This window comes from Rattus norvegicus, chromosome 11, assembly GCF_021556685.1.
Source record: "Rattus norvegicus strain SHRSP/BbbUtx chromosome 11, alternate assembly SHRSP_T2T, whole genome shotgun sequence".
Lineage (NCBI taxonomy): Eukaryota > Metazoa > Chordata > Mammalia > Rodentia > Muridae > Rattus > Rattus norvegicus.
In genome coordinates this window covers 16122694-16244589 of record NC_141544.1, presented here as the reverse complement: position 1 = coordinate 16244589, position 121896 = coordinate 16122694, and the positions used below count along the sequence as shown (strand labels likewise).

At 39.0% G+C, this 121896-nt stretch overlaps 3 protein-coding genes and 1 pseudogene across 7 annotated transcripts; 2 read left to right on the top strand and 2 right to left on the bottom strand.

Annotated features, from left to right (window-relative positions):
- Positions 1-5620: 5620 nt before the first annotated feature.
- Positions 5621-9483, bottom strand: Polr2e-ps1 (RNA polymerase II, I and III subunit E, pseudogene 1; annotated as a pseudogene).
- Cggbp1 (CGG triplet repeat binding protein 1) lies at positions 7696-14969 on the bottom strand. 3 transcript variants are annotated; one of them, XM_087575958.1, is made up of 4 exons: positions 14682-14969; positions 13922-14134; positions 11792-11866; positions 7696-11637 (listed from the first exon to the last, which is right to left on the bottom strand). In XM_087575958.1, exon 4 carries the CDS (start codon positions 11613-11615, stop codon positions 11112-11114), a length of 504 nt encoding a protein of 167 aa, XP_087432084.1. In that variant the 5' UTR covers positions 11616-11637; positions 11792-11866; positions 13922-14134; positions 14682-14969; the 3' UTR covers positions 7696-11111. The 3 variants fall into 3 exon arrangements, with proteins under 3 accessions (XP_087432084.1, XP_087432085.1, NP_001099370.1); NM_001105900.1 differs by lacking the exon at positions 11792-11866 and having other exon boundaries at positions 7700-11637; positions 14682-14833; XM_087575959.1 differs by lacking the exons at positions 11792-11866; positions 14682-14969 and having other exon boundaries at positions 7696-11634; positions 13922-13951.
- A 237-nt stretch (positions 14970-15206) lies between these two features.
- Positions 15207-79663, top strand: Zfp654 (zinc finger protein 654). Of its 3 annotated transcripts, NM_001430769.1 has the most exons (10): positions 15229-15499; positions 36220-36365; positions 36821-36870; positions 53541-53622; positions 66771-66906; positions 68856-69058; positions 69605-69744; positions 72315-72456; positions 73543-75856; positions 76707-79663. In NM_001430769.1, the coding sequence occupies exons 6-10, from the start codon at positions 68942-68944 to the stop codon at positions 76712-76714; spliced, it is 2721 nt and encodes a 906-aa protein (NP_001417698.1). In that variant the 5' UTR covers positions 15229-15499; positions 36220-36365; positions 36821-36870; positions 53541-53622; positions 66771-66906; positions 68856-68941; the 3' UTR covers positions 76715-79663. The 3 variants fall into 3 exon arrangements, with proteins under 3 accessions (XP_087432086.1, NP_001417698.1, NP_001417697.1); NM_001430768.1 differs by lacking the exon at positions 36821-36870; XM_087575960.1 differs by lacking the exons at positions 36821-36870; positions 66771-66906 and having other exon boundaries at positions 15207-15499.
- A 12284-nt stretch (positions 79664-91947) lies between these two features.
- On the top strand, positions 91948-96596 carry C11h3orf38 (similar to human chromosome 3 open reading frame 38). Its single transcript, NM_001005552.1, has 3 exons — positions 91948-92142; positions 93447-93685; positions 95709-96596. Exons 1-3 carry the CDS (start codon positions 92016-92018, stop codon positions 96387-96389), a joined length of 1047 nt encoding a protein of 348 aa, NP_001005552.1. The 5' UTR covers positions 91948-92015; the 3' UTR covers positions 96390-96596.
- The last annotated feature ends 25300 nt before the right edge of the window (positions 96597-121896 follow it).

Below are 121896 nucleotides of genomic sequence, written 5' to 3'. Positions count from 1 at the left end.
AAAATTCAAAGCCTCTTAACTATGAACTCCACTAAAAATACTTTGTTACTTCAAGAGGGAAACATCAGGGCACAGTCACAATCAAAAGCAAAATCAAACTCTAACTGTCCAATGTCTGGGATCCACTTACAATCTTCTGGACTCCTCCAAGGGCTTGGGTTGCTTCTCCACCTCTGCCCTTTATAGCACACACCTTGTCTTCTAGGCTCTAAATGCTTCTACTCCACTGCTGCTGCTGCTCTTGGTGGTCATCTCATGGTACTGCCATCTCCAAATCTGTTCTGTCTTCTGCTGCAACTAGGCTTCACAAATAGCCTCTCATAGGCTCCCTTCATGGTGCCAACCCTCAACTCTTTTGCATGACCCCTTCAGCCCTGGTCCATCAATTGGAACTGAGGCTTCACCTTCACCAATGGCCTTCTATGGCCTCTCACAGTGCACAGCCTCAGCTGTTCTTCATGACCCCTTCATGCCTTCAGAACCAGTACCACCTGAGTGACTCTCACACACTACTTAGTCCAGCCACAGTTCGAGGTACAACTAAGGCTATCACCAGAACACAGCCTCTTTTGCTCTCAGAAAACACATCCCAGAAGATTTCACCTCAGTGATGCTTAGCTCCTGCTGACCAGCATCAATAGTCACAGTAATGCAACGGTTTCACTTCAGTAGTTCTGCTATATTGTTCGTCACAGCCGATTATTCAGCCCCAGACAACCAAAACCACAGAATCTTCACAATCAAACAGCAACAGCCCTAATAAGAGTCTTTAATCTTCCTTCTGAAATTTCACAAGCCAGGCCTCCATCTTCTGCACTGTTCTCAACAATATCTTCCAAGCTCCTATGGAACAGCACTCTTAACATCCCAAAGGCTCTTCTAGCTCAAAGTTCGAAAGTCCTTCCACGGTCCTCCCCGAAAACATGGTCAGGTTGTCATAGGAATACCCCACTTCTGGTAACAATTCGTCTTAGTCAGGGTTTCTATTTCTGCACAAAACATCATAACCAAGAAGCAAGTTGGGGAGAAAAGGTTTATTCAGTTTACACATTCACATTGCTGTTCATCACCAAAAAAAGTCAGGACTGGAACTCACACAGGGCAGGAAGCAGGAACTGATACAGAGGCCATGGAGGGATGTTACTGGTTTGCATCCCCTGGCTTGCTCAGCTTGCTCTCTTATAGAATCCAAGACTACCAGTCCAGGGATGGCACCCCCATAATGAGCTGGATATTCCCCACTGGATCACTAATTGAGAAAATGCCTTATAGCTGGGTCTCATGGAGGCATTTCCTCAACTGAGGCTCCTTTTTCTGTGATAACTTCAGCTTGTGTCAAATTGACACACAAAATCAGCCAGTGCAGGAACTTTCCCACAGGTCAAAACCAAAGAATGGATTAAGAAAAGAATAGGATTTGGGATCAGAGGGGAAGGATTTAGCTAGAAAAGTCCCACATGAAGAGAGGGCATATCCTAGAATCATCACTGTATTGGAACTGGAAGGGAAACTTTCAGACTTGAAATGGAGTTAAAATGGAAACTGAGAGGGCCATGGTCAGGAAGAGGTGTGCAACTGGTAGGTGACTTGCTATACATAAGCATCTGACGGATCCTTCACAGGTGCTGGCTATGTCTTTTGGAATAAATAAAACAGCAAATCCAAAGAAGTTATCTTTTTTTTTTTTTTTTTTGCAAATTACTTTAAAGAAATGTTACATGAAGGCTGGGAAGAAAATGTTACATGACTGCTCCTCCAGAGGTCCTGAGTTCAATTCCCAGCAACCACATGTTGGTTCACAACCATCTGCAATGGGATATGATGCCCTCTTCTGGTGTGTCTGAAGATAGCTACTATATATATATATGTATATATATATATATGAATGAAATGTTATATGAAAATTATATGAAGAGGTAAATGCTCATATTTCAATGGTGAGCAGCCACTTACATGGTCACAAAAATGGAAACATTACCTATTGATTTCAGCCACATAAGAACTCTACGGTTAAGGAAAATGTGGGATCATGATGGAACAGGTAAAATAATCTTTTTAACCTTCTCTAAAAACTGATGAACCTAATGATAGTATAAAAAATATATTAAGAAACAGGAAAATGTTGGTGATTTCCAGAGCTATGTAGAGAGAACCCCATCCCATTTATAAATAAATGAATAGGAAAAGAAAGAAATATGGTTAACTTGGAATAAAACCAACTAACCAACAAAACAAACAGGGCAGTGATTATCAGAATAAACATCTAAAGAGGTTTCAAAGGAGACATTTTACAGGAAACGTGGAAGAACAAGGAAAAGGAGACAGTGAGACAAAAATTGCTTATATGGTCACTTTGCATCATCTGATGCCATAAATCATGTGCACATATTGCTCTGACAAAAAAAAAACTTTAGAAAAATCCAAAGAAAAATTTAAAGCCAATCATTTTGGATATCATTTCAAAACCTATCTAGACATGTTATTTCTTAAATGTAGCATGGTGACTTATACTCTGCACAGGCTTCTGGAGACAGAAATTCTGTTGATCTGATATTTATAGTATCAGCTTCATCAATACTGGTTAGCACACAAAAAGCCAACATGACAGGCACATTAATACTCACCTAATGAGTTTAATGCTAAATGCCTTATAACTTTGTATGAGAGTTTATTGCCAGTCTCCCTTCTATGGAAATATAGAGCCTGAAGTCATGTTTATTGGGAAATTAGTCTAACTGTCACATCCCTGTTAGTATATGATGACTGAACTGAAACTTTTTGCTTGATGCTTTTCAAATGCAGACTGATAAGTACAGATTTCTGGACAAAAATAATTAATTTTAGTTGAAAGTGTATTTTATTAGATATTAGAATGGCTACTCCAACTTACTTCCTGGGTCTGTTTGCCTGGAAAACCTTTCACCAAGCTCCTTACTCTGAGTTAATGTCTATCTTTGGTGTTGAGGTGTATTTCTTGTATGTAGCAGAATGATGGATCCATTCTGTTAGCCTGTCTTTTTACTGGGGGAACTGAGCCCATTATTGTTAAGAGAGATTAATGACCAATGATTATTAATTCCTGTTCTTTTGATGTTGGTAATGGTAGTCTCTCTCTCTCTCTCTCTCTCTCTCTCTCTCTCTCTCTCTCTCTCTCTGTGAGTGTGTGTGTGTGTGTGTGTGTGTGTGTGTGTGTGTGTGTGTGTGTGTGTTTTCCTTCCTTTGCTTTGCTGGTGTGAGGTAATTTATTTCCTGTGTTTCCTTGGGAGTAGTAAGCCTCCTTGGGTTGGAATTTTCCTTCTAGTATCTCTTCTGTAGGGCTAGATTTGTAGCATGGATTATCTTGTTTTCTCCATGCATGATGACTGAAAGTTTTACTCAGAATAGTAATCTGGACTGACATCTGTGGTCTCTTAGGTTGTGCAAGACATCTACCATCTGACTTTTAGAGTCTCTGTTGAGAAGTAATTCTGACAGGTCTGCTTTTTTGTGTTACTTGGCCCTTTTCTCTTGCCACATTTAAAATTCTTTCTTTGTTATGCAGATTTAGGATCCTGATTATTATGTGGAGGGAGGGTTTTTCCGGTCCAATCTATCTGGTACATGAAAGCTTCTTGTATGTTTATAGGCATCTCTTTCTTTATGTTGGGGAGATTTTCTTCTGTGATTTTGTTGGAAGTATTTTCTGGGCCTTGTAGCTGTGAATCTTCTCCTTTTTTCTATTCCTACTATTCTTAAGTTTGGTCTTTTCATATTGTCTGAGATTTCTTGAATATTTTGTGTCAGGAACTTTTAGATTTAACTTTTCTTTGACAGATATATCAATTTCTTCAATCACGCCTAAGTTTCTCCCTTCTGTCTCTTATATTCTATTGATGTTGCTTGCATCTGTAGTTCCTGTTCTTTTCCCTTGGTTTTCCTTATCTAGGGTTTCTTCAGATCATATTTTCTTTATTACTTCTACTTCCATTTTTCAGTTCTTTTTTTTTTTTAAGATTTTATTTTATTGTATATGAGTACACTGTAGCTGTCCTCAGACACACCAGAAGAGGGCATCAGATCTTATTACAGATGGTTGTAAGCCACCATGTGGTTGCTGGGATTTGAACTCAGGACCTCAGGAAGAGCAGTCGGTGCTCTTAACCACTGAGCCATCTCTCCAGCCCCTTTTCAGTTCTTTTTTAAACACACACACACACACACACACACACACACACACACACACACACATATATATATATATATATATAATATAAGCACACTGTAGCTGTCTTCAGACACATCAGAAGATGGCATCAGATCTCGTTACAGATGGTTGTGAGCCACCATGTGAGTGCTGGGATTCGAACTCAGGATCTTTGGAAGAGCAGTCAGTGCTCTTTAGCAATGAGCCATCTCTCCAGCCCCCATTTTTCAGTTCTTAAACAGGTTTATTTGTTTCCTTCATCTGTTTGGTTTTATTTTCCTGTATTTCTTTAAGGGGTTTATTAATCTCTTCAATGGTCTTTAATGGCTTATATCATCTTTGATTTAAGGCCATCTTCTTGTGCCTCAGCTGTGTTACGATATCCAGGGCTTGCTTGCTATGGTAGGATAGCTGGGTTCTGATGGTCTCTTATTGCCCTGGCTCTGGTTGACTATGTTCTTATGCTGGCCTTAAGCCATCTGGTTGTCCCTGTTGCTGACTGGAATGTTCCTAATGCTGGCAGGACTCCTGAGGGAGGCAGGCAGAGCCATGGGCCTGGATGTTCCTGGGGTCCTGCAGGCCTTTTGGGGAAGGTAGACAATTTTCTGGGCCAGATGATGGAGGTGAGGGGATAGCATGCAGCTCGCCTCTGCTGTTCCAGGTGGACCAGGTAGGCAGGCTTTCTTATAGGACCTAGGCTCACAAGCTGGAAGATGGAACTACCCACAGTGGACTGGGCCCTCTCTCATCAATCACTAATTAAGACAGTTCTAGGCTGCATACTGTCCCCCCTCCCCCTTCCCCCTAATGCCTCCTGTTACATATATTTTAAACGTGCTATTCGCATTTATAGGATACACCCCAAAAGGAGGAATTTAGTAGATTAAAAAGAATGTATAACAATGTTTTTAATATTTTGTTCTTATGTATGTGACAGCTTTTCTTTATGTGCACCCTGTGCATGCAGAGCTTGTGATGGTGAAGAGTGATGAGTTCGGGGAACTGGAGTTATACCTACTCTGGGTGCTAGGAATTAAAAGTCTTCTGCAAGAGCAGCAAGTGCTCCCAACCCCCGCCCCACATCATTATTATTATTGTTGAGTAGGTATTAAATAGCACGGTTAATGGATGTGGAGAGGAGGAAGCAAGACAGAGTGCAAAGCGAAGCACTGCTTTCATGCTTAATTAGAAAACTTTGAGCATTTATTACGATATACATATACCCGGGGGCTTGGGTTATGATAATCATTAATGAGTATTTGTCTACATATACTCGTGTCTTTCTTGAGACTGAACAGTCAATTAAGGGTTTGGCCTTTGTGCACGTTTGGCTTTTTGTTGTTTTGGGGTTTTTTTTGTTGTTGTTGTTGTTTTGTTTTTGTTTTTTTTTAATCCCAAAGTATTTTCAGTCTCCAGAACGCTAGATTTCCCCTGCAGCTACTGCACCAAGCGATAGGTGGTGTCTCACTGGGGCAGATGATCTTCACAATCAGCCCTTGCTTGATCCCAAAGTACTGTGTCACAGGGTCCCCGGATCTGGATTCTGGGCAGCTGGCTCTCAAGAAGCTTGTACCGAGCAAGCAGTTCGGTCACCTCCTTGGTCATGATTACATGCTCAGGGACTAGCTCATGTTCTGCGATATTGATGAGCAGTTCCTTCTGTAGAAACTGTTCCAGTGCCTACTTAGGGACCATGTCCACAAATGGACCGCTTGGCGGAGGGTATCCTGCCCTACTGCACCACGATCAGTGCCTGTTCTCCTCCTGCGTGCGCTGGCAGTACACCTTGATGGTCTTGATGCCCACCTTGGGCTCCTCTGGAGAAAAAACAAACATCTGGTCTGTGGGGTCGACATTGTGGGCCACCGGCATGGTGAGGTCTGTGCGCCTTGGTCATCCTTCACTGGGTTGTCATCAGACTGCGCCTTGAACTCCTCGAGTGTCTGGTTCAGCTCATCCTGGGTCACCATGTACCCTCGGTCATGACAGTGAAGCTTTCTCCACTGGGGTCTTATCTGCTCAACTCAAACAACCAAGATTCCTTTTTTTTTTTTTTTTTTTAATTTCTTTCCAGACAGGGTTTCTCTGCGTGAATGTGACCCTGTCAATCCTGGAAATTACTATGTAGACCAGGCTCAGAGAGATCCGCCTGCTTCTGCACCCAGAGTGTTGGGATTAAAGACAAGCACTACTACCATGCCGGCTTATTTTACTTTTTTAAACATTATTTTTTACCCTATGTGTGTCTGGTGTCCCCAGAGACCAAAAAAAGGAGGTCAGATCCCCTGGAACTGGGATTACAGATGGTTGTGAGCTACCATGTGGGTGTCAGCGTTGGGGTTACCTAGTACTCAGAAAACCATTCATTCTCAGCACCCCATAAACCAGGTGTGAGCAAGCAGCAGCCACTTCCTGTTTCCGAATCAGAGCCGACCCTGGACTTTTCTTCTGAGGCAGGGTCAGGAGGTCGAGAGTAGAATTGCCATCAGCTGAAGCCTGCATGAGTGGACTCCACACTTTGAGAAGGGATGCATCCTAGCACCTGGGAGGCTGAGGCAGGAGGATTAGCCCTTCTTGTGCACAATTTGCTAAAATACTTATGGCAGGTTCTTTGTAAGGATTTCAATTTCACTGCTTGATAGATTTTAATTGGAAATTGGTATTCTATAAGTTATAGAATACCAGATCTCTAAAAGATACATTTCTGCAGATATTCGATTTTTGTGGCTTTTAAAAAACAAGTCAGTTGCCTAGAAACAAAGACCTATTTTCTTGCAGCATGCCACTGCACTTGAGTCCTGAGGGGACATTTCTCTATGTCATATATAGCACATATAGCATCAGCCACATTGCTTACTAATTACTTTAATCTTAACAAGCTGACGTTCTTTAGAAAACCTGAAGACAGTTCTCCAACAGAAAACTGAATAGTATGGGTTGATCCCTAAGAGCTTTTCTAACATTTGGTTTCAGTAAATAAAACACCATATTAGTTCATTGTTCTCTTGCACAGATGTGAGTGGAGGCAGGGGCATGCCAAACCATGTAATAATTTAAAAGACAATCTTATTATCTTAGTTGAAGAGTTTTGAAAACATACAAGAGGTAAACAAGGTCTTTTACACACATACACACCCATTTAGAACCAGTTCTGCTTGTGGTTAACTGATGTTCACGACATTTCTAAAGATATATGTGCACCCGTGTGAATTTATATGCACTTGCATGCTGGTGTCTGACAAGTCCTTAAGAATATCAGATCCTCTGGAATGGAGCTATAGGATGTGGGGTAACCACTCAACTATATCATAGCCCCTTCATAATACTTGTAGAAGTACAATGTTCCCATTAAAATGTTGACTGAACTTGCCCACTGCCTAGTGTTCTGGAAGAAAAAGGCAGTTTGAAGCTTAGATGTCTCCGTGCCTTTTACAAATAAATGACTGGATGAAAATCAAAATTCAATAGGCAAAACTTTGAAATTATGAAAAACAAAATAGGATTTCAAAAACTTTTGAATTTTTTTTTGCAATTTATTTCTAAATATCACAAACTTTTAAAAAAGCAACACATTCATACTAAAATACGTGCATGAGCAAAAATAAAAAATAAGCACAGGAGTACGAAAATTAACATAGTAAAATTTTAATACAGTATTCTGGATACAAGTAGAATAGCACTAAGTAAAGGACTGTAGTTACCTCAGCAGCCTGGGAGTATGGGTTGAGATCAACCAAGGTTTAGAATAGCCCCTTCACATTTCATCAGTGCTGACCAAAGCCAAAGCAAGCTAGGATGGAGACTACAACTAACCTTCCATGTTAACCAGTTATTTTAAGGTGACTTACCCTCACTTAATGGCAGTTGAGGTAAGTTAAACAGAGAGCCCTTACAAAGACTAAGAACCAAATGAAAACTTGTTTCTAGCCTTTGTTTTAGGTCACCTTAAACTAAAATGCTTTTACGTACTTCTTAACATTCATGTACACATTCTTTCAGGCCAAAGTTTCAGCTTGGGAATCTTGCCAACTGTATGTCCAACTTCTGAACATTTGCAATCAGACAAATTTACTGTATAAAACAGTAAGATTTACTTGTTAAAAGTTTTCTGGTCCCTCAAAATTCAGTAGGGCCACAGGCAATAACTGGAAGGAACATTTACTAAATAATATTAGAAAGCCTTAATCAAAGATAATGGATAAAATAACTATATAGGCTCTTCATAAGCAATCTAAGTTCTCACTCTGTAAAAGAAAAAATGATTACAATATCTTTCAGGCTTGCTATATGCCACAAATAATGAAAAAGAAACCAACAGGAAACTCAACAAGCTAGTAACTATTTACTGTCAGGATACAGTGAGGGTCTGGAAGACATACTACAATACTGAGAAAACATTAATAGGTAATCATGTGCTGAAAGCAGTTTATAAATGAAACATTACAAAGCTTGTGATAATGCATCCAATTAATAAGAGCGAGCTGCTATTGTTCCAATAGTATAGCATCATCCTACCACTACATAAGGAAGATTGAAGCTTCTGTACACAAGTTCACTTTGCTCCTCTCACATAGCACACGCCTTAGACATTCTCATGTTACCTAACATGCCAATCAGAGTTTTGCAAATCTTTACCAGTTTGTGCAGGCTACAATAACTGGTTATTATTTATGAGACAAAATTTAACCAGTTCCAAAAAACAAATGTTCATAATTGGTGAAGAAACATTGATACTAACTTTCCCCCAAGGGAATGGAAACCTCATTCTAAGGACATGATACAACCCTAACAGAATGAACTATGCCCCTAGATATTCAAAAATGGAATTAGTTGCAAGCCTGGAAAAACAGTTCTATAGGAACTAAATAACTGTGAAATTAGTAATAACTGTAAGAAAGGCAAAGGTGAATTATTTTCCTAGTGCAACATTAAACATGTTACTGGACTACTAGAAGTTGTTCTGCCAAGTTTACTGACAGTGCATAGTCCCAGACAATAGGGAATAGTCCAAATTACATGGAATCCTGAATAATTAAATGATCGTTTTTCTTCTGAAAATAGCGGTACAAAACTCAATTATTTTAGTTGCTTAGATTTCCTACCCTCTTAGGCAATTTAAACAAGGTTGCCTGCAAATTCCTTAAGGAAGTGGAATCAGTTACTGTTTACTTTGCTGCTGGTTTGTGTTTACCAACTGCAGTTAGTAAACAACTACTAGGCATTTATATGCTACATGAATATAACCAAACATGAGAAAATAGAAACTGCAATTTTTTAGAACTGATTCTTTTTTCTTCCATAGCAGGCTTTTAAAATAAAAACAAAGCAAGTGGTCATTTTGACAACCTGAATTGGGAAGGTTAAATCTATAAGACAAGCTGTTCTTAAAAACACAAATTATTGCTCAGCGTGATTTACACGCCCTTAATCCCAGCACTCAGGAGGGAAAGAGGCAGGTAAGTCTCAAGGCTAGCCTCCAGTGAGTTCCAGGAAAGCCAGGGCTAAATAGAAAGTCCCTGTGTAGAAAGAAAAAAAAAAATCAAAACACAAACCTCACAAATTATTTTTTCTATTAACTTTGGCTTTTTGTTTAATGGAAATTTGTGGCACAATGACCTCAAAGATAACTCCAAGTCACACAGGGCATCTTGCCACTGATTTAAAATAGAAATATAACTTCAATGTTTTCAACTATTTGATTTGTTTTAATATTAAAGCTCTAATCTAAGTCTTCACTTACTAAACTTTTAAAAAATATAATTCAGATCTGATGAAGAGGACTTATCTGAGCTAAATGACTTCTAATAGGCTTACACAACAGTGAGGTTCAGAGAACCTAAACATGGTTGACCTTTAACAGAATTGATTACTTCCTGACTCAGCATCCTGCTTTATTTTTACTATAAAATTCTTGCCTCATTTTCTGGATTGTTTAGCATCCAAGTTTTAAAACCTGCATCACCAGAGGCAAAGTAGTAAAAGTGAAACTAAATTTCGTTTCTAGTCTATTTACCTAAATAAACTCTTATAAAATCTTATGGAAAAATTAATGTATAGAAAGAAATTTTCTTATTTGTTGTCAGCCAAAATGTAACTAAGTCCCTGTAAAAAGAGAAACTGGAACCACAGTGTATTTAAATTAAAAGATCAGTCCTGTAGTCTTAATACCACGACATAAAAAAAGTTTGCAAATCCAGGACGGTATTTAACACGAAAACTATGGTTTGAAAATTTTTGTTCAGAGTTCGAGACTAAAATCTCATCACTGCAAAAATCCCCCATAGCTTTTGGCAACGACATTAAAGAGCGATTTTAGTCTTTTGGTCACTTGAAGCTGCTACTAAATACATGTCTTTAAAAAGGAGAAAAAGAGACCTTGAGGAAGTGAAGTTTAGGCAATTATTTCACATACAAGTAGAATGTAATTTGAGCAGTCATTTCTCCGAGAGAGCTCAAGCTCTAAAAGCATTTCCGGCCTTCTATTCTATTTTGAAAATAATTTGAACTTCTTTAAGGTCCTGTGAGAGGCAGCAGCTTCAATTTTCTCGGCTAGTTCTTAATCCAAATAATTTTGTAACTTTCCAAGAAAAAAAAAATCATACATGGCAACAGGGCTACAATGCAGGGAAGTTCTTCCATGCACAAACATTTCAGGAGAACATCCATCAGTTTTAAAGATAACCACCAGGTTTCAGATAGCCTAATACACTCCTAGCTAAGTTTTACTTTATACCATCAGTGACTAAAATTAGCAGGAAGTTTTGCAGTGAGGTTTCTTTCTTTTGCCTGCAACTATATACACATTGCAAAACTATTTTGTATCACATGATTTAAAATGAAATAAATATAAAAATGAACCACACAATCAACACATTAACTTTAATACTCCACATTATTTATCTTGATCACAATGGTCATAACTGCCTTGTCAACAATCTTGTGAGTTGAGGAGCTGATTTTCATTCTCATATCCATCAGGCAGATATGCTCTCCTCAGCTGGTCTGACTTAGGTATGGAGCCTCCGTTCTTCACGTGTCGAGACAGGAACGCTCGGACTGCTGGATGGTCAGCCTTCTCCAGGGGGATGTTGGCTTCCAGGCACATTTTCACAAAGTCCTGGATAACACTGACTTTCTCCGTCTGCGCAGTACTGTTGCACTGAAGAGATGCAGTCAGGGGCCTCTGCTTCTTTCTCACATTTTGCTCTTCGAATTCTGCCTTCCTCTTCGTGTGAGTCTTTGACTTGAGGTGGTCACTGATGGCAGACTTGCGAACATGATTCAGCACCACATTGCAAGAAGTGCAGAAGAGCTTGCCTCCATCTTCATGAAGCTCACCTCCAAATTCAGTGACTCGGTCCAGAGGGGTGACGTACAAAGCAGTCTTAGAACGATTTCTAGCAGGCGGTGCTGTGACGACAAACCGTTCCATTTTGTCTCTGGATAAGGCTCTTCTAAGACAAGAGAAAGATGTTGGTATTATGCTAACAGTTCATTCTAGAAGTGATTAACAATAAAAGGTAGGGTTATAAATACTTTAAGGGTAAAGATTAAAAAAAATGCACCCCTTCCCCACCCACCCCCAAAAAACCAAACCCAAAACCCTACCAAACTTAATTGGGTGATCCTATCCTCCAAGTACTCTTAGTTCAATTTGTAGGTTGTATGTCTTTTAAACCTTTTCTGAAATAGTCAAGGAAACAAAAACTAAAGCAAATTAGCAGTATACAGCACGGTTTATTTCTTGACATTTGTGTGTATGTGGCATATGTCTATGTGTACACCTTATTGGTTTGAATAACTTCTCTAATTGAACCCAGACCTGGGATTATAGATACATACTGCTGGGAATCTGAAGTCCACATACTTGCATAGGAAGCACATATCCTGCTGATCCCAATACCTTGATTTTTATGACAAATAAATTAGACTCATGAAGAAGTTCTCAAAGTATTCAAAATGTGGCTATCATTTAGAAAATCACAATCATAGCAAACATTCAGAGTACTAAGAATACTAATCTTGCCCAAGTTAGACATGTGTTCAAGTTAAGAAGCTTTCTTTCTTGCTGGGAACGTGATTTTGAGAACTCAACAATGTTCAAATCTGGTAGCAAAACTTACTTTCCAAAGACAAAAGCAAGTAAAAACTGAAAACACCATAAGCAAGTGTAACTCTTTACAATGATACTACAACGTGAGAACTACATGTAGTTGACAATAAGCACTGCTTATTTCAGACAGATCTCAATGCCTGGAGGTGCACATCCTTTAATCCTAGCACTCAGGGAGGCAGAAGCAGGCCTGTCCTATGAAGAGAGTTCTAGGACAGCCAGGGCAACACAGAGAAGCCCTATGTAGAAAAATCAACCAAAGAAGAGCAAAGTCTCACTGTGTACACAGACACCTATCTTTGCCACCTCCTGAAGAGACTCAAACTATAGGGCACCATGCCTGGAAAAATGTATTTTTTAAATATATGTATATCTCTACATTTTTAAAAGGTGATAGTCAAGATAAGCCAGGATGTTCTTTAACATTTGTTTTCCTATTTCCATTGAAGACTAATTTTTATTTCCCTTAACATAGTGCTCAATATGTGCTGGGAAGTCACTGAAAACTTGATGTAAATGAACAGCTGGATGTACAGTAGTGGCAGAACAACTACCTAGCATGAGCTAAATTCTGGGTTTGACCTCAGTATTGCAAATACACACACACACACACACACACATACACACACACACACACACACACACACACACACACACACACCTCTAAATTAAAACAAAAATGAAACACAAACAGGAACAAAAAAGCCAAATCCAAATAATCAATCTCCCATTAACCATTGATCTATACATTTAGAAGCCGCTTAATACTCAATTTAGCCTAGTAACAAAAACTCAAAACACGAAAAATAACCCTGCTGTCTCCTGGAACTATGCCTCTGAGTTAACTTCTTATAATAATCAAGACATGAGATACTACACTGAGTAATTTTCTGTTATAAACACGGTGATGAAATACTTCAAAGTATGTTCTGAAGAATTAGTTTTTATAAATAAAGTGACAAACCACAGAGTTTACTTGCTGGGCAACACCAAGATTCTTTCAACCTTTGGTCAGTATGTTGAACAAAATCTGTGGACTTAGCCATTCATGAAAATTCTGTAAGACACAAAACGTCTAGAATTTCACATGCTTACTTTTTGCTGATTTCTGCCCTGTTACATCTTTGGCACACAAGTATAACTTGTGAGATACTGTGTTAAGGTATGGGTTTTTCACGGCAGAAAAGACAGACATCATGATGAATCCCACCTAATGTACTCTGCAAATTATCATTGCAAGTGTCTGCAATTTCCGTAAGAACTCTGTACCTATGAAACAAAACTGTTCTAGTAACAAAGCTGTTATGAAAAACTGGGGGAACAGGTAGAATTTTTCTTTGACTACAAACTTACAGAAAATGAATCGGCAATTCTGTGCTAATGTGAAGCCTGAACTTTTCTGATCTTTTAACTTGAAAGATCTGCTGTTGATACTGTCAATGCAAATAACCACCTCGTAGAGAGGCGATGTTGGTTACTTGTTAAAGTATTTTCATAGGTCGGAAATATTTTAAACAAATGAGGAAGTTAAGAAGTTAAAGCGCCAAGAGCTAGCTAACAAAAGCCAAGCAGTCATTTACTAGTGCAAAACTAAACTCCTGAGTTTTCAGGTCGAGAATATTTACCGGCTTAATTTCCAGGTGTTTTTTTATCCCCCCTTGATATTAAGTTGTGACGGTTTTCCGATGCAAAACTACAGACGCATCCAATCCTAGAGACTTTCCGTTTGTTCAGACCCGGAGACGCCTTCGACTCAGTTTTTCAACAGGTGGTGGTGGGGAAACAGTTTCTGGGCTTGCACCCTATTTTCCCTGCGGCGCCGGGAAGTCATGCCTTTACTGTAAAACACAAAAACAAACAGAAAGAAAAGATGGTGGAGGGGCGGGAAAGGCAGAGCCCAGGCCCGCGGCAGAGCGTTTCCTGCTCCTCAGTACACAGGTGTCTTTGCCTTCCGTGCGCGATCCCTAAGCTCAAGCCTCAAGCTAGCTCGGCTCGCATGCCCCGGGGCGGGTGCCCCACCGCCCGCGCGCTCCACAGGCCCGAGGCCCCGGTGGGGGCGGGGAAGGCGGGCGCGGGCCGCCCGACGTCTAGACAGCCTCCTCGGGCCGCGCTGGCCGAGGAGGCGCCCCGACGCCTCGACCCCGCCTGCGGGCCGGGACCGGGATCGGGGCCGCGTCCCAGCTGTCCACCGAGGACCGGAGAAGTCGGTTACTCGGCCGACTCCGTGTCTGTCCCAGGGGAGGGGTCGGCGGGCGCCAGCCGAGGCCGTCGCTGTCAGGCTGCCGGTCTCCTCCCTCCTCCTCCTCTGGCCTCCGGCCCCGCCCCCGACTCCCTCGCACAGCCCGAAGGCCCCGACCCGCCGCCTATACCAACGGCCAAGCCCACCTTCCGCCTTCTCAGCTCTTCGGGACCGTAGGAGCGGGCCGCCGTTAGGGGAAGTGCACGAGCCCTCGCCCGGAACGAAAAGAGGAGGAAGAAAAGGCAGAGCAACGGGATGAAGGAGATCCCGTTGCGGCCGCCGCCGCTGCTCCTGCTGCTCCGGGTGCTCCGGCTGCTCGGGCTGCTCCTGCCGCCGCAGACGCCGCAGACGCCGCAGTCGCCGCAGTCGCCGCCGCCGCCGCCGCCGCCGCCGCCGCCCGAGCGAACCCCGCTGCGGCCGCCGTGTCCCCCGCCGCGCCCCGTCCTCCGGCGCGCCCTATGGCAAAGCTCGTAGGCGGTCCTCAGCAACCGCCGAGTAGTGTTGACCAACAGATGGCAGGGCTGTCAAACAGACGGTTAGTTTAACCAATAGGAGTGTAGGGCGGGCATGCCTATGATTGGCGGTTTCCTTCTTCCAGTGAAAACTGGGGGCGTGGGTGGGCGGAGCCGGAAGTAGAGCCCAGTGGAGTGGCCCTGTCCGGCTCGGGCGGAGGGAAAGGAGGAGGGAACTAGAGGAGGAGGAGGAGGTTAGCTGAGGCAGCGGCGGCGGCAGCGGCGGCGGCGCAGGGGCTGGGTACGCGCTGGGCGGCGAGAGCCTCATGGCGGAGGAAGAGAGCGACCAAGAGGCCGAACGCCTCGGAGAAGAGCTCGTGGCCATTGTGGAGTCCCCCCCGGGCCCAGTGGGGCTCAGAGCTGCCGGCGACGGCAGAGGGGGAGCCAGCGGCAGCGGCTCTGGCGGCGGCGTCGGGATCAGCAGCCGGGATTACTGCCGACGCTTCTGTCAGGTGAGGCGCCCGTCGGCCGCTCCGACTTGTCACCGGGCTCCTGGGCCTCTGCGTGGCTCCTGGCCTGCTGGCCCAGGTATCTGGGCTGTGTCCCGGACTGATCCTTCAGCGGGACAGAGAGGGAGTCTGGGAAGCCCCGGTCCCCTCTCTGCACCTCTCCAAGCTTGGCGATAGGGACGGGGAGCGGGTTGGGGGGTGACTTGTGTACTTCGAGGTGAGAAGAAAGTGAGTTTGTCGTGGTGGGTGGACTGGGAGCTGGACGGTCAACGGGAAAGAAGCCGGTCCTGACATGCCTGTGCCTCACGCAGACCCTCTTCGTGCATGAGGGTCCCGCCTTTCTCACGTTCACTACCCGGTTCCTCTCACTTCTGCTGAGCTCTCCTGTCTTTCTCTAAGACCCGGGTCCCCGCATTCTCTTTTTCAGAGACGCCAAGCATGCTATCACCCCACTGCCTGACCTCCTGTCATCGCCACCCCTCCCCCTCTGCTAGGGTCTCCTGTCATTCCCTCACTGGGTGCCTCTGGACCAGTTCTTCCGTTGGCTTTGGCACTGACCCACCGTTAGCTACCCCCATCCCCCACCAGGTGTGTGTGTGTGTGGGGGGGGTGTTTTCGGTGTGGGACGTTATTGGAGTGATTGTCATCTTCCCCTCTCTTGACCCCCTTCTCTGACAAACAGTTTCCTAATTGACTGCACACAGAGAAAGTCGTTTTCCTGAAACTATTGCCCTGGTTACACCACCCCTCCCCCAGCCTTTAAATTACATGTTTTTGGTTAGTCTGTTAAATTCAGTATCGGAAAAAAAGTGACAGTAAATTATTTACTTCCTTTATTCTTCCGACTGCTTTTAGGATTGAATGTAGTTTTTATTTAACTGTAAGTAAATATAGAAACAACCTACGGGTTTAGGGATAAAGTTTGGATAATCTGCATTCTCATCTGCATACATTTGTAATACAAGGTTTTTGCATTCGCAACTCTTGCTTCTTAAAAAAATACTTTTTTTAATACTACCTTTAAGAAGTATTTCTTAATGTGCACTAAGTGTTCAGACCTGGCTCTACCATTTCTTAGCTGTTACTTTGTTACTTAACCTGTTACTTAACATCTGTGCTTCACTTAATTTTTTTAGTTGGGATAGTTGCTAGCTGGATAAATACATGAAAGGTTTGGATGAGTTAGCGGTTAATTTCATTCTGGTCACAGGTGCGCAATAAAATGAACCATGAGTGGGCATTAAATTTGTTGACATTTCATTTTATGCCCTGCCACGCACTTAAGAAAAGAGTAAGTTGATATTTTTGGATAAGTTACTAGTGAGTAAATTTAATTTTTTTGCCAATGTCATAGAAAAATTGGTTTGAAGGTCGAAACAGTCTGGGTATAGACAATATATATCTTTAACACTGGCTCTATCTAGTAACTTTCTTGAAAACGTGTTTCATCTTGACAGTTGATGCTCAGTGAAGTTCACTGTCTTGATTTTGAGGGTATTTGTCTTATAACTACATGATTAATGTTTAGCAATCGTTACATTTATATACTATGAACCTAGGAACTTCAAACTAAGAAAAATTAGTATGCATTTGATATTTTAAATATATTCTGAAATAAATGTTATTGTGTCAGGCCTTTTAAGTATGACTTAGTTCTCTGTTTCTGCCTTGCCTGGCACCACCCCCCAGTCCTGCCCCCAACTCTGTGTGTGTGTGCACACTCTGTCTGGACATTGAAACCAAGCTCCCATTGCGTTCTACATTGCCCCCCTTCCCCAGGCCTGGTGGTGTTAATTTACTTGCTCAAATGCCTCCTCATTGCTGAAAACTTTGAGTGCTAGAGAACCTACTCTAAATTTCTTCTTGAAATTAATTTTTTAAGAAAAAATGAGCACATTTAGCTTATGAAAAACTTTGACAGCACCTGGGAGTTGGGGCACACAAATTGTCTGAGCTACATAATGAGACCCTGAGTCAAAAAAAAATTAAATTCTCATAGTTGACTTTAAAATGTTTTAAGAACAAATGAAATAACTATTTTATAAAATTCTAAGTTATAAATAGCCAGGAATAGAACTTAACAGAAAAAATGCAATGAACTTTTATTTTACATAGCTAAATTATGAGTGTTATCTGGACATACATTGAAAATGGCATTTTTTTTCCCCTGAAACCATCTATTTTAGAGATCAGTAATAGATCTCTTTCTGAGTTTCTGTTCTGGTTCTATTTTACAAGTGATATTTTTATTTACATATATTATCTTTTACATTTTTTAAATTGAATGGAAGAATCACATATAATAAGTTACATTTCATCTACTACTTAATAAAATAGGAGTTTATTGTTTTATTTGCCAGTAAGGAAAACTGGCTTATATAACTGAATTTCCAAATTTCAATTCTTTAAACAATTAGGATTCTATTATTTACTAATAGTAATATTAAATAACTTTCACTAATTAGCAAATTACCTAATCATGAGTTATTTCAAAAGAGATAATTTAATATTTGATTAATAAAATAATAATGTAAAATTGTTTGTCTAAGTGACAGAAAGCTAACGATATGAACTATGTATACTGCTTGTGATATTGAGAAGAAAATCTACAGTTTGGCTCTTTTTGGGGGAAAATATGAATCAAAATTTTTTGATTAGTAGCTGTGGTTGCAGGAGAAAGAAATGAACAATTCTTTTAAGGAAAACTAAACAAAGACTTTGGACTAATTGCTTCTAATTAGCTCTTCCTTTGGGTTATATTAGTTATCTGCTCAGGAAATGCTTCAGGATAGTGGGCCCTAACTAATACTTAATTTGCTTTGATATGGAAGGGAGGAGAAGGAAACTTTTACTAAGAACCTGTTAACTCTTTAACTTTCAGATAACAAGTAACATATTAGAATTTGAAGCCAAAACAAGTTAACTTTTCTTAGATCCCAAAAGAAGAACAAGATGGGAATTGATTTCAGACTTCAATATCTAGTAAAAAGCAAATTGAAGTGATCAAACAGAACACATACGCCTGGTGTGGATTTGATAGTGTAATGGGAAGTAAATGATAGGCAGGGGGGCAAACATCCTGAAAGTACTCAAGGAAGCACAGGAAGCACAGATATGATTTAAGAAAGGAGTCAAGACTGGTGGTGCAGCCTTTAATTTCCAAACTCAGGAGTCAGAGGCAGGTGAGTTCGAAGTCACCCCTGTCTACATAGTGATATCCAGGACTTTGTAAAGACCATGTCTCAAAACACACACACACACACACACACACACACACACCACACCACACCACACCACTTAAAATAAAAAAAGCTTAAAAAGGATACTTTATTATGCCATAGTAGTAAAATATTTTTCTCTTGAGTTGTTAGGTGCAGGAAACATTCACTCAGTTCCTAAAGCTGTAATATTTTGACTTTGGTCACATATAGTAAACTAAGCAAATTTTAGTATCAAATCATTTTAATGAGTTACATATCTGGAAATGATCTGTTAGGTTAAAGTAGACTATAAAACTATTTTGTACTGTGGTGGGATTGACAGCCACCCCAGGCAGATGACAAGCTATAAAACAAGAGAATGGATATAATGAACAGAAAGCCCTTATGTTAGTTAACACATAGGTAGGCTTAAATAGACAGAAGCTATTAATAATTCTGTGATGCAAAATCCTCTGTGGGTTTAGGAAGGGCATTAGAGATAATCTAATCTTTGGAGTTGATAGTTTATATCCCATAATGAACTTCAGAGAGTATGTTAAAATACTATCATCTTTAAATTTTATTCTGTAATATTGTCATAGGTAGATGCTGCTGATGAGTGAAACTCATTTGTGAAGCAATTACATTTGCTGTCTGGGTTTTCAGAAATTTTGTTTCCTCCCAGTGGCATTCAGCAGTCTTAGATTTTCCTAACTGGCAGTTAGTGGGTAGGGTTAGTGTAGGACAGCCAACAGTTAACCTGGTCTGTCTGACATGTTAGTGGTACCCAGGTGAGAAAGCCTGCCATACTTTACATTTTTACTTTGTAGCTAGCTAGGTTTTTGTTTGGGTAATGCTGTTCTTAACAAAAGGTACCTTATAATTCTTCAGTAAGATTTAACAGCAATTGTAGTCTATGCAAGACACCTAAGACATGGGTTTGCCTCTTTTTTCATATTTAATTTCTCTTCAAAGAAATTTAAATTAATTGTCTTAGAAATTGTTGGTCTGATATATTGATCTTGGTGCAAAATTTATACAATAATACTTTCATGAAACGTTTCTGAGGGTGTTTAACGTATTATTTTTATTATTAATTATTGCTATTAATTGACATCTTAACTCATCTTTAATCAGTGTATGTATTTTTAAAAGTCATATAGAAGACCTAAATATGAGGAAGTCTTTTTCCCTGCAAGTTCAGACCTGATTTAAGTGATTTAAATAATGTAGTAATATATTGCTCATGTAAAATGTTTTGACTTGCTAGTGAAGAGATGGCCCTGTGGTCTTGTTATAACTGTACAGTTGCTTTTCTTTCTTAGCCATCTTCTTTCTAGTTTATCTGATATGCCAGTATACATGCTGGGATTCCAGCTATCAAACCTGACTTTTATGTGATGACAGGGTATTTCTGTGGGTAATTGAAAACTTGCCCTAAGTCCTGTTCACTGGGTTTCGTCCAGCTTATTTAGGCATCCCCATTCACACAGAATGTTAGAACTTTAAGAAAATGATTAATTCATGCTTAAGATTCTATTTAGTAAGGAAGGAAGAAAACAAGTTAGGTATTAAGCTATAGAAGCAACCAGCTTTTTATGTGAGAGGTGTTGGGGGTAACTTTTTAGAAAAATGTATTTTCTCCCCCATTTTTTCAGAGCTAGTCACTTGCAACTGATACACACACACACACACACACACACACACACACACACACACACACGCCTAGTTATGATTTTTTTTCCCTTTTCATTTTAGGTGTGATCAGTTAGTTTGTAGAGCTACTCTTTTCTTGTTATTGAGTACATCCAGTTTGAACTCTTACATATACCCATTTTTGTCATTTCTCCATTGCTTTTGAGTCTCTTTCTTGCATTTCTCTCCAGAGAAATAATTAAGGGTTAGGTTCTATTTTTGCCTGGGAAGGAGATCTGGGGGAAGATTTTAGTCCCTCCCCTTTTATGATTTTTCACACTCCTTTTACTTCCACTTTTACAAGTATGTAGTGCCTCACCATTCCTTCAATTTCTCCCCCTCTCAGGATTTTGGAGTCCTTAAAACATGATTAACTTGTTCCTGAACTCTTCCATTATGTTTTGGATTTCAACTTCTCAGTTTTCAAGCTAGGAACAACTTCCTCCAGCTACTTCCTAGCTACCTAAATGTGTGTGGTGTGTGTGTGTGTGTATGTGTGTGTGCGCGTGTGTGTGTATGTGTCTGTGTCTGTCTGTATCTGTCTGTCTCTGCCTCTGTCTGTCTGTCGGTCTTTTAAAACAAAAACATTTTAATTTAGTTGAGTTTGCGAGTGAACAGAAGTAAATGTGTGTTTATTTGGCTACATTTAATATTGGCTACATTGAAAATTAGCTCAATGTGAAGAATAGCTATAAAGAGGAGCAGTCTTAGCACTTGGGAGACAGAGGCAGTCATAACTTCTAAAATCCAGAACAAGCAGGGCTACACAGAGAAAGAAACCCTGTCTAGAAAAAACAAACAACAATAGCAGAACGAATAAATATAAAAGATGAAGGCAAGAATTGACAGTAATTTGCCCTGATGTACTTACTTTTGCCAATTCCGTGGACTATTGTATTGTGAATGTTCAGAGCTAAAAATCAATTCAGTGCACCACTTTACTTCATACATTCCTTTCAGAGTTTTTTAAAATGTGGGCTTTAAAAATGGTTTTCAAAAACCTGAGTATTAGAGACATTTGAAGTATTCATGAAAGGCAAAATTTATGGAAGGCTATTTATTTGTAGTAATAGTTATTACTATTAATAACTAGAGAAAAAACAAAACAATTAGTCTACATGTTCTTTAATACATTTTTAGTTTGACTTTCATAGTTGAAGACTAGTTGTTGCTAATGACAACAGCAAATTATTGAGAATAGCTTCAGTGACAAACAGCATGGAAACCTTCACATGTAACAAAATCTATATCCCTCCCCCAGGTCATGTTTGTAAAGAATGTTTGTTCATATTTGAAACTGTTTAAGCATACTGATTATCCAGAATGCTTAAGACCAAGTAGTGGTGTATTCATTTAGGACTTTTATTCATTCATTCATTTATTTTTGAGACAGGGTCTTACCATGTAGTTTTAGTTGGTCTGAAACTGTGTAGATGAGGTTGTGTTTTGAGAGATCTTGCTGCCTCTGACTTTTGAGTGCTAGAACTAACGACTCATGTTGCCACAGTCAGTCCGCTTTAGTGGTCCTTCCACTCTGCAGATTTTAGAATATTGCATATACCTAGTACGATGGATAAGACCTAGATCCAATCCCCAAATCCATTTGCTTCCATATACCTTATTCGTAACCTGACAGCAGTTGTATACTTTTCTCAGTGCATGTAGAGGTTTGATTTTGAATCCTCATAGGCACACAGAAGACAAGTATGTCTGGTATGTTTATGGATGAATTTTATTATTCCTTTCACCTGTTTATTTTCTTAGGTTTTCTTTGTTAAAATTCAAATTTTATTAGAAAAGTTCTGTATGGGTTTTTCCAGACTGTGTGTGTGTGTGTGTGTGTGTGTGTGTGTGTGTGTGTGTGGTTTTGGCTCTCCTAGAACTTGTTCTGTAGACCATGCTGACCTCCAACTCAGAGAACTGCCTGCCTCTGCCTCCTGAATGCTGGGATTAAAGTCCATCACCATGCCCAGCTCTTAAAAAAATACTTTTTTTTTTAAATATAGGAAAAATACAGGATAAAATGTACTTTATTTTCTTGCTTAGATTCTTTTCAAGTGCAATCATTTTACATAATGAAATTTTATTTTATCCGCAAAGATAAGTGAAATACGCCTACTTTGGTGTAGAGAAGAGATAATTTAATTTAGCAAATTAATAAAGGTGTTACTTTTACTTCTACCAGTGAAATCTTAAGTGTAAGTAATTTATTGACACAAAGTCTTTCATATATTTACCATTGCTTTCTTTCTTTCTTTTTTTTTTTTTTTATTGAGTATTTCTTATATACATTTCGAGTGTTATTCCCTTTCCCGGTATCCGGGCAAACATCCCCCTCCCCCCTCCCCTTCCTTATGGGTGTTCCCCTCCCAACCCTCCCCCCATTGCCGCCCTCCCCCCCATGGACTAGTTCACTGGGGGTTCAGTCTTAGCAGGACCCAGGGCTTCCCCTTCCACTGGTGCTCTTACTAGGATATTCATTGCTACCTATGGGGTCAGAGTCCAGGGTCAGTCCATGTATAGTCTTTAGGTAGTGGCTTAGTCCCTGGAAGCTCTGGTTGCTTGGCATTGTTGTACTTTTGGGGTCTCGAGCCCCTTCAAGCTCTTCCAGTTCTTTCTCTGATTCCTTCAATAGAGGACCTATTCTCAGTTCAGTGGTTTGCTGCTGGCATTCGCCTCTGTATTTGCTGTATTCTGGCTGTGTCTCTCAGGAGCGATCTACATCCGGCTCCTGTCGGTCTGCACTTCTTTGCTTCATCCATCTTGTCTAATTGGGTGGCTGTATATGTATGGGCCACATGTGGGGCAGGCTCTGAATGGGTGTTCCTTAAGTCTCTGTTTTAATCTTTGCCTCTCCCTTCCCTGCCAAGGGTATTCTTTTTCCTCATTTAAAGAAGGAGTGAAGCATTCACATTTTGATCATCCGTCTTGAGTTTCGTTTGTTCTAGGGATCTAGGGTAATTCAAGCATTTGGGCTAATAGCCACTTATCAATAAGTGCATACTTATTTTATTAGAAAAGTTCTGTATGGGTTTTTCCAGACTGTGTGTGTGTGTGTGTGTGTGTGTGTGTGTGTGTGTGTGTGTGTGTGTGTGTGTGTGTGGTTTTGGCTCTCCTAGAACTTGTTCTGTAGACCATGCTGACCTCCAACTCAGAGAACTGCCTGCCTCTGCCTCCTGAATGCTGGGATTAAAGTCCATCACCATGCCCAGCTCTTAAAAAAATACTTTAAAAAATAAAGTGTATGTCTTTCTGTGTTTGGGTTAGCTCACTCAGGATGATATTTTCCAGTTCCAACCATTTGCCTACGAATTTCATAAACTCGTTGTTTTTGATAGCTGAGTAATATTCCATTGTGTAGATGTACCACATTTTCTGTATCCATTCCTCTGTTGAAGGGCATCTGGGTTCTTTCCAGCTTCTGGCTATTATAAATAAGGCTGCAATGAACATAGTGGAGCACGTGTCTCTTTTGTATGTTGAGGCATCTTTTGGGTATATGCCCAAGAGAGGTATAGCTGGATCCTCAGGCAGTTCAATGTCCAATTTTCTGAGGAACCTCCAGACTGATTTCCAGAATGGTTTTACCAGTCTGCAATCCCACCAACAATGGAGGAGTGTTCCTCTTTCTCCACATCCTCGCCAGCATCTGCTGTCACCTGAGTTTTTGATCTTAGCCAATCGCACTGGTGTGAGGTGAAATCTCAGGGTTGTTTTATAAAGTTGAATACATTGATTAATACATTGTGAACTAGCTGTGAATCAGAAAAGAATAGAAACTCACCATCTTTGCTGTAGACAGACTGTTGATGCTAATGTACTTGCCTGTAAAGACTTCATGAGGAGAAGGTGAACAATACTGTAAAGGGGGCTAATAGCCACAACTGTTTGAAGATTCTATATACAACTTCTTTGCTGAAATTCTTTGATTTAATCTGAACATGAAATTTAAGGTATTTTGCCCCATTTGAGTTGAGTTCAGAAAGCCGGACTTCTATAAATCCCAGCTTGGCAAGGAGCTCTGGATTTTGTAGCTATATGGATGGTATTTGATGTGAGATATGAATTTACATAGGGAGAAAATGCAGACTGGGTTAAGAAAGGAATAAGAAAAAGGAATAAAAACTGAAACTGGAGGAACTCTAAAAGCAATTGACCAACAAAGAAAGAATGATTCTTTAAATGAAGTCTGAGAAGAGTTAATTATTGGAGAACATCAAGGAACAGAAGTCATACTAGATAAGTTTCAGGAATATAGAGTAGTCATCACTAACAGCAGAAAACTTGATTTATTGAGAGTGTATGGGTGGGGCTGGAGAGAAAGAACAGAGGTCTAAATTGGCAGCTGCTTGATCAGGTAGTTTGGATTGGTATACAGAGGATCATTTGAGTTCCTGATATTGGATATAGAGTAGGTACTAGGTTATACGTTTCATTATCAATGTTCATCTGCTCCAATAAAGGTATGAAGGATATAACTCCCCCATTCAGTATTGGGTGATAGGCTGTATAGTTGATCACCTAATAAACTTTCAGAAAAAAAGGGACAGGCTTGTTTTCTGGCTTCTGTGGTAGTCTATATACATTACCTATTTGTCCATTCACATTAGATAGGGAACCAGGGACAGACCAAAGTAACAATTCTATCAAAGGCAAATTTGCTGAGCAGAGTTTATTAAGGTTAAGAATGTGTATATTAAGGTCACTTAGCAAGTATGGCTACGGGGTTTCTTGCAGGAGTAATATGGATAGCTTATTCCTGAGCCCCCAACCCCCGAATGGTGACAATTCATGAAGGCTGTATCCTTGGAAATTCCTGCACAACTTGGAGACAGCTCAGCTATTAGGAGTCTTCTATGTAGAAGTTAACTGTGTGTAGACTTATGTATCTTGTAAGCTTCAGGTCTGCTGACCTTTGGTTTGTTTACTTCTTCAGTCTAGAAAGGAATCTTTCAATTATGAGGAAATTGCTGATCAATACTACTCTCATACATGTATACTCTATTTATAAATATATATTTCTACTACTGAAGTTGGTATTATCGGGGTATTTTCACTACTCTAAAGGTTAAATGTTCTAAATACTCTCTAATGTCCCTGTGTTGATTGGCATGGACAATGATTTAAAACATACTTACAGTACTGAAAACTTAATATTTGTCTCAGTATATTTTCTGTTGCTAAAATAAAATACCACAGATTTGAGTAATTTAATAGTTCTGGAAGCTATAGTTACAAGGCTAGAAGCTGCAGCATCTTTTTAGGACCTATTACTGAATCAAAACATGAGAGAAATTGTGTCAAGAGCAAGGGAACATGGATACTAGATTCATATTTAGATCCATATTCTATTTCTGTCTATCTGTCTGTCTGTCCCTCCCTCCCTCCCCTCCCTCTGTAACATTACTAATGTAGGCTGGAGAGTTGGCTCAGCAGTTAAGAGCACTGACTGCTCTTCCAGAGGTCCTAAGTTCAATTCCCAGCAACCACATGATGGCTCACAACCATCTGTAATGGGATCAGATGTCCTCTTCTGGTGTGTCTGAAGACTACTATAGTGTACTCATATAAATAAAATAAATCTTAAAAAACGAAATAGATTTGTTTTTAAAAACATAAACCACTACTAATGCTATCATGATTGCCCTAACCTTGTGATGTTATGTAGCCCTAAGTATATTGGAAAGGTTTCAATTCCAGACACCATCAGAATGTTATTTAAGTTTTTAGAACACAAACTTTAAAAGATGTTTTCAAATTTATAGCAGCTTAAAATATCCAGTACATTTTATTAGATTTTCCTAATTGTATACATTTATGTATTGTATACATATTACTCCCACTTTCAGTGTTACTCATGTTAATTATGTATCAGAAATTTTGCTAATTGCTTTGCCTGTTGTAATGCGTTTAATTTGCTACCCTTCATGGTATCTGCTATTATTTTGATTTTACAGATAAAAGAACTAAGATTGAGAGAGCAGATGACTTGACCAAGTAGACATAAAAACTGTATTATGTCTGGGATATTATTTGATTATATTAAAGTATTTAAAATTCATTATTGATTAAAAGTAATGTCATAGACAGTAACCAAAAAAATGAAAAAATAAAAATAAAAATAAAACCCCACAAGACACCAAAACCACAAATGTTCATCAATGTGTATATTACCTGTTGCTGTGATAAAACAGTGACTCAAAGCAACTTATGGAAGAGTTTATTTTGGCTAACAGTTGCAGAGTATAACGTGGCAGGGAGGCATGCAACAAGAAGGAGGCATTGGGGCAGAAACAGGAGGCTGAGAGAGCACATCTTCAGATGCAAGCAGGAGCAGAAAACAAGCTAACAACATGGCTGACTCTCACAGCCCTTCTTCAGTGATAGTCTTCCTCCATCAAGGCCACACTTGTTAAACCTCTTCAGCCAGCACAACCTACTGGGATCAAGTACTCAGAATATTTGTGCCTATAGGGACATTCATATTCTAACCACTAAAGTGTGGAAGAACAAAAAGGAAAAGGGAATAAGAAGAAAGAAAGAAAGAAAAAAGGAAGAAAGAAAGAAAGAAAGAAGGAAAAAAGGAAGAAAGGAAGAAAAGACCAAACGCTTACATTTAAGCTTTCTGAAATTTTTCATTCAAAATGATTGACTTTATTTTGTGTCCCCTATGAAGCACACAGAGATTTATTTATCTCAGCAGCAGTGGCTTTGATATCAGTTAGTTCAACATGTAAATGCATGATGATTTTAAACCAGCAGAGGTTATGTTTGTCTTGTAACACTATGTAGACTAGGCTGGCCCAAAACTCATGGAGATCCCCATGCCTCTACTCCTTGAATACTGAGGTTAAAGAGTGCACCTTAATAAGCATCTAGCCTTATAACACTTAGGTAAATACAAAGGTATAGCAAGTTGTTATAGTGGTTGAAGCTGGGAAAATTTATGATGTGTGATTTTTCTCAAATGCTGAAATTTATTAAAGCAATATGAATAGACTGTAATCAAGATAGGAAGTCTAAAAATTTAGTAGATACAAATACGAGAATATCAAAAGCTGTTTCTTTTTTAAATATTAGTTTGGTTTCTTGTGTGCAATCCTGTGTTTATAAAAAGAGTAGATATGCATTCATTACTTTGATTCCAGTACCTAACTTAAAATTGGAGCCAGAGTCTAGTCATCCATGTTTTCCATGATAAGATGTCCACATTTTTATGTTATTAGTGTGAACTGGGTCTTGCTAGTCAAAAAATTCAGTTAAGGACTAAAAGGTTGAATAACAATTGAACTAGCATTTGAGAGAGAAAAAAACAACACAGACAAGCATAAATCTTAGCAATTTCTAGAAGAAGGGCGATAGAGGGGAGGAGGAGGGAAAGCCAGGCTACTTGGGTTATGAGTCTGAAAGCTAGCATGTTCAGCAATGCAGATTGGCAAACGACTGCCTGGCAGACAGGGAGAGACTACAGAGACAGTGAACAAGCCTAAAGAGTTAGGGTCAGTACATCTAGGGGTTGGCCACTAGAGAAAAAGAGAAAAAAAAAAAGGGAACAGGTTTGCTTTTTCCTCTCTTCTTAGCATTTTTTTCAAGTAAATCAAATTTCCTGTGGCCTGAACTCCTGGTCAGCTGAGTGACAGGCTTAGCTAGATTACTTCTTGGAGAAGCAGGCAATGCTATATGATGTTCTAATCTTTAGAACAGATCAGAATGCGATGGTCTCCACCTAGGGCCAGAGATATTTTGTTCTTTTGACTAGGAGGCCCAAGAGTGGCAAAGCTGATATGTTTATCTTTTTAGAGTTACCAGGGAAGGAGGTAGTGCAGTCCAAAACTCACTTTGAGGGAGGAGCCCTCAATTTTATGGAGCAGCATGTATAGAGATGAAAGCAAAGCTGTGTTTTTGTGAATCTTAAATGTTTTAAGATAGATAAGGGAAGGTAATATAGGAAAGCCTACCCAGAAAAGGACGCCATTGGTAGGTAGCTAGAAAATGAATGCCTAAGGGCCTGACAGACTAGTGATTATGGAAATTGAGTAAGGTGAGAGGAAAGTTACTAGAAATATTAGCATAGTAAAGTATTTAACATTTGGGAATGAGAATACCCCAAAGAATTCTTTGAGATTGTATCAGGTTCTAATCTGAATATCTGGAGTTATGTTAAGAAATCCAATGAGCATCAGGATTTGCTGACTCAAAGAGTTAATGTTTCTGTTTCAACTATTAGTATATTCTTTAAAAAAAATCAAATTGTTTATACTCAAGCTCTAGTGTGTCATATAGCTATAGTATACATATTTATTTATTTGAAGAGCTTTTTCTGGTGAAAGAACAATGAACTTTAAAGTAGCTAATGAGTTGAAATACAGAACTTGCTTTTTTTCAGTAGTGCTTCAGTTGAAGATCTGTCCACTATGATCAGTTTTCAAGTTTAATATTGGGTTTTAATTTGAATGGCCCTAGTTACATGTTTAAATGTATCAAATTTAATCTACTTGTCTCCCCCCACCCCCACCCCCCGAACTGAGGATGGAACCCAGGGCCTTGTGCTTGCTAGGCAAGCGTTCAACCACTGAGCTAAATTCCTAACCCCATCTACTGATTAATAAAGTGCCAATTTGTTCAATTGATTTGTCTCCTTTTACTAGAGATTTGGTTGACTGTATTACTTTGGGCCGGAGTTGAGACAAGATTGGTGGGAAAAAGCTGCTCAATTCATGTTAGCTAGGAAGCAGAACAGTTGGGAGAGTCAGTGACCAGATACAATCATTAACAAATTGGTTAACATCTAGGTCCCACCTCTGAAAAATGTGATCACCTCCAATAATGCTATTAGATTATGAAACTATTAGTGGATTAATCCACTTTAACAAGGGTCAAGGTACCCATGATTTTAACATAGGATTTTGGAGACACTTTATATCCAAATCATATAAAAATATAAAGTAAGTTTGTTTTCAGCTTTATGAGTCATAATCAATTCTTTGAATACATAGAGTTTATTGCCTGTATGTGTACATGCATGTGGGGGCCAGAATTCAACTTCATAAGTCTTTCTCAATCTCTCCCACCTTAACTTTTTTTTTTTTTTTTTTTTTTTAAGAGGATGTGGTCTCTCTATTTAGCTCTGGCTGTCTTAGAACTTTCTCTGTCGACCAGACAGACTGGCCTCAGAATTCAGAGATTTGTCTGCCTCTGCCTCATTAAGTCACACACCATTATGCACAGTTCCACCTTAATTTTTGAAACAGGATCTTACCATCCTGGAGCTCAGGCTGTCTGGGTAAAGAGCTCTGGAAATGCATTTGTCATGCACTAGACCGACATACTTATGCTGCCGTGTCCAGCTTTCATGGGAGTGTTAGGAATCTGAACTCAGTCCTCACGCTTGCAGAGCAGGCTTTCTGCTGACTGCGTGAGTCCTCTATCCTCTATAACTTGCATTTAACTTTTACTAGAAAGCCTCTCCAAGTGCTTTGTACTGTTTTCTTTTGGGGAGGGGGGGGTGTACAGGCAGAGAGTTCTTATCCCTAAACATTTTTACATTTTGAAGTAGTTTGCATTTTTCCTTTTAAAAATTTTATGAAATCAATGGTTTTTAACCACAGGTACCACCAGGTCTTAATTGATGGCTCCTGCATTAGAAGTAGGCATATTACTTCTACTACATATTTCTACTATTGATACTTATTTCTTCTGTGTGGTCCTGTACTTTTTTGCTAGAGTAAGTCTGGAGTCTGTGTAGTAGCACAGCATGTACTGTCTGAAGAACCCCAACCACAGCTGTTGTCCTCCAGGCTTCACAGTTCAGTGTTCTGTTCTTGTCTTCTGTTTTCAATCTTGTGCTAAGACACTTTTCGTACTTTGTTACCTGGGAGGTTGCTGCTCCCCTGATATCTTAAATCATAAAATCACTCATAAAATTAAATCATAAAAGCACTCTTCTGCTCCCTGTTTACACCATTTACGTAATAACCAAGAAATGAAGTTCTTTTAGATGTTTTTGAGCTACCTAATGTAGGTTCTGGGAACTGAACTTGAGTCCTTGCAAAAACCGTATGCTGAGCTATCTCTCCAACTGAAGAGTTCCTCATCTGATTTATATTCCTTTCAGCCTTTTTACTTTGCTTTTAGTTGTCCTATGTCCTATATAGTGTAACTTCGTTGGCACAATAAACATTCTATTTTGTCACATTTCTGTGAGCAGTGGAGGGTATGCATGCTTTACTATCAATAAACATACTGAGGTTGGTTTGGTTTACTTTTTAGACTACTTCTGAGCTGGCCCCCATGCCTTCCTTTTCCTTTCTCTTTGCTTTTGCTCCGTCCATTATCTCTCATCTTTATGATGCCAAGAAACTAAAATGTGAAGGACTTTGAATCAAGATGACATCAGTAAAAAACAAAATTTACCCACTCTTAGCTTCCTCAGTTAAGGAAATATTCGTCTAAAGCAGAGCTCCTACTTTCTTTTCATTATTGCTTTTCTTCTCACTAGGCCTTTCATTTATGGCACTATGCTGATCATATAATTGCAATTTATATTAACTATATACTCAAGATGTACCTGAAATACTTCAGAGAATTTAATATGATCTCTTATTTTGCTACTTATCAGATCAGATCTGTAGAATCTTTTTGCTACTTTGTATAAATTTCTCAGTGTTCTTTTATTATTTTCCATCAGTTTTTAATAGACTATTTTATCATAGTTGGATTTTCACTCTGGCTCAGTTTTGAGGTTTCTGTCCTATAGTTATGTTTTCCCTTAGTTAGGTACCTTTGAAATCATCAAAGATTCTCTTTCTAGTGGGTAGCAACTAGTGCTTTGTTCCTCCCTAATTCTATCCTTGAGAACATTTCTGCCCCCTAACCCCCTCCACCCCATACCGTTGATTTTAGGAGTGTATACTTTCTAAGGAAGTACAAGTTTTTTCCATCTTATTCAGCATTCCTTCTTATTTACTTTTCTTTAATTCCCTTACTATGAATAAAATTGTTTCATCGCTCTTAAATATTTTCTTTTTTTATTTTTATTTATTTTATGTATATGAGTAGTACACTGTAGCTGTCTTCAGACACACCAGAAGAGGGCATCGGATCTCATTACAGATGGTTGCGAGCCACCTTGTGGTTGCTGGGATTTGAACTCAGGACCTCTGAAAGAACAGTCAGTGCTCTTTATCCCTGAGACATTCAGTGGTGATGCACACCTTTAATCCTAACACTTGGGAAGCAGAGGCAGGTAGATCTCTGAGTTTGAGGCCAGGCTTGTCTACAGATTGAGTTCCAGGACAGCCAAATCTACCCAGAGAAACCCTGTCTCATAAAACAAAGCAATCACCAAATTAAATTCAACTTCTCTGGATATTGAGCAAACCTAGTGTTGTGGTTGCCCTGGTCCTGTTTGTATTCTGATGTTAATTCTGTTTCCTTAAGAGGAGCTGCCCCATGGAGGAGTGGATCACCCAGATGATTTCAGGTGAACCTTCTCCCCATTTTCACTGGTTAAATAAAGGCTGGAGCCTGTGATTCAGCAGTGGAAGGGAAAGGTGGGCAGAGATTTTAGAGAATAGGGAACAACAGAGGAAGAAGGACTAGGAGGAATAGGTGGAAGGAAGTCGGAGCAGAACCGCATGGGCTGGAGAAGCCTCAAGTAGCAAGGGATCTCATAGCCAGGGAATAATAGATTAGTCTAGTGGTAAATCTGCCCAACCTAAAGCCGTGCAACTTATAAATATTATGACTGAGTTTGTGTTTTTGCATGAGCGTATTAGGGTTGGAGATTTACCACAACACTTAGTATTGAAAGTTAGTTTTATTTAACTTTCATTTTAATTTAATCTTTTATTGTGCACATACTTGTATTCTCTTGTCCAGGCACCGATCCAATATGAAAATTTATAAAGCAAATGTTGTGTTACTCCTTAAGTTTTGGTAACAAATGGAAATTGACATCCCAATTGATGTAAAGCCCTTCCTGTTTACTATCACTTTACTAATAGGAAAGCCAGATTTTTATGCTGACCTGCATGCTATTGTGTAGGTGCCCTGACCTGTGTCACATGCAATGAATGTGAAAACTCTACATATAGAACTAAACCTCTACAATTAACCTTGCCTAGAGTTGGTAGGGTCTCACTAATCATTACAAACATCATCCCATGGACTAAGTGATTTGGGCATGTGGTATGAAATATCCTTATTATGGTATGTTTTGAGAAGGACTGAGCTCATATTTTATAAGTGAGAATGTGGAAAAAAAGACAGTCATACAGTCCAGAGTTGAGGAGGACAAAATAGAGTGAGAGGATTCTGACTGGTGTTTGGCAGCTACCCTTCTTTTTATTAAGCAGTATAGGCTTTCTAGCTCTTTCCCATAGTTTATAGAAAGTTCTGGGACCACAGAAGAGGAAGAAAGTCAGTCCCTGTTTCATACAAAGTATAGATAAAAACAATACCATTCCTATTGTGAGAATGTTTTTTCTAACATTGTGAAGTAGCAGAATGCTGGTTAACAGAATATTTAGAATATGAAGTCTCAACCAATTTTAAATTACAAAGAGTTATTTACAGTGTTTCAATGGCAGTTAGCACAAACCAAGTTGCTTGTTAGTATGCTTGTTAGTATGGAGATGTTTTGTAGTCTTATGACTTTATATATATGACTACCACTATTCCTTTACGACTTCCTCTAGTGCCTCCCATCCAGTCTTGCTCCTACCTTCATGTCCTCCTTTTAGAATTATTAATAACTCCCTGAGTCCAATTAATTAGTGTTACATATATGCATGATGTGGGACTATTCCTAGGGCATGGGCACCCTTGTAGCACCATAGTACTCAAAGGAGAGCGACTCTCCTTCCCATGAGGAGCCCACAGGTCTTCCACAGGTGTGGGAGCCCCTCTCCTATCCATGCTGGAGCTCCTGCAGGTCTTGGACAGGAGACCACAGCTGCTGTGTAATATCCATGTCAGGGCCACAGGCCAACATTTCACTGCTCTCCTTCCCATCTGCTCCCTCTTCCATGTACTGAGGGTTGGATTCGGGGGGTAGATGTAGATGACCCATCCATAGCTGAGCACTCAGCCATTTTCTTCTGATTTGTAGGTACAAATCAGAAGACAGTTTTGACAGGATGACTATTTAGAAAATAAGAGTTTTCCCGTCTAAAGCCTATGTTCTCCCCAGCCATAGGTTTTTAACCAGATTCACAGTAGAAGGTATGAAATTCTTCTTGTGAAACAGACCTAATATCTAATCAATATTTTAAGTTATTTATTATTTCATGATTCACCAAAGTACTTTTATTTCATGTGTGAAACTAGTTTTGGTATCTTTCCTTTTGAATGGGATACATTCTTATAGTGTGATTTTACTTGATTTCTTCCTTTCTTTTGAAAATTTACTGTCTTTTGTTAAGTCAGTGAATATAGTGAATATATGCAGAGGATATTTGGGTAGAAAAAATACAATTGCTTCATTACAAATATCTCATCTAACAAGGTAAATGATTTTTTTCCCCCAACTAGGAGCTGTTTGTATCTAAACGAACCAAAACTTACAAAGTTGGTAGGAATCTATAATTTAAAATTTTTCAATTACATTCAGATGGACTTTGGAGACACTATCAAACAATCAAGTTTATAGAAACTAGAACTGAAGAATTGCTGTAAACCTAGACAGATAAGCACAAATATTGTGTTTTCCAAATAGGTAGATGATGGGAACTGTTGAGCATGGGAAATAGTGAGTAAAATTTGCTGAAGCATTTACTGAATAAATGGTTGACAATGGGAAGAGAAGAGCATCTTTATCTTTTTGCCCCCAAATAATTTAAATTATTTCTACCTAAAAAATAAGATTATTGACAGTAATGAAATATGTGCCAGACTGAACATATATATATATATGTGTGTGTGTGTGTGTGTGTGTGTGTGTGAATATATTTTTCTTTTTCTAAACATACTTTCTCAGATAGTAAAATAGGAGAGACTTAATATTACTAGCTGGTTTAATAGCCTTGTCAAAAAGATATTGACTAATGATCATTAATAAGGAATTTGAACATGTTCCAGTTACATATCCATGTTATATTTTGGATACAATCTTGATGATGACATTGAAAAAACCTTGCATATTTTCAGGTAACATGAACTGGAAGTAAATGCTAATATACTAGCTGTGCATAACTGCTGGTTTGGGGTGGTACTGTGACTGGGAAGAGTGGAAGCTATGAAATTAGAAGGACTGCTTAAGAGCAATCTGGGTGCAAAAGTGATGCAGCAATTTTGCTGATTGAAAAACTTAAGTCTATACTATCCTCAAGCTAAAACAGATGTGAAAGTGATTGTGATTTGAGTTAGCTTATAGTCTTATGGTTCATTTTGGATCATGTACAGGAAGAAGGTGTATGCTTTGCGCTGTGTTCAGGGTATGTTCTTAAGAGAAGGAAAAATTCTAGAGAAAATAGTTAAAAGATGTCAGATATCAAATTCACACCGGAGACTGTATTTGACAGACTGTGGCATTGTTGATATAGTTTTAGATCACCAAACTAATACTTTTGAGTAGAATTATATTCTAACAAATGAATCTGTAAAGTAAATCATCTTTATTTAATTTGTCTTATTTATTCTGCTGCTACTAGAAATTGAACCTGAAGCTTTTTACATCCTGGTTTTCTACCACTGAGCTATGTATATGTACTCTAGCAAAAAATAGTCTTTAGATGTGGTGAATTATCTATCAGTAGCTTCATAGAGCATAGATAATGTTCAAGATGGCATGGTACGTGAGGGTGCAGAGGCATGTATTCCAGCTCCCATATTGGAAAAGTGTAGACTTAGCCACACTGAGAGCTCTTAAAAGTCCAGCATGGAAGTAACAATCTAAGGAGCAATGAGTTGAGTGAGGAACTTATTTTATTAAGCATCCAAAAATACTGAGGCTTAAATTGTTTACAGATTCCAAATGACTCTTACCTTTCTAGAATCTACTTTTAAGTCATTTTGCTGTTTTTTAAAAAATGTAACTTTAGATTTTTCTTACAAAATTATTTGTTAGAAAAGTTCAAAATGATGACTGACTCCTTTTCTATATGTGAGTATGAGTGTTTGGATTCTGTGTGTGTGTGTGTGTGTGTGTGTGTGTGTGTGTGTGTGTGTGTGTGTGTGTGCGTGCGCGCGTGTGTGTGTGTGTGTGTGTGTGTGTGTGTGTGTGTGTGTGTGTGTGTGTTGGGAAGTTGTGTATAAGTGGAGGCCAGAAGAGGAAGTCATATCCATCTCGATCTTTCACCTTTATTCCCTTAAAACAGGGCCTCTCACTGAGTCTGAAATTCAGGTAATGGCCAATAAGCCCTAAGAAGCATAATTCCCTGTTTCCTCTCATAATATAGTACATAAATATTCATATTATGCCAATGTAGTTTAAGGAACACTTATGGACATCATGTTTAGTGCTGTAAATGCAATGGTAATAATAATATGCATATCCATTTCTAGTTTTGTTTGGTTATTTTAATTTTCATACTTTTGATGTTTAAACCAAGGTTCATATAGACTGAAAATTTGTTAACAAATATTGGTAATGGTTTGTCAGCTAAAAGTATTCATTTAGTGTATTTCTTTTTTATATTTTCAAAGATGGTTGATTTTATTTTCAGATTTATACTGTGAGATAAGCAATATAGGACACTTTTCCTTACCTCTCATGCAGGTGCATTTGTGTAGAATTAATGTTTTTGTATGTCTTTTAAGTTTTATCTGCATTTTAAATTTAAGTTGGCAACATTTTTACAGTAATGTGCTTCTTAACTCTCCTCTTAGGTAGTTGAAGATTATGCTGGGCGTTGGCAGGTCCCGTTGCCACAGCTTCAGGTTCTTCAGACTGCACTGTGCTGTTTCACGTCAGCCAGCACATCGTTCCCAGATGAGTGTGAGCACGTGCAGTATGTTTTGAGTAGTCTGGCTGTGTGAGTACTCTTTATTTCTTATCAATACATTGTTTGCTTTGACATACTGACTTTGGGTGTTTGTTCTGAGGAAGAAGTCTTTCCTAATGTTGACCTTCAAAAAGAAACTGCCATTTCTTTCATTTTTTTATGAAATAAACTGCCAGTTATTTCATTTTTATGCTCATCATTTAGGAACAATTTTACTTTATTGAACAATTTTACTTTTCAATAGATTTGTGGTACACACATTCTTCTGTTTACTACATTGTATTTTATTTCTCCAAGTGGTCTTGGCAAATTTGAATGATAAGTCTCAGAATATGGTAATTGATACCATGATAATTGGCAGAGAGGGCCTTAAAGCCTTTCAGAAGGAGGTTAAGAAACTCCCAGCTTAAAAAAATATGCTTGTAGATAACATTGAATGAAAATTATAAACTGGGTGTTTTTATTTTTCTTTCTTGCCCCCCTAGGAGCCCACTGAAATAATAGTGAAAGGCTAAAAGAAATAAAGAGAAAATAGGTAAGGATCAACAGTGATAAAAAGACAGCCACAATTTTCTGAACTTTAGAAAGGCTATAGAATGCAGGAGCAAGTTCAAACCCATCTATTGTTTTTATGTTTTACACTCTTGGCACAACACTGGGTTATGAAATTATCCACTGCCAAATTAAAAAGAAGTACCAGGATAAATCTTTAAGGTTAAGTGTGTGAAATTCTTACTGATTTAGGTATGCACATACTTATTTGTAAAGTGAGTTTTAAAAACAGACTAGTGATTAAACCAGGTAGAAGGAGGCCTGTGTTCCTTGCCTGCCCACAAGTAGGCATGGAATGTGAATCTGCAAGGTGTGAACTCTCCATAGGAGCTGACCTCATTTGGGAGGCTATGGATGAAAGAGTTACTTGTAGATTTGTTTTTGTTTGTTGGTTTTGGTTTTTGGTTTTTGTTTTTTTTGTTTGTTTTTTTGTTTTTGTTTTTGCTTAAGGGTCATGGTTTCCTTCTTCTAAAGAAATTAAATGATGTTGGTGCAGGGACCTTTGAATCCTTTCATTAAAAGATTGCTCCTGGAATAGCTAGCTGTTGACTTAATTACTCTTAAAGTTTCACAAATCAAGAAACCCATGTTCATAGGGTTCTCAGTTTTCTGTGTGTGGTCTTATTTGTAAAGTACTAAAAGTTATTAAGGAGTCATCAGACATTTCAAAATTGCCTTCAATGTGAAAAAATATAATGGAAGAAAACAGAAAATAAAAAGTTAGGGAAGAGTGGTGTTAATGTGAGAAACTGAAACATTAAAACCTAAAATTACATTTTCAAGAGAGAGTTGAGAAAACAGTGTAACATTAAAACCACATTATGGTGTGTTAAAGGAAGTAATAAGATACCAAAGGTAAGGTTGAGATTGAGAAGTATAGTTAAGGGACTAAAGAGATGGCTCAGTGGTTAAGAGCACTGGCTGTTCTTCCGGAGGACCCTGGTTCAATTCCCAGCATCCACATGGCGGCTCCCAACTGTCTGTAATTCTAATTCTAGGGGATCTGACACTCTCATACCAATGCAGATAAAAAATAAAATCAGTAAAAATTTTAAATGTATTGTTAAAGCTAGATGTTGTAAAGAAATTAAATAGGAAGGAGAGCAGAACAAAACAAACTTGAGTGCCTATACAACTGTTGTTGGTGGTATATGCGTGTAATCCTATTACTTAGTGGCCTGACACACAAGAATCATAAATTTGAAGCCATCTTGGGCCACATAGCCAGAACCTCTCCTGAAGAAAATAAAAGGTAGACATACATGTAACATATAGACTGAGAGGTTGTTCTTATGTATTTAAGAACATATACTATTATACATATATATACATGCACATATGTGTATGTAACAGTAATGAAAAAAAGAGGCCATGATCTAGAATAAGTAAGGAAAGGTATGTGGGAGTGAAGTCATAACTCCAAAATATAAAAAAGTATCAAAAGAAATGCAGAGAAAAAATAATATTGTGTTCTTTAAAAGTTGGTTAAAGATGCTCAAAGGTGGGAGAAAGAAATGTAAGATACCATTGTTTTTAAAGGTAAAAACTGCATATGTAGCCCTTGTTGGGCACCAATAGAAGGAGAAACCCTTGGACCTGCCAACTTTGGAATCCCAGTATAGGGGAATGTCGGAGGGTGGGAAGGGGGTGGTGGATGAGGAGGGGAACACACTTATAGAAGAAGGGGAAAGGGATGGGATAGGGGCTTTGTGTCCAGGAAACCAGGAAGGGAATAACATTTGAAATGTAAATAAAAAAAATCCAATAAAAGAAAAAGAAAGGCTTTTTGCTTTTATAAAGAAAATATTTGATTTTTAAAAAATATTTTGTGATGCTTAATGGAATGAAAACTAAATTTTGACTCTGCTTGTAACTACAAAAATTCTTACCCAAACTAGATAAGCAAAAAAGAGAGAAAAGTCTTTGTGTATGTATGGATGTGAATTTATTAGGTAGATCAACCATAAGAAAGCAGAACTGGTTGCAGGATCTTCTGAATAAAATTTTTCTTTTCTAGCCTTAATCTTTTGCTTTAATTCTTCTACATCCTCTAACAATACTAGATTAAACACAGCTCATTAACTTTTTTTTTTCCTTTTTTTCTTTATTAACTTGAGTATTTCTTATTTACATTTCGAATGTTATTCCCTTTCCCAGTTTCCGGGCCAACATCCCCCTAACCCCTCCGTCTCCCTTCTATATGGGTGTTCCCCTCCCCATCCTCCCCCCATTACCGCCCTCCCCCCAACAATCACGTTCACTGGAGGTTCAGTCTTAGCAGGACCAAGGCTTCCCCTTCCACTGGTGCTCTTACTAGGCTATTTATTGCTACCTATGAGGTTAGAGTCCAGGGTCAGTCTATGTATAGTCTTTGGGTAGTGGCTTAGTCCCTGGAAGCTCTGATTGGTTGGCATTGTTGTTTATATGGGGTCTCGAGCACCTTCAAGCTCTTCCAGTCCTTTCTCTGATTCCTTCAACGGGGGTCCTGTTCTCAGTTCAGTAGTTACAGCTCATTAACTTAACCAGCTCCCCTCCTCACCTAAAAAAATGTGTTTGGAAGATCTCAAGCCCAGTTTGGGTATGTGTTCCCTACTTGAGTTAATCACTGTGGTGAGGAAAAGGTGATAAAACTTTTGGCTTATTCAAGTACTAGTGCCATGTCACCTCATTGAACATAGAAATGCTTAAGAGATAAGCACTCCATTCAAGAATGTGTCAGGTAGTTTCAAATGAGTCTGGCTAGGTACGAAAAAATTGATGCCCACATCAGTCAATATTTTCATATTTTGAAGATGCCCACAATAAATAAATGTAAAAAATATTTTTATATTTTGAAGACTTCCAAAACATTTTCTCTTGTTGTAAAAATATAAAAAATAAAAAAAAGTATTGTTGTCTTTTACCCCGCTAGGTCCGGCACCGCGGTGCCCCAAGATATCTACTAGATATCTTGGCAGAAACAAATCCCAAATCCTCTGTGGCCCAGTGTCTCCTGTCGTTGCACACTTTCCTACACTCCAATCCTCACATAAAAGAACACACAACACAATAATATTTGACCCAACTGATAATATATAATTACCCACTTAAACATACAAAGCCCGGTACCATCCATCCCTTAGGAACATTAATAACAACCTGTAAATACACAGCACAGACTCTTAACATCACCTGCCATGGATTCTCTCTCCCCTCTATCTCTTCTCTTCTCTTCCAGTCACCTCCTCTTCCTTCAAACTTCTCTCCCGTCCATCCTTCCTTCTCCTCCAATGACAGGCCTCCTTCTATCCTGTACCTGCCCCTCACCTGTACTTTACAAATTCAATGGGGAGAAGGTTCTGGTGAAGTTACCTGATTCCTGAGTACTTGACTAGGCAGCTGTCCTTGGGGCAGTGGAATTAGCATCAAACTTCTGGGCAAACAATTTTCAGTATTCTTTACTGATAGTTGAAGAAAATAAAAGTTTTAAATAACAAATTATTTTTAACTTTTTTGCAAAGTGCTATTATCTTCCTCCCACTTCTTTCTGTAGCATCATTATAGTGTTGCAATATAAAAAGTTTTAAGGGGCTGGGGATTTAGCTCAGTGGTAGAGCGCTTACCTAGGAAGCACAAGGCCCTGGGTTCGGTCCCCAGCTTCAAAAAAAAAGTTTTAAAAGCTTTGGAAGCACTGCATCATCAGCACCATCCATTATAATTAATTAATAAGTTAATTAATTAATTAATTTTGAGACAGAGGCTTTCTATGTAGTCCTGGCTGTTCTGGAACTCACTATGTAGACTAGGTTGGCCTTGAATCCTGCCCCTGTCTCCCAAGTTGTGGGATTTTATTTTTGAGATTGTAATATAGTTACATCACTTCCCCCCTTCCCTTTCCATCCTCCAAAGCCTCCCAATATGCCCCTTCTTGATCTTAAAATTCATTGCCTCTTTTTTCATTAATTACTGTTATAGATGTGACTTAGGGTTTCAATTGCTGTGAAAGGACAATATGACCAAGGTAACTCTTGTGAAGGGAAACATTTTATTGGAGCTGGCTTACAGTTTCAGAGGTTCAGTCCATTATCACCAATCATGGTGGGAAGCATGGCAGCGTGCAGGCAGACATGATACTGGAAGAACTAAGAGTCCTACATCTTGATCTGAAGGCAGTCAGAAGATAACTGTTTTGTTTGCTCTCAAAGTCTACCTACACAGTGACACACTTTCTCCAACAAGGTCACACCTAAGGTAGCACTTGCCATGGGCCTAGAATATTGAAGTCAACAAAATATATATATGTCTATGTATTACTAAATATATCTGTAGAAGGTTACTTTTGAGTATGATTTCAGGGATGACCATTTAGTATTGGATAACCAATTGGTGTACTCTAACCTGGTTAAGACTATTTCCTTCCCATTCTCAGCATTTCTTAGTTGCCTGAAGTTGTTTGTGCTGAAGCCTTGTGATCTTTCTTCTGTCCCCTTAGGCATGTCTATTCTTTTCCTTGTGCAGGTCATGTTTAGGTAGTCATGTTGGTGAGAACTTATGGGTCTGACATTTTTAGGAGACTGATTCTTTTTTTTTCCCTCCATCTTTATTAACTTGAGTATTTCTTATTTGCATTACAATTGTTATTCCCTTTCCGGGTTTCCAGGCCAACATCCCCCAACCCCTCCCCCTCCCCTTCTCTATGGGTGTTCCCCTCCCCATCCTCCCCCCATTACCGCCCTCACCCCAACAATCACATTCACTGGGGGTTCAGTCTTTGCAGGACCCAGGGCTTCCCCTTCCACTGGTGTCCTTACTAGGCTATTCATTGCTACCTATGAGGTTGGAGCCCAGGGTCAGTCCATGTATAGTAGGAGACTGATTCTTACAGCAAACTCTGATCCTCTTGCTGCTACAATTATTTCAGCCCCTCTTTTTCAATGTTCCTGAGCCTTATATGTGGAAGTATATTTAAATATATCCATTGGGAATGGCTTCTACAATTTTGCTTTTTGATTATTTGTAATGTTTTAGGAATTTCTGCTGCAAAGAGAAGTTTCCTTGAAGTAAGCACTACACTTATATGTGTAGAAAGACAAATATTTAAAAAGTAATTAGGAATTAATTCTGGTTTAGTACAGTGGTGGTTGTAGGTTCTCCTTCAAGGTTCATGACTTCATTAACTTGTGTGTTCAGTCCCAAGCGTGGTTTCCTTTTGTTTAGTTGTTCCTAAGTCCATTTAGAGAGTTATTAGTTACCACCAGGATACATGTGCTGCTGCTGCCCTCTTATGATTATCGTACCATGCTAATCATTGATGCTGTTCATAGGCATCATAGCTGGGTTAGGGCTGTTGATTGCTTTCCTCCTTTGAAAGCTTGCATGCTTCTGGTATTATGAAAGCTAGTGCTCAGGGAAGAAACCCTCAAATCAGTTTAAGCTCAAGGTTCTTGTCTCAAAAGTCTTGCAGAGTTTAGAGATACTAAACCACTAGCTATACATGTATGTAATTGCAATATTGAGATTCTTGTAGTATATAATGAGAGGGCATAGCAAAGTCTTTACCTAGTCTGGATGTTAGGGGAAAACTTGTAGTTGAGTTAACATTTTCTGACTTCTGAAAGAACGCTAGGAATAACTAGATGAAGTAATAGAAGAACCTTCTATAGCCACATAAAGGTACCTAGACAGGAAGTCAGAATATTTACAGATTTCATTATATTTAGTTTCTGTTTGAAGACTTTTTCATATTTTATATCATGTATATGTAGCTTTTATTCAGCTGAAAAAGCATACAAACATATGAGCTTTGTTTGAGATTCTTTTTTATATGAATCTAATTTTATGTATATATGTATATATAAATATGTAAGCTGCTAGGTTCTCTGGTAGTAATTTGTATATATCCCCATTTATAAAATTCTGAACTTCCTATACCATCTCTAGGCTGGGCAATTGAATTATGGCTTTTAAAGTGATTTTTACAGAAAATGAAAATGAATTCTGTTTTTATTTACCTGAATATTTTTCAAATGTTTTAGAAATGTAGAGTGATGTAAAAAAAAAAAAATTCGGGTTGGGGATTTAGCTCAGTGGTAGAGCGCTTGCCTAGGAAGCGCAAGGCCCTGGGTTCGGTCCCCAGCTCCGGAAAAAAAAAAAATTTAAATCAGCAACCACAATATATCTCTGGCTTTCCCTAGGTTTACCTTCTTTGTAAGCTGTATTTTTTTTCTTTTTCTTTCTCTTTTTTTATTGGATATTTTATTTAAATTTCGAATGTTGGGTTGAAAATTTAGCTCAGTGGTAGAGTGCTTGCCTAGCAAGCGCAAGGCCCTGGGTTCGATCCCCAGCTCCAAAAAGAAAAAAAGAAAAAAAAAGTCTTCAGTTGAAAATTCCTCATTAAATTTCAAATGTTATCCTCTTTCCTATCCTATCCCTCCCTCCCCCTGCTTCTATGAGGGTGGTCTTCCACCCACCCACCCACTCCCATCTCTCTGCCCTGGCTTTCCCCTAAACTGGGGTGTCAGGCCTTCACAAGACCAAGGGCCTCTCTTCCAACTGATGGACAATGGCATCCTCTGCTACATATGCAGCTGGAACCATGGGTCCCCCATGTGTACTCTTTGGTTGGTGGTTTAGTCCCTGGGAGCTTTGGGAGGTCTGGTTGGTCGATATTGTTATTCTTCCTATAGGTTGAAAAAAATTATATGTACATATATATAGTGTATATATACAATATATGTGTATATATATATGTGTATATATTAAAGCATACCTCATATTCATTCTTGGTAGATAAGGAACTGAGGATTGAGAAGCTTGGAGACTTGCAAATTTCAGGTAGCTAGTAATGACCAGTTTTTTCCTTTTCTATTGTAAATTGATTTAACACTAATCCCTTCCTTCCCTTCCTCCCTCTCTTTTTTTTTTCTTTCTAATTGAAAATATAGTCTTCTATTCTACAATACTTCCCAACCAATATCCCTTCCCACTACACTTTTCCTCAGTCTCAGATCCTCCCCTCCCCCGCCCCATTTCCTCTTCAGAAAATAGGTCTGTTATAGTCTACAGCCAAACAAGACAAAACAAAATACAACAAGATAAGGTGAAAGCTCTCATTATTTAGGATAAAAAAGCAACCCAATGAGAGGGAAAGAGTCGGAGATATATCTGCTCCACTGTAAGGAGTCCCATAAAACCACCAAGCTAGCGGCCATAACATATACTCAAAGGACCTGTCGCAGACCCATGAGGCTGGTGCTTGCCATTTCAGTCTCTGTGAGTCCATGTGAGTCTTACTCAGTTGATTTGGTGGGCCATGTTCTGGCATCTCACATCACTTCTAACTCCTACAGCTTTTCCTCCTCTTTGTGATTCCCATTCTCCAAGAGGAGGGACCAAGTGGAGAAATTCAATTTAGTCTGTCTGTCTGTCTGTCTGTCTGTCTGTCTGTCTCTCTCTCTCTCTCTCTCTGGATAATGTCTGGCTGAGGGTCTCTGCATTTGCTCCTATCTGCTGCTGGAGGAAGCTTCCCTGATGACACCTGAATGAGGAACCAATCTATGCATATAGCAGTGATTCCTAACTTTAATAGGTAAAACACAATGGCTGCTCATGAAACTGAGAACAGAGAGAGAAAAATGTAGATATTACTTCTTTCCCACCTTTCTCTTACAAAACGGAAAAAATGTTCATGAATTTTAGCATATTTTAGCATCAGGTCCTCAATGATTAGAAGAGTGAACTGGTTAAACATAGCATTCATATATGCAATGGCAAAAAATAAAAACAATTCAGAACAGCTTGACATTTGGAGGCTATACCACAGGTTTATTAGTAGATTGCCAAACATTTTTAATTATCTTACTTTACTATATTTCAAACTTGATTTCTACTGTATATTTGTAATGTTTTGTATATGCTTGGCCCAGGGAGTGGCACTATTAGGAGATGTGGTCTTATTGAAATTGGCGTGTCACTGTGGGTAAAGGTCTTAAACCCTTAAGACTAACTTCCTGGAAGTCAATCTTCCACTAGCAGCCTTCAGATGAAGATGTAGAACTCTGCCTACACCATGCCTGCCTAGATTTTGCCTACCTTGATGATAATGTACTGAACGAACCTCTGAACCTGTAAGCCAGTCCCAATTAAATGGTGATCTTTATAAGACTTTCCTTGAAAGTGGGAAAGAGCCTCAAATATATGGGAACTGGGGAAAATTTCCTGGACAGAACACCAATGGCTTATGCTCTAAGATCAAGAATCGACAAATGGGACCTCATAAAACTGCAGAGCTTCTCTAAGGCAAAGGACACTGTCATTAGGACAAAACGGCAACCAGCAGATTGGAAAAAGATCTTTACCAATCCTACATTTGATAGAGGGATAATGTAATATATACAAAGAATTCAAAAAGTTAGACTCCAGAGAGCCAAATAACCCTATTAAAAAATGGGGTACAGAACTTAACAAAGAATTCTCAGCTGAGAAATATCAAATGACTGAGAAACACCTAAAGAAAAGGTCAACATTCGTAGTCATCAGGGAAATGCAAATCAAAACAACTCTGAGATTCGACCTCACACCAGTCAGAATGGCTGAGATCAAAAACTCAGGTGACAACAGATAATGGTGAGGATGTGGAGAAAGACAAATACTCCTCCATTGTTGGTGGGATTGCAAGCTGGTACAACCACTCTGGAAATCAGTCTGGCGGTTCCTCAGAAAATTGGACATTGCAGTACCTGAGGACCCAGCTATACCTCTCCTGGGTATATACCCAAAAGGTGCTCCAACATAGAACAAGGACACATGCTCTACTATGTTCATAGCAACCTTATTTATAATAGCCAGAAGCTGGAAAAAACCCAGATGTCCCTCAACAGAAGAATGGATACAGAAAATGTACATTTACACAATGGAGTGCTACTCAGCTATTAAAAACAACAACTTAATAAAATTCATAGGCAAATGGATGGAACTAGAAAATGTCATCCTGGTTGAGGTAACCCAGTTACAAAAAACACACATGGTATGCATTCACTGCTCCAATTACCCAAGATAAAATCCATAGACCACAGGAAGCTCAAGAAGAAGGACGACCAAAGTATGGATGCTTCAGTCTTTCTTAAAAGGGGGAACAAAAATATTCATCGGAGGAGATAGGGAGACAAAGTTTGGGGCAGAGGCTGAAGGAATGGCCATTCAGAGCCTGCCCTATCTAGAGATCCACCCCCATATATACACAGCCACCAAACCTAGACAATATTGATAAAGCCAAGAAGTGCATACTGGCAAGAGCCTGATATAGCTGTCTCCTGAGAGTCTCAGCCAGAGCATGAGAAATAAAGAGGGGAATGCTAGCAGTAAACCTTTGAACTGAGAATGGGGTCCCTATTGGATGAGTTAGAGAAAGGACTGAAGGAGCTGAAGTGGCTTGCAACCCCATAAGAACAACAATATCAACCAACTGGAGCTCCAGGGGACTAAACTACTATGCAAAGACTATACATGGACAGACCCATGGCTCCAGCTGCATATGTTGCAGAGAATGACCTTGTTGGGCACCAAAGGGAGGAGAAGCCCTTGGTCCTGCCAAGGCTGGACACCCCCCCTCACCCCCATGGAGGGCAATGTCAGGGTGGGGAGGAAGGAAGGGGGGATGATTGGGGAGGGGGAACACCCTTATAGAAGAAAGGAGATGGGGATGGGATAGGGGGCTTATGGATGGGAAACCAGGAAAGGGAATAACATTTGAAATGTAAATAAAAATTATCCAATAAAAAAAATGAAAGAAAGCAGGATCAGGCAAAATTTTATTTTATTTGATACACTTATAACCCACAGTAATGTAGATAAAGTATAAACCAATTTGGAAATAAACATCTATATTTGATTGTTAAATTTGTATTGGTAGATGCAGAAAGTGGTAAGTAATGAAATATCCTGTTCCTGTCTACTGATTGATAGTCATGAGAGAAAAACAAAACTCACACTCAGCTTAACTTAATTTTTAAAAATAATTCTTATTAATTTGAAGATTTTTTTAATTGGTTTTTTTTTTAACATTTCAGATATTATCCTCATTTCTCATTTACCCTCTGCTAACGCCCTATCCCATCCCCTGCTTCTGAGGGTGCTCTCCTACCCACCTACCCTCTCCTGCCTCCCCGCCCTAGCATTCTCTTATGCCAGGGCATCAAGATTTCATACAATGTATTGTGATCATGTTCATCCCCACATTTCTCCTTTTTCCTTTCACATCCATCCCCACCCACCTACCTTAGCTTAAATTGTAACTGGTTTAAGTCAAGTGCTCCACAATAAAGGTGCAGTGCAAGAAAAGACAAGAATGTTTCCAGGGATATGGTACTGCAGCCTGTACTGTGTCAGAACTTTTACAAATTTACACACATCTTTAAAGTGTGATTTTTTTTTTAATCAAGAATCAAAATAATCAGTCAAATTAGGTACCGATCTATAAGGATTTTAGTGGGAAATATGGACTGCAGATTTTAGCACATAAATGGGCAATTTAAACATACAAATATAAATGCTAGAAACTAAAAAACCACAATATTATTCAGGATGCCTAGTGATTTTGATGGATAAAGAAAACGGGGTTAGGAATGAGTTTAAGCAAAGCCCGTGGTTGGCCTTGAACAAAAATTGAATGAATCTTGAATGCTGATTAGTGGAAATTATCCAATTTAGAAGACAAGGGAGAATAAAGAGCTTTAGGAGCTATCGGAAAATATAAAACTATACATTATATATCTATTAAAATCAGAGAACAGTGGTTCACAAGTTTCCTAATGCTGTAACCCTTTAATACAGTTTCTCATGTTATACTTCAGACCATAAAATTATTTCATTGCTATTTTATAATTATAATTTTGCTACTGCGATCGATTGTAATGTAAATATTTGATATGCAGACTATCTTACATGTGGTAATCAATAGGTTGAGAACCACTGTCCTAGAAGGAATATCAAAAATAAACCAGAAGCAATTCTGACAAAATTCTGACCACAAATTTTCTAAAAGTAAGAAGAAAAATTAATGCACAGATTCAGAACTCAGTGCAAGTCTTATTTCTCGTGTACACATGCAGACAGTTAGTGCCTCAATAGCCTGATACTCAAACTAAAAACCAGAGAAGAGTTATTACTTCAAAACTAAAGATGCCAAACATAAAACACAAACACATATTGTAAGTAAAACTATGTAAAACAGAACACAATGAAATGACATCTTAAAACAATGAAAGAAAAAGAAATCTCTCAACTGAAATGTATTTTTAAGTTGGAAGAGAAATAATAGTCTTCAGCCAAAACTGAGAGTTAGGACATTCCTTACTGTCCTGAACTAGGAGAAGCAGGAAGAGAGGAAGAATGTTAAAACCTCTTCAAGGAGCACCAAAATGAGCAAGCATTGGATATGGTATTAATATTTATACTGTTTTTGAAGTCCACATGCATTTTTAAATATAATTTTGAGCTGTAAAGATATTTCTATAGCTAGATTATATGGATTCTTTTTCATATATTAGCACTGATTAATTTTTCTGTATCTGGGTTTTAGTTTGAATGTTATCCACATTTGGAAGGTAGAGTAAATCATGTGTTGTTTTTTTGTTTGTTTTAAAGCATTCTGCTGTAGAGTGATTTGATATGCTGCTACCTAACACTTTGCTAATGAGTTGAGATGCTCTTAATATTTAACTGCTACTGCTTTTTATTTAAGAACTCTTTATTTTACCTTTGGCTTCATTAATCTATTTTATAATTCTTATGCTAATGTGATATTGATTTAATTACAGAGTCATTATAGAATATAAAAGTAGCTAGTCCTTTACTATTATTTTTTGTTTTATAGGTTCCTTTCCGTTTTTATTTCCCCCATTTCTGTCCCCTCACCATCTTTTCCCTCTTCCCTTCTCTTCTCTGCTCCCCTTTCTTTTCCCATGCCCTCTCCTCCCTTCCTGGCTGAGCTAGGTTTTCTTTTGCTGTCGTGAAACACCATGACTGAAGAGCGAGTTGGGGAGGAAAGTACACTTCTTGGTTGCTGTTCATCACCAAAGGATGTCAGGACAGGAGCCTAGAGCAGGAGCTGATGTAGAGGGCATGGAAAGGTGCTGCCTACTGGCCTGCTCCCCATGGCTTGCTCAGCCTGCTTTCTTAATAGACCCAGCCCAGGTTGGAACCACTACAAGGCTGGGACCTTCTCCACAAATTACTAATTGAGAAAATGCTCTACAACTGGATCTTATGGAATCTTTTTTTTTCTTTCAAATGAGGTTCTCTTCTTTCAGATAACTCTAGTTTGTGTGTCAAGTTGACATGACTGACTAGGACACCTCCTATTCTTTCTCCCCTTCTTCCCCTCTCTTCCCCTCCTCTCCCTTCTCTTTTTCTTTCCTGAGACAGGCTCTCACTATGTATCTTTGGTTGGCCTGGAACTCACTATGTAGACCAGGTTGCCTTGGAACTCAGAGGAGATCCATCTACCTATTCCTCTGGAATGCTGTGATTAATAAAAGGTGTGTGCCACCATGCCCAACTTCATAGTCTTATTTCTTCTGTTTCTTTTTCTTGTTTTTAATCAATCGTTAATGTATGTAAGTACACACAAGGCCCTAACTATTGTCAAGGCTCTGAAGGCTCTCTACAAAAGAAAAGATTAATGATAAGTAAAGATTCTTTTGTTTGTTTGTTTGTTTTTAGGAAGGAAGCTTTCTCAATAACACAGAAGTACTAAGTGGAACAGGAATAGTGATATAGAAGCTGAAGTTACGCAGAAGATCTAGCTAAGAAAATTTATGAAAGTGGTAGTTAGACAGCGTTCTTTACCTGTAAAGGAATACTTGAAAATGACCAACTTAAAAAGAGGTGTAGGCGGGTTGGGGATTTGGCTCAGTGGAAGAGCGCTTGCCTAGTAAGCGCAAGGCCCTGGGTTCGGTCCCCAGCTCTGAAAAAAAGGAAAAAAAAAAGTGTAGGCTTATTTGCTTGTGGAGTATGCGTGTGTGTGTGTGTGTGTGTGTGTGTGTGTGTGTGTGTGTGTGTGCACACCCTTGGGTGTGGTGTGTAGGGCAGTATTTTTTAGACAGAGTCTCTCACTGAACCCAGACCTTGGTGTTTTCCTAGATTGGCTAGCCAGTGAGTTCTGGGGGTATATGTCATCGCTTTGGCGTATATATGAATGCTGAGGTTCATAACTCAGGTTCTCATACTTGTAAAGGTTACACTTTATTCAAGGAACCATCTTTTCAGCCACCAAGGGTAGGTTTATTTTAGTTCACAGTTTTGGAGATTCAGTCTGTGGTTATTCCTATTGGGCATTTAGAAACACTGTACATCATGGCAGAAAAGTTCACAAATGAGAAAGCTCATGGCAGCAAGGAAACAGAAGACAGAAAAGTACTAGAAACTCTTGGTCTCTTTCAAGGTACACAAACAATGACATAAGAACTATGTCAGGGGCTAGAGAGATGGCTTAGAAGTTAAAGAGTACTATCTGCTCTTCCCGAAGCCCTGTGTTCAATTCCCAGCAACCACATGGCTCACAACCACCTAAAATGAGATCTGGTGCCCTTCTGGCCTGCAAGCATACATGCAAACAGAATGCTGTACACAAAATAAATTAATTAATTAATTAATTAATTTAAAGACCTTGTTTAGGACCCTAACACCAATAACATAAGCAGGTGACCAAACTTTTATCTATGGCCATTGGAAGACATCAAACATGTAGCCATGCTGTTCAGTTTAATAGATAAGCTAAACAGATTTTCAGTGTAGATGAACAGCTGTGTATTAGAAAATAAAGCTGGATAGCTTCTGAAACTGTATGTTGTGTGACCATACATGGTTGGTAATTGAATGGAAAAGTTGTGAAAAAGTGGCAAACATAAAGGTTTGTACACATGAAATGTCAGGATCTTAATTCACACTCAAGTATGTGATGAATTTAAGATATTTCTGGTACTGTTCACCCATACTGCATCACACAACTTCAGCCTTGGTACCTTGACTACCTGTCAGGGTACACTGTACATTGGTACTACACGCAGTACCAATAAATCCTTTCTTAAACATCTTGGTTCAGATTCAAAGATATTTCTTATAATTTGAAATGTTTTTACTGTACATAGTCACCTAATTCTGGAAAGGAAAGACTTTTAATATTGTCCTACCAGTCCTCTGTGCAAGTACCAAATTAGTATATATTAGTACATATCTTTATATGTTGTGTTAGAATGCTTGATAGTAAAAGTTTCTGTTTGAGAGCTCACTTGAGTCTTAAAAGAAATGATAAATGGGCTTGGGATTAGGTAAGGATTGTCAGCAATTTGTAAAAAAGGCCCCAAATTACTTCCGACATTTTATACTATGTATTTATATGAAGGAACATTCTCGACATTGTTGATCATAAAAACAAATATCAATCAACTCTGAAAAAAGAACATATTCTATGTTATGCATCATATAAATTCAAACAATATATGAATGTCTGTGTAACAATAAAAGAATATATTTGGAAATTTATTTTCATCTTTAGTCAATGGTAAAATTAAATGTATAATGAAGAATTAAAGTAAATTTCCTTATAATTATTATCAGTAAGTGATTATACCTATTGTACATACCTATATATCCAGAAGCGTGTAAAAATTTTTCAAGTGAAAAGGTACAACAAGAAAAGAAAAACAGTTTAAAGAAAGTCCTGTTGTAACTCTCAGATAGCCAAGGAAGATTGTACCAGTCCAGACTGACTCTTACTAGTAGAACCTTGTGGACATACCATTTCTGAAAAGTCTAGGGTCTTTAAGAATTCTACCAAATAACTATCAAGCTTTACTAGTAGAGCAATGCCTGGATGATGGAACATCTGTTTGCAACAAGGTTTGTTGGGTCCAGACTTGAGACCCACTGCTTAAAGAGAAAGATTCCTTTTAAAGTATACTGCTTGCTATTAATGGACCTGTTCATTCAAGAGCTCTGATGGTTTTACAGTGAGATTAATGTCATTTTCATGCATATACACCTATTTTGCAATAAGCAGTGACTTAAAATTTCACATCTTATTATTTGACAATTTTATTTTATAAGGTGATCCTTATCTTATAGGTAGTGGTCCCCTGATGGACCCAGGAAAATTATATTATGATAGCAGTGAAAAAACACTTGTAGTGCATAGGAAGATTCTATAAAGAAGAATATTTATGGGAATTTAAAGTAGATTCTAACCTGCATAACTTTGAAAGTTTCAAGACTTTAGTAGAGGAATTAACTGAAGATGTATTAGAAAGATATAATTACACACAGAGCCTGGAGATACAAATGAATTGCTATAGCCAATTTTAAAATAGGAAGAGTTGCATCTTATGAATAAGTATAATGCTTTTTAGATGACCCTGAGTAGGTACCTATCATGTCTGCTTAGGAAATTGACAGGTAGATTTCTTGAATCCAAAAGTTGAGGCCAGCCTCAGGGAAGCATAGGGGAATTGAGCCCCTAATGAAAAAAGGAAAAGTGGTTTTTTGAGATAATTCTTCTCTTGGAGAAGATCCTATTAAATATTGCTATGTAGTCATCAAAAGACTACATTGTCTAAACCCAGTTGACAAAGAGGTTTGAAAGTTTCATTCCAACTTTTACTAATACCACAGATATTTCTACTCTCTGATGCTAGAGATTGAACCTATGGTGTTAGTTGTGCTAGGCAAGAACTCTAGCACACAGCTGCATCCTGAGTTCATTTCAGTTTTATAAAAGTTCTGCTTCACATTGTAGCATGTGATGTTGTCTGAATCATATTCCAAAGAAGTTTCTGAAAAGGAGAATCCAAATGATGTGGCAACTTCAATGTTGTCTTTTTCTTTTTCATTATTATAATATAGTCATTGTACAAAATAATGGGTTTTTACTATGAGATTTTTGTACACAGATTTGATAAACCGTGATCATATTCACCCCACTGATCTACTCACTGTTCACCCTCCTTTCTGCCACTAGTCCCCTTTTCTTTTTCCAGCTCATCTTTGACTTCTGGGCCTTTTCTGTTTTATACTAAAGAGAGATAGTTGCCTTTATTAGAATCTGATCTCCCTAGGTAATCTACCAAAATATAAATAATGTATGTGGGTGAGTACACAGAGTTTTCCCTTGATGTATGACATGTACATTCTAGGATTTCCAGTAGGTGTTTAAAACCCCAGATAGTAAGGAGCTCCATATATAGTTTTCCTCTACATATTAGCATATAGTGCCAAGCTTGATCGGACATATTTTTAATCTCTCGTTGTCTATTTTGCATCATTACTTTTTGTGCTTTGTAAATTGTTTTTGTATTTTCAGACAGTATTTCATGAATTCCAGGCTGGCTGAAAACTTGGCATGTGACTGACAGTGATATTGAACTTCTGGTCTTTTTTTCACTTGCCAAGTTCTGGAATTAAAGACATGTACCAATACGCCTCTTTCTGTGCTGTGCTAGAGATTGGACTCAGAGCTTTGTGTATGACAACTGAGCTAAATCCTTAGCCCTTTAATAAGTTTTTAAAAGTCAAGTATTTATAAGTAAAATATTTGATACTAGAGAGATGTTAAAACTTGGTAGCATTTTAAAATAGAACAAAGCCACAGAGCAATGAAAATTATAACTTTTTTCTTTTCAGGAGTTTCTTTGAGTTGCTCCTGTTCTTTGGAAGAGATGAGTTTTATGAAGAACCCTTAAAGGATATTCTTGGCTCATTTCAGGTAAAATAGTTCACTATTTTATATTTTATACACACACAAATCAGTTTGATTCTCTAAAAATAGTTTATCATATTAAGTTTTTGCTTAAAAGTTGTTATACTCACTACAGTGACAGTCTTAAAGATTCCCTTATATTTGCAGGCGAAGAAAAGTCATGAAATCAATTTTAACTGAATTCCCACGCAGCTTCTATCTTAAATTCTAATGTGGCTAAAGAACCTAAGCATGTATGGGAACATAGTGACTTTTCCCATGTCTACAGCTCCCCTGGTAAAGAAGCAGCCTTGTTGATACTAAAAACAAGCTACTTGCCCTGTGTTTCTTTTCCTTGACTATCTGCTGATTTTCCCACCTCACGGAACCTCGGCAGGTTGTTGTTCTTGTTGAGAAACAAATCTAGACAAGAATGCCAAAGAAGTGAGATGGCTCAGTTGGTAAAATACCTGCCCTCAAAAGTATCAGCATTGAGTTTGGCAACCAAAACCCATAAAACACATAAGGGACTGGATAGATGACTTAGTGGGTAAAGGTGCTTGCTGCCAAACTGATGACTTGTTCAATCCCTGGTTCCCATATTGTGGAGGAGAAAACCAACTCCCAAGAAATTATTTCGTGAATGCCACATGTGGCGAGACATGCAGGTGTTCACATACGTACACAAAATAAATTATTGGAGAAAAAAAATCCAGATATAGATTTATACTTCTGTAATTGTCATGCTGAAGAGGTGGTGATGGGCAGATGCTAGTGGCTCATTGGCTGTCCAGTCTAGCTGAGTTGAAAGCTTGTGGTTCAGTTAAAAGACTGTATCAAAAATAAGGTAGATAGCAATTAAGGAAGATACACACGATCAACCTTTGGCTTCCACACTCATGGACACACTTTCTTGTGCACTTTTACACACTTGCATATGTGTATATATACATACAGTGCACAAATTGACACACATACATACACACACACACACACACACATATTCCACTAAACTGGGGCATCTAGCCTTGACAGGACCAAGTACCTCTCCTCCCACTGATGCCCGACAATGCTATCCTCTGCTACATATGTGTGGCTGGAGCACTGGGTCTATCCCTGTGTACTCTTGGGATGGTGCTTTAGTCCCTGGGAGCTCTGGGGGTGGAGGGAGTCTGGTTGGGTGATATTATTGTTCTTTCTATGGGGTTGCAAACACCTTCAGCTCCTTCAGTCCTTTCTGTAACTCTTCCATTGGGGACCCTGGTCTCAATTCAATGGTTAGCTGCCAGCATCTACCTTTATATTTGTCAAGCTCTGACAGAGCCTCTCAGGAGACATCCATATCAGTCTCTTGTCAGAATGCACTTCTTGGCATTTGCCATATGGTCTGAGTTTGGTGTTTGTATATGGGATGGATCCCCAAGTAGGGCAGTCTCTGGATGGTCTTTCATTCAGTCTTTGCTCCATACTTTGTCTCCATATTTCCTGCTGTGAGTCTTTTGTTTCATCTTCTAAAAAGGTCTGAAAGTCCATACTTTGGTCTTTTTTCTTCTTGAACTTTATGTGGTCTGTGAATTATATCTTGAGTATTCTAAAATGTTGGGCTAATATCCACTTATCAGTGAGTAATACCATGTGTGTTCTTTTGTGATTGGGTTACCTCACTCTGAATGGATTTTCTAGTTCCATCCAATTACCTATGCATTCCATGAAGTCATTTTTTATAATAGTTGAGTAGTACTTCATTGTGTAGATGTACCACATTTTCTGTATCCATTCCTCTGTTGAAGGGCACCTGGGTTCTTTCCATCTTCTGGCTATTGCAAATAAAGTTGCTATGAACATAGTGGAGCATGTATCCTTCTTCTATGTTGGAGCATCTTTTGGGTATATACCCAGGAGTGGTATAGCAGGGTCCTGAGGTAGTACTATGCCCATTTATCTGAGGAACCTTCAAAGTGACTTCCAGATTGGTTGTACTAGCTTGCAATCTCACCAACAATGGAAGAGTATTTGTCTTTCTCCACATCCTGACCAGCATCTGCTGTCCCTGAGTTTTTGATTTTAGCCATTCTGACTGGTGTGAGGTGGAATCTCAGAGTTGTTTTGATTTGCATTTCCCTGATGACTAAAGATGTTGAACTTTTATTTAGGTACTTCTCAGCCATTATATATTCCTCAATCAAGAATTCTCTATTTAGCTCTGAAATCTATTTTTAAAAGGGTTATTTGATTCTCTGGAGTCTAACTTTTTGAGTTCAATATATATATATATATATATATATTCCCCAGTGCCTAAGTGTTAGAGGGTCTTCCCCACTTTCTCTTCTATTAGTTTCCCTGTATCTGGTTTTATGTGGAGACCCAAGATCCATTTGGACTTGATCTTTGTACAAGGAGATAAGAGTGGATTGATTTGCATTCTTCTACATGCTGACCTCCAGTTGAACCAGCACCATTTGTTGAAAACCCTCTTTTTTCCACTGGGTGGATCCTTTGTCAAAGATCAAGTGACCATAGGGTGTAGGTTCAATTCTGGGTCTTCAATTCTATTGCATTAATCTACCTGCCTGTCTCTGTACCAATACCACTAAGGTTTTATCACCACTGCTCTGTAATACTGCTTAAGGTCTGGGATGGTGATTCGCCCAGAAGTTCTTTTATTGTTGAGGATAGTTTTCACTTTCCTGGGTTTTTTTGTTATTCCAAATGAATTTACAAATTGCTTTTTCTAACTACAAGAAAAACTGATTTGCAATTTAATGGGGATTGCATTGAATCTGTAGATTGCTTTTAGAAAAATGGCCATTTTTGCTATATTAATCCTGCCACTCCATGAGCCTGGGAAGTCTTTCCATCTTATGAGATCTGTTTCAATTTCTTTCTTCAGAGATTTGAATTTCTTGTCATAAAAATTTTTCATTTGCTTAGTTAGAGTCACACTGAGGTATTTTATGTTATTTGTGACTATTGCGAAGAATGTCATTTCTCTAATTTCTTTCTTACCCTGTTTATCCTTTGAGTATAGGAAGGCTCCTGATTTGTTTGAGTTAATTTTATATCCTCCCACTTTTCTGAAGTTGTTTATCAGATTTAGTAGTTCTGTGGTGGAAATTTTGGGGTCACTGAATTATACTATCATATCTTTAGCAAATAGTGCTATTTTGACTTCTTCCTTTCCTTTTGTATTCCTTTTTGACCTCCTTTTGTTGACTGACTGCTCTGGGTAGGACCTTGAGTACTATATGAAATAAGTAGGGAGAGAGTGGGCAGCCTTGCCTAGTCCCTGATTTTAGTGGGATTGCATCAAGTTTCTCTCGATTTAGTTTGATGTAGGCTACTAGTTTGCTGTATATTGCTTTTACTATGTTTAGGTAGTACTATGTTTATATTCCTGATATTTCCAGGATTTTTCTCATGAAGGGGTACTAAATTTTGTCAAATGCTTTCTCCGCATCTAATGAGATGATCATGTGGTTTTTATCTTTGAGTTTGTTTATATAGTGGATTACATTGATGGATTTCCTTATATTGAAACATCCCTGAATCCCTGGGATGAAGCCTACTTGATCATGATGGATAACCTTTTGATGTGTTCTTGGATTCAATTGGTGAGATTTTTTTTTTAGTATTTTTTTACTCTTTTTTTAAATTTTTTTATTCCATCTTTATTACCTTAAGTATTTCTTATTTACATTTCGATTGTTAATCCCCTTCCCGATTTCCGGGCCAACTACCCCCCTCCCCCTCTCCTTCTATAAGGGCTTCCCCTCCCCATCCTGCCCCCATTACTATCCTCCCCCCAACAATCACATTCACTGGGGCTTCAGTCTTGGCAGGACCAAGGGCTTCCCCTTCCACTGGTACTCTTACTAGGCTATTCATTGCTACCTATGAGGTTGGAGCCCAGGGTCAGTCCATGTATAGTCTTTGGGTAGTGGCTTAGTACCTGGAAGCTCTGGTTGGTTGGCATTGTTGTTCATATGGGGTCTCGAGCCCCTTCAAGGTCTTGCAGTTCTTTCTCTGATTCCTTCAACGGGGGTCCTGTTCTCAGTTCAGTGGTTTGCTGCTGGCATTCGCTTATGTATTTGCTGTATTCTGGGTGTGTCTCTCAGGAGAGATCTACATTCGGCTCCTGTCGGTCTGCACTTCTTTGCTTCATCCATCTTATCTACTTTGGTGGCTGTATATGTATGGGCCACATGTGGGGCAGGCTCTGAATAGGTGTTCCTTCTGCCTCTGTTCTAAAATTTTGTCTCCCTATTCCCTACCAAGGGTATTCTTGTTCCCCTTTTAAAGAAGGAGTGAAGCATTCACATTTTGATCATCTGTCTTGAGTTTCATGTGTTCTGTGCATCTAGGGTAATTCAAGCATTTGGGCTAATAGCCACTTATCACTGAGTGCATACCATGTGTGTTTTTCTATGATTGGGTTACCTCACTCAGGATGATATTTTCCAGTTCCATCCATTTGCCTACGAATTTCATAAAGTCATTATTTTTGATAGCTGAGTAATATTCCATTGTGTAGATGTACCACATTTTCTGTATCCATTCCTCTGTTGAAGGGCATCTAGGTTCTTTCCAGCTTCTGGCTATTATAAATAAGGCTGCTATGAACATAGTGGAGCACGTGTCTTTGTTATATGTTGGGGCATCTTTTGGGTATATGCCCAAGAGAGGTATGCTCTCTCCTGTTTCTTTCTGCAGACACTCAGAACTATGAGTTTTCCTCTTAGCACAGCTTTCATTGTGTCCCATAAGTTTGGGTATGTTGTACCTTCATTTTCATTAAATTCTAAGAAGTCTTTAAGTTTTTCTTTCTTTCTTCCTCGAACAGGTTATCATTGAGTAGAAAATTGTTCAACTTCCATGTATATGTGGGTGTTCTTCCCTTATTGTTATTGAAGACCAGTTTTAGGCCGTGGTGGTCCGATAGCACGCATGGGATTATTTCTATCTTTCTGTACCTGTTGAGGCCCGTTTTTTGACCAATTATATGGTCAATTTTGAAGAAAGTACCATGAGGAGTTGAGAAGAAGGTATATCCTTTTGCTTTAGGATAGAATGTTCTATAAATATCCGTTAAGTCCATTTGGCTCATGACTTCTCTTAGTCTGTCGACATCACTGTTTAATTTCTGTTTCCATGATCTGTCCATTGATGAGAGTGGGGTGTTGAAATCTCCCACTATTATTGTGTGAGGTGCAATGTGTGTTTTGAGCTTTAGTAAGGTTTCTTTTACGTATGTAGGTGCCCTTGTATTTGGGGCATAGATATTTAGGATTGAGAGTTCATCTTGGTGGATTTTTCCTTTGATGAATATGAAGTGTCCTTCCTTATATTTTTGATGACTTTTAGTTGAAAATCGATTTTATTCGATATTAGAATGGCTACTCCGGCTTGCTTCTTCAGACCATTTGCTTGGAAAGTTGTTTTTGAGCCTTTCACTCTGAGGTAGTGTCTGTCTTTGTCTCTGAGGTATGTTTCCTGTATGCTGCAGAATGCAGAGTCCTCGTTGCTTATCCAGTTTGTTAATCTATATCTTTTTATTGGAGAGTTGAACCATTGATGTTGAGAGATATTAAGGAATAGTGGTTATTGCTTCCTGTTATATTCATATTTGGATGTGAGATTATGTTTGTGTGCTTTTCCTCTCTTTGCTTTGTTGCCAAGACAATTAGTTTCTTGTTGTTCCTAGGGTGTAGCTTGCCTCCTTATGTTGGGTTTTACCATTTATTATTCTTTGTAGCACTGGATTTGTAGAAAGATATTGTGTAAATTTGGTTTTGTTATAGAATATCTTGTTTTCTCCATCTATGTTAATTGAGAGATTTGCAGGATACAGTAACTTGGGCTGGCATTTTGTTCTCTTAGGTTCTGTCTGACATCTTTCCAGGATCTTCTGGCTTTCATAGTCTCTGGCGAGAAGTCTGGTGTGAATCTGATAGGTCTGCCATTATATGTTACTTGACCTTTTTCCCTTACTGCTTTTAATATTCTTTCTTTATTTTGTGCATTTGGTGTTTTGACTATTATGTGACGGGAAGAGTTTCTTTTCTGGTCCAATCTATTTGGAGTTCTGTTTCTTTGAATTTGAGTTCTGTTTGGCTTCTTGAATGTTTATGGTCATCTCTTTCTTTAGGTTAGGAAAGTTTTCTTCTATGATTTTGTTGAAGATATTTACTGGTCCTTTGAGCTGGGAGTCTTCACTCCCTTCTATACCTATTATCCTTAGGTTTGATCTTCTCATTGAGTCCTGGATTTCCTGTATGTTTTAGACCAGTAGCTTTTTCCATTTTCCATTATCTTTGACAGTTGTGTCGATGATTTCCATGGAATCTTCTGCTCCTGAGATTCTCTCTTCTATCTCTTGTATTCTGTTGGTGATGCTTGTATCTATGGCTCTTTGTTTCTTCCTTTGGTTTTCTATATCTTGGGTTGTTTCCCTGTGTTCTTTCTTTATTGCTTTTATTTCCATTTTTAATTCCTTCACCTGTTTGATTGTGTTTTCCTGGAATTCTTTCAGGGATTTTTGTGATTCCTCTCTATAGGCTTCTACTTGTTTATTTATGTTTTCCTGTGTTTCTCTAAGGGAGTTCTTCATGTCTTTCTTGGATTCCTTTCTTGCCGTGTTTTTGGATATTCAGTGTTTTCTTTGGTGGGAGAATTGGGCCCCGATGATGCCATGTAGTCTTGGTTTCTGTTGCTTGGGTTCCTGCGCTTTCTTCTCGCCATCAGGTTGTCTCTGATGTTACCTTGTTCTGCTATTTCTGACAGTGGCTATACCGTCCTATAGGCCTGTGTGTCAGGAGTGCTATAGACCTGTTTTCCTGTTTTCTTTCAGCCATATGAACAGAGTGTTCTGCTTTCGGGCCTGTAGTCTTTCCTCTTTACTGGTCTTCAGCTGTTCCTGTGGGCCTGAGTCTACCAGGCAGGTCGCTTGGAGCAGCAAAGTTGGTCTTACCTGTGGTCCCGCGGCTCAAGTTTGCTCATGGGGTGTTGCTTTTGAGCTCTCCGTGAGGGCAGCAACTAGGAGCTCCCGTGCACTGGGGTCCCAGTTGGCATTAGGTGTTTTCCTCTGGAGTCAGAAATGTGGGCAGAGTGTAGTCTATTCTGGCTTCTCCGAGTATTTTTGAGTCCGATATTCATAAGGGAAATTGCTCTGAAGTCCTCTTTCTTTGTTGGGTCTTTGTATGATTTAGATATAAAGCATAATTGTGGCTTCATAGGACAAATTGGGTAGTGCTCTGACTGTTTCTAATTTGTAGAATAATTTGACAGTATTGGTATTAGGTCTTCAGTGAAGGTCTAGAATTCTGCACTAAACCCATCTGGTCCTGGGATTTTCTTGTTTGGGAGACTTTTAATAACTGCTTCTATTTCTTTAGGAGTTATGGGGTTCTTTAGATAGCGTATCTGTTCCTCATTTAACTTTGGTACCTGATATCTATCTAGAAAATTGTCTATTTCATCCAGATTTTCCAGTTTTGTTGAATATAGGCTTTTGTAGTAGGATCTGATATTTTTTTTAATTTCCTCAGATTCTGTTTTTATGTCTGCCTTTTCATTTCTGATTTTGTTAATTTGGATACACTCTCTGTGTCCTCTGGTTATTCTGGCTAAAAGTTTATCTTGTTGATTTTCTCAAAGAACCAGCTCCTGGTTTTGTTTATTCTTTGTATAGTTCTTTTACTTTCTACTTGGTTGATTTCAGCCCTGAGTTTGATCATTTCCTGCCTTCTACTCCTCTTGGGTGTAGTTGCTTCTTTTTGTTCTAGAACTTTTAGGTGTATTGTCAAGCTGCTAATGTATGCTCTCTCCTGTTTCTCTTTGGAGGTACTTAGAGGTATACATTTTCCTCTTCTCACTGCTTTCATTGTGTCCCATAAGTTTGGGTATGTTGTGCCTTTATTTTCATTAAATTCTAAGAAGTCTTTAATTTCTTTATGTCTTCCTTGAACAAGGTATCATTTGAATAGAGCATTTGTCAGCAATTTATGGAGCTTGAAATATCATCCTGAGTGAAGTAACCCAATCACAAAAGAACACACCTGGTATGCACCCACTGATAATTGTTTATTAGCCCAAAAGCTTGAATTACCTAAGATACAATCCACAGACCATATGAAACTCAACAAGAAGGATGACCAAAGTGCAGATACTTCAGTCTTTCTTAAAAGGGAGAACCAATGTATTCATTGAGGAGATAATGGAGACAAAGTTTGTAGCAGAAACTAAAGGAATGACCATTCAGAGCCTACCCCACCTTGGGATCCATCCCATACACACACACACACACACACACACACACACACACAACCATCATACCTTCATATGTATCATACCATCATATAACATTGATGAAGCCAAGAAGTGCATGCTGGCAAGGGCCTGATATAGCTGTCTCCTGAGAGGCTCAACGAGAGCATGACAAATATAGAAGTGAATGTGAGCAAACCACTGAACTGAGAACGGGATCCCCATTGGAAGAGTTAGAGAAAGGATTGATGGAACTGAAGGGGTTTGCAACCCCATAAGAACAACAATACCAACCAACCAGACCTCCCATGGAGTAAACCACTACTGAAAGAGTACACATGGACAGACCCATGGCTTCAGCTGCATATTGTAGCAGAGGATGGCCTTGTTATGCACCAATGGTAGGAAAAGCCCTTGGTCCTGCCAAGGTTGAACCCCCCAATGTAGGGGAATGTCTGGGAGGAGAGGGGAGAAGGGGGGATGTTGGACAAGGGGAATAGCCTCATAGAAGAAGGGGAGGATGGGATCAGGCGGGGGCTTATGGTGGGGAAACCAAGAAAGGCAATAACATTCGAAATGTAAATAAAATATATTGTATAAAAAATAACAAAATATATATTTTCTGTATGTGTAGAGATGGTGTGGCAGTTAACCCAGATAACCCAGGTTTGATTGCCAGTACCCACATGGCAGATCACAACCATCTGTAATACTAGGTCCAGGGAATTTGATACCTTTTACTGTCTTTCATGGGCACTGTACATGCTGCACAAAAGTACATACTGGTAAATCTTCCAAAATGAAATTATTTTTTAGAAGAAAAAATATTTGTGTGTGTTTGTACAAGCATGTTATAAGGTACGTTGCACAGTGGATGAGTGAGTATTCTCACTCATGCTCACATGCCTAGGACAGAGAGGATTATGGGTGTCCTTTATCACTTGCCATCTTACTATTTTGAAACAGGGTCTGCTCAACCTGAAGCTGACCATGTCAGCTAGGGTTCTTGGTCAGTGAGTTTCTGCCCTCAGCAATGTGGTAACAGGCATGCCTGATTCTTATGTCGATGTTTAGGATTTACACCCAGGTTCTCCTGTTTATATAGCATGTGATATGACTCAGAGTCATCTCCCCAGACCTGAATAAACTCCTAATTAGCTAAGGAAAGTAAGATAATAATATCCAAAGCCCTCATCTTAATGTGGTAATTAAGAGTGGATTTAATACTGAAATGACAGTAATTAAATCTGTTGTGGACTGAAGTAGATAATAAACGCTTTTTGAGTAATGGGAAATGTGCAAAGACAACACATCAACCAATCAGTCAATCAATCAGCCAATCATTCAACTAAATGACTAAATAGGATGGTTTTGGATAACACCGTGGCATTTGTTTAAGGAAGAGTGACATGAGTAGAGGAAGGGACAGGTAAAACTGAAGGTGAATTTAAAATGTTGTGGACATGGATGGAGAAAAGGATGTGTCATGTGTAATAGTTATGGTCCAGATAGGTATGGCCTTAAATTTCTAATAATGATAAGCTGACAAAGGGGTCAAACTCATATGTCCAAATATCCATATACTGTAATACAGCTTTATAGACACATGTGTACTTTAAAATGGCAACCAGTTTAGGAAAGAAAAAAAATCTAGCTTCAGAATAAAACATTAATCCTACTTTACAATGGATTCTGAAAGAAAGGGGAGTAGAGTTGTGTTCTTCATACCTTTGGCAAAGGCACAGTGTTGAAGGGAACTAGCTAAAGGAAATAGAATAAACCCACTTCAGTAAGCAACAGTAGTAAGCAGTTAATGTAGAGGAGTGCGTTAATGTACATCCATGTATTGTTTCAGAAAACATTCTAATAATCTGCCTAGTGCTTCAGGAGAGAAAAATTCTATAGTGCAGTAAATTCTATACTAACTTTGGGGGTGTTAGTTTGAATACCATGCAAAAAGCCATTCATGCCTTTCTAAAGAAAGGAACTATTTTTATACTTATTTCATTCTGTCTTTTCAAAAGTAGACTACACCGAAATGATTCATTTTTATTACCTCTATAAGTGTTATTTTCCATAGTAGTACTCTCCAAAATTTAGTATATTGACAAAAGAAACAAAAATATCCCAGAATAATCACACTGATATTTTACACATTAAATGAGAAAAGAATAGTTTCAAAGGTGTCCTACCAGATGGATAGTGTATACTGTCATCCTCGCCAGGGTAGAAGTACATAACGGACCCGACTGCACCGTGACGTGCTTACCTCCCAAATTGCCTGAGGTTGGCAGTTGTTAAAGGTAAATTGTCAGAGCTTTCTCTGAGAAACTTTCAGTGATCTAAATCAGGAGCTTTAGAGCCTTTGTTTTTTCTTTTTTAAACTAAATTTCTACTTTTTTAAAAGGAAATTTACAGGATACACTAACATAACGAGTCCAGTTCTGAATACCTCAGCATAATTGGCAATATAACTGGTAATTCATATATGCTTAAACATACTTTTCCCTCCGCATATCCATTAATAATAAATGTTATAGCATGCTGATGAGAAAATACATTTTTTCTAGGTACCCTAAAATAGATTATTTACATATGCCACATGTGTACTTTTTTTGAAAATGTTAAATACTCTTAAGAACTAAAAGCTCACATTCAATGAGTACTTACTTACATGTAGAAAGTACTGTCCCAAGAACCTTTTACTATTTACTGCATGTTGTTATTTAATCCTCACAACAATCTTATCACGTAGCCGTGCTGTAGAAAAATTAACTGATAGAGGACAGAGATGTTAAGTAACTTGCCCACTCTAGGATTTTTTTTATACTTCGTGGTTTTAATTTAGAGATACCCTTAAAAATCATTTAGGAGGTACCTTATTTTCTAACAATTGAACTTAACGATTTTTTTTCTTTGATGAAATAATTATATATGTGTGAAATAATTAACACAAAATTGTGAGTTCTTTGGTGTGGTGTGCTCCTAATTCCTGTTAGCTGGGAGCCTGAGGGAGGACTGATTGAGCCCAGCATCTTGAGATCAATCTGGGGATCAGAGACACCCCATTAGGAATTTTTGTTTTTTGGTTTAGTCCATTTTATTATTTAGTAAACCGTCTTTTTTCTTAATCAATAAGTGAAAAATAATACTTAGAATTAACTTTTAGGTCACAAATGTAATGTTCAAAGGACACAAAAATGTGATAGTTTAAGACAAGTAAAGTAATGGCCACTGTGAATTTAATTGATGATTCATCTAATGGGTCAAACATTTTAACACCTTTTAAAATGGTTAAACAGTATTTATAAGATACAAAGTTACCTGTCTGCCTCTAGTATTATGTTAAATATAAAAAACCCCTTTAACTGAAATGCAGACAATATTGAAATATATTCAGATACTGCCAGTTTCATTATCATATTTTTTCTTTTTTCTTTTTTTAAGATGTTGTTTCTTTTATGTATGTCATTTGTCTTAGTCAGGGTTTCTATTCCTGCACAAACATGACCAAGGAGCAAGTTGGGAAGGAAAGGGTTTATTCAGCTTACACTTCCACATTGTTGCTCATCACCAAAGGAAGTCAGCACTGGAACTCAAGCAGATCAGGAAGCAGGAGCTGAGGCAGAGGCCGTGGAGGGATGTTACTTACTGGCTTGCTTCCCCTGGCTTGCTCAGCTTGCTCTCTTAAAGAACCCAAGACCACCAGCCCAGGGATGGCACCACCCACAATGGGCTGGATCCTCCTCCCTTGATCACTAGTTGAGAAAATGCCTTACAGCTGGGTCTCATGGAGGCAGTTCCACAACTGAGGCTCCTTTCTCTGTGATAACTTCAGCTTGTGTCAAGTTGACACACAAATCTAGACAGTATATCAGTAGACTGTCATTGTCTTCAAACATACAAAAAGAGTGCATCAGATCTCATTACAGATGGTTGTGAGCCATCCTATAGTTGCTGGGAATTGAACTCAGGACCTCTGGAAGAGCAGTCTGAACTGCTGAGCCATCTCTCCAGCCCTATCTTTTTTCTTAACTGTTCAAGGTCAACTTATTTATTTACTAAGTCTTAGTTTATATTTCAAAATTCTAAGACTAAGTTTCCTGAACAACTTTTAAAATTCTTAGCATATAATGAACCAGAAAAAAAAGTTCAACAGGTATGCAAGTGATGTATATCTAACACTGGTGCATCAAACTCAGGAAATAAAATTAAGTAAATCAATGTAATTCCTTTACTAATGTTACTGTATTATAAAATATGATTTAAAAGCACTTACGTATATAAAAATACAGAAGCTGGAGAGTACTGATTGATTATTACTTATTTTATTAGTACATCTGTATCTAAAACCTGATGCAAACTGTTCCCTGTTATAGGTTTGATTTCTTTTCTTGACCTGTTGTCTTTTCATCTGCTAAATCACAAATCTAATTTTCAAACAAAAGGAAGTGGAGTTTTGAGTTTTGAAATTTATCACTGAAGCGTAAGATGTGGCTTAAGTTCAGGGCAGAGCAAGGGACCTGTGTGTCTCCTGTGCATAGAGTGTACATGCTGAGCTGCACGTCCCCTGAGCCTTTCTCCTGTTGTTGTTAACAGGCACTTCTTTTTGAATTTTTATGTAAACTCAACAGATCATTTAATTTTCAGCTGTTTGCAACCTGGTTCTTTCCCTACAAGTGATTCACCTGTAGGTTTTTCCGTTGGTTACATTTTATCCCTGTTTTAATGGAATTTTTTTCGATCCAATCATATATGTCTGTGTAACCTTTGGCATTAAGACTGTTTGTTACTTTTTCTCTTTTATAATTGAGTAGTTATCATGTGGCCATCAGTCACTTTATGAACAAGGATGATCAAGTAGTTTTTAACTCCTTTAAATTCACAAAGCCAAAATGACTTTTCTCTCCTAGGAATGCCAGAATCACCTCCGCAGATATGGAAATGTGAATCTGGAACTGGTGACTCGAATCATTAAAGATGGTGGTCCATGGGAAGATCCAGTGTTGCAAGCTGTTCTTAAAGCACAACCAGCATCTCAGGAGATAGGTACTTTAGGAGAGTCGACACCAAAACCATTTCTTTTCTAACCTGGCCCAAAGTGCTTCTTGATAACAGCTTTGTTATATTTCATTTAGTAATGGTACTGTGACTGTTGGCATATTTACTGGGTATTAAAGGGAGTTTGGTTTTGACCCAGCAGTTATAGTTATAAAATATGTTTAAGTAGGAACACTTTTTCATTGTTTTTTTTTTTTAAGTTCAAACCTTAAAGCTTTTCATAAAAATAACACACAGAATATCTGTCCATTGCATGGAAGTGCTCTGAAAGTTGGAGCTTTGAATTTATTTTCCCTGTTACTATGGTAATAGAAAACTACTACCATATTCTGTGCCTATATTCTATAGTTAGTCCAATGCCCTGCACATAGAAATTGGTTAATACTGATGATTACTGTGTACAGTACTGTGATTGAATGATCACATTATGAATGAATGACTTAAATAAATAAGTAAATTTCAAATATGATAGAATAGCATTTCCCAAACTAATAAAATTTTGTATCATTCCCTCATTACTTTACATCCTTCTTTGACATCAGCTCTTACATACTGACCCATAATGGATTCTTGAGAACCAGAATATCTTATTGAAACAGGAGGCTCTGTTCTCTAATCCCACCTGTTAATATGGGAAACCCTTTAGTTTCCCATATTACTAAAATGTCCTGAGTTCTATGTGGATCACCAAAACTTAGCATATAAACTTAACCATAGTGTATAAGCACAAAAATGTGTAAAGCCAAAGTAAACAGACAAGCTCTTTCAACTTGGGAACAGTTAATTATCATGTGTTAAACATATAAGGATATTCTCATTTGCAACAGGTCAAGACATGGAGTATGTGTAGAAGGGACTATCACGCGGGGCTTAAGACCAAACCAGCACTATACAAAGAATGGATAACGAAAGGCAAACAAGGGAGCTGTTGCTTGATGTGTAGATTGGAAAACACTTAGAGCAAATCAAAGACCAAGACAGTTGAAAATGAGGAGAAAGACTTGCTTATTGATCAGAATTATCAAGAGTAAATTATAGGAAAGATAAGGGTCATAGTGAGAGGAAACAAGGAACTGTGGCTAGAGAAGATAGGGTAGGAAGCATCAAGAAAGGCACAAATGGAAAAAGGCAGGAGGAGCTAGAACAGAGTGAGTGTGAAGCTGATGGCTCTTCAGATCCCTTTTATAACTACACTAGCATCACTCACTTTGGGCAAAGCCTCCCCAGAGCCTCACTAATATAGATGACTCTTCTCTGGAGTTCAGACTGAAACAGATTTTTGCATGAATTCCAAGTCATTGTTTATTCATCAAACATTTTAGAAGTAAATGTAAGTAAAATGTTTAAGCCAAAATAAAGTATACTTCAATAGATACTGATGAAATATAAATAATTGAAAAATGTTTGGACTTAAAAATCATAAAATATAGGTTCCATTTCAGTCTCTGGCACTTATCATATCTTTGTCATTGGGCGAGTCATTTAATCTCTAATAAAACAAATAGCATAGAATCTGTCATAAGGTTGTTAGGTTTAAATAAACTTACACAGTTAAATGTGTTTGTATATTATGAAAGTAAAAGTAATCATGAATTAGTAATTATCCTTAGTGACATTAATTAGAAACTGCGACACAACTTTGCATTAATTTTATTTAATATTTATTCATGATAAAGGTTTTTCATTAACTTAGCTTACATTTCCCTGCAGTTAATAAGATTTAATGTGGTTTTAATGTACTAGTTTAGTATTCGGTCTCTTTTGTTTGTTTGTTTGTTTTTTTTATTCATTGATCAGCCATCTTAGATGACTATTCAAAAATAAGTTTTCTGTGAACATGTTATTTATATAATCTAATGAAATATGTTTTAGTTGTAAAGTTTAAAACAAAGTTTGGATACTTTTTCAGAGTAATGATGTTTTCTTTTTTAATATAGTGAACAAATACTTAAGTTCTGAAAATCCACTGTTCTTTGAACTACGTGCCAGATATCTAATTGCCTGTGAACGCATACCTGAAGCAATGGCTCTTATTAAATCTTGTATAAATCACCCTGAAATCAGTAAAGACTTGTACTTCCATCAAGCGCTCTTCACCTGTCTGTTTATGTCACCTGTAGAAGATCAGCTATTCCGGGAGGTTTGAGACTTTTTTTCATATTACCATTTATTAACCTTACTAAAAACAAAACACAACTTTACTGTAACTGAATTGTTTTGCATTGATAACAAGGATTCAGAGATCATACTATCTAAATGTATTTACTTGGTACTCTTCTTTTAAGTTCATGTGCCTTAGAATCTGATAGTAACAAATGATTGAGATAATATAATATACTTAACTAAGTAATTGGTATGATACGGAAAAAATAAAAACTGAGAAATATTATGATTTTGACTCTTAAAGGACTAAGAAGTTAAATGCTTATATTTATTTTGCTTTTTACAATAAAAGGACTTCTTTCCTAACCTGAATTTTACTTACCCATAGGCATTAATGATCTTGCAAGTACTCATTGTGAAATGCAAGTGTTACACTCTGAAACTATGAAAGTGTTTCAATACAATGTATAATTGTAAAAGAAACTAAAAATTTATCAGTACTTGCAAGTATAAAAATAGAAACTGCAACTAGAGTTGTATATGTTTTTGATGATAGGAACTGACTTTTCCTTTCTTCTTATAGCATTTGTTGAAAACTGACTGTAAGAGTGGAATTGATATCATCTGTAACACTGAGAAAGAAGGCAAGACTTTGCTAGCCTTACAACTCTGTGAATCCTTTCTTATTCCACAGCTCCAGAATGGGGACATGTACTATATATGGTGAGTGTTTCTGATGCATAATTTGAAATGGAAAAATGGTGAACTAAAGGAGGATTGGTTAATAGAGTTTGGACTATATATTTTTCTTACAGTTGTATGAAAGTGTTCAACTACTTTTTAAAAACTGTATAGTTTTATTATTAAATTATGTGTGTATGTGTATTGATATGTGCATGTGAGTGCAGATGCTGTTGGAGGCCAGAAGGAGGGCATCAGATCCTCTGGAGCTGGAGGGATGGTGTTTGTGAGCCATCCACCATGGATGCTAGCAGCTGAACTAGGGTCTTCTATAATAGTAATACAAGCTCTTAACCACTCAACCATTTCTCCAGCCCCTTCAGTTGCTTTTATGTTTTTGTTGTTTGTTATGCTGAAAAAAAAATCTTGGGATAGGTATATATTTTGTTTTTTAAGTCCACCTCCCTCCCCAACCCCTGCAATTTAACAAAGAGATAAGAGAAATATTAAACTTTTATCAGCTAAGAATTAAAAAAAAACAAAATAAAACTTTTTGAGTGTAAAGACTGTCCATAAAATCCTATATTGGAACAAGTTGGGAAGAAATAAACATGTATATATTTGTAATATGTTCACTGGTAAAATATTAAATGGATTATCTATCTTCTGGTTTCCAGCTATCATTTTGTTTTAAAATGCATTGCAGAGTTAGGCTATATGTTCTTTAATATAATTGGGCTATTTGTTTTTATGAAATCTTTCCTTATTTCTAACATATACCACCATCTTTTATGTGTATGCTTTATCTTACGAAATTCCTCAAGAGGCTTCAGTATTTAGGGATACAATAGCTATGAGAGTGTCTGAATAGGACAATAGCTTAGCTACAGAATCGTTCTCTGGCATCTGTGAAACAATAACAGACCAAAACAAAATAAAATACCCCAGATTTTCAGCTAACAAAAATGTATTAATCAAATGTTATTTTTTGGTATCTTAAAGGTTATATAGAATCTGCGTAGGAAGCTAGGGACTTAATAAGCTTGAGTATATACCAGGCAGGCAGTTGGAGATGTCTTTAAAGATAGTGAATAAAGGTAAGCAAACATTAGCTTTTTTATTTTTTAAATGTCAGTAACTGTTTCCATCATACATTGTATTACTGAGGAGATGTTCATGCATTACTAATTGGAAAATGTGATTTATAAAATATATAAACAAGCCTATAAAATATATAAACCAGCATCTCAGGAAATAGGTGCATCGGGAGATTGAAAACCAAAATCACTGTGAGTAGCAGCAAACACAATGTTGTTTCCTAACTGGAACAGTTAGTCACTTTTTTAAAAAATTAATAATATAGAATATATTAGAGTTCATGAATTTTTAAACTGAATGTTTGTTATTCTGTCTTGGCTCAGAATACTTTTTGATAGCAGAATTGTTACATTTCTCTCAAGCAGAGTTGTAATTACATGATGTTACATGTAAAATGAAGAAAACCCAGTGTCCAGTGAGCCCTACTCTTCTTGCATGTGCTGAGCTCACAAGACACCGATAGGAAATCAATTGGACAAAACAAACACAAGCAAACTTGCCCCCAGGACTAAGATTTCTATCTGAGTTGTGTCCTTATGCTTTCACTTCACTCGAAAGCCCTCCTTGTGCATCCTTGGCCGTGTATTAGAAAAGACTCTCCCTGTGAATGCTTTAAGTGCTCTATAGTTTGTCTGTTCAAAAGTATAGCATGTTCACAGAAAAGCACATGATCTAAAGATAGTGTAAAGAATACAGTTTTAGAATCAGTACTATAATATGTTTAAATTTTAAAATTACTTTCATTATCTTAATAGGATGAAAATACTCTAAAATACTGTTTTTAAATTTGCAAGTAGTATGTTTACTGGTCTAGTTGGCAACAGGACCTGGGGAAATGAAGCCAAAATAATGAGACCGACTAAATTTTATACAACTTACAGCAAACTTTATTCAGAACATCAGACAATTTATACTGAGGATTAAGAGAAATCACATGAATAAAGTATAGAATCATAAGGACAAGCCATATGTGGAGAATATGGCAAAAAGTTGTTTTTCCATAAAGATATATAAACAAGTAACGATAGCCAGTTACACTGAGAAATGGAAGTAAACTCACTCCTGTCCACTGCGCCTAGGTAGGACATGAAAAACATTTCAAGAACAAGTCCATGTGTTTGAAGACACTAAAGTCACAAGACTCAGGTTTCTTGGACTCAGTTTTCTCACAAGCACTCAGAGTTCTCACTTAACTCCATTCTTGGATGGTGTTCTGATAATAGTATACTAAAGGTCAAAGTTTGTGTTTTAAAGTTATAATGTCAGTATTAGTATATGAAATTAGGACTGATTTGATTCAACACTATAAATTTCTTAGGTATGGCGGCATATCATGAAGATTATGTATTTTTTATTTTTCTCTTTTAACTTCTATTAATCTCAAAGGTAGCATGAAGAGCATACATATTTATAACTACTTTGTGTATAGCCTTGCTAGGATAGTATAGAATCAGGCCAAAGAAAGCAATGTCGGCACTTAAGAGTTTTGATATATGTCTTTTTCTCATTTACAGGGAGTTGATTTTCATATGGAGTAAACTACAGCTTAAATCTAATCCTTCAAAACAAGTGTTTGTAGATCAATGTTACCAACTTTTAAGAACAGCAACTAATGTGAGAGTCATATTTCCTTTCATGAAAATCATTAAAGATGAGGTAAATATATTCCATTTCAGTTTTTAAATTTTAATGCTACATTCTGTGTTTGTCAAAATTCTTTCTCTTCAGCTTCAGATATTCAATATGGCACTTGTTGAAGAAAGAAACAATCTATTTTTTCTTAATTTGGACTATCAAATTATCATTTTTACCATTATAAATTCTGTTTTTGAATACTAATCTACAAATGATCTGATACTCCTTCACTGTCTCAGAAAATCTTAGTTGATAATAAAACTGTATATAGTTAAGTGGAATTACCAGACTATAAGAGGCTTACGAGGACATGAAGCTTGCAAATGGTTACTTTTTCCTACAGTCCATAACCCATATGTTGGCAGTATGGCATACAATAATGCCGTTCTGATTTCTTGTCTTGGTCAAAGATGTGTTTACTATTCCAACTATTAGAGGCATAAAGTCGATTTCCGTGGATCAATAAAAAATTCTGCAGTAAAAGCTAATATAATTATCATTAACAGAAGTAAAAGGTTGACTGATTTTCATACAATTTCCAGTAAGCTTATTGTTCTTATACTTCATTAGATCTGTATGGTGCCCCCTTTTGTATTTGAGTAAATGTAAAGCTCTTGCCTACTATATATTATAATAATAGCAATAACAATAATATCACCATTATTATAAATTCTATTTAGTATGATAAAATTTGTACTGATTTTAAAACATAATTACTTCTTGGCATCTATTTGAAATGACATGTATTAACTCTTCTGTCAGAGAATGAGAATGATCCCTTAAGGGCTGAGAGATGGCTCAGCCGTTAAAGGCTAGGCTCACAACCAAAAATATAAGAGAATGATCCCTTAAGGGAGACTAGAGTTGAAAGAAAATTCTAAACAAAGTTTGCAAACATTTTATACTGTGGTTATTGGGTCTTGTCAAACATGAAAACTAAATATAAAAGAGTAAAGGAAACATAATTATTGAAGAGACTTGATTTAGAAATTCTTCCCATACTTCAGAATACTGTTTCAGAAAGTTTTTGGAATTGTACTCAAAATTTTCGAGCAGACAATATGGTGATTTGTTAAGATATATTTAGTGGGAACATTTGTTTTCCAGGTTGAAGAAGAAGGCTTACAGATTTGCGTTGAGATATGTGGTTGTGCTCTCCAGCTTGATCTCCATGATGATCCTGAAACTAAATGTCTAATTTATAAAACAATTGCACATTTTTTGCCAAATGATCTAGAGATTGTCAGGGTTTGTGCTCTCTCAGTATTTTTTCTTGAGCGTTCCTTAGATGCCTACCAAACCGTTGAAGAGCTTTACAGACGTCCAGATGAAGAGTATAGTGAAGGCACGAGTACTGTTCAAAATCGTGTTCGTTTTGAATTACTTCCAATTTTGAAAAAGGGATTGTTTTTTGACCCTGAGTTTTGGAACTTCGTAATGATTAAGAAAAACTGTGTGGCATTATTACGTGATAAATCAGCAATGAAACTTATAAATGAAAATACACTGGAAAATTCTGCAGGTAGTCTAAAAAACAGAGTGGAACAACAGAGTGTGGAAGACGGGCTTGACACACTCACAGATCTGAGCACTGGAGAGACGGATCCTGATGGTACATCTGTGATGCAGCGGAAAGGGCAGGTTAACTCGAAGAGAAGCCTCTCTGTTCTTAACACTTCCAAAGTGGATCATAGTGTCCCCAGGCATCGGTGCATGTTATGTAACAAGGAATTTCTTGGTGGCCATATTGTAAGGCATGCCCAGGCTCATCAGAAAAAAGGCAGTTTTTCATGTGTGATATGTGGTAGGAAATTTAGGAACAGAGGTCTTATGCAGAAGCATTTAAAAAATCATGTTAAGAAGATTCAGAGGCAGCAAATTGCTACAGCACAACAGGATGATCCAGAAATCATCACTTTGGAAGAAATAAATGGTTCCAAATCTTCAATTTCCTTTGAAAATGGGAATTCAAATACTAAGAGCTTAGAAATAGAGACATTGACTGCTTCCAGTGAGAGAAACAAAGAGGTCACCCGTGAACACATGGCTGAGTTCATTAAAATTCCTATTGCTATGCCAGAGAATGCTATGGAAAACATTGTTGAAAATGGTAGACCAGATACTTCTTTCAATAATATCTCAGAGTCTTTATCTCAGTGTGATGATGACTATGAGGAGGAAGAGAATGAAGATAATTATGAAGATGATTATGATCTGAATCAAGAAACATCAGTACTTCATAAAATCAATGGAACTGTGTGCCATCCAAAAGATGTATATGCTACAGACCAAGAAGGAAACTTCAAGTGTCCTGCTCTTGGCTGTGTAAGGATATTTAAAAGAATTGGGTTTCTAAATATGCATGCAAGAACTGTGCATCCAACTGATTTAAATGTGCGGCAGACTGTAATGAAGTGGAGCAAAGGAAAGTGCAAATTTTGCCAAAGGCAGTTTGAGGATTCTCAACACTTTATAGACCACCTTAATAGACACAGCTATCCAAATGTGTACTTTTGTTTGCATTTCAACTGCAATGAGTCATTTAAGCTGCCATTCCAGCTTGCACAGCATACAAAAAGTCACAGGATATTTCAAGCTCAGTGTAGTTTTCCAGAATGCCATGAGCTTTTTGAAGATCTTCCTCTGTTATATGAACACGAAGCCCAGCATTACTTAAGCAAAACACCAGAATCATCTGCACAACTGGGTGAAGTGGTTCCTAATCATCAGAACATAGACCCATTTAGTAATGAGAACCAAACGATTCATCAGCCAGTTTCTACTAGTAAATCAAGGAAAGATTCTACAGAACCAAAGACATGTATAGACACTATGGAAAAGAAAACAGACAGTTTAGTTCAGAATGGAAATGAACATTCTGATGATAGTGTTTCAAATATAAGCTTGATAGACCAAAAGATGCCTGCCATAGAGCCAAATCCTGAAAATAATCATAGTCCCACTGACTTAGTCAACGGACACAGTGAAATAGAGCAAATGCCATTAGTTACATCAGATGCTACTCTGAAAATAGACATAAACAGAAACGGGACAGAAAATGGTTCTGTTATACCCAATGTTATATCACAAGAACACAGTGCCCTGTCAGTATCTCAGGCACCATCCAAACCAAATCTTACAAGTGAACATACTTCATATGGCTTAATTTTAACAAAGCCATTTGTCAGACCTTTGCCTCCCAGTTACCTTGATGAACGATACCTTAGTATGCCAAAACGCAGAAAATTTCTGACTGATATTGTAGATGCCTGTTCTGATCAAGATAACATGTATAAAAAACCAGTAAAAAGATTACGATGTGGCAAATGCCTGACCACCTACTGTAATGCAGAAGCACTTGAGGCTCACCTTGCACAAAAGAAATGTCAGACACTCTTTGGATTTGATTCAGATGATGAAAGTAAGTATTCTCTGTTTTCAGTAGCTCTATCTTTAGAAATGTAATAATACCATCAATATATCTATAATGTATATTTGTGCAACTAAAAACAGTAACTTGTGTATCCCAGATGATAAAGCACTAATCTATACATTTCCTTAAAATCCACAACCACTATGTGGTGAGAGTAATATTCTTCCTTTAGATAAACCAACAAAAATTCACAAGTAGTTTGTACAGGCTTATGAACTTGTAGACGCTATGGCTCAATATTGTTTATTCTTTGCTCCTACTTTTCCTACTAATACTGTACTGTACTGCCCTATACTGCACTACACTACACTAATTTTTCTGCTACAAGCAGAAATCTTCATTCTAGGTTTCACATAATAGAACTTGTAGAAATAGTACTTTTCATCCGCATGATAGAATATGAAACAAATAAAGCTATAAGTTACTGTCAAAAATAGAAGTAAAGAGCTTGGGGAAATGGCTCAGCAGATAAAATGCTTCCTGTGCAGTGCTGAGGACTGGACTTCAGATCCCCAGCACCCATGTAAATGTTGGGCCAGCGTGGTGCCTTGTCTGTAATCCACGCATGCGGGAAGCTCAGTTAGATGCCCCAGCAAGCTGGCTATCTAGACTAGCTAGCAGAATCTCAGAGCTTTGAGAGATCCTGCCTAAACATGTTTATCAAGAAAGAAAACCAACATCACCCTCTAGTCTCCAAATGGATCTGGATACATGTACCCAGAAGCATTCATACACATACATGCACACCACAAAGCACATCAACACACATGCCAGAAATATAAGATTTGCTTTTGTACTATAATCTATGAAATTTGAATTAAAACATTTTATTTTACAGGTGCCTGATAATGTGTCAGAACGATCTGTTGATCATGCAGTAGTGTTAACAAAGCACTACAAGAAAATGCATCATCAATTTGCTATTTCCCTGATGGCCTTAATTTTAGAGTGGTCTCGGATTACTAAAGAAAAGACAAAGCACATTTTCTGGAATGAACTTGCAGAGGAGATGTGCCGGCTTAGACTCCAAAAGGGTTATAAAACTCCCAAAGTACCAGTTATCCATGAAACCACACTTTTAAAAAGTTTATGGTGATTAATAGCAGCATGTTCAGTTTTGCTTTATGTGAAAACACATTTGGGTAACTAGTCAGAAATAAAAAACCAGCTATGGCCTTACTGAAGAAAGGAAAAAGTTGATTCATTCCAAGATGAGGTGGAGGGGAGCTGGTTTACAATAAACAATGTAAAACATTCTGAAAACGGAATTTGTTTTCTTGTCATGCATATTCATTATGTCTTCCCTTCTGGTCAAACATATTTTAAAGAATCATTCGTTGCTTTTTAGTTTGTGATATAATTTAGAAGCTGATACATAGAAATAAAGCTTGATTTATCATCATGCTGTCTGCTAAAGATTATAACTTGTTTTAGGTGATTAAGTAGACAGGTCAAAGTTTAGTGAATGGCTTGCCACCATTGAAATATTAAAAATAAAACAAAAACAGTGCTTGGCTAATAAGCTCTTGAAAAGAACCTTCAACACCCCACTCTGTAACGTCATTTATTTAAAGGCAGCAGTGTGAAGTGGAAAAGAAAGGTACCATCAGCTACTTTAGTGGGGTGCAAGAAGAATCTAAGACCACTGCCTTCTAGATAGTTGAAGGAAAACACTGAATTGAAAAATCTTCAATGTGAATAATGGTAAAAGCACACTGGGATATTTCTATCTGTACATAATATTAGGACATTGCTGGATGATTCAGAGTGAAGTCCTTTACATATTAGTATGAATTATCTAAGTATGGTCCTATGAAAATAATTGGCTTAAAAGTATGTCGGCTAAGAATAAGATCAAGAGTTTATTTTATTCAGTTAGGAGAATTAATTCAAAATTAAGCCATATTAATGTGCTTTCTTTATTAGTGATGAATTTGGCCTGCACGGTGATTTTTTTTTTATATTTAAGGAAGTATTTACATCAAAATTTGCACAACAGGAATACAATAACATATATTAATGCATTATTGTCCTTGGTGATCATTGATTTTCTTAAGGAAGATTTTATCTTATTATTAAAACAAATATTTTACACTTAAAATCCTCTAGATATTTCCCACCTGTCTGTTATGAAAAGGAAAATACCTGATATCTCCTTTACCTAATAGTATATAATTCTAAACAAGATAAAGACATACAAATAAAAAAGTGAATTCTTTAGACATATTAGTATGCCACGTGTCAACTAAGTGTTTCAGCTACTCCAGCATGGTTTTCTGTGAATCAATTTCATCATACAAATTTTAGGAACATTGAGGTTAGGAAAATAGGACATTACTTTCAGGGTGGCATTCAGACTTTTAAAAACTATGTTTTTCAATAATGCTGTATCAGAGGATTTATTTTTTAAAAACAGTTCTGAATTTTATTATTTACCATGGGCATTTGCAACTATGCAATGATGGTCACTAGTCCATTCCAATCAAATTGAAGTTTGTTTTAGGTTTGTTATGTAGCCTACATTAGGCTTTGGAATTTACATGCAGATAACAGATAAGTGCAACTCATGAATTTTAAATCCTTTAATTTCAACTCAAAATATTTTCCATATTTCCTGACACTAAAAATGTAATAATTGACTTTTATTTCAGTTCATATTAAAAGTGCATCTTGTAATAAAAATCCTGTTTGGAAACTGGTTCATTTGCACAATGAATTTTTTTTGGAACAAAATTTCTGCTTTGTACACTTTGCAGTTAATTACATTTTACTATTTTTTAACTTTAGTTTTTACAGGTTGTAACCACTGATAGATATAAATTCATAAAGCATTACATTTTCTTGAAGTTTGTGTGCAAAGATGTGTTAAACAAATTCCGCCTGTTACTTTGTCCTTAAGCTTAACTTGAAGGTTTTCTTTTGACTTGTGTTGCTAAGAAAAAGTTTTCCTATAGATAAAATTGGTTCATATATAACCAACCCAAAACGTCATGTAAAATTCTGTTTGACCACATTTTTTCTAACCTCTTTATATACTTCTCATTTTACCTGTTGAAAGAATTTGTGCATTATGATTTTCTCCAAAGCATTTTGCTTTTATGTAAACCCAGAAGTTCTGATTTGGGATTCAGAAGGAAAGGAAGCTTCCATCTTACCTACGTTCTTTCCCAACTCCTCCTTTCCTACTTATGTTTTGAGGATACATGAACCACCTTTCAAATATTTGTTTTAAAATAAAGAATTATATGTGTCAGTAAAGTCACCAAAAGTGCAGATCTGAATCCTTGCTGCTCAGACACAGAAGATGCACAGGAAAGAGTCTCTCCGCGGACAAGGACACTGGTACTTTGGGCTCTAGCCATATTCATTTTTTAAAAACCATCACCAATATATAACAAAATATAATTTATATCATTGATCTGTGATTCTTTTCAAATCACACTGAACATTTAGCTGTACTTTCATGTTTGGTTTAATATTGTATGAATGAAAAGCCTAAAAGGGATGATAGTGTTTATTTTTTAATTTATTTGGTACTGTCAAACACCTTTTCAGAATGAGCAAATGCTGCATTTGCATTTTGGAATTGTTTTGTGAAAGATACTACAGAGATTCAGCAAGAAGGGAAATTTGTGCTTCCTTGTTGAACATTAAATTATTTTACTTTGCATTTTATAAAAGTACAAATTAAAACTGAGCCATTGAACTGCAATAAATCAACAATAGTGTCTCATTTCAAGAAATTTTTTGTATTGTACATAGATTTGTTCAATAAAACATTGTCCTTGTTGATAATGCAAGTGTTTACTTTTATGTAGTACACTGATTTCAAGAATTCAGCTTATTTAAATGAATTTTTATGCTTCATAAAAATGGGATGTTTCATTAATGTACTCACATTCCAGGTATTAAAATATTTTGAAAGGACAGAAAATGATACAAGTAGGATTTTCTTGTTGTTGTTTGTTTTATCTTTATTTTTTAAGCTCAGGGGTAAGAGTTGATGGAACTGAAAAGGTGGCTCAGAGCTTTATAGAACGCTTTCTGCTCTTTATAAAAGACCTGAGTTCAGGGGTTCAGTTGCCAACATTCACATGGCCTCTCACAATTGTCTAATTCTATTTCTAGGAAGATTTAATGCTGTCTTCTGGGCACAAGGCACACGTGGCACACAAACATATTACAAACATTCATAACAGTTAAAATAATGGCTACTAGAGTCATTTCAGAAAAAAGATGACAAGTCTCTGCAGACTTGAGACAAAAGGAGATATCAGAGCTCAGCACATGACAAACAATGCATATGTCAACGTTGGTACCTTCAATGATGAGGTGCTTCCTAGAACTCAACTTGGTATCAGGATAAGTCCTGGCTGTGCATGTCATGCTCAGTATTTTCATCCTATTCTAAAAAAAGATGAGAGGTGTGGTTCAACAATGGAAACATGTTTGGCATGCTTGAGGCCCTAATTCCAATATTAAAAAAAAATTTATTGATGTTACTGTTTGTATCCAAAAGTGATCTTGGGCAAGAGGGCTCTTTTGATTCAGTTTCAGGAGAAAAACAAAACTCTGCACTATTAGCTATACCTTAAATGTTTAAAAAATATGTAAGTAGAAATAACATTAATGCAATGAGATAGCACTACAAGTGAATAAGTAAAAGCGATTTGCCTGTGTTACAGCAGTTTGACGCATAAACATTTATTGAAACATTCTAGCAATGAGATGTAAATTTTTCTTACTGAGGGAGGGACACATAATCTTGGATCAAATGTAATCCATCTTCACAGCAATCTGTCTATTAAAATATTTAGGCAAGTTCTTTAACATTCCATTTTTTTCACCTTGGAATTGGAAAAGTAGGTATACTTTTGTCTGTTTGGTGTTGCCACTATTCCTGACATTAGATAATACACAAGCATAATTTATTCATCTCTGTTGGGGGCTAGAAAGCTGAGAGAGCATACTGTCAATCCTGGCTGTATCATGGCCTGGCTAGGAAATCAGGCAGTCTGCAGAAACGAAGCAGGAGTGAGGAGGAGCCATGCTGTTCTGGAACAAGCTCACAGGAGCAAACACTTTGTCAAGGATGACTATGATCTGATAATTTCTTAATGTTCTTCAGGCCTTAGATGGACTAAGCTTGAAGCACATGAACATCTGTACATGATCAAGTCAAACATGCTATATAATATATAAGTATAAATGTGCAGTATAAAATATAATTGTAGAACCAGCAGCTAACAAGGACACAAGTTCAGATTATAGATCAATATTTTGCATCTTGAAGAGTGCTACATATGAAGAAAAATGACTTCTGATTTACTATATTATCATGTACCCACTATGTGTTGCCTCCCATTGTTGTAACAACTCAAGCATTAATGTGAATGGTGCTTATCAGGTGCCTAAGAGGATTACCCAATTGAAAAATCAAATTTTTATTTTGCCATGCAATATTCCCAACAAACATGGATGGAGATGTGTCAGAGACAACCTGAGAATCAGTGATTTCAGGGACAAAATGAAGTCTGACATACTATCTTAGGGTTTTACTGCTGTGAACAGACACTATGAGGCATCCCTTAAAAAGGACAACATTTAATTGGGGCTGCCTTACAGGTTCAGAGGTTCAGTCCACTATTGTGGATTGCCTTAGTGCTATATTTGTATTTTGATGCTAATTACACTTCCCCAAGAGTGGCTGGCTACTTAGGATTAAGAGTGAATCACATACTCAGATGACTTCATCAGAACCTTCGCCCTATTTTAACTTGTAAAATAAAGGCTAGAGCAGGTGATTGGGCGGGGGAAGGGAAGGTGGAGCTGAAAAGTTGGGGGTCGGGGGGGGGGGAGAAAGGAACAGTGGAGGAGTTGGTGGAAGGAATATAGAGCTAAAGTACTTGACCTGGAGAAACCACAAATAAAGGATCTCATAGCTGGGGAATAGGGTAGTGTAATGGTAGATGTGCCCAATCTAGGCTCGAAGCTTGTTCATATTGAGTTGTATTTTCATTGGATGGGCATATTTGGCCTGGAGTCTTTACCACAACAGACTATCTTCTAGACAAGAGCATGGAGGCAACCAGGTAGGAATGGTTCAGGCAGAACTGAGAGTTCAACATCTAGGCAGCTAAGGTGAGGGTCTTAAAGTTCACATATACAGTGATATACCTACTCCAACAAGGCCACACCTAATAGTGCCAGTCTGTGGGCTGAGCATAAAAACCATCACATTCCACTTCCCGATCCCCATAGGCTTGTCCAAACATAAGAGTCTATAAGGGCCATCTCTAAACACAGCATAATGCAAAATTTATTTAGTTCAACTTCAAAAGTTCCCATAGCAGTCTCAACAATGTCCAAAGTTCTATGTCTTTTCTGAGAATCATCCAGTCATTTAACTAATTCTAAGTAAGACAGGAAACCAGCTGGGAACACTCCAAACTCTGAGTTTCAATGTCTGATGGCAAAGCAGTCTTCAGATCTCCAGCTCCTTTTTCATCTGTATTGACTGCAACAAACTTTTTTCTCCTGGGCTGGTTACACTCCCTGTTAGTAACCTTCCTCAGCAGATAGCCAGTCCACCACTCTAGCATCTCAAACATCTTGGGGTCTCCAAGGTAACTTCAATTTCACTTGTTCCAATGTCTGGGATCCACACATGACTTTCTGCGTACAGCTGCTTCAGGAGGTATAACCCTGACTATCTCTGGAACATGACTTCTTTATGCTCTCAGAAAAGACTTCCTAGATGCTTCCTCAGTGATGCTGGTCTCTTCTTAATCACCACTAATTTCTTAACTCAAACTAACCACCATCAATTGGCCCAGCAGTGCCAAATTCTGCTGCTTGTAGGAACTGGAATAGGACCCCCTTGTTCTTTTATATTATTTATTTCCAATTCTTTCACTGCCTAAGCCTAAGCCTGCCTGTCCTAGATCTTGTTCTGTAGTTTGACCTTGAACTCAGATTTGCATTCCTGTTTCCTGGGATAAAAGGTGTGTACTGCTGTCTCCTAGAACACAGGATTAGGCTCCATTTCACTTTCTAGTGCCCCTTTAATACTCAAACCATATATTAGATATTTTTCCTTTTTCAGCTTGCTGCGCTTGTTTAAAATGTTCTTCATAAGACTTAACCAGAGAATAAAATCTATGATGGGTGCTTCTGAGACTCCCTTCGTCAATGCAATTATCTAAGTCTCTTCACCTTAACTTCAGGCAGACACTTCAGAGAAGGACAAAAACTTAAGAGCAGCAATTGGGAGCGACAGTGACGCAAAATGGCAGCCACCACAGGTTTGGGAGTAAAAGTCCCTTGAAATTTCTGACTGTTGGAAGAGCTGGAAGATAGCCAGAAAGAAGTAGGCAAAGGCAAGTTAGCTGGGGTCTGGAAGACAACAAGGACATGACACTTATAAGATGAAAAGGTGTGATAATTGGGTCTCCACGAACAATTTACGAAAACCTAATATACAACCTTAAGATAGAATGTGGGTCTAAGTATCTAGAGGCTCCCCCGGTCTGTGAGATTTGTGACAAGAGTCAACATGAGCAGCGTGAGCAGTTCCAGTGGAGTGGTGGATTCAAGAGCCATGGCAGTGCTGGCAAAATGGCACAATTCCCACAGCATCAAAGTCATCCTGCAGGAACTGAGGCGCTTGATGATGTCAAAAGAGAGTATGAAGCTGCCACAGCCACCAGAAGGACAGTGTTACAACCATTAGTCACCAAGGCTCCAGTCTCTCCTCCCCATCCAACCCAAGTTTTCATTTACCACGGTAGTGAATTTTCTAGATCCATCTGTAGACCTCAAAGTAGTGGAGAGGAAGCCCCACTCAGACTTCATCCTGAGACACTGCTCTGATACTAACTTCTTGTCCATTTGAAATACCTAAGTTGTGCTATGTAACATCATCTGTTGAGTGTAACCGCTGTCTGCCTGGTTGAACTTCTGGGATCAAGAAGGTGTGTTGAAATCGGTTTCCTTTGGGAGCGGTGGGCACAGCTAACGCACCTGTGGACAGACACATCTCACACAATCACCTGCTGCTGGCACTTGGCCTGGGTATGCCTTTGCCCGCCCCGTCCTCCGCCACAGCTGTGTGGTAGCGCTTAGAATAGATGGGGAGGCTTAAGGTAGCAGCCGTGGGACTGACCACCGTTGGGCTTGGGGCGCTTTGGCTGCACCCCTGCTTTCTTAAGTCTTAAGTGATTGCCCCATCCAAGCCATGGTCCCCACTCCTCCACATCCACCCTTGGCCAAACCTTAGATTGTAACCTCCCCTCCCTCTGAAATTGGCCGCGGGTGAGGAATTCAGGGCTTCCTGTCTCCCCATCTTTATCAAGGGGTGCTGCTTTCCCTCTCCTCAAGTCCCTTGCTGCCTGTCACCTCCCAACGCTTGCTGTGGCCAGAAGCCACTGGATGAAATTGGAAGAGCCTGGCCTCCCTCTCTTAGCTCTAGACCACACTCGTCATCTGCCACCAGCCTGGGAAAGGAGCACTGTGTCCTCGGTCCTGCTACCACCATCAGCTCTTGAGCTTTGAGCTCAGGTCTAGAGGTGAACAGAGTAGTCCCAGGGCGACTCAGACAGGCCAGCGCTCGGGGTCCTTGGATATATGCCTAGAGAAAGGCCATGTGGAGAGTCCTTGGTGCACATGGTTCTGAGTTGGTTCCTTTCCCCATAATTGCTTTGCTTTTACACATTGAAGAGGTTTGAACAGGGCTCTCAGTCACCCTGACCACCCATTAGGTCTGGTGTGGAACCTGATAGCTGGAACACGAGACCCTGACCCTACAGACCCCGGTTTCAGTGTTGTTCCTCAGACCTTTGGCAGGGACCCAAAGGAGCTCTGTGTCGCCACGTTTGCAGATCATTTGTAGAATCGGTGGGCCTGGCTCCTGGCTCATTGCCACACTCCTACTCTGTGTTAGGACCACTAAATGTTGAAATGTGGATGCACACCGACATAAAGGCAATTTGCTGTGTTAAAAAAAATGAAAGAAAGAAAGAAAGAAAGACGGAAGGAAGGAGAGAGAGAGAGAGAGAGAGAGAGAGAGAGAGAGAGAGAGAGAGAGAGAGAGAGAAAGCAAGCGAGCGAGCAAAGAGCGAGCGAGCAGCAATTGTTAGCCACTGGAGAGGAATCATGAGGGTTTCCTAAGGATTTAGACAGCCTCTGGGAAGTTGACCACACTCTAGTTGGAACTCATATATCCAAGGATACTTGGCAACACAAATTAGTTTTGACAGTTTTAAAAACTTAAAAGGACACAAGCTTGGATGGGTAAGGTAGTGGAGGGGGGTGATATTGGAAAAAGTAGGGAAGGGAGTGAATATATATGATTAAAATGTACAGAATGCTCAAAGAATTAATAAATTATCTATCATCTATCTATCACCTATCTATCTATCTATCTATCTATCTATCTATCTATCTATCTATCTATCTATCTATCTATCTAGTGTTGTTTTTAACAAAATCTCAGCCAATCAATTTTGCCAATAAAGACTTGGGGAACCAGATGCTGGGATGAAAGCCTGCTAGCTCAGAAAGACAGAGAAAGCACCCAGCTGGCCTTCCTCCTCAGTCGGTGCTGCAAAAGGAAGTTCTCCTCAACTGCTTGTTTGCCCCACCTCTTGAGCTATGTTTGACTTTATTTAATTCTGTTTACAATTAAAAAAAAAAAAAGCTCTTGGATTAAAGGTGTGTGCTAGGGCTGAGCCACACTGCAACTGGAAACATGATTTTCCCAGTTAACACAATCTTGGGGTTCAAAGTTGTTGTGGTTTGCCCCGGAGTTATCTGTACTTTTATGCTAATTCCACTGCCCCAAGGACTGCTGCCTAGTCACTACTCAGGTGACTTCACCAGAACCTTCTCCCCATTGAATTTGTAAAATAGAGGTAAGGGGCAGGTACAGGATAGAAGGAAGCCTGTCATTGGAGGAAAAGGAAGGATGGGCGGGAGAGAAGTTTGAAGGAGAGAAAGGAGGAAGAGACAGGAGAGAGAGGGTAAGAAGCCATGTACGTAAAATTAAGATTCCCCTCTGTGTATTTACAGGTTGTTGATAATGTTCTTAAGGGATGGATGATACTGGGCTTTGTATATTTAGGTGGGCAATTATATCTTACCAATTGGGTCAAAGATTATTGTGTTGTGTGTTCTTTTATGTGTAGATTTAAGTGTAATGGAGTGTGGGGCAGCTGGTTGGGGCCACCACGGAGTTGGGATGTGTGTTTCTGGCATGGAAAGTGCCTTAGGAACTAGATAAATAGAGAGATTGCTGCCTGGCTCAGAGAGAGGTCTTCGGCAGTGTGATAGGGGATGGAGCAGAGCGGGTGAGAGGCTTTGCTGACTGAGAATTAAGATATCCAGCAGATATCTTGGGGCACTGTGGTGCCAGATCTAGCGAGGTAAAAGACAACATTACTTTTTTTAATTTTTTATATATTTTTTAAAGTTGCTTCTTTTATATTTTTGTTAGTTTCCTCAAAGTAACTACAGATATAACAAGCGTCAAGAAATCTCAATGACTAATAACCTCCCCTAATGAAATAATAAGCATATAATTATAAAGCTTATAGGTATTTTCCTTAGGACAGATGCAAAATAGTTATTTAATGGAACACAATAGTCTTTTTAAAAATACAGATATACAATTCAGCACTTCATCAGAAAAATTAAGGGTATTTTAAAGTCAAACAAATGCAAAATGAAAAGTAAATTAAGCAAAATTTTAAAAATGTGACAGAAGTCATCACTGACAGAAAAGACCAATGGTAGATAAGATAAGTAAGTTTGAAGATTGACATACTGCTTAGTATGGTTATGGGGAAAGAATAAAAAAGAATACAGATGGGGCTGGAGAGATGGCTCAGTGGTTAAGAGCACCGGCTGCTCTTCCAGAGGTCCTGAGTTCAAATTCCAGCAACCACATGGTGGCTCACAACCATCTGTAATGAGATCTGATGCCCTCTTCTGGTGTCTAAAAATAGCTACAGTGTACTCATATACAATAAAAAAAAATAAATCTTAAAAAAAAAGAATACAGATGTTCCATGGCAACATTAGTGTAGCATTAAATGAATTGATACATTTTTAAAAATTTTTTTATCTTTATTAACTTGAGTATTTCTTATTTACATTTCGATTGTTATTCCCCTTCCTGGTTTCCAGGCCAATATTCCCCTAACTCCTCCCCCTCCCCTACTATATGGTTTCCTCTCCCCTCCTCCCGCCATTACCAGCCTCCCCACAACAATCACGTTCACTGGGTGTTCAGTCTTGGCAGGACCAAGGGCTTCCCCTTCCACTGGTGCTCTTACTAGGCTATTCATTGCTACCTATGAGGTTGGAGCCCAGGGTCAGTCCATGTATAGTCTTTGGGTAGTGGCTTAGTCCCTGGAAGCTCTGGTTGCTTGGCATTGTTGTTCATATAGGATCTCGAGCCCCTTCAAGTTCTTCCAGTCCTTTCTCTGATTCCTTCAACGGGGGTCCTATTCTCAGTTCAGTGGTTTGCTGCTAGCATTCGCCTATGTATTTGCTGTATTCTGGCTATGTCTCTCAGGAGAAATCTACATCCAGTTCCTGTCAGCCTGCACTTCTTTGCTTCATCCATCTTATCTAGTTTGGTGGCTGTATATGTATGGGCCACATGTGGGGCAGGCTCTGGATGGGTGTTCCTTCTGCCTCTGTTCTAAACTTTGCCTCCCTATTCCCTGCCAAGGGTATTCTTGTTCCCTTTTAAAGAAGGAGTAAAGCATTCGCATTTTGGTCATCCTTCTTGAGTTTCATGTGTTGTGTGCATCTAGGATAATTCAAGCATTTGGGCTAATAGCCACTTATCAATGAGTGCATACCATGTGTGTTTTTCTGTGATTGGGTTACCTCACTCAGGATGATAATTTCCAGTTCCATCCATTTGCCTATGAATTCATAAAGTCATTGTTTTTGATAGAGGAGTAGTATTCCATTGTGTAGAAGTAGTATTCTGTTTTGTCCTAACAACAGTGTCCTTTGCCTTACAGAAGCTTTGCAGTTTTGTGAGATCCCATTTGTCGATTCTTGATCTTAGAGCATAAGTCATTGGTGTTTTGTTCAGGAAACTTTCTCTAGTGCCCATGTGTTCGAGATGCTGCCCTAGTTTTTCTTCTATTAGTTTGAGTGTATCTGGTTTGATGTGGAGGTCCTTGATCCACTTGGACTTAAGCTTTGTACAGGGTGATAAGCATGGATCAATCTGCATTCTTCTACATGCTGACCTCCAGTTGAACCAGCACCATTTGCTGAAAATGCTATCTTTTTTCCATTGGATGGTTTTGGCTCCTTTGTCAAAAATCAAGTGACCATAGGTGTGTGGGTTCATTTCTGGGTCTTCAATTCTATTCCATTGGTCTATCTGTCTGTCTCTGTACCAGTACCATGTGTTTTTTTTTTTTTCTCACTATTGCTCTGTAATACTGCTTGAGTTCAGGGATAGTGATTCCCCCAGAAGTCCTTTTATTGTTGAGGATAGTTTTAGCTATCCTGGGTTTTTTGTTATTCCAGATGAATTTGCAAATTGTTCTGTCTAACTCTTTGAAGAATTGGATTGGTATTTTGTTGGGGATTGCATTGAATCTGTAGATTGCTTTTGGTAGAATGGCCATTTTTACTATGTTAATCCTGCCAATCCATGAGCATGGGAGATCTTTCCATCTTCTGAGGTCTTCTTCAATTTCTTTCTTCAGAGGCTTGAAGTTCTTATTGTACAGATCTTTTACTTGCTTGGTTAAAGTCACACCGAGGTATTTTATATTATTTGGGACTATTATGAAGGGTGTAGTTTTCCTAATTTCTTTCCTGGCTTGTTTCTCTTTTGTGTAGAGGAAGGCTACTGATTTATTTGAGTTAATTTTATACCCAGCCACTTTGCTGAAGGTGTTTATCAGGTTTAGTAGTTCTCTGTTGGAACTTTTGGGATCACTTAAATATACTATCATATCATCTGCAAATAGTGATATTTTTACTTTATTTTTTATATTTTTAGAACACCACAATTTGATTAAATATCTTGGAATATTTATTTACTTTCATTTTTTCCAGGCTGGATTTCTCTGTTTAGGTCTTCCTTTCCTGGAACTAATCCTATAGACCAGGTTGACCTCGAAATTGGCCTGGGATAACTCCTCCTGCCTCTGCCTCCTAAGTGCTAGGACTAAAGGTAAGTACTACCACCACTGGGCTTGATAATTTGATTCACAATGGAGGAGTTAGATAAAGGCTGAGGTAACTGAGAGGGTTTGCAACCCCATAGGAAGAACAACAATAACCAACCAGACTTCCCAGAGCTTCCGGGGACTAAACCACCATCCAAAGAGTACACATGGAGCAACCCATGGCTCCAGCCACATATGTAGCTGACGATGGCCTTGTTGGACATCAGTGGGAGGAGAGGCCTTTGGTTCTGTGAAGGCTAGATGCTCCAGAGTAGGGAAATGCCAGGGTGGGGAGGCAGGAGTGTTTGCAGGGGGCGCACCCTCATAGAAGCAGGGGGAAGTGGGGATGGGATAGGGGTTTCCAGAGGGGAAAACAGGAAAGGTGATAACATTTGAAATGTAAATAAAGATATCAAGTAAAAAAAAAAAGGAAAAGAATTTCAGTACGTGTTAACATAATCATAGAGTTGTATTACTTTAGCCTGTTAATTCCATAAACTTTAGTAAATATTTCTTTATTAAAAAATATTTCTGGGGCTGGAGAGATGGCTCCGAGGTTAAGAGCACCGAGTGCTCTTCCAGAGGTCCTGAGTTCGAATCCCAGCAACCACATGGAGTCTCACAACCATCTGTAATGAGATCTGGTGCCCTCTTCTGGTGTGTCTGAAGTCAGCTACAGTTTACATTATATGTAAAAAACATTAAAAAAATTTACGTAAAATGGTACAATTTTTCTTTCAAGGTTATAAGAATTCAGTTTGTGTAGAGCCTGAGGTAGATTCTTTATTATCCCTTTACCAAATTTGTTCTGATTATCATCCTGCCTCTGCTCTTATGGTCATATTGAAAATTCTACCTGCCTTTATATTGCCACCCAGTCACAATGAACTCAGCACCCTCTCTCTGCCCCAGCCTTCTCCATTTGATTTATTCTTTCTTAGGTCTCATCACTTGCTCCAGAAAATATGAACTATTCTCATATCACCCATTAAAACGTACTTTACCCAGTGTTCCTTTCATCAGGAAATGGCAACTCTGGTGGTCAAAGCAAAGCCTGCCATTACCCAAGACTATCGGATCTTTCACTCTATCTCAAGGTATCATTTTTTGTCACACAGACTATTAGAGCTGCCTCCCAATTGGGCTCTCTTTGCCCTTCTCTTCCCTCAGGCTGCCCTTCATACCATATTCCAAGTCTGATCATATCATTCCTGTTCAAAAAATTTTAAAGTAGCCTCACAACTTTTTTTTTTAAAGTATATCTACTATGTGCTAGGCTTTGTAAAGGTAATAAAACAAAAACTGTTTACCCTACAGAACTCACCTTATAAGGGGATGGGTGCAGGATATGAACAATAAACAATATAATATATTAAACTATACAGATACTTTGAAGACAAATGAAATGGGTAGGAAACATAAGCAGACTGTGTGTGGTGACTCTGAATAGGATAAAGCATTAGACCCTTCCTAGTAATATTTTGAAGCAGGGACATGAAGAAACAGTAGGGAAAATGAGCTAAGGAAAAATGTCCCTTTCAAGTAAAACATCAAGAACATAGGTTTGAAGCAGAGACCTACAATAATGTCTAAGGAAACCCTTGTGGTTTTCTGCAAGAATGATTTAGAAAATAAAATAACTGAAGTCAGAGGTCAAATCTAAAAGATACTGTCTACAGACGGGCCTACAAACTCTAGATCAGCACGATCCAATCCCGTAGACAATTGCCATATAAAATTTGAAATTAAGTTTTTCAGTTTTACTACCATACTGCAAGACCTCAAAAGCCAGATATGAACAGTGGTTGGTGTTGGCAATACAAGAATATTTTCATCTTCTCAGAAATTCTCTTGGGTAGGGTTTGAATTAGTGGCTCACCTGGGAATGATTTTCCTTCTCAGGCAACATTTGTTAGTCTGGAGGTATTTTCACTTGTATCAAGTTAGAAAGGGGCGCAATTTTCTTTGTGGAAATGTGGGGATGGTGTTAAGCACCCTGCAACCTCTACAACAATAAATTACCATGTTCCTAATCTCAATAATTCTGTACTTCGAAAGAACTCTAATAGAAATCCAGTTTCTACTACTAATACTCACAACACAGATCACTTTCTACCCAAGGTGTTTGTGTATGTGTATTTTCCCCACACCACCCAAGCGACTATTACTACTTTGTGGACACCAGCACAAATCTAATGGCAGCAGGTCCTGCAGCTAGAGACGCAGTCCCAAGATTGTGTGACACCCTGCCCATCCAGCTCCACATTAGATGCAAATCCAAAGCCCCAGGTTGTTTCAGTTGTACTTAATGACCAACCAGCTGACAATTGGAGGTCCACTACCTCATTCTTGGGCTCAATTTTATAATATAGCTAGCTATCTAAAAGTCTGCGAAGCGAGGGATCAGAAAGAGAGAAGCAAGTTAAGTTCTTTTAAAACATTTTCTCCCTATAGCGTTTAAAAGTGTAGCCTAATTTTTGTAGCTAAAGAATATCAAAGTGCTGGATCACCTAACTTAGAGGTGGCTAGCAGAGTAAACACTTCCAAATGTTCAGGGGACCCTGGAGGGGAGAAGCACCTCCACCGGCCAGCCTGGAGCTTGCTTGCTCTGAGTTCCGCCCTCTCCCTTATCCCCGCCTCCACCATTAGCCAGGAGGCGGTGCAAAGGAGTTTACTGGTTCGTGTCTATCCAACCCTCGAGTGGAAGGCAGATGCTCAGGACGCTTCTTTAAATCGCGTTCTCTGGAACTCCAGTACCGGCCGGAACCATCATGTTTCCGCGCTGACTTCCACCCAGGGGGCTAGAATATTCGAGACTCTTCCGGCACCAGCGATTGATTGAAAAGGCACTTCCGGTGTCTGTTGCCAAGGCGCCGGCCGGCCCGCGGGCCGTGAGGGCGACATTGGTGGCGTCGTCCTCTGCCCCCTTCCCCGGGGGCGAGATGTCGGGGCTCAGCCACTTAGAGTCGGAAGGCTGCCGGAACCTACTCGGCATGCTGGACAATGACGAGATCATGGCCCTTTGCGACACCGTCACCAACCGCCTGGTGCAGCCTGTGGACCGCCAAGGTAGGCGCCGGCGCGGGTGCCGGGGTAGTAACCTCAACTGGTCGGGTCGGGAGGGGCGGCTTCGCCCAGGGAAGTCGCTGCACAACTCTCCAGCCTCTTTGCCGACGGAGCCGGGTCCAGGGGCGCTGGTGGGTTGTACAGTAGTACTGGTCGGGTAAAGCTTTGTGGACTTGCTGACCCGAGTAACAGATTGAGCCACTTTTCGTGATTTTCGGGAAGTCCCAGAGTGTGTTTCAGTTTTCAGTTCCGATTTCCGAGGGGGATCAGTCCGCTTCTGCTGTTTTCTTCCAGCCTGAAAGTGGGATAATAAACACCATTTGTGGGTATCTTAGGTAGATACCCACTGAAACAAATAAAAGTTTAAACCTTACATTCATAGTTGAGAAGTGGCAAGACCACATTTTTTTTTAAATAAAAAGACACAAAGACACAATAAAAGACACAAAGGATATATGTACATTGAATTTATTAAAACATTAAAAAAATATCCTAACTAAATATCAGTGAAACAAATGTTGCTGAAAAGAAAGGGATAGAAATGCTAAACAAAATAAGAAGAAAAACACTCCCAAACCTCCAAAACAAACAATCAGATTTAGTAGTTACCCTGAAATGGGTGGGAATAAGATAATAGCATCTTTAAGGAAGATACTAAAAAGTGGGGGCATCAAAGATACTGTGTGTCAGTGGAATAAGATCTTTGGAAAAGGTAGGTGTAATGAGTGCAATTTCTTTTTCTTTTTTATTTTTTTTTAATCCTTGCTATTTTGCAGCAGTAATATATCTGAAAGCTATTTGGACTGTGTTTTCAGCCCAACTTTTTAGTTTAAAAATCTCTTGATTCTGCTGTTTTCCAGCTCTGGTTGTCTGTAAAATCAGAAGTTTGACAATATTCCTTGGTATCAAATATTGCGATTTTAACCATTTTCTCAAGATTTATGGATCTTAGGTATTTAGAGCATAGAAATAATTTTTTTTTCCCTGAGTCAGAAAATTTCACTGTGTAGTTCTGTCTGTCCTTGAATCACTTTGTAGACCAGGCTGGCCTCAGACTCAGAGATCTGCCTGCCTCTGCCTCCCGAAAGCTGAGTGCACCAGTGTGCACCACCACTGCCAGGCAAGTTAAAGGAAGTTTAAGGTCTAAAGGTTTAAAAAGCAGACAAATGGGTAAGAAACTTCTTGCATTTCAAAGCATAGCCATGTTATGTAAAAGCAAGAATCAGTACAAGATCTTAAATAATTTTCAATAAAATTTTTGCTGATGCCTTCTAATTGTCCATTAATTGTTTTTACTTTTTTTCTAGATGCTATTCGTGCAATATTAGTGTATAGCCAAAATGTAGAAGAACTTCTGAGGCGCAAAAAAGTCCACCGAGAAGTCATATTTAAGTATTTGGCAACACAAGGGGTGGTTGTACCTCCAACTACTGAAAAACATGGTCTTATTCAGTATGCAAAAAGTTACTGGGAAGAACAGTCTCCAAAACTGAAGGAGACGGCAGAGCCAGTTAAAAAGACGGAGGACATCCAGCTCTTTGAGCAGGTATGCTAGATTTGTGCTTACATTCAGAGTCCCTGTTCTGTCTGAAACTGCACAATCCCGGCTCTTAGGTACATGGTTCACAGTTCTTTTGTTTTCCAGTCTTTCTCCTATACATACTTCAAGACCATGAAAGTAACTTAGATACAGAATATTCCTCAGATGTACCGGTGTGTATGTGATCTCTTGACTTAGGTGTAAGAGTAATATATTCCTCTTTTTGTAAATGGGGATTATTATATGTTTACAGAGTCTACGATATGAATATTTTCATTTTAAAGGAAGCTGTACTTACAGTTTCTGTACTTTAAAAGAAAGCTTTTGTACATTTCCTATTTCATAGTATAAATCTGCATTAGGTAGCTGAATAAAAATTTCATTGAAGCAATTAAAAAGATTTTACTTCAGTTAATCCTGGTTGCTCTCAAGTAGGGGTGTGTGTGTGTGTGTGTGTGTGTGTGTGTGTGTGTGTGTGTGTGTGTTAGATGTTGAGTACCTAATGTTAATGTCTGAAATCTGGATAATTTCTGAGGTTTTAATTAGGAAAGGATGTTTTAAGGTCTTGTTTGCTTAATATACTGAAAAAAAACATGTTCATAGCAATTTATATAATATACTGAAAAGAAATAAAGGAATGTTCATTGTGCTTATTGTGAAGGTGGAGAAAGTACAGTTAATTATCACATTTGTGCCAAATATATTGAATAGCAGGTGCTCTGTGTAGTATAGAATAAGGTATACTATCTTACTCTTGTGAGGAACTAGATTTTGAAATATATAGATGGATGAGGTCTAGATTATAGGGTTTGTTTTCATAGTAATATTCCCTTTTAATTAAAAAAGAAGGAAACAGTAGCTGGGTAATGGTGGTTTGTGCCTTGAATCCCAGCACTTGGGGGTGGGGAGAAGCAGAGACAGGTGTATCTATCTGAGTTCTAGGCAAGCCTGGTCTACAATTCCAGTTCAAGGACAGCTAAGGCTACACAGAAACCCTGTCTCGAAAACAAAAAACTAAACCACACCAAAATGAAAACAGTATTAATTCCAGTCATAGAAAATTGCCCATTTCAGTCAACTTTGGAAGTATCTGTTTAAAGAGGGTAGGGAGGGATTTTTTAAAAAATGATCCAGACAAACTGGTTAGAATAAAAGTCACTTTAATGCTAGAGCAGATACCATTGGCAAGAGGTTAATTAAGTACCTTCAGTAGAATTTATGGTGATGTTAGAAAAATGCACAAATTTCTCATGAGCTTTTTAATTATTGTAGTTGTCTTATTTTTATAATCACCTTTATTTATTCAATAAAGGATCCATTTGAAGCAATTGTAAAGTTTTGAGAGATGTGTATAATCAAGGGAAAAATCATGCACAAACCATTATCATTGACTTCATGCAGATACTGATATTTTAAAGGGCTTTGTTCATTTCCTATTTTTGTAAACTTCTAGGACCAAATTCACTGGCATTAAATATAACATTCCTATTTACTGTTTCGTAATTGGCTTTTAAGGGACAGGATATCAGAATAGGTGGAATGTTACATGCCTGTAACCTCAGCATACAGAGGACAAGAAACTTGGTGATTGCAAGCCCCAGATCTGTTTAGGATACATAGTAGATTCTTTCTTAGAAGAAGAAAAAAAGAAAAGGTCTAGGGGACTTACCAAGTTTGATACCAACCCCAGCAAAGAAAAGTGAGTGGGCGGGAGTGGGGATGGGAGAATGGGAAAGAAGAGAAGGAGAACGAATGGATGAGAGAATACTTAGGGCTCATCTTGGACCCCTGGGCTCCTGGGCTCAATCCAACTTTACTTCAGCCTCCAGAGTAGCTGGCACCTTAGCAGGGTTTGTTACATTTTACTTAGCTAAATTTAAATTTAAAAGGTTTGCTTCCTTTTTGGAAGAGGTTTCTCTGGGCTGGGTGTGGTTCAGTAGTTCCCTTTGCTTTAAGCAGTGCATTAGCACTTGGGTTGGGCAGGAATGTGGATGTGGGAGGTGACCTTCGCTTTGCTTTCCTCTTACAGCAGGCAAAGGAAGATAAAGAAGCTGAAAAGGTTGATTTTCGTCGCTTAGGAGAAGAATTTTGTCACTGGTTCTTTGAACTTCTTAATTCTCAGAATCCTTTTTTGGGACCACCTCAGGATGAATGGGGCCCACAGCACTTCTGGCATGATGTGAAGCTTAGGTTTTATTATAACACCTCAGAACAAAACATGACAGACTACGAAGGAGCAGAAATGGTGAGCCTTCGTTTACTGTCATTGGTGAAAGAGGAATTTCTTTTTCTCAGTCCCAACCTTGATTCTCAAGGACTAAAATGTGCGTCTTCTCCTCATGGACTAGTTATGGTTGGAGTTGCAGGGACTGTCCACCGCGGAAATTCTTGTTTGGGCATATTTGAACAAATTTTTGGACTTATCCGTAGCCCTTTTGTAGAAAATACTTGGAAAATCAAATTTATTAACCTGAGAATCGTTGGAGGAAGTTCCCTTGCTCCTGGATCATCGCTGAAACCATCTGTAACATTTGAACAGAGTGATTTCGAGGCCTTTTATAATGTAATCACTTTGTGTAATACCCCTGAGGTAAGACCTAATGTAAGGCAGATATTGGATAGTGGAACTGGAGACCAGGTTTTATGTAGTGGAGATGAGGCCTTGTTGAACAAAAAGGAAATGAATTTGCCTACCCCTCTAAAGCATTGAACACTGTACCACAGCCTGAAGAAGCTGCAGAAACACAACACTGACCATCTCTAAGCCACTGCAGGTCTGAGAATTGACATATTTTAGCTCAAATAACTTTTTGGACTACAGACTAATGTGAATACTTGCCTATTTCTACCTGAGTTACAGCAAATGTTCTGTGAACTTATTGCGGTCCACCAAATAAATCCCACTTTAGATGTTGTAGATACCTGTGTGCCTTAGAGACTTTAGGTAATATTTTCATTTCATTTAGTGACTAGCCTACTAATCTCTGAACTTCTAAGTGGTAATGTTATTCGTGCTCATGGCTTATTGGATCTCAAATGCATAAAATGTTGTAAAAAAAACCCAGCATTTTAAAGATGTTAAGTATAAAAGTCTTAATTATTCAAGACGCAAATAGTAGACTTGTTCAAAAAGTCCAACCAGTTAGCCTGGGAAGAGAACTTAGCTGCCTCTTTGCAACTTCTTTTTCAGGTTACCTGTTCTAGTCCAGGCAAATATTTCAAAATCTGTTACTTCTCTGAATTATTTTGGGCATAATTGCTGTTTTCAACACAGATCTTTTTACTGCTTAGGCTTCAGCCAACAGTTTCCAGCATGTTTACTCTAGTACTCTAAAGATAGAAGGTATGCTTTAAGACTTTGAAGGCATTCACGATTCCTAACAAATTACTGTTCTTATTCTGGTTGATCTTCTCAAAAGAGAAACAAATCATAGACTTGTGCAAACAAAAACACACAATAACCTGGCCCATTTAGAACTTACAACATGGGTATGCACATATGCATATATATATATGTACATATATATATATCCTAACGAAGTTTTCCACCTCTGTTATTAGATTTGAGATCCAAAGTAGACTTGACAGGTTAATTATACAGTTGCCTTAGTGTTTAAATTGCTCATCATTGATAGCTAGTTGCTGATCCTAGATTTGGTTAGGAATTTCAATTTTTAAATTATCATTTGGAAGAAATTCTGGAAATGTGATGGTGTATTATATTTGTTAAAATTTTGCATTCAACTCTGATGACTGGGGAGATTGATTATGGCTACTGGAAGTAAGAGGTGAAGATTCACCACTACCCCACCTTTGATTTTAGTGCATGCTTCTATGAAGAGCACAGATCAGCATGCTCTGAGATAATAAGGAAAATTCTTCTTCTGTATAAGAATAGATTCAGCCCACAGTTCCTAAGGAGCGCTTTAGGCATTTAACTACAACCAAGCTGATTTTCCTGTTATTTTCTGTATAGTAAGTTTAATTAAGTATAAAGGAACAATAATCTGCAAAACAATTGTTTGTAAGACAAAACAACCAGATTGCGTTCTTATCCACTCTCTACCTCTACTTGGGTTTTGAAAATTCAGTTTGATTTTATACTTTTCCTTTTCTCTTCTTTAAAAAAAAAAATTCCACATGGTTTCTTTGTGTAGTCCTGGCTATCCTGGAACTTGATCTGTAGATCAGGCTGGCCTTGAAGTCACAGAGATCTGCTTTCTGCCTTTTGAGTGTTGAGATTAAAGTCATGCTCCACCCCATCTGGCTATAGTTTTCTTAGCTTTTAAGTATCAATATAGATGCCCTGAAAAAAGCATAAGATTCAAAATGATCGTTGGGCTATTTGTGTCACTTACTGAATGTTTGAATTCTTAAAAAGTCTAAGGAAGGCACAAATTTCTACACAGCTTTAAGTCAACTTGAAAAAATTGAAGTATTCTTAACAGACTGAGAGGCTTGCCGAGCATCTTCAGGTTAAATCTCTGCACTGGGCTCACAGTAGCTCCTCTGCAGTGAGGTGATAAATGAGCGAACTGTCAGATAGGGTGGCAGGCTTGCTCCCCACATACTTGATTTAACGTGTACGTGTGCCAAAACTTAGGTCTCTATTATTCAAATTTAAGAGAATAATGGTACTTGGTGGTCGGTGGGATATTCTTACAACTGAAGCAATCTAACAGATATAGGGAAGTAATGAAAATGTCCAGAGAAAGAAATCTAGAAGAATTAAACTCTGTTCCAGAAGCTTGGAACGAAAAGAAGGTACAAACATTTCCATTCTTTAGCCCACTCCCTATGGCTATTAAGGAACAGCTGAGACAAGCTCTGTTTTGCTGTATTCTACCTAGCTACTACTTGAAAAAATCTGGCAAGTCCAACTCTGCTAGAATATGGATGATTGGTATGCTGGCTAGACATAAACTAGAGTCTTGAGAGAAGGGAATCTAGATTGAGAAAGTATCTTTTAAGATGGGGCTCTGTAGGCCAGCCTGTAGAACATTTTCTTAGTTGGTGATTGATGGGGGTGGGCCCAAACCACTGTGAAGCTATCCTGGGCTGATGTTCATGGTTTCTACAAGAAAGCAGAAGCAGGTAAGTAATAGCCCTCTGTGGCCTCTGCATCAGTTCCTGCCTTCAGGTTCCTGCCCTGTTTGAGTTCCTGTCCTGACTTCCTTCAGTGATGAACAGATGTGGAATTGTCAGCTGAATAAATTCTTTCTCAAGTGGCTTTTGGTCACAGCAGTAGTAGCCCTGAGTAAGATTTCAGATTTAAGGATCTAGGCTTTGCTGAAGACTATTTTGCCCGTAGCCTAATATAGAGTGCATGGTGAAATACTCCCTTTTGTTAAAATGACTACCAATGTTCAAGTTGCACTGAATTTTAGGCAGGGTTAAATTTAAATATTAATATCTAAAATTATTATTTAATGTGTCTTAAAAACCAACATGACAAACTGCAAGAAAAAAACCACTTAAACCACCTGTAATTTATTAAGCTGCCTTGTGAACCATACCAAATTTAGAAATACTCTGCTTTCTTCCCAGAAGGTGTTCTTTTTTTTGTGAAAAAAGGCTGATCACATAATCTTACTAAAAATCATTAAAAAAACCCAAACAAACCAAAAAACAAAAACAAAAAAACACCAGAAGACCATGCAAAGAAGTGCTTTAAAACATGATTACAGCCAGATGTGGTGGTGTAAGCCTGTAACTCCAGCAGGTGGAAGGCAGGAGGTTCTCCAACCTACTGACCTACCTAAGTGAGTCCCAGGACGTTCAGGACTACACAGAGAGGTCCTGACTCCAGAAGCCAAAATGAAGTAAATAATGAAGTTAATAATTATTAACTCTTTGCCTTGAGTAGATCACAGAAATGGATAAAAGCCGTATCATTAAAGTATGTTTGTTCTTATTCTTACATCTTGCCGTTTTCTCTCCCTCCCCTCCTCATAGTCCCCCCACTACTACCACATTACCTCTCCGATACCTACTACATTTTTGTTAAAAAAAAAAAAAAAAAAAAAAACAGCAGGCCTCCCAGGGATATCAACTGAAAATGGCATAACAAGTTACAGTTAAGTCTAGGCACAAACCTTCATATCAAGGCTGGAAGAAGCAATCCAGTAGGAGGAAAAGGGTCCCAAGAGCAGGCAAAGAGTCAGACCCCCCCCCCCATTCTCAATGTTAGGATAAACACAAGCCTTTTGTTGTTCTTTCCAAAGTAATTGAATTTTTCAACATTTCAATAAGTTGAACCTTTGCAAAGCACATTTGAGCTCTGGAGATAATAATCAGTGATAGGAAATCTCTATCTCTTAATGTTAACATTTTGGATATGGCCTTTCTTAAGGTAATGGGATAAGACTAATGAATGAAAGTGTAATCTCTAGGGAATATACTTTAAAAAAATAGTTGTTACAAACTTTATTTTTCAAAAGATATTAGGGGGGATTTGGCTCAGTGGTAGAGCGCTTGTCTAGCAAGTGCAAGGCCCTGGGTTCAGTCCCCAGCTCCGAAAAAAAGAAAAGAAAAAAAAAAAAAAAACCCTTTATCAAAAGATATTAGGAGGCAGCTCTCTGCTCCCAGACCCGGTGAGAGAGAGACCCAACCGCCTGGTCAGGTGGGCACTCCTGAGGCTGCAGAGCGGAAGAGACCACCAACACTGCTCACCCCTGCCCACATCCCTGGCCCAAGAGGAAACTGTATAAGGCCTCTGGGCTCCCGTGGGGGAGGGCCCAGGAGCGGCAGGACCCCTGTGCCTGAGACACCGCCGGACCCTGAAGGAAACAGACCGGATAAACAGTTCTCTGCACCCAAATCCCGTGGGAGGGAGAGCTAAACCTTCAGAGAGGCAGACAGGCCTGGGAAACCAGAAGAGACTGCTCCCTGCACACACATCTCGGACGCCAGAGGAAAAAGCCAAAGACCATCTGGAACCCTGGTGCACTGAAGCTCCCGGAAGGGGCGGCACAGGTCTTCCTGGTTGCTGCCGCTGCAGAGAGCCCCTGGGCAGCACCCCACGAGCGAACTTGAGCCTCGGGACCACAGGTAAGACCAAATTTTCTGCTGCAAGAAAGCTGCCTGGTGAGCTTGGGACACACAGAAGCAGAACTTCTCTAGAACCGGGCACGCTCTGTGTTTACCGGAAGTCCCACACCCGCGGATCCCGGCCCGCAGCAGCTCTCTGCTCCCAGACCCGGTGAGAGAGAGACCCAACCGCCTGGTCAGGTGGGCACTCCTGAGGCTGCAGAGCGGAAGAGACCACCAACACTGCTCACCCCTGCCCACATCCCTGGCCCAAGAGGAAACTGTATAAGGCCTCTGGGCTCCCGTGGGGGAGGGCCCAGGAGCGGCAGGACCCCTGCCACAGACACCGCCGGACCCTGAAGGAAACAGACCGGATAAACAGTTCTCTGCACCCAAATCCCGTGGGAGGGAGAGCTAAACCTTCAGAGAGGCAGACAGGCCTGGGAAACCAGAAGAGACTGCTCCCTGCACACACATCTCGGACGCCAGAGGAAAAAGCCAAAGACCATCTGGAACCCTGGTGCACTGAAGCTCCCGGAAGGGGCGGCACAGGTCTTCCTGGTTGCTGCCGCTGCAGAGAGCCCCTGGGCAGCACCCCACGAGCAAACCTGAGCCTCGGGACCACAGGTAAGACCAAATTTTCTGCTGCAAGAAAGCTGCCTGGTGAGCTTGGGGCACACGGAAGCAGAATTTCTCTAGAACCGGGCACGCTCTGTGTTTACCGGAAGTCCCACACCCGCGGATCCCGGCCCGCAGCAGCTCTCTGCTCCCAGACCCGGTGAGAGAGAGACCCAACCGCCTGGTCAGGTGGGCACTCCTGAGGCTGCAGAGCGGAAGAGACCACCAACACTGCTCACCCCTGCCCACATCCCTGGCCCAAGAGGAAACTGTATAAGGCCTCTGGGCTCCCGTGGGGGAGGGCCCAGGAGCGGCAGGACCCCTGCCACAGACACCGCCGGACCCTGAAGGAAACAGACCGGATAAACAGTTCTCTGCACCCAAATCCCGTGGGAGGGAGAGCTAAACCTTCAGAGAGGCAGACAGGCCTGGGAAACCAGAAGAGAGTGCTCCCTGCACACACATCTCGGACGCCAGAGGAAAAAGCCAAAGACCATCTGGAACCCTGGTGCACTGAAGCTCCCGGAAGAGGCGGCACAGGTCTTCCTGGTTGCTGCCGCTGCAGAGAGCCCCTGGGCAGCACCCCACGAGCGAACTTGAGCCTCGGGACCACAGGTAAGACCAAATTTTCTGCTGCAAGAAAGCTGCCTGGTGAGCTTGGGACACACGGAAGCAGAATTTCTCTAGAACCGGGCACGTTCTGTGTTTACCGGAAGTCCCACACCCGCGGATCCCGGCCCGCAGCAGCTCTCTGCTCCCAGACCCGGTGAGAGAGAGACCCAACCGCCTGGTCAGGTGGGCACTCCTGAGGCTGCAGAGCGGAAGAGACCACCAACACTGCTCACCCCTGCCCACATCCCTGGCCCAAGAGGAAACTGTATAAGGCCTCTGGGCTCCCGTGGGGGAGGGCCCAGGAGCGGCAGGACCCCTGCCGGAGACACCGCCGGACCCTGAAGGAAACAGACCGGATAAACAGTTCTCTGCACCCAAATCCCGTGGGAGGGAGAGCTAAACCTTCAGAGAGGCAGACAGGCCTGGGAAACCAGAAGAGACTGCTCCCTGCACACACATCTCGGACGCCAGAGGAAAAAGCCAAAGACCATCTGGAACCCTGGTGCACTGAAGCTCCCGGAAGGGGCGGCACAGGTCTTCCTGGTTGCTGCCGCTGCAGAGAGCCCCTGAACAGCACCCCACGAGCAAACCTGAGCCTCGGGACCACAGGTAAGACCAAATTTTCTGCTGCAAGAAAGCTGCCTGGTGAACTCAAGACACAGGCCCACAGGAACAGCTGAAGACCTGTAGAGAGGAAAAACTACACGCCCGAAAGCAGAACACTCTGTCCCCATAACTGACTGAAAGAGAGGAAAACAGGTATACAGCACTCCTGACACACAGGCTTATAAGACAGTCTAGCCACTGTCAGAAATAGCAGAACAAAGTAACACTAGAGATAATCTGATGGCGAGAGGCAAGCGTAGGAACCCAAGCAACAGAAACCAAGACTACATGCCATCATCGGAGCCCAATTCTCCCACCAAAACAAACATGGAATATCCAAACACACCAGAAAAGCAAGATCTAGTTTCAAAATCATATTTGATCATGATGCTGGAGGACTTCAGGAAAGACCTGAACACACTTAGGGAAGCACAGGAAAACATTAATAAACAAGTACAAGCCTACAGAGAGGAATCGCAAAAATCCCTGAAAGAATTCCAGGAAAACACAATCAAACAGTTGAAGGAATTAAAAATGGAAATAGAAGCAATCAAGAAAGAACACATGGAAACAACCCTGGATATAGAAAACCAAAAGAAGAGACAAGGAGCTGTAGATACAAGCTTCACCAACAGAATACAAGAGATGGAAGAGAGAATCTCAGGAGCAGAAGATTCCATAGAAATCATTGACTCAACTGTCAAAGATAATGTAAAGCGGAAAAAGCTACTGGTCCAAAACATACAGGAAATCCAGGACTCAATGAGAAGATCAAACCTAAGGATAATAGGTATAGAAGAGAGTGAAGACTCCCAGCTCAAAGGACCAGTAAATATCTTCAACAAAATCATAGAAGAAAACTTCCCTAACCTAAAAAAAGAGATACCCATAGACATACAAGAAGCCTACAGAACTCCAAATAGATTGGACCAGAAAAGAAACACCTCCCGTCACATAATTGTCAAAACACCAAACGCACAAAATAAAGAAAGAATATTAAAAGCAGTAAGGGAAAAAGGTCAAGTAACATATAAAGGGAGACCTATCAGAATCACACCAGACTTCTCGCCAGAAACTATGAAGGCCAGAAGATCCTGGACTGATGTTATACAGACCCTAAGAGAACACAAATGCCAGCCCAGATTACTGTATCCAGCAAAACTCTCAATTAACATTGATGGAGAAACCAAGATATTCCATGACAAAACCAAATTTACACAATATCTTTCTACAAATCCAGCACTACAAAGGATAATAAATGGTAAAGCCCAACATAAGGAGGCAAGCTATACCCTAGAAGAAGCAAGAAACTAATCGTCTTGGCAACAAAACAAAGAGAATGAAAGCACACAAACATAACCTCACATCAAATATGAATATAACGGGAAGCAATAATCACTATTCCTTAATATCTCTCAATATCAATGGCCTCAACTCCCCAATAAAAAGACATAGATTAACAAACTGGATACGCAACGAGGACCCTGCATTCTGCTGCCTACAGGAAACACACCTCAGAGACAAAGACAGACACTACCTCAGAGTGAAAGGCTGGAAAACAACTTTCCAAGCAAATGGTCAGAAGAAGCAAGCTGGAGTAGCCATTCTAATATCAAATAAAATCAATTTCCAACTAAAAGTCATCAAAAAAGATAAGGAAGGACACTTCATATTCATCAAAGGAAAAATCAACCAAGATGAACTCTCAATCCTAAATATCTATGCCCCAAATACAAGGGCACCTACATATGTAAAAGAAACCTTACTAAAGCTCAAAACACACATTGCACCTCACACAATAATAGTGGGAGATTTCAACACCCCACTCTCATCAATGGACAGATCAGGGAAACAGAAATTAAACAGTGATGTAGACAGACTAAGAGAAGTCATGAGCCAAATGGACTTAACGGATATTTATAGAACATTCTATCCTAAAGCAAAAGGATATACCTTCTTCTCAGCTCCTCATGGTACTTTCTCCAAAATTGACCATATAATTGGTCAAAAAACGGGCCTCAACAGGTACAGAAAGATAGAAATAATCCCATGCGTGCTATCGGACCACCACGGCCTAAAACTGGTCTTCAATAACAATAAGGGAAGAATGCCCACATATACGTGGAAATTGAACAATGCTCTACTCAATGATAACCTGGTCAAGGAAGAAATAAAGAAAGAAATTAAAAACTTTTTAGAATTTAATGAAAATGAAGATACAACATACTCAAACTTATGGGACACAATGAAAGCTGTGCTAAGAGGAAAACTCATAGCGCTGAGTGCCTGCAGAAAGAAACAGGAAAGAGCATATGTCAGCAGCTTGACAGCACACCTAAAAGCTCTAGAACAAAAAGAAGCAAATACACCCAGGAGGAGTAGAAGGCAGGAAATAATCAAACTCAGAGCTGAAATCAACCAAGTAGAAACAAAAAGGACCATAGAAAGAATCAACAGAACCAAAAGTTGGTTCTTTGAGAAAATCAACAAGATAGATAAACCCTTAGCCAGACTAACAAGAGGACACAGAGAGTGTGTCCAAATTAACAAAATCAGAAATGAAAAGGGAGACATAACTACAGATTCGGAGGAAATTCAAAAAATCATCAGATCTTACTATAAAAACCTATATTCAACAAAATTTGAAAATCTTCAGGAAATGGACAATTTCCTAGACAGATACCAGGTATCGAAGTTAAATCAGGAACAGATAAACCAGTTAAACAACCCCATAACTCCTAAGGAAATAGAAGCAGTCATTAAAGGTCTCCCAACCAAAAAGAGCCCAGGTCCAGACGGGTTTAGTGCAGAATTCTATCAAACCTTCATAGAAGACCTCATACCAATATTATCCAAACTATTCCACAAAATTGAAACAGATGGAGCCCTACCGAATTCCTTCTACGAAGCCACAATTACTCTTATACCTAAACCACACAAAGACACAACAAAGAAAGAGAACTTCAGACCAATTTCCCTTATGAATATCGACGCAAAAATACTCAATAAAATTCTGGCAAACCGAATTCAAGAGCACATCAAAACAATCATCCACCATGATCAAGTAGGCTTCATCCCAGGCATGCAGGGATGGTTTAATATACGGAAAACCATCAACGTGATCCATTATATAAACAAACTGAAAGAACAGAACCACATGATCATTTCATTAGATGCTGAGAAAGCATTTGACAAAATTCAACACCCCTTCATGATAAAAGTCCTGGAAAGAATAGGAATTCAAGGCCCATACCTAAACATAGTAAAAGCCATATACAGCAAACCAGTTGCTAACATTAAACTAAATGGAGAGAAACTTGAAGCAATCCCACTAAAATCAGGGACTAGACAAGGCTGCCCACTCTCTCCCTACTTATTCAATATAGTTCTTGAAGTTCTAGCCAGAGCAATCAGACAACAAAAGGAGATCAAAGGGATACAGATTGGAAAAGAAGAGGTCAAAATATCACTATTTGCAGATGACATGATAGTATATTTAAGTGATCCCAAAAGTTCCACCAGAGAACTACTAAAGCTGATAAACAACTTCAGCAAAGTGGCTGGGTATAAAATTAACTCAAATAAATCAGTTGCCTTCCTCTATACAAAAGAGAAACAAGCCGAGAAAGAAATTAGGGAAACGACACCCTTCATAATAGACCCAAATAATATAAAGTACCTCGGTGTGACTCTAACCAAGCAAGTAAAAGATCTGTACAATAAGAACTTCAAGACACTGAGGAAAGAAATTGAAGAAGACCTCAGAAGATGGAAAGATCTCCCATGCTCATGGATTGGCAGGATTAATATGGTAAAAATGGCCATTTTACCAAAAGCAATCTACAGATTCAATGCAATCCCCATCAAAATACCAATCCAATTCTTCAAAGAGTTAGACAGAACAATTTGCAAATTCATCTGGAATAACAAAAAACCCAGGATAGCTAAAGCTATCCTCAACAATAAAAGGACTTCAGGGGGAATCACTATCCCTGAACTCAAGCAGTATTACAGAGCAATAGTGATAAAAACTGCATGGTATTGGTACAGAGACAGACAGATAGACCAATGGAATAGAATTGAAGACCCAGAAATGAACCCACACACCTATGGTCACTTGATTTTTGACAAAGGAGCCAAAACCATCCAATGGAAAAAAGATAGTATTTTCAGCAAATGGTGCTGGTTCAACTGGAGGGCAACATGTAGAAGAATGCAGATCGATCCATCCTTATCACCCTGTACAAAGCTTAAGTCCAAGTGGATCAAGGACCTCCACATCAAACCAGACACACTCAAACTAATAGAAGAAAAACTAGGGAAGCATCTGGAACACATGGGCACTGGAAAAAATTTCCTGAACAAAACACCAATGGCTTATGCTCTAAGATCAAGAATCGACAAATGGGATCTCATAAAACTGCAAAGCTTCTGTAAGGCAAAGGACACTGTGGTTAGGACAAAACGGCAACCAACAGATTGGGAAAAGATCTTTACCAATCCTACAACAGATAGAGGCCTTATTTCCAAAATATACAAAGAACTCAAGAAGTTAGACCGCAGGGAAACAAATAACCCTATTAAAAAATGGGGTTCAGAGCTAAACAAAGAATTCACAGCTGAGGAATGCCGAATGGCTGAGAAACACCTAAACAAATGTTCAACATCTTTAGTCATAAGGGAAATGCAAATCAAAACAACCCTGAGATTTCACCTCACACCAGTGCGATTGGCTAAGATCAAAAACTCAGGTGACAGCAGATGCTGGCGAGGATGTGGAGAAAGAGGAACACTCCTCCATTGTTGGTGGGATTGCTGACTGGTAAAACCATTCTGGAAATCAGTCTGGAGGTTCCTCAGAAAATTGGACATTGAACTGCCTGAGGATCCAGCTATACCTCTCTTGGGCATATACCCAAAAGATGCCTCAACATATAAAAGAGACACGTGCTCCACTATGTTCATCGCAGCCTTATTTATAATAGCCAGAAGCTGGAAAGAACCCAGATGCCCTTCAACAGAGGAATGGATACAGAAAATGTGGTACATCTACACAATGGAATATTACTCAGCTATCAAAAACAACGAGTTTATGAAATTCGTAGGCAAATGGTTGGAACTGGAAAATATCATCCTGAGTGAGCTAACCCAATCACAGAAAGACATACATGGTATGCACTCATTGATAAGTGGCTATTAGCCCAAATGCTTGAATTACCCTAGATCCCTAGAACAAACGAAACTCAAGACGGATGATCAAAATGTGAATGCTTCACTCCTTCTTTAAATGAGGAAAAAGAATACCCTTGGCAGGGAAGGGAGAGGCAAAGATTAAAACAGAGACTGAAGGAACACCCATTCAGAGCCTGCCCCACATGTGGCCCATACATATACAGCCACCCAATTAGACAAGATGGATGAAGCAAAGAAGTGCAGACCGACAGGAGCCGGATCTAGATCGCTCCTGAGAGACACAGCCAGAATACAGCAAATATAGAGGCGAATGCCAGCAGCAAACCACTGAACTGAGAATAGGTCCCCTATTGAAGGAATCAGAAAAAGAACTGGAAGAGCTTGAAGGGGCTCGAGACCCCAAAAGTACAACAATGCCAAGCAACCAGAGCTTCCAGGGACTAAGCCACTACCTAAAGACTATACATGGACTGACCCTGGACTCTGACCCCATAGGTAGCAATGAATATCCTAGTAAGAGCACCAGTGGAAGGGGAAGCCCTGGGTCCTGCTAAGACTGAACCCACAGTGAACTAGTCTATGTGGGGAGGGCGGCAATGGGGGGAGGGTTGGGAGGGGAACACCCATACGGAAGGGGAGGGGGGAGGGGGATGTTTGCCCGGAAACCGGGAAAGGGAATAACACTCGAAATGTATATAAGAAATACTCAAGTTAATAAAAAAAAAAAAAAAAAAAAAAAAAAATGTAAAAAAAAAAAAAAAAAAAAAAAAAAAAAAAAAGATATTAGGATTAAGTCTACTGAAATACTGTCAAGTGGGCTCTAAAAATGTAAGTTCTATCATTTTGATAAAGTGAGTGGCAGCATGCTTTGGAATAGGAGTCTCAAGTTGTTAACCTCATACTAAGACAACGGTTATTAGTGACTGTAATTTGGTGATTCTAATCAATGGTTTCTAAGAACAGAAGTATTTCTGTGTAGTCCATATATGTGGCGACAAACTGGTTCTTCCCTCATCTACTTCCTACAACCTTTTTCATAAGCTTTCCTCTGTTCATTTTGCTTAGATAGCATAATTGCAATGTTGGGAAATTGGATTTGAGTTCTCATCAAGTTTATTTGAAATATATCGTCTACTATTTATAAGTCATTGAGTCATGTAAAATATCACTAGGTTATTTGGTTAAACATGTTGAGTTTAAATCTCATTTTTGGAGTTTAGATTGCTTGAGGGAGTAAATTTCTTTAGGTTGAAAGTTTTTGACAGACCATAAAGAAAAAGTTAATCGATAATTTAAATCATCATAAGGATGCATGCAATATTGATTAAATACAGAATATAATTTAACTTGACACCATTTAATTTAGATTAGTAAGGAAAACTTCCAAATTATCAGAATGTGTCAAATGTGTTAGTTTCAGTTTGTTACCAATTCTTTATAGCAATTTTTAAGTAAAACTTCAGTTATATATTAAAATTGCTGTATTTACCTTGAGCTCACTGTGATGTGTAAAGCCAGAACTCCAGCTTTGTGTATGCTGAATCATGAAATCACTTGCCTAGAATTTTGTATCTTGTAAATTCTGCTTTCCATTTACACTCTATGTCTTTTTCAGTCGTTTAGTGAGGCTTCATGATTATTTAGATCTTCAATATGGAGACACCAAGAACAGCTGAAATTACTTCTCACTTATTAAGCTTAAAGCCTGGAAGAAAACTTACCAACAACCAAAGCTTGTCTGATGAGCAGGTTTCTAAGTAAACTGTATGTAGGAAGCGTAGGTGTGTAGCTCGCTTGAGTGAGTTCTTGTCTAGCAGGCTGGAAGTCTTTGGACAGCATAGGTAAATAGGTGTGGCTGTGTGCGCTTACAGTGCCAGCACAGGGAGGCAGTGGTAACCGGATCAGACTGCTCCTGAGCATCTGTATCCAAGTTTAATTAACACCGGCCTGGGATAAAAAAGAAATTGGCATATTCTGGCTCTACCAATGATGAAATATAGGTAACTTCACTAAGTATATGTAGCTACCTTTCTGTGTACATTTATTTAATGCGGCCGTCTGCTATTATTGCAGTAGCAACAGCTGATGTTACAACCTAGATTTAAAAAAAGAAAATTTAAATTTTTGAGGCATGGTCTCAGCCTAGCCCTGGCTGTCCTGGAACTCACTGTGTAGGCCATGCTAACCTCAACTCACAAGAGATCTGCCTGCCTCTGCCTTCTCAGAGCTGGGTTTAAAGGCATGTACCACTGCACTGACTAGGATCAAGATTGAAACCCAAATACTCAAAGACGAGCTACAATGGCGCTATTGCATCTCTGTATTGCATCTCTATATTGCTTATAAAAGATTAATGTTTAATCCTTTTTGACTAATCATCCTCAGAATGAGCACTGCCATTTGCTTGCTGTCATCTTTTAAAAGCAAAGATGCCTTATATTTAAAATAATATTTTCCCTGTTTGTGTAGTGTGTGTGTGTATGGACATGTAGAGAGATCAGACAACTTGTGGAAATAGATTCTCCACTTGTCTTTGTGGGAAATAAGAGATGGTCAGGCCTGGTGGGAGAGCGCCTTTACTGCTGAGCCATCTTTCCGTTTCCCTATTTTTATATAAATATTTCTTACGGTTGTGCATGCTTTAGGGGTTTTGGATACATTGAGACACTGACATGTGTTTTACATGGCTGCCTTGTTTTTGTCTTTGAGGACTTGTATTCTCAAAGGATATGTATTCTCCTCACTGAGATCCTCTGTTAGCTTTCACCGCCACTTTTTTTTTTTTTTTTTTTTTTTTGGCTTAGTATTAGCAGTCCCCCATGTGTTATGAATTTACCAAATGTCCTTCGTTGTGGCTGGATGTTAAGTCGGGATTGCAATTGTTTCTTTTATATTCTCTTTCTATTATTTGGAAGAAACCAAAGTTTAACAGGTTCTTTTGTTTTTAAATTCCTGGAATTCCTGTTTGGAATTCCTTCTGCATCTTCTCCCATTTTAACATTTATTTTATTTATTTATTTATTTATTTATTTATTTATTTATTTATTTATTTATTTTTTTGAGACAGGGCCAAACGCTGGCTACCTTGTCTCAGCCTACTGGGAAGCTGGTTTTACATGGCTTGTACTGTAGTGCCTTTTACAACAAATACTTTTTTGTATTTCACCAATGATGGACAATGATGACTATCTGTAGTTATTGTTTAAAACTTTAATATCTGAAGTGGGTGTAGTAGTGCACACCTTTAATCCTAGCCATTCAGGAGGCAGAGGGAGGTGGATCAGTGTGAATTCAAGGTTGTTACCCTGGTTAAGCCAATGCTATTGAGTTTCAGGATAGCCAGAACTACATAGTGAGACCTGCTTCTAAATAAACCAAAAAATAAAATAAAATACAATAAATAAATAAAATAAATAAATAAAAAATAAGTTATAGAACATAATACCTTGATTCTTCACGTTATACTTATTGAAAAAGAACTCATTCTGCAAACAAATGTATGCAGGTGCTAGAGAGATAGCTTAGTGGCTAAGAGTACTTGCTGTTCTTGCAGAGGACCTGCATTCAGTTCCCAGCACCCACACGGCAGCTCACAGCCATCTATACCAATAGTTCCAGGGATCTGACTCTATTGGCCTGTGTACATGGGATACATGCATACAGGCAAAACAGGTAAAAAATAAAAATAGATTTTTTAAAAAAATAACATATACTTTTACATGTTTATGTCACAGTATTTGACATTTTGTTTGCAGTGAATAATATCCAGAAAGTGATATGTATATTATACTAGAACCAGATAAGGGGAATATGTATTGTCTTTAACATATTTTTTTGTTATGTAATCACTACAAACTCTGAAAGTGTTTTGCTAAACTGTTTTTTGTGCTTTTACATATATTTAAAAATATGTCTCTGTTTTTAATCAAGGAAAGTAGAAAGTAGTTGGGCAGAAACCAAATGAAAAACTGTTGCAGGAAATTCTCTACTTCTGAAGGTTTGACCTGAGAACTTTGGACTGATGGGGAAAGCAACCTAGGGAAGAGAATGTTTCAGGGAGATTCACAGGGAGGACTGAATAGTGTGGTTCTCCCTATAAACCCTGGAACACCAGTTGTGGGAAGCTTTGTATGACTTCAGAAAAACAATGTGTGTGCTATGCAAGAGACAGTGTTTTCAAAGGTCTGAAACAGACACAGGAGGACAGTGGGGAATATCTGAAGTGATTTTTGGCCTGAAATCCATTTATTATTAATCAAAATTGTACTACATGTCAAATAGCTTTATGATGCCTTCAGATTTTTATATGATTACTTTGTATTCTTTAAGGAATCTTTTATTTATTCTTTGGCAATTTCAAAATACAACCAATGAAGCTTGACCATACCCACTGAATTGTCCTACTCCTCCCAGGCTCCTCCAGAATATGTCCACTCTCCTACCATGTCCCTCCCCACTTCTGTAACTCAGTCCAGTTAAGGATGTCTGCTGGAGTGCTGACTGATCTCATTGGCTTGCTCTTGTGTAGGCTGTCATAGGTGCAGCAGTGAGTTCTTGAGCACACTGGCCATGTCATATCCAGATGGTGTGACATTTCACATCATTCTTCCACACCCTTTAGCCACATTATTTCTAAAGCACATTGACTTCACTGGTAAGTTAAGTTCAATAGGTAATTATTTTCTTGGCCACCAGGCAAAGTAGATGAAAAAAAAATTAGAAGCATCTTACAGAATTTTAGTAAATCTTAAGTTACTTGCTAGAAGCTTATTAGGGAACACTGAACCTATTGTAAAAGTTTTATCGGCAAGAAAACAGTGAAGGCTAAAGAGGTGGCTCCAGAGTTAAGAGCTGTTGCTGTTCCAACAGGATCTGGAATTAGTTCTTAGCACTCACAGGGCAGTTCATACCACTCCAGTTTCAGGAGATCTGGTGTGCTCTTCTGGCTGCCATGGACATAAGACAGGCACACGATTCAAATACATACACAAAGAAACTTTTAAAACCTAGCATAGCTGAGAGCCAGTGCGGAAGAGCAGTCCTGACTTGTGTTCTTGAGGTTATTCAAATTTTCAAACAAAATTCCTGAGATGAGTCATTATTTGACATGAGTGTATTACATATGAGAATAAAAAGACTTGAATTTCCTGTTCTACTTTTTTCTGAGAACACAGAAATACTGAAAACAAGACTATAATATGAAATAAGCTTTAGTATAGACTAAAATGGCCCATGGTCCATGACATTTCTCTAATGATGCAAGGCAGGCTTTGGCAACCCTGGAGATGATAGGTTAAAAAAAAAAAAAACAACAACAACAACAAAAACTACAAAAAAAACAAAAAAAAAATCCCAAAAACCCAAAAACAAAAAACCCAGCACTTCACTTCCCTTTCTTTTCCTTTTTTTTTTTTTAAGATGTATTTATTGTGTACACTGTAGCTGTCTTCAGACACACCAGAAGAGGGCATCAAATCTCATTACAGATGGTTGTGAACCACCATGTGGTTGCTGGAATTTGAACTCAGGACCTCTGGGAGAGCAGTCAGTGCCCTTAACCACTGAGCCATCTCTCCAGCCTAGCACTTCCCTTTCTTTAGAGGGTGGGTAACTGAGGATATACAAGGCTAACAAGATGGCTCATTGCTGAAAGAAGAAGCAAATTTGGCTTTCAAGTTCTAATAATGCTGGGGGGAAAGCTAAGCAGGAAGTCCACCCCCTGTCCCCATGTACACTACCTGTTTATAGAGGGAAGGGTTTCACATGAAGTTTTAGGATCAGGGTAGAGACTAAAAACATTTCTGGGGAATATATTTTGGGGAACAATATTTGGGGAAAATATTGTCTGGTGAAGGATTTTCTCTACTGTTAGATACCTTGTGTAAGTGGCACATGAATGAATAAACCACTGTCTTTAAGAGCTGGTTATTTTAAGATTATGAGGTCATGTGGCTCTTGTACAAACAGTTCAGTTCTACAGAGCTGCTTATCTCTTCACTGTCACCTTGGTGTTTTGCTTACTGCAGAAACTTGGGAGTTTATTTAAAACCACATCCAAATACTGTGACTGCTATGAAAGAGTACTTCTCTCTGGAGCTAACAGGCAGACTGAGAGCCCATCTAAGCTATCTATGGATAGATGTGTTTATTTTCCTGTACATAGGTGACAATATTATTGAAAGAGAAGGTTTATATTACAAAATATTTACATAGATTGATTGCTAAGAAAACCAAGCTTTTAGAGCTACCTGAGAATTCTGTGGAACGCTTCTGAGAGGCCAGCAGTTTGTCATTCAAGCCGTTGGAGTGACTGTGCTCTCACAGATCAGTAATTACCTTTTCACACACACACACACAACTAAAAAAATCACCCATGTTTCAGTGGCTTCTGGTGCCCCTTGATTTCTTTTCTTTTTACTAAACTTATGGTCTGGCCAGTTAGCTAATAATTTGGCTACCTACCATGGCTGGGGTCTTGGACTGAATATAAATGAGAAAGGAGCCAGAGTGGTTAAGAGCATTTGAGGCTCTTGAGAAGGAATAGAGTTTGGTTCCTGTTGTTGTAAAAATATAAAAAATAAAAATGTATAGGTGTCTTTTACCCCGCTAGGTCCACACCGTGGTGCCCCAAGATATCTTGGCAGAAACACATCCCAACTCCTGGTCAGCCCAGTGTCTCCCACCGCTGCACACTTTGCTATACTCAAATCGTCACATAAAAGAATACACAATAATCTTTGACCCAATTGGTAAGATATAATTCCCCACCTAAACATACAAAGCCCATTACCATCCATCCCTTAAGAACATTTGCAACAACCTGTAAAGGCACAGCATGGAATCTTAACGTCACTCGCCATATTCCAGCCATGGCTTCTCTCTCCTGTCTCTCCCTTTCCGTTCCAGTCTCCTCCTTTTCCTTCAAACTCCTCTCCCGCCCATCCAATGACAGGCCTCCTTCTATCCTGTACCTGCCCCTCACCTGTATTTTACAGATTCAATGGGGAGAAGTTTCTGGTGAAGTCACTTGATTCCTGATTCCTGAGTATGTGACTAGGCAGCTGTCCTTGGGGCAGTGGAATTAGCATCAAAATACAGATAACTCCAGGGCAAACCACAACAGGTTCCTAGCATTCAAAATTGCCTACTGTTCTAGCTCCAGGGAGACAGGCAGACAGACACACACATGCACACACACACATGCAAACACACACCCCTTACACAATAATAATATTTTTGAAAGCATGTTGTCAGAGACAGGACTGCATTCACATTAAAAGCTTTTCTTTGCATTCCAGGAATAGCTGCCAACTCTTTAAGATTTCAAAGGCCCATGGGCTAGGCCTGTTTCCGCTTGCTCAGGAGGCCTCTGGCTGTACCCAGGTGTGGCACATCATGTTAAGGGGTGTCTCTTGAGTAGGTCAGAGTTGCCAAACAAAACCCAGCATTGAATTCTGCAGCAAGCATGCTAACTGAGTGAACCAGAACTCTTCCTGCCATTGCTGGTGCTTTCAGACCCTGGCCATTCAATACGCTACTCCATGCAGAAAGGAGGCTATCTTAGTGAGGATTTTATTGCTGTGAACAGACAGGCACCATGACTAAGGCAACTCTTTTAAGGACATTTAATTGGGGCTGGCTTACAGGTTCAGTTACAGTCCATTATCATCAAGGCAGCTTCCAGGCAGACATGGTGCAGGAAAAGCTGAGAGTTCTACATCTTCATCTGAAGGCTGCTAGAATATTGGCTTCCAGGCAGCTAGGATGAAAGTCCTAAAATTCATACCCACAGTGATATTCCTACTCTAGAACTGCCACATGCACTCCAATAAGGCCATACCTCCTCATAGTACCACTCCCTGGGCCAAGCATATACAATCCATCACATTTCATTCCCTGGTCCCTATAGGCTTGTTCAAACATCTGAGTCTATGGGGGACATACCTAAACATAGCACAATGCAAAATACATTTAGTCCTACTTCAAAAGTCCCTTCAGTCTGTAGCAGTCTTAGTTAAAAGTCCAAAGTTCAAAGTCTCTTCTGAGAATCTTCCAATTGGAATCCTCAAAACAAGACAGGAAACCAGGTGGGCAGCCTCCAAGCTTTGCATCTCCCTGTCTGATGTCAGGTTTTCAACTCCTTTCTCATCTTTTTGATTATAACAATGTTCTGTTTACTGTGCTTTTTCTATCCCTGTTTGCAGTTTTCTTCAGCAGATATCCCACAACTCTGGCAACTCAAACATCTTGGTGTATCTAAGGCAACTTCAAAGTCACAGCTTCTTGATCTAGTGTCTGGGATCTGTATATGATCTTCTGGAATCCTTTGAAGGACTTGGGTCACATCTCTAGCTTTCCTCTCTGTTGCACTCTAGGCTCTGGTTGACTCCACTCCAATGCTGTTGCTGATTTTGGTAATCATCTCATGGTACTGGCATCTCTAATACACGGAGGTCTTCTGCTGCAACTAAGCTTCCCTTCATGCTGCCAAGCCTCAACTCCTTTGTATTACCCTTCAGTCCTGGGCTTTCAACTGCAACTGAGGTTGCACCTTCAACAATAGCCTTCCATGGCCTCTCACAGTGCCAAGCCTCAGCTGCTCTTCATGACCCCTTCATGCCTTCCAAACCAGTACCACTGGGTGACTCTTGCACGTTACCAAGTCCAGCTGCAGCACGAGGTACAACCTTAGCTATATCTGGAACACAGCTTCTTTGTGCTCTCAGAAAACAATACCCAGAATTCACTTCAGTGAGATGCTGTTCTCTTAATCACAGCTAATTTCTTAGCTTCAGCTAACCATCATCCATTGTTCCAGTAGTCACTTCTATTCTAGACTCTAAAGCCAGAGCCTTGTGGCCAAAGCTGCCTAGTCCTGCTGCTTGCTGGAGCTGGAACATGGTCCCTCTTATTATCGTACCAGCTTTCTGTTTTGCAACTCCCTCACTGCCCAAATTTGGCTACCCTTGAACTTGCTCTGTAGATTGACCTTGAAACCAGAGATCTGCAAGGTTTCTCCTGGAGTTAAAGGTGTGTGCCACCATAACTAGACCTAAATTTAGCTGGGTATGATCTTGCCCCCAAATCCCACTCCCTTAATCTGTTAACTCCTAGAACACTGGATTCTGTGTTCCTTTAATACATGAACCAAATATTTTCATATTTTCCCATTCTCAGCTTGCTATGGTTGTTTAAAATGTGCTTCATGAGACTTAACCAGAGAACAAAGTTGGACTATTTGGTGACTTCCTTTCTCAATGCAATTAATATAAATTTCTTTACCTTAGACTCAGGTAGACTCTTCAGACAAGGGCAAAAAGCTGTCACATTCTCCACCAAAATATCACAAGAACAGTCACATACTAAAATTCTTCTCCTTTGAAACCATTAGAAACAGGTTTCCATTGTTAATATCACCTTCAGCAACAAAGTCTTTCATATTCCTACTAGGATGGCTCATTAAGCCCCACTTAAAGCATTCTACTGCTTTCCAAATACAACATTTCCAAATCCACACTCTTTCAAACAAAAGTATGGTCATGCCTATCACAGCATACCTTAGACCCTGGTACCAACCTGGTACCTGTCTTAGAATTTTATTGCTGTGAACAGACACCATAACCAAGGCAACTCTTTTAAGGACAACATTTAATTGGGCCTGGCTTACCATTATAGAAGTTCAATCCATTATCATCAAGGTGGGAGCATGGCAGCATCCAGGCAGAGCTGAGAGTTCTTTTTTTTTCTTTTTCTTTTTCTTTATTAACTTGAGTATTTCTTATTTACATTTCGATTGTTATTCCCTTTCCCAGTTTCTGGGCCAACATCTCCTAACCCCTCCCTCTCCCCTTCTATAAGGGCTTCCCCTCCCCATCCTGCCCCCATTACTACCCTACCCCCAACTATCATATTCACTGGGGGTTCAGTCGTGGCAGGACCAAGGGCTTCCCCTTACACTGGTGCTCTTACTAGACTATTCATTGCTACCTATGAGGTTGGAACCCAGGGTCACTCCATGTATAGTCTTTGGGTAGTGGCTTAGTCCCTGGAAGCTCTGGTTGGTTGGCATTGTTGTTCATATGGGCTCTCGAGCCCCTTCAAGCTCTTCCAGTCCTTTCTCTGATTCCTTCAACGGGAGTCCCGTTCTCAGTTCAGTGGTTTGCTGCTGGCATTCGCCTCTGTATTTGCTGTATTGGGGCTGTGTCTCTCAGGAGAGATCTAGATCCAGTTCCTGTTGGCCTGCACTTCTTTGCTTCATCCATCTTGTCTAATTGGGTGGCTATATGTAAGGGGCCACATGTGGGGCAGGCTCTGAATAGGTGTTCCTTCAGCCTCTGTTTTAGTCTATGCCTCCCTACTCCCTCCCAAGGGTATTCCTTTTCCCCTTTTAAAGAAGGAGTGAAGCATTCACATTTTGGTCATCCTTCTTGAGTTTCATGTGTTGTGTGAATCAAGGGTAATTCAAGCATTTGGGCTAATATGCACTTATCAATGAGGGCATACCATGTGTGTTTTTCTGTGATTGTGTTACCTCACACAGGATGATATTTTCCACTTCCCTCCATTTGCCTATGAATATCATAAAGTCATTGTTTTTGATAGCTGAGTAATATTCCATTGTGTAGATGTACCACATTTTCTGTATCCATTCCTCAGTTGAAGGGCATCTGGGTTCTTTCCAGCTTCTGGCTATTATAAATAGGCTGCTATGAACATAGTGGAGCATGTTTCTTTTTTATTTGTTGGGGCATCTTTTGGGTATATGCCCAAGAGAGGTATAGCTGGGTCCTCAGGTAATTCAATATCCAATTTTCTGAGGAACCTCCAGACTGATTTCCAGAATGGTTGTACCAGTCTGAAATCCCACCAACAATGGAGGAGTGTTCCTCTTTCTCCACATCCTCGCCAGCATTTGCTGTCACCTGAGTTTTTGATCTTAGCCATTCTCACTGGTGTGAGGTGAAATCTCAGGGTTGTTTTGATTTGCATTTCCCTTATGACTGAAAAGCTCTCTGGGAGAACTTTCCTTCGGGATGGAGACCCTCCAACTCAATGACCAGACCGAGTCCACAGGATGCAATCAGCAAGAAGATTTGGTTTACTGTCGGGATACACAGGCACAGGCATCTGTGGGCGCTTCAGTCACTCGGGGGACTGGCGCGCCCCACGGAACCAAGGATGGGCTTTTTATAGGATTCTGGGGAGCAGAAGCAAGCATACAGAAGCAGATGCATGGTCACAGGGATATAATTGGTGGATTCTAATGTGGCAAGGGTTCAGCCCGGGGGCAAGTTTCTTAGCTACCTTCCTGAAACATAACGACTGACTCGGCCCCCCAAGGGTTCAGCCCGGGGGCAAGTTTCCTAGTTACCTTCTTGGAACATAACAGCTGACTCGACCCCCCAACAGGGTGTGGGACCTCTCCCGGGGCTTTTCTCATTGTCAGGTGCTCAACCGCAGTCGTCCTGTTGCCAGGCCTTCAACCATACACATCCTGCTTGGCAGCCTCTGTGTACTCAGTGTTCTAACCTTTCCCTGAGCCAATCATCTTAAGTACAGCCTTGCAAAATGGCGTTACTGCAGCTAAGCTGGGGTCTTTCATGACTAAAGATGTTGAACATTTCTTTAGGTGTTTCTCAGCCATTCGGCATTCCTCAGCTGTGAATTCTTTGTTTAGCTCAGAACCCCATTTAATAATAGGGTTATTTGTCTCCCTGCAGTCTAACTTCTTGAGTTCTTTGTATATTTTGGATATAAGGCCTCTATCTGTTGTAGGATTGGTAAAGATCTTTTCCCAATCTGTTGGTTGCCGTTTTGTCCTAACCACAGTGTCCTTTGCCTTACAGAAGCTTTGCAGTTTTATGAGATCCCATTTGTCGATTCTTGAAACACCATTGGTATTTTGTTCAGGAAATTTTCTCCAGTGCCCATGTGTTCGAGATGCTGCCCTAGTTTTTCTTCTATTAGGTTGAGTGTATCTGGTTTGATGTGGAGGTCCTTGATCCACTTGGACTTAAGCTTTGTACAGGGTGATAAGCATGGATCGATCTGCATTCTTCTACATGTTGACCTCCAGTTGAACCAGCACCATTTGCTGAAAATGCTATCTTTTTTTCCATTGGATGGTTTTGGCTCCTTTGTGAAAAATAGAGTGACCATATGTGTGTGGGTTCATTTCTGGGTCTTCAGTTCTGTTCCATTGGTCTATCTGTCTGTCTCTGTACCAATACCATGCAGTTTTTATCACTATTGCTCTGTAATACTGCTTGAGTTCAAGGATACTGATTCCCCCAGAAGTCCTTTTATTGTTGAGGATAGTTTTAGCTATCCTGGGTTTTTTGTTATTCCAGATGAATTTGCAAATTGTTCTGTCTAACTCTTTGAAGAATTGGATTGGTATTTTGATGGGGATGGCATTGAATCTGTAGATCGCTTTTGGTAAAATGGCCATTTTTACTATATTAATCCTGCCAATCCATGAGCATGGGAAAATTTTCCATCTTCTGAGGTCTTCTTCAATTTCTTTCTTCAGAGGCTTGAAGTTCTTATTGTACAGATCTTTTACTTGCTTGGTTAAAGTCACACCGAGGTATTTTATATTATTTGGGACTATTATGAAGGGTATCATTTCCCTAATTTCTTTCTCGGCTTGTTTCTCTTTTGTGTAGAGGAAGGCTACTGATTTATTTGAGTTAATTTTATACCCAGCCACTTTGCTGAAGTTTTTTTTATCAGCTTTATTAGTTCTCTGGTGGAACTTTTGGGATCACTTAAATATACTATCATATCATCTGCAAATAGTGATATTTTGATTTCTTCTTTTCCAATCTGTATCTCCTTGACCTCCTTTTGTTGTCTGATTGCTCTGGCTAGAACTTCAAGACTATATTGAATAAGTAGGGAGAGAGTAGGCAGCCTTGTCTAGTCCCTGATTTTAGTAGGATTGCTTCAAGTTTCTCTCCATTTAGTTTAATGTTAGCAACTGGTTTGCTGTATATGGCTTTTACTATGTTTAGGTATGGGCCTTGAATTCCTATTCTTTCCAGGACTTTTATCATGAAGGGGTGTTGAATTTTGTCAAATGCTTTCTCAGCATCTAATGAAATGATCATGTGGTTTTGTTCTTTCAGTTTGTTTATATAATGGATCACGTTGATTTTTTTTTGTATATTAAACCATCCCTGCATGCCTGGGATGAAGCCTACTTGATCATGGTGGATGATTGTTTTGATGTGCTCTTGGATTCGGTTTGCCAGAATTTTATTGAGTATTTTTGCATCGATATTCATAAGGGAAATTGGTCTGAAGTTCTCTTTCTTTGTTGGGTCTTTGTGTGGTTTAGGTATAAGAGTAATTGTGGCTTCATAGAAGGAATTCGGTAGTGCTCCATCTGTTTCAATTTTGTAGAATAGTTTGGATAATATTGGTATGAGGTCTTCTATGAAGGTCTGATAGAATTCTGCACTAAACCCGTCTGGACCTGGGCTCTTTTTGGTTGGGAGACCTTTAATGACTGCTTCTATATCCTTAGGAGTTATGGGGTTGTTTAACTGGTTTATCTGTTCCTGATTTAACTTTGGTACCTGGTATCTGTCTAGGAAATTGTCCATTTCCTGCAGATTTTCAAGTTTTGTTGAATATAGGCTTTTATATTGAGATCTGATGATTTTTTGAATTTCCTCTGAATCTGTAGTTATGTTTCCCTTTTCATTTCTGATTTTGTTAATTTGGAAACACTCTCTGGGTCCTCTCGTTAGTCTGGCTAAGGGTTTATCTATCTTGTTGATTTTCTCAAAGAACCAACTTTTGGTTCTGTTGATTCTTTCTATGGTCCTTTTTGTTTCTACTTGTTTGATTTCAGCTCTGAGTTTGATTATTTCCTGCCTTCTACTCCTCCTGGGTGTATTTGCTTCCTTTTGTTCTAGAGCTTTTAGGTGTGTTGTCAAGCTGCTGACATATGCTCTTTCCTGTTTCTTTCTGCAGGCACTCAGCGCTATGAGTTTTCCTCTTAGCACAGCTTTCATTGTGTCCCATAAGTTTGGGTATGTTGTACCTTTATTTTCATTAAATTCTAAAAAGTCTTTAATTTCTTTCTTTATTTCTTCCTTGACCAGGTTATCATTGAGTAGAGCATTGTTCAATTTCCACGTGTATGTGGG

Coding starts and splice junctions, on each gene's coding strand:
- Zfp654 (NM_001430768.1), top strand. CDS start 15,314: ATGGCGGAGGAAGAGAGCGACCAAGAGGCCGAACGCCTCGGAGAAGAG. Junction 15,500..36,219: donor ACTGCCGACGCTTCTGTCAG/GTGAGGCGCCCG, acceptor CTCTCCTCTTAG/GTAGTTGAAGATTATGCTGG. Junction 69,745..72,314: donor GGGGACATGTACTATATATG/GTGAGTGTTTCT, acceptor TCTCATTTACAG/GGAGTTGATTTTCATATGGA.
- C11h3orf38 (NM_001005552.1), top strand. CDS start 92,016: ATGTCGGGGCTCAGCCACTTAGAGTCGGAAGGCTGCCGGAACCTACTC. Junction 92,143..93,446: donor GCAGCCTGTGGACCGCCAAG/GTAGGCGCCGGC, acceptor CTTTTTTTCTAG/ATGCTATTCGTGCAATATTA. Junction 93,686..95,708: donor ACATCCAGCTCTTTGAGCAG/GTATGCTAGATT, acceptor TTCCTCTTACAG/CAGGCAAAGGAAGATAAAGA.
- Cggbp1 (XM_087575958.1), bottom strand. CDS start 11,615: ATGGAACGGTTTGTCGTCACAGCACCGCCTGCTAGAAATCGTTCTAAG.